The sequence below is a fragment of the Hordeum vulgare genome, chromosome 6H, assembly GCF_904849725.1.
Source record: "Hordeum vulgare subsp. vulgare chromosome 6H, MorexV3_pseudomolecules_assembly, whole genome shotgun sequence".
Taxonomy (NCBI): domain Eukaryota; kingdom Viridiplantae; phylum Streptophyta; class Magnoliopsida; order Poales; family Poaceae; genus Hordeum; species Hordeum vulgare.
Window position 1 is genome coordinate 275,621,133 of NC_058523.1, and position 144,179 is coordinate 275,765,311.

The following is a 144,179-nucleotide window of genomic DNA, read 5'->3' on the forward strand; positions in this document are numbered from 1 at the left end:
AGTTTTCGAGGGTAGAGTATTCAACCCAAATTTATTGATTCGACACAAGGGGAGCCAAAGAATACTCTCGAGTATTAGCAGTTGAGTTGTCAATTCAACCACACCTGAAAGACTTAGTATCTGCAGCAAAGTTTTAGTAGCAAAGTAGTATGATAGTAACGGTAGCGGCGGTAACAGTAGGAGTAGTAATTTGTATAGCAAGTGTGACAGAAGTAGCGGTAAAGTAACTTAGCAAGGACCAGTATAGGAAAAGCTCGTAGGCATTGGATCGGTGATGGATAATTATGTTGGATGGCATTCATCATGTAACAGTTATAACATAGGGTGATATGTAACTAGCTCCAGTTCGTCAATGTAATGTAGGCATGTATTCCGTATTTAGTCATACGTTCTTATGGAAAAGAACTTGCATGACATCTTTTGTCCTACCCTCCCGTGGCAGCGGGGTCCTAATGGAAACTAAGGGATATTAAGGTCTCCTTTTAATAGAGAACCGGAACAAAGCATTAGCACATAGTGAATACAAGGGATCCTCATACTATGGTCATCTCCGGGAGTGGTTCCGGCTATTGTCACTCCGGGGTTGCCGGGTCATACAACATAGTAGGTGACTACAACTTGCAAGATAGGAACAAGAACACACATATATTGATGAAAACATAATAGGTTCAGAGATGAAATCATTGCACTCGGGCCCTAGTGACAAGCATTAAGCATAGCAAAGTAGTAGCAACATCAATCTCAGAAGATACTGGATACTAGGGATCACACCCCATCAAAACTAACTCGATTACATGATAGATCTCATCCAACCCATCACCTTCCAGCAAGCCTATGATAAGATTACTCATCAACGATGGGGAGCATCATGGAATTGGCGATGGAGGATGGTTGATGACGACGACGGCATCGATTTCCCCTCTCTGTATGCCAGAACGGACTCCAGATCTGCCCTCCCGAGGAAGAACACGTGGTGGTGGCGGCTCCATATCATGAAACGCGATGAACTCTTCTCTCCTATTTTTTCCTGGGTGAGAGAGGTTATATGGAGTTGGAGATGAAGTCGGGGGAGCCACGTGGGCCCCACGAGCCTGCTAGGCGCGCCCTAGGGGGGGCGGCGCTTGCATGGCTCGTGGCCCGCCGACAGCGTATCTTCTGTTGATTCTTTCTCTGATATTTTTTATATATTCCATAAAAAATCCTCGTAAGTTTCCACGTCATTCCGAGAACTTTTATTTCTGCACAAAAATAACACCATAGCAGTTCTGCTGAAAACAACGTCAGTCCGGGTTAGTTTCATTCAAATCATGCAAATTAGAGTCCAAGACAAGGGCAAAAGAGTTTGGAAAAGTAGATACGTTGTATACATATCAGATTTTGAGGATTCTCTCAATCCCGTATGCAATTCCCCTTGTCTACCGGTATGACACTTGCCCGAGATTCGATCGTCGGTACACCTATACCTTGTTAAAACTCGTTACCGGCAAGTCTCTTTACTCATTCCGTAACACAACATCCCGTGGCTAACTCCTTAGTCACATTGAGCTCATTATGATGATGCATTACCGAGTGGGCCCAAAGATACCTCTCCGTTACACGGAGCGACAAATCCGAGTCTCGATTCGTACAACCCAACAAATACCTGTAGTGCACCTTTATAAGCACCCGGTTACGTTGTGATGTTTGATACACCCAAAGCACTCGTACGGTATCCGGGAGTTGCACAATCTCATGATCTAAGGAAAAGATACTTGACATTATAAAAGCTCTAGCAGATGAACTACACGATCTTGTGCTATGCTTAGGATTGGGTTTTGTCCATCACATCATTCTCCTAATGATGTGATCCCGTTATCAATGACATCCAATGTTCATGATCAGGAAACCATGACCATCTATTGATCAACGAGCTAGCCAACTAGAGGCTCACTATTAATCCCGTGCAACTGAACCGGTATCTAATACCCCGGTGCAACTAGGAGTACTAGTAAAGTATACATCAATATCATGTATTTCCAATATAGTTTTGTCGACTTTGCCAACCTTCTCATCTACCAAGTAACAAGGGTAGTTCCGCTCCAGTGACTCTTCCCCTCATAATAGAAGCACTTAGTCTCGGGTTTGGGTTCTACCTTGGGTTTATTTACTAGAGTTACAAATGGTTTGCCATTTCATGAAGTATCCCTTTTAACCCTTGCCCTTCTTGAAACTAGTGGTTTTACTAACCATCAACACTTGATGCTCCTACTTGATTTCTATATTCGTGGTGTCAAACATCGCGAATAGTGCAAGGATCATTATCTCTATCCCTCATATCTTATGGTTCATCATGAAGCTTTGTAGCTTGGTAACAGTGACTTTGGAGAACTATGTCAATCACTATCTTATCTGGAATATCAACTCCCACTCGATTGAAGCAATTGTAGTACTCAAACAATCTGAGCACATGCTCAATGATTGAGCTTTTCTCCCTTACTTCGTAGACAAAGAATCTTGTCGGAGGTCTCATATCTCTCAAGACGACCACGAGCCTGAAATCCCAATTTCATCTCTTGGAACATCTCGTATGCCCCGTGACGTTGGAAACAGCTTTGGCACCTCAATTCTAAGCCGTTTAAGCATTACATAGTGAACTATCACATAGTCATAAAAACATACATGTTATATGTTCACAACATCCACACACGACGCTCGGGGTTCAGCACACCAAGCAGTGCATTAAGGACATAAGCCTTCTACGCAGCAATGAGGACAATCCTCAGTTTGTGGACCCAGTCCGCATAATTGCTACTATCATCTTTCAACTAAGTTTTCTCTAGGAACATATCAAAAACAATAGAGCTACATCGCAAGCTAGAACATAATTTTTAAATACATTTTGACTATGTTCATGATAATGAGTTCAATTAATCATATTACTTAAGAACTCCCACTCAAATTGACATTCCTCTAGTCATTGGAGTGTCGCATGATCCAAATTCACTAACTCAAGTACGATCATCACGTGAGTTGAGTTTAGCTTCAATGGTGAACATCTCCTTGTTGATCATATCCACTATATGACTCAAGCTCGACCTTTCGGTCTATTGTGTTCCGAGGCCATGCCTGTACATGCTAGGCTTATCAAGTTTAACCCGAGTGTTCCGCGTGTGCAACTATTATGCACCAGTTGTATGTGAACGTAGAGTCTATCAGACCCGATCATCACGTGGTGTTTCAAAAGAACGAACTGTCGCAACTATGCACAGTTGGGGAGAACACAAGTTTATCTTGATATTTTAGTGAGGGATCACCTTATAATGCTACCGTCGTTCCAAGCAAAACAAGGTGCATAAAAGGATTAACATCACATGCAAATCATAAGTGACATGATATGGCCATGTACTTGTGCTTCTTGATCTCCATCACTAAAGCACCCACATGATCTCCATCATCACCGACGCCACACCATGATCCCCATCATCATGATCTTCATCATTGTGCAGCCATCGAGGTTGTCGCGCTAACTATGCAGTTACTACAAAAGCTACTACTAGCGATAAAGCAAAGCATCTCCAAGCCTAAAATAATTAAAGACAACCCTATAGCTCCTGCCGGTTGCCTTAGCATCGACGTGCAATTCGATATTTAACTATTGCAACATGATCATCTCATACATCCAATATATCATATCATGTCATTGGCCATATCACATCACATGGATACCCCGCAAAAACAAGTTAGACGTCCTCTAATTTGTTGTTGCAAATTTTAGGTGGCTGCTATGGGTATCTAGTATGATCAAGTCTTACTTACGCAAATCCACAACAGTGATATGCAAATTGCTATTTAACCTTCTCCAAGGACCGCCTCGGACAAATCCGATTCAACCAAAGTTGAAGAAACATACACCCAACAATCATCTTTATGCAACAAGTTGCATGTTAGTCGATGAAACCAGTCTCTCGTATGCGTACGAGTAATGTTGGTCCGGGCCGCTTCAATACAACAATATCGCCGAATCAAGAAAAGACTAAGGAGGGCAGCAAATTGAACATCAATGCCCACAAACTCCTTTGTGTTCTACTAGAGATGTCATCTACGCATAGACCTAGCTCATGATGCCACTGTTGGTGAACATTGCATGGGAAACAAAATTTTTCCTATGCACATGCAATACCTATCCATGATGATGATCATCTACGAGAGGGGAGAGTGTATCTACATACCCTTGTAGATCGCTAAGCGGAAGCATATAAAATGCGGTGGATGTAGTGTAACATCTTCGCGATCCAAATCGCAGCCTGTCCCGCGATCTCATCAAGTTTTGTCCCATGATCCCATCACGATCCATCCCAATCTAGTGCCGAACGAACGACGCCTTCGCGTTCAACACATGTACAGCTCGATGATGATCACCGCCTTCTTGATCCAGCAAGAGGGACGGAGAGGTAAATGAGTTATCGAGCACGATGGTGTGGTGGTGGTGGTGGTGAACTAATCTAGCAGGGCTTCGCCAAGCTCTGTGGAACTAATCCAGAGCACAAAACGATCTAGAGAGAGAGAGAGGGTAGCTGTGACTTATTAGCTTTGGGGCTGCCCTAAAAAACCTCTAGTATATATTGGAGGGAGGGAGGGGAGGAGGCAGCCACAAAAACCCCTAAGGGTTCGGCCGAAGTGGAGAGGAGGTGGAGGAATCCACCTCCAATCCTACTCCTCGTAGGATTCCATCTTATCTCCTCCTTCCCTTTTCCCTTTTTTCCCTTCTTCTGTTCCTTGGCCGAAATAGCCTTATTGGGATGGCCGCACCAGCCCACTAAGGGTTGGTGCACCACCTTTAGGCCTATTAGGTTCCCTCCAGGGTGGGTGGCCCTCCCGATAAAACCCCGGAACCCATTCGTCACTCCCCGTACTTTACCGGTAATGCCTGAAAACTTTCCGGAAGCCATATGAAACTTTCCTATATATCTATCTTTACCTCTAGACCATTCCGGAGGTCCTCGTAATGTCTGACATCTCATCCGGGACTCCGAACATCTTTCGTTTACCAAACACGCATAACTCAATAATACCAAAACGTCACCGAACCTTAAGTGTGCAGACCCTGCGGGTTCGAGAACTATGTAGACATGACTTGAGACACTCTTCGGCCATTAACCAATAGCGGGACCTGGATGCCCATATTGCCTAATACATATTCTACGAAGATCTCTATCGGTTTAGCCTCTTTGTCAAGGATTCAGTTAATCCCGTATGCCGTTCCCTTTGTCCTTTGGTATGTTACTTGCCCGAGATTCGATCGTCGGTATCTCTATACCTAGTTCCATCTTGTTATCGACAAGTCTCTTTACTCGTTCCGTAATGCAAGACCCCGTGACTAACTCCTTAGTCACATTGCTTGCAAGCCTTGTTGTGATGTTTCATTACCGAGTGGGCCCCAAGATACCTCTCCGTCACACAGAGTGACAAATCCGAGTCTTGATCCATGCCAACCCAACAGACACCTTCGGAGATACGTGTAGATCACCTTTATAGTCACCAGTTACGTTGGGACGTTCGATATACACAAGACATTCCTCCGGTGTCCGAGAGTTGCATGATATCATGGTCATAGGAACAGATACATTGACATGCAGAAAACAGTAGCAATAAACTGACACGATCATATGCTACGTTCATAGTTTGGGTCTTGTCCATCACATCATTATCCTAATGATGTGATCCCATTATCAAGTGATAACACTTGTCTATGGCCAGGGAACCTTGACCATTTTTGATCAACGATCTAGTCAACTAGAGGCTCACTTGGGACATTGTGTTGTCTATGTATCCATACATGTATTTGAGTTTCCAATGAATACAACTCCATCATGGATAATAAAATATTATCACGAATAAGCAAATATAATAATAACCAATTTGTTATTGCCTCTAGCACATATTTCCAACAGCTATCCATGGTGATGATCATCTATGAGAGGGGAGCCCGGATCCACATACCCTTGTAGATTGCTAAGCTGTAAGCGTTAAGAAACACGGTAGATGTAGTCGAACGTCTTCGCGATCCAAATCGCAAGCCATCCCACTAAATCGATCCCGATCTTGCACCGAACGGACGAGACCTCCGCGTTCAGCACATGTATAGCTTGATGACGATCCCCGCCTTCCTGATCCAGCAAGAGTGGCAGAGAGGTAGATGAGTTCTTCGGCAGCACAACAACGTGGTGGTAGTGGTGGTGACCTAATCCAGCAGGGCTTCACCAAGCTATGCCGGACAAATATAGACGAGGGAGACGATCTATGGAGGAGAGGGAAGCACGTGGCTTTTTCTGGTGTGGTTTTCCCTCAAAACCTCCACTATATATAGGAGGAATAGGAGGGAGGTCTGCTTTGCCTCCTACTCCAAGGAGGAGGGCTCGTCCGAGCCAAGGGAGGAGACTCCTCCTCCAATTCGGTTTGGTGGAGGACTCCCTTCCTACTTGGCCACCTCCTTCCCTCTTTTTTTCCTTTTCCTATCAATTTGCACTTGGCCGAAATTGGCCCTCTTGGACTGGTGCACCACCTTTAGGCTATAAGGTTCTCTCTCGGGTGGGTGGCCCCTCCCTGTAAAACCCCGGAACCCATTCGTCACTCGCGGTACTTTACCGGTAATGCCCAAAAACTTTCCGGAAGCCAAATGCAACTTTCCTATATAATTATTTACCTCCGGACCATTCCGGAGCTCCTCGTGACATCCGGGATCTCATCGAGGACTCCGATCAACTTTTGGTTACCAACACACATAACTCAATAATACCGAAATGTCACGGAACCTTAAGTGTGCAGACCCCGCGGGTTCGAGAACTATGCACACATGACCTGAGACACTCTCCATTCAATAACCAATAGAGAGACATGGATGTCCATATTGGCTCCTAGATATTCTAAGAAGATATTTATCGGTTGAACCTCTATGCCAAGGATTCATTTAATCCCGTATAACATTTCCTTTGTCCTTCGGTATGTTACGTGCCCGAGATTCCATCTTCAGTATCTCTATACCCATTTCAATCTTGTTACGGGCAAGGTTCTTTACTCGTTCTGTAATACAAAATCCCGTGGCTAACTCTTTAGTCACATTGCTTGCAAGGATTGTTCATGATGTTGTATTACCGAGTGGGCCCCGAGATACCTCTCCGTCATAAGGAGTGACAAATCCCAGTCTTGATCCATGCTAACTGAATGGACACCTTTGAAGATACCTGTAGAGCACCTTTATAGTCACCTAGTTACGTTGCGACGATTGATACACACAAGGCATTCCTCCGGTGTGAGTGAGTTACATGATCTCATGGTCATAGGAATGTATACTTGACATGCAGAAAACAATAGCAATAAAATAACACGATCACATGCTACGCTCATAGTTTGGGTCTTGTCCATCACATCATTCTTCTAATGACGTGATCCCGTTATCAAGTGACAACACTTTTCTATGGCTAGGAAATCTTAACCATCATTGATCAACGAGCTAGTCAACTAGAGGCTTACAAGGGAGAGTGTTTCGTCTATGTATCCACACATGTATTTATGTTTCCATTCAATACAATTCTAGCATGAATAATAAACGATTATCTTGAAACCGTAAATATAATAATAACTATTTTATTATTGCCTCTAGGGCATATTTCCAACACTCCCGAGCTTCAGTGGTGGTCGACATACCTGATCATGCAAAGTATTTCTTCTTGAGGTAGTGGTCATGTCTCGTGCCAAGATATGGGTAACTCGAGAAGGATTGATGTCACCTGGGATCGATGGAGCGGGAACGAGCTCTTGTCATAGGCCACTTGGATCTTGATGTGTTGGTGATGTATCAATGGGGATGACCATGGGATGCTCCGCATCATCTCCCCCTTCCTCAAATCGAGACCCTCATCACCATGGAAAGGGGATTGCTCCTTGATGTTGAAGATGTCGGTCACATTGTACTTGTCGCCTAGAATGTTGATCTTGTAGGCATTGTCATTGTAGTGTTCCAACACCTTGAAAGGTCCATCGGCTCAAGGAAGGAGCTTGGACTTGTGCTCGGTGGTGAAACAATCATTGTGAAGGTGTTGCCACAAAAGATCACTGGTCTCGAACACCATAGGGTTCTTGTTGATGTTTGTGGGATGACCAGTCTTCACCCTTTAGAAAAGAAGTTTTGATATCCATTTGGTAAAGAGTAATATCATGGTGATTGGCATAAGCGAGAAGAATATGAATGGCTTCAAGTATAGCAATGGGGGCATAGGTCTCACCATAGTCCATAGCTTCGACTTGCATGTAACCTCGAGCTGCAAGACGTGCCTTGTTGCATACCACTTGGCCATCTTCATATTGCTTATTCCGAAACAACCATTTTGTACCAATTATGTTGTGCTCGTCCTTGGGTTTCTTCACGGGTGTCCAAACTTCATTCCCCTCGAAGTTGTGTAGCTCTTCATGCATGGTATTCACCCAATCTGGGTCTTGGAGTGCTCTTTATACCTTCATAGGCTCAATGCTAGAGATAAATAAGTAATGCTCACAAAAATTAGCTAAACGAGTTTTAGGGAAAGTGATTCTTCTAGTTTGTATGTCATCAAAGATTTGATAGCGGATGATTGTTGTTCAGTTGTGGTCGAACTCGTGACCGTTTTTCCTTGTTGGATGGTGGAGCTTCCTCATCATCGCCTTCTTCTTCGTTGTCGTTGAAGGTGTCATCTCCTTGACATGGTGGTGAGGAAGGTTGAGGTGGATCATCATGATGTAATTCTTCATGCTCTTCATCATGTTATGTACCACTTGTGGATGCCTCCATGTCGTTTTGTGGTTCGCCTTGACGCGAAGTAGGAGCTTCCACGTGTGTTGATGAAGTACTTTCCTTCACCTCCTTAGGGAAATTTTTTGCCGATGGACAAGTCTTGAATGGCTTCTGAAGGTTCCTTATCTCCTACATCACTTGGCCATTGTTCGACTTGCGAACCATTAGGTTCATCAAACTTCACATCTACCGCCTCTTCAACTTTTCGAGTGTAGTGGTTCTAGACACGGTAAGTGTGAGAGTTTGATCCGTAACGAAGTAGGAAGCCTTCATGAGATTTAGGAGCAAATTTAGAATGACGATGCTTATCAAGAATGTAGCACTTTGAGCTAAATACTCGAAAGTATCCAACTTGGGGTTTGTTACTGGTGAGTAGCTCGTATGCCGTTTTACGGAGAATCTCGTGTAAGTAGAGTCGGTTTGTGGCATGAAAAGGTGTTTCCACGGCTTTGGCCGAAAAGTGTCTTGGCGTCTTGTATTTATCAAACATTGTTCTAGCCATCTCTATGGAAGTCGGGTTCTTCCTCTCAACAACTCCATTTTGTTGAGGTGTGTACGTTGTCAAGAACTCATGTGAGATACCCTCTTCGTCAAGAAAAGTATCCACATTTGTGTTCTTCAACTCCGATCCGTTGTTGCTTCGAACTTTCTTGATCTTCACTTCAAATTGATTTTGGGCTTTTCGAGCAAAGTTCTTGACGATCTTTTGTACATGTGACTTGTCATCAAGAAAGAATACCCACGCATATCTGGAAGAAGCATCAACTATAACTTGACCAAAATAATTTCCACCGAGGCTCTTGTAAGCGTTGGGACCAAAGAGATCCATGTGAAGGAGCTCGAGTGGCCTTCTAGTAGTCATGATGTTCTTCACGGGATGACTTCTAGCGACTTGTTTTCCTGCTTGACAAGTGCTACAAATTTATCTTTGTCAAAGATAACATCTTTAACACCAAAAATATGATCATCTTTGATAAGCATGTCTAGATTAAGCATTCCTACATGTCCTAGCCTTCTATGCCATAGCCAACCTTTATAAGATTTTGCAATAAGACATGTACGCGATTTGTATTTTTTAGTGAAATCAACAATGTATAGATCACCTCTACGAAAACCAGTAAAGACATGTTATGATTGTCTTGATGAAACACTTGGCAATCAATTTCCATAAATATCACATTGAAATCAAAGTCCGCTAGTCTATATACAGAGAGAAGATTGTAGCCAAGGCATTCAACAAGCATGTAATTTTGAATCGAACTATCATGAGATATGGCCACCTTACCAAGACCAAGTACCTTACCCTTGGAGTTGTCTCCAAAAGTCACATACCTTCGTGATCCTTGGTTTGGTGTGATCTCTTTAAACATGTCTCTATCCCCGATAATGTGATCGGCGCATCCACTTTCAAGAATCAACTCATTTCCTCCGTCCATGTAGTCTCTAAGGTTTGCCATAAGACTTAGGCTGCTCAAGGTCTTCTCATATTCAATGTCAGACTTCTCGTCTTCATCGTAGTAGTCATGCTACACATAGTCATCGTCAAATGGAATATCCTCATCACAAGAATCAAGAGACTCGTTAGAATTTTCACCATAACAATGTTCAAGTTTAGGAATGTGAATAGCTTCAACAATGATGTTATTGATGGTAATGACATTTCCTTTAGCACGCATCAGGTCACAAATCTCAAATAGAGAATTATCAAGTTTGGATCATTGGACTTCATATTGTGAAAGATAATAGATTTTTGGAAAATGACATCAAGATTTTTCAAGGAGTAGTCACGATATCTTTTCACCAAATCTTTCCACAATGTATAAGCAGACTCAAAGTTCTTCATTCGATTAAGCACAATTCGTGGCAATCCTTTAATGATAAAATTAACGGTTTTAAGATTGCAAAATATATTAACTTCTTAATCATGAGAAGTATGTAAGGGATCAATGGGAGGCACGTAGGGATTTCCAACATAGTTGCTCAAATGGAATTCATCAAATATATCAAGCATTTCAACTTTCCATTGACTATAGTAACTGCCATTAAGAATAGGCACTCTACAACTAAGATTCCCCAAACTAGACACATCCATCTTCCTCTAATGGTGATTAAACCAAGGCTATTGAGACCAATGCTCTCATACCAATTCAGAGATCACTAGAAGGTATGTATAGAGGAAGGGGGGGGTGAATAGACTACTTAAGAAATTAAAACCTAACTTTTCCCCAATTTTAATTGTTGACATATATTAGCATTGATATCAAGTAAAACACACCCTATACATGCAAATCTACTAGTATACGTGCGGAAAGCAAAGACATGCACATGTAAAGTAAGGAGTAGATCTTAGGAAGATCAAACATAAAGATTGACACAGTGATTTTTGACGTGGTTCCGATAGGTGGTGCTATTGTATGTCCATGTTGATGGGGACTTCAACATGCGGAGGGTAACGGCCGCGCGAGTCCACGGAGGGCTCAACCCACGAAGGGTCCACGGAGAAGCAACCTTGTATATTCCATCACAGCTTACGTCCATGAAGGACTAGCCTCACTCGGGGTAGATCTTCACAAAGCAGGCGATCTCTTTTCCCGTACAAACTTCTTGGTTCAAATCCACAAAGCGAAGTAGGAGGCTCCCAAGCTACACCTAACCAATCTAGGATACACCACTCTCCAAAAAATAGTAGATGCGGTAGTATGATGAACTCCTTGTTCTTGTGCTTCAAAAGATAGTCTCATCAACACTCAGTCACTCTCTCATAGATATGGCTTGGGTAGAAGAGATTGGTGGAAAGCAACTTTGGGAGGTTAGAAATCAAGATTCATATGGTAGGAATGGAACATCTTTATCTCAACACATGAGTAGGTGGCTCGCTCTCAAAAAAATGGATGGGGCAAGTGTTTGTATGTTCTGAGTGCTTCCTCTATGAATGAGAGGTGGTGGAGGGTTTATATATAAGCATCTCAAAAAATCCAACCGTTACAACATTATTGCCCAACTCGGTGAAACCAAAGTGAAACTCAGTTGCACCGACTAGTGCAAAATGTGACCACTTTTATCTTTTCAGTGAGACCCCCCCCCAACGACAGCATCACCCCCTTGATAGCGATAAGTTTGATGGCTATTTTGTTTGGCTATAACTGCATGTGACTCGCTTCGCCCCTCCTATGGGCTCCCTTAGCTACGACCCGTGTACTTTTTCCAAGCTATTGCAGGCAAAAGGCCCAAATTCCAGGAAATGAGAGAAGGAAATCAGCCCACAGAGGAAACAATACGTATGTATGCATAGTTTGATCTCCTCTAGTCACCCCTTAAAAAGATCAAATCTAATTGCTTTGTTTCCAACCTACTCCTGTGTTCGAGGCTGCCTCCGACCACCTGCTAGATCGTCTAGCAAATCTATCAGAATCTCTCCGTGCAGAAAGGAAAGGGATATGGAAGCGCTTCGTGTTAATCTATGGTGCATTCTGGCTGGTGATACATCTCCAACGTATCTATAATTTTTGACTGTTCCATGCTATTATATTATCAATTTGGGATGTCTTAAGAAGTAAGCCTAGCTCACTTGGATAGTGGAGTGGATGTACAACCCAGCCAACCAGGTTCAAGTCCCCACGGGTGCGAATTTGGGTTCTTATTATTTTAAATAACTCGCTGTGGGGGGTTTCCCTTACAGTTTTCCTTCAAAAATTTTTTGGGATGTCTTATATGCCATTTTATATCATTTTTGGGACTAACCTATTAACTCAGTGCCTAGTGCCAAATTCTATTTTTTCCGTGTTTTTGGCCTTTTTCAAAAAAGAATATTAAACAGAGTCCAAACAGAATAAAACCCGCGGGATGATTTTTTCCATAACAGAAGATACCCAGGAGACTTGAGAACCAAGGCAGGAGGTCTCGTAGGAGGTCACAAGCCCCCTAGGCGCGCCCTAGGGGGGCGCCTAGCAGGCTCATGGGCCCCCTTGCCTCCTTTGTCGTACCTCTTTCGCCTATAAATCCCCTAATATCCCGAAACCTCCACAGAGAGCCACGAAAATACTTTCCCGCCGCCGCAAGCTTCTGTCTCAGTGAGATCCCATTTGGGGACCATTCTGGTGCCCTGCCGAAGGGGGATTCGGACACGGAGGGCTTCTTCATCAACACCATTGCCTCTCCGATGATGCGTGAGTAGTTCAACACAGACCTTTGGGTCCATATCTAGTAGCTAGATGGCTTCTTCTCTCTCTTGGATCTTCAATACAAAGTTCTCCATGATCTTCATGGAGATCTATCCGATGTAACTTTCTTTTGCGGTGTGTTTGTCAAGATCCGATGAATTGTGGATCTATGATCAGATTATCTATGAATATTATTTGAGTCTCCTCTGATTTCTTATATGCATGATTTCGTATCCTTGTAATTCTCTTCGAGTTATGGGTTTCGTTTGGCCAACTTGATCTGTAATTCTTGCAATGGGAGAAGTGTTTTGTTTTGGGTTCATACCGTGCGGTGTCCTCACCTAGTGATAGAAGGCGTAGCGAGGCACGCATCGTGTTGTTGCCATTAAGGGTAAAAAGATGGGTTTTATATCATATTCCATGAATTTATCCCTCTACATCATGTAATCTTGCTTAAGGAAGTACTCTGTTTGTTATGAACTTAATACACTAGATGCATGCTCGATAGCGGTCGATGTGTGGAGTAATAGTAGTAGATGCAGACAGTATCAGTCTACTTGTCTCGGACGTGATTCCTATATGTATGATCATTGCCTTAGATATCGTCATGACTTTGCGCGATTCTATCAATTGCTCGACAGTAATTCATTCACCTACCGTAGTACTTGCTATCATAAGAGAAGCCTTTAGTGAACACTCTGCCCCCCGGGTCTATTTTACACATCATATATTCAGATCTACATACAAAAACACCAAAAATACCTTTCTGCACTTTTATCTATTTAACTTTCATCACTATCGGATCTCACCTTGCAAGTAATCGTGAAGGGATTGACAACCCCTTTATCACGTTGGGTGCAAGTTTGTTTGTTTTTGTGCAGGTTCATTGGTACCTCATCTTGATACTCCTACTGGATTGATACTTGGTTCTCAAACTAAGGGAACTACTTATTTCTACTTTGCTGCATCACCCTTTCCTCTTCAAGGGAAAAAACAACGCAAGCTCGAGAAGTAGCAAGAAGAGTTTCTGGCGCCGTTGTCGGGGAGTATTCAAGTGAAGCATATCTTCCAAGTACCTATTGCAAACTCATCTCTTGCATTTACATTATTTGCCATTTGCCTTTTTCGTTCGCTCTTTCTTTTGCTTGCTTTTTGTTTGCTTGTGTTGCCATGTGCCTGCTATTTGCTTGCATCTTCGCTTGCTAAAAATCTATTGATATGGATCCTCATCCACTTGCTAATCATTTCAAAATACCAAATTATGATGAACAATTTGCTAGTGAGTTGAGGCACTTGACTATCTCTATGGAGTTTTGTTTGAAAATCATGAATCTATTTTTTTTATGAAGTGTTGAAAGAAGAAAATTATAAAGTGGTTCATGATATCTGCTTGAATGAAAAACATGATTGCCATGTTGTTAGTATGAATTCTCTGAATATCTATGCTGCTAATGATATGCAAAACCACAAGCTTGGGGATGCTATGCTTGATGAAGATGATATTGTTTGTTTCCCATGTTTTGGTGATGACCCTTATGCCATAATTGATCATGAAAAGAATGCTTTGTGTGATAGTTATATTGTAAGATTCCTTCATGATGTTACTGAAAATTACTATGAGAGAGGAACATATGCTTTTACATATTGCAATAATATCAAGCTTCCTCTCTATGTGTTCAACGTTTTGAAGTTATGCTTGTTTTGCCTTCCTATGCTAGTTAATTCTTGTTCCCATAAATTGTTTGCTCAGAAAATCCCTCTGCATAGGAAGTGAGTTAGACTTAAACGTGTTTTTTTTCATTCATGATGCTCTTTTGCATATCTCAACTAGTACTTTTTATGTGAGCATCATTGAAATCGTTAAGCCTAGCTAGGGGAGTTAAACGATAGCGCTTGTTGGGAGGCAACCCAATGAATATAATTATTTTTGCTTTTCACTTTATGTTTTGTTGAGTCGACACCATCATGATTCTGTTATGATTGTGTTTTTATGTTTCAATTAGTGTTTGTGCCAAGTAGAACCTTTATGATTAGTTTTGGTGATAGTTGTTTAATCATGCTGAAAAAGACAGAAACTTTGTGCGCACTAAATTATTTTTAATTCCTATCCAGAAAGAGCTTTTGAGTTTATTATTTTTGCTTCTGATTTATATGCAAATTGCCCTAATTTTCATAATTTGTGGAATAGCATAGGTATACAAAATATACACATTGCTACAGACTGGTCTGTTTTTGACAGATTCTGTTTTTGTTTTGTTGATTACTTATTTTGATGAAACTATGGTTAGTATCGGGGGCACGAGCCATGGAGAAGTGAGAATGCAGTAATATAACATCAATCTAAATGGAAATCAAGTTTACTACAGTACCTAAAAAGTTGGTGGTTTGTTTTCCTATGCTAATGATATCACGAGTTTTTGTTTAAGTTTTGTGTTGTGAAGTTTTCAAGTTTTGGGTGATGTTCTTATAGACAATGGAATAAAGAGTGGAAAGAGCTTAAGCTTGGGGATTCCCAAGTCATCCCAAGACAAATTAAAGGACACCAAAAAGCTTAAGCTTGGGGATTCCCCGGGAAGGCATCCCCTCTTTCGTCTTCAATCCATCGGTAATGTTACTTGGAGCTATATTTTTTATTTACCACATGATATGTGTTTTGCTTGGAGCGTCGTGTATTATAGGAGTCTTTGCTTTTTGTTTTAGCACAATCATCCTTGCTGTACACCTTTTTGAGAGGGACATGCACTCATCGTGAATTTGTTAGAATACTCAATGAGCTTCACTTATATCTTTTGAGCTAGGCAATTTACCTCCCATGAGCTTCACTTATATCTTTTGAGCTAGCTGATTTTGCTCTAGTGCTTTACTTAAATATTTTTAGAGCACGGCGGTGTCATATTTTGTAGAAATAAAAACTCTCGATCTTCACTTATATCATTTTGAGAGTGCTCTCTCTAAGTAACTTGGTAATTGGCGTGTTCTATGAAATTAGTCCTAAATATGATAAGCATCCAAAGAGGATATAATAAAAACTTTCATATTCAAGTGCATTGATTAGTAAGAGAAGTTTGATTCCTCACTATTAGTTTTGAGATATGGATATGGTAATATTTGAGTCATGTTAGTAGGGTGTTTTGAACCTAGAAATACTTGTGTTGAGGTTAGTGATTCCCGTAGCATGCACGTATGGTGAACCGCTATGTTAGGAAGTCGGAGCATAATTGATTTATTGATTGTCATCCTTTGTGTGGCGGTCCGGATCGCGTGATGGTTAACACCTACCAACCCTTCCCCTAGGAGTATGCGTTTAGCACTTTGTTTCGATTACTAATAAAACTTCCGCAATAACTATATGAGTTCTTCATGACTAATGTGAGTCCATGGTATAGATGCACTCTCACCTTCCACCATTGCTAGCCTCTCTAGTGCCGCACAACTTTCGCCGGTGCACAAACCCACCATATACCTTCCTCAAAACAGCCACCATACCTACCTATTACGACATTTTCATAGCCGTTCTGAGATATATTGCCATGCAACTTCCACCGTTCCGTCTCATGACATGTGTCGTCATTTTCATTTTGCCATTGCATTATCATAAGATAGCTAGCGAGATGTTTCAGCGTCATACGCTAAGCTAGATCGTTGCACATCCCGGTACACTGCCAGATGCATTTCATATAGAGTCATTATTGTTCTATGTATTGAGTTGTAAGTAAACAAAAGTGTGATGACCATCATTATTAGAGCATTGTCCCATGTCAGGAAATAAAAAAAAAGGCCAAAGATGCCCACCAAAAAAAATGAAAAAAGGGAGGCCAAAGAGCCCAAACAAAAAAAATGATGAGAGAAAAAGAGAGAAGGGACAATGCTACTATCTTTTCCACACTTGTGCTTCAAAATAGCACCATGATCTTCATGATAGAGAGTCTCATATATTGTCACTTTCATATACTAGTGGGAATTTTCATTATATAACTTGGCATGTATATTTCAATGATGGGCTTCCTCAAAATTGCCCTAGTTCTTCGTGAGCAAGCAAGTTGGGTGCACACCCACTAGTTTTCTTTTTGAACTTTCATACACATATAGCTCTAGTTCATCCGTTGCATGGCAATCCCTACTCATTCACATTGATATCTATTTATGGGCATCTCCATAACCCATTGATATGCCGAGTCGATGTGACCATCTCCTCCTTTTTGCCTCAGAACCTCCACCACACTCTATTCCACCTACATTGCTATATCCATGGCTCACGCTCATGTATTGCGTGAGAGTTGAAAAAGTTGAGAAAGTAAGAGTGCGAAAACAATTACTTGGCCAATACGAGGGTTGTGCATGATCTAAATTCTTTGTGTGGGGATGATGGAGCATAGCTAGACTATATGATTTTGTAGGGATAACTTTCTTTGGCCTTGTTATTTCAAAAGTTCATGATTACTTTGCTAGTATGCTTGAAGTGTTATTGTTTTCATGTCAATATTAAACTATTTTTTTGAATCTTATGGATCCGAACATTCATGGCACAATAAAGAAGTTACAAAGAACAAATATGTTAGGTAGCATTCCACATCAAAAATTCGGTCTTTATCACTTCCCTACTCGAGGACGAGCACGAGTTAAGCTTGGGGATGCTTGATACGTCTCCAACGTATCTATAATATTTGATTGTTCCATGCTATTATATTATCAATTTGGGATGTCTTATACGCATTTATATGCCATTTTATATCATTTTTGGGACTAACCTATTAACTCAGTGCCTAGTGGCAGTTTCTGTTTTTTCCGTGTTTTTGACCTTTTTCAGAAAAGAATATTAAACGGAGTCCAAACGGAATAAAACCCACGGGATGATTTTTTCCATAACAGAAGATACCCAGAAGACTTGAGAACCAAGGCAGGAGGTCTCGTGGGAGGTCACGAGCCCCCTAGGCGCACCCTAGGGGGGCGCCTAGCAGGCTCGTGGGCCCCCTTGCCTCCTTTGCCCTACCACTTTCACCTATAAATCCCCTAAAATCCCGAAACCTCCAGAGAGAGCCACGAAAATACTTTTCCACCGCCGCAATCTTCTGTCTCCGCGAGATCCCATCTGGGGACCGTTCTGGTGCCCTGCCGGAGGGGGATTCGGACACGGAGGGCTTCTTCATCAAAACCATTGCCTTTGCGATGATGCGTGAGTAGTTCACCACAGACCTTTGGGTCCATAGCTAGTAGCTAGATGGCTTCTTCTCTCTCTTGCTTCTTTAATACAAAGTTCTCCATGGTCTTCATGGAGATCTATCCAATGTAACTTTCTTTTGCGGTGTGTTTGTCGAGATCCGATGAATTGTGGATTTATGATCATATTATCTATGAATATTATTTGAGTCTCCTCTGATTTCTTATATGCATGATTTCGTATCCTTGTAATTCTGTTCGAGTTATGGGTTTCGTTTGGCCAACTTGATCTATAATTCTTGCAATGGGTGAAGTGCTTGGCTTTGGGTTCATACCGTGCGGTGTCCTCACCTAGTGACAGAAGGGGTAGCGAGGCACGCATCGTGTTGTTGCCATCAAGGGTAAAAAGATGGGGTTTATATTATATTGCATGAATTTATCCCTCTACATCATGCCATCTTGCTTAAGGCGTTACTCTATTTGTTATGAACTTAATACACTAGATGCATGCTGGATAGCGGTCGATGTGTGGAGTAATAGTAGTAGATGCAGATAGTATCGGTCTACTTGTCTCGGACGTGATGCCTATATGTATGATCATTGCCTTAGATATCGTCACGACTTTGCGCGATTCTATCAATTGCTCGACAGTAATTCGTTCACCCACCGTAATACTTGCTATCATGAGAGAAGCCTCTGATGAACACTATGGCCCCTGGGTCTATTTTACACATCATATATTCAGATCTACATACAAAAACACCAAAAATACCTTGCTGCACTTTTATCTATTTACCTTTCATCACTATCAGATCTCACCTTGCATGTAATCGTCAAGGTCTAGACAACCCCTTTATCGCGTTGGATGCAAGTTTGTTTGTTTTTGCGTAGGTTCATTGGTGCCTCATCTTGATACTCCTACTGGATTGATACCTTGGTTCTCAAACTGAGGGAAATACTTATTTCTACTTTGGCTGCATCACCCATTCCTCTTCAAGGGAAAAACCAACGCAAGCTCGAGAAGTAGCAGCTGGCCGCACAAATAAGCTTGACCAAATGATAATAATGATTAGTTTATTTTCAGCATCGGATTCATCCGTGTCTTACAAATAGTAGAAGTGTAGTCTTAGAACTACACACATTAACAACTATCTATAAAATTTCGATCTTTGATTCTGTTTTAAAATTAAAATTTAGAATTACTAGCTGTAATCCTTGATTATTTAGGACCTGTTTGGATCAGAGCCCCGAAATGCCAGACCAAATATTTGGTTGTGATCGGAATGTTTGGGTCTACCTAGCTCCATTACCTCATCCCGTTTACAAAACCAATTTTTCCACTGAGGCGTTGGTCGTCCTCCCGCCACAAAGTTTTTGGCGTGTCGTTGGTTGGCTGGGTGAACATAGCACATATGAAATTAACCCTAGATCTTCCAATATTCCTTATATTATATGTCTATCCTATGATTTTTACACTTCTAGTTCTTGCCCCCTATCTCTATTTTCTAGCTCCGTCCCGTGTGAGACAGATATATGAATCTCGGTGGTATCAATTTTTGCTGACCTAGTCAGTTTCCTCAACTCAGTGCGACTGCTTCTCAAAACTCATAAATTCCGATTTTAACAAGTTGGTTAACAGAGTCAGGGCACTGATTTCGGTTGCACCGAAGTGGAACTTGGTGGTACCGAGACTCTAGGGTTTGGCATGAGATGTGTCTGATGTAAAATTCGGTAGGTCTGAATGGAGCATGGACAAAACATTTGTTGGAGAATTTCATGAGTATTTTTGGTGGCCAACTCTAAGCACTTGAGAAACCAGATCATCATAGTCACCTCATCCACTTTTAATAGTATTGGATTTTTCTATGGACTCAAGTGTGATTTCTTACAAAATATAAAATGTAGAGCCTTGAAGCTTGAAGCTTGTCCAATCCTATTCCTTTCCTTCCTTGGGGCTTCTCCTCAGAAACAATAGCCAATCCTCTCCGTGGACTATATGTGAAATAAACTATGTAAGAGTATTAGTCCAAGAGACAATGTATGTTGTCATGAATTACCAAAATCACCAAGGGAGCATATGTGCTTTAAATTTTATGCTTCATGGTGACTCATTCCACTTAATGTTTGATCGTGTGCCTTGTATCTTCATGCATCTTCTCTATATAGCTTGCCCTTTCCCTTGCATACATGTTGACACACTCTTGGAGTGGTAGCGAAAGTATGTCCAATGGGGACAATGGGTTGAATCCATAGACCACCTCGAATGGAGACTTCGCAGTGGTGAAGTTTTGCACGCGATTGTAGGCGTACTTAGCGATGGGGAGACAATCTTCTCATTTCTTCAGATTCTTCTTGATCAACACGCGAAGAAGCATTGATAGCATCTAGTTGGTGACGTCCATTTGGTCATCTGTTTGTGCATGGTAGGCCGATGAGAATCGGAGCTTCATTCTGAGTTTGGCGCATAACGTATTCCAGAATTATCTAGGGAACTTGACGTCACGGTCCAACACAATGGTCTTGGGGACTCCATGTAGTCTCAAGACGTCCCTATAAAAGAAAGTTGCAACATGTGAAGCATCATCAATCTTGTGAAATGGAATGAAATGATCCATTTTGGAAAAGCGATCCACAACAACAAACATGGAAACATGTCCATTTTTGTTCGTGGCAAACCAAGCACAAAGGCCATGCTTATATCTTCCCAAGGTTGAATACTTATTGGAAGTGGCATGTATAACCCATTAGATTGAGCTTTTGACTTAGCTTTGCGACATGTACAACATCGGTTGGTGAAGCGTGCAACATCATGAAACATCTTTGGCCAAAAATACTTGTTGAAGAGCGTGGCATATGTCTTGTCACATCCAAAGTGATCCATAAGTCGTCCACCGTGAGCCTTTTGCAAAAGAGACAAACAAAGAGAAGATTCGGGGTATACAAAGTTTGTTAGTGCACCTAAGATGGCCATGTTTCATGTAATAGTTCTCCCAACAAGGTTTAACTTGGCACTTAGCATATGGGGTAGCAAAGGAAACATCATGCTCATACAAATCTTTGATATGCTTAAAACCAATGCCATTCAATTCGAGTTGAGTAATGAGCATGCATTTGCGGGAAAGAGCACCCCCCAAAACATTTTCTTTACCCGTAATGTACTTGATGACATAAGAAAAATACTCGATGAATTCACTCCATTTAGCATGATGTTTGTTCAATTTAGTTTGACTCTTAAGATACTTGAGAGTTTCATGATCGATATGAATGACAAATTCACGTGGATAGCGATAATGCTCCCAAACATGTAAGACTCACACCAAAGCATGCGGTTCTTTATCATAGATGGGGTACTTAAGCTGAGCACCGCAAAGTTTGTCACTAAAGTACGCAATTTGGCGTTTCTCTTGCATTAACACGCAACCCATGCCATTACACTAGCGTCACAATGCACTTCAAAAGTTTTCTCAAAATTGGGCAATGTTAGTAATGGTGCATGAGTAATCAAGTTTTTAAGCTCATGGAATGCAGTGTCTTGCGATGGTCCCCAAACAAAGGTTGCGTTCTTCTTTCTCAAGGCATGTAGAGGAGATGCAAATCATGCTAAAGTCCTTAACAAAGCATTGGTGAAAGCCGGCTAGTCCAAGGAAACTATGCACTTGCTCCAATTTTGTAGGTGTGGACCAAGTTTTAATAGCTTCAATCTTAGTTTCATCAACTTGGACACCCTTAGAAGAGACCAAAAAACCTAGGAAAACAAGCTTGACAAAACCAAAAGTGTATTTTCCCATGTTTTCATAAAGTTTCTCTTTCCTAAGAACTTCCAATACTTCCCCAACATGTTTAGCATGCTCCTCTAGAGTTGTGGCGCTCACTCTCTTTTATGTGGATCCCTCTCTAACTTTTATCTCCGCGATGGGATGAAGCTTTCTTATTGGTGGTCACTTGACTTGAAGACATTGGTCGAAGCACGTATTTATTGCCCTTCATCTTGAAGCTATAGTGATTGGTCTGACCATTGTGGATGACGCCACGGTCGAATTGCCAAGGTCTTCCAAGAAGAAGGTGACAAAGAGACTTGGGAACCACATCACACTCCAAAGTTTCTTCATATGTGCCGATCTAGAAAGATACTTGCATGGTGTGGTCGACTTGGAGTGTGACGGAATCACTAAGCCATTGAACCTTGTAGGGGTGTGAGTGTTTCTTCTTGACCAATTGTAGCTTGGAACAAAGGTCTTCACTTACCAAATTGTGTCAACTTCCACAGTCAATGATTACCTTGACAGATTTTCCTTGGATGCCCATTTTTGTATGGAAAATGTGGCAACGTTGGTCCACATCTTCTTGTCGTTGAAGAGTCAAAACCTTGGAAACAACAAGGTCGGGACTCAGATCATTGTCACAATTGATTTGCACATCTTCATCTTCATTGACTTGTCGGTGCATGGCAAGGTGCTCTAAAGCTTCCATCTCGTTGTCACTCATAGAGTCATATGTGATGTCATCTTGAAGGATCATTGTGCATCTTGTTGGACACTCGAATGTCTTGTGGCCACGACCTTGGCACGTGAAGAACTTGATGGATCTTGATTTAGCGGTAGCATCTGGTGTTGATGTATAGGATGAAGCTCTTGGCTTGTAGTTTTTTGTAGTAGGAGGGCCACTTGATGATGTCGTTATTTTCTTGAATTTTTACTTGCCATTGGTAGTCATTGTAGCTTTCATAGTTGAAGGCGTCATAGTCGGAGAAGCTTGTGCACTTGAGTCATAGGTATTGGAAGAGAATTTGGGGTACTTGTAGTCATCTTGGACTTGGCATTCTGCCTTTAATGCTTGATGCACTAGCTCGAGTAAGTTGGAGTAGGGTTGGAAGTTCGCAATTTTCTTGATTTGGTAATTGAGACCATTCAAGAAGTGCGCCATTGTTCTCATCATCTTCCTTGACATTTGCTCAAATCATGGTCGTTTCCATCTCTTAGTAGTACTCTTATACCGACTTGGTGCCTTTATTGAGTAGTTGTAGCTTCTTGAAGAGATCAAGATTCTAGTGGGATGGCAAGAAGCGAGCTCTCATGAGATAATTCATTTGCGCCCAAGTGGTTATAGGAGGTTCACCCTTTTCTCTTCTTTGCTTGATCACTTATTCCCACCAAATGAGCACATAGTCTTGGAACTCAAGTGAATCCATGTCGATCTTATTTTCTTCGTCAAAGTTGTGTAGATGGAATATTTTGTCAACCTTGAGTGCCCATGAGAGATAGTCTTCGAGATCGTTGCTTCCGGAAAACTTAGGCATGGTGGACTTGAGCTTGCCGAAGCATTGTTCATCATTTTGATTTGGTTGATGATGTGCTTTTCTTGGAGAAGGGTCATCATTCTTGTTATCGAGTTGATGATGGTCTTGCCTTGGGGCCTCTTCATCATTGGGATCAACGTGATTAGCTCGAGGGTGTTGTCACGGTTCTCGCACCCTATTCCTTCATTATTGGTGCCCCTCTTGGCGCTTGGCTTCCTCTTAACGTTAACGTCGGAGTGCTTCTTGTTCTTTGTGCATTTGGCAGTTGCTTTCTTCCAAGGCATGTGTTGCATCACGAAGGGCACATTGTGCTTCAAGTGCTTGTTCCTCACATCGACATTCTCCTTCGCGTCATTATTGTAGGCGTTCTTGTTCTTGTTGGTGATGTCGTTCTTGCTCATGAAGTCGATCTTGTGACCCATTCCCATGGAAAGGATTGTTCGACTCACGATGGTCGCGACGATCATCACAATGTTGATGTCGAGCTCTTGGTGGACTTGCACCAAATGAGTACTCGAATGAGTGGCGACTTGAGTGGCACCACCTTGACGATGTAGATATTGAGGATGTGTAGTTCACCATCAAAGTGTGGATCTCGTCCATGTGGATTGATAGCTTGTTGTTGAGGTAGCCCCTCGTACGCACCTCAGATTCGCACAAATCACTAGCAAGTTGCTCGATGCGGTCATTCAAGACATCTTATGATTGGCGCATGGCTTTTTTTTCGTCGAAGAAGTGAAGTTTGGTGACGTAGTTGTTCACGTCGTGGTCTTGCTCCTCAAATGTCAGGTTTGATATGTGTAATGCCCAAGATGCAATCCTATCCTTATTTTGGCTCGAGGGCCTCGACGTGGATAGAAGCACATCTCGTCGTTTTGAAAGAATGGATATTGTTACAAGTACATGTATACGAGAGATGAGTAAATGAAATTGGATTACACTCGCCACAAGTTAAACCCTGAACATCACAATACAACAATACCTTCAGTCACCATGTAGAAGAGCAGGGTCCGACTACGGACGAAATCAAACAATAAAACGACATCCATGCTTGCCATCCCAGGTTGCCAGCCTGGAACCCAGCCTAGATTGATGAAGAAGAAGAAACTCCAAATAGAAAAATCATTGTGCTCACGTCAAAGTATCACTTTACCTGTACCTGCAACTATTTTTGTAGTAATATGTGAGCCACACAGACACATCAAAGTCATTTACAAAGGTATCAAGACTAGCAAAGCTTAATGGGTGAGGTATGGTTAAGTGGTGAGGCTGCAACAAGGACTAAGCATTTGTTTGAGTGGTTAACTTATGCGTGCAAGAATAAGAGAGGGATGATCTACGCATAAATGGATGTGAACTAATAAAGATCAAGAAATGTTCCTGAACTCCTACTTAGTAGTCACACATAACCCCACTGTGTCCACTATTGGATTTAGATCTCACGAGAAGAGATAGTCACGGTTACGCACACAGTTGGCATACTTTAATTGAGTTTACTTCAAGTTTGCTATGATCGGGTGTTAAACAAAGTTTCCAAGTTGCCACATAACTGCGCGCACGGCTTTCCAAAAGATTTAACCCTGGAGGAGTGCTGCAACTAGTCCATCACAAACTATCACAAGCTACCTTGGATAGAAAACCTCAACCTCGAGGTAGCCTGAGGTATCCACGAAAACCTATTGCACAAGACGTTCGAAAAGGGTAAAACAAATCCAGCAATACCGCCCGATAGGCCAGATCCCAATAGGAGTCGCGCGTATCTCTTTCTCAGGACACTACCGGATGAGGGATGCGTAGAGTGGCCTCATAGAAATCACCCGAGTTGCCTCGGGTTGGCCCCGCACAGTGCTCTATTTAGGACCAACAGCATCAGCACTCGCCCCGGAAAGTGCTATAGGAAAAACAATACCGAAATTCTAAAATTAACTAAAATTAAGGTTTCAATATCACCATCAGCACTCTGCCTATAACATAATTTTAGAGTTTCAGTATTGTTGTGCAATAAGATTGCCCCGGAAAGTCCCCATATGCAAATTAAGGTTTCAGTATTATTCTGCCAATAACACAAATTTAGAGTTGTTAAACAACAAAAGAAATGCCACCATGTTAATCTATAGATTTCTAGTTTATTTACATATATGAAAGATTTTAATCTAAGCTATGGTTATTCAGTTACTAAGCAAACCGTTTTAATATGACATTAATCCAAATTAAAAGAAAACACCAAGTTAAACATTTTGAACATTGATGAAAGTTTGATATTATTAATCTACAATGTTTTTTGGACATATTACATATATAAAGTTTTTACATGCGATGCACGTTTATTTAGTTATTAGCAATTTAAATCATGAAAAATTTCTGCAAATCCATAATTTCCTCATTAATTATGTGGGGACCCCGACTTACTAGTCGAGAATCGCCGTGCTCAGTGATCCGAGAGATCAATGCTCACCGAACACAGATACCGAATAAAGAGTCTTACATCCAAGTACCGATTATTACAACACATGACCGAAGGGTCAAGTTCAAAAGACAGGTCCTAAGGCCAATCACTCAGATACACTAATAGCGGAAAACAAAAGGGGCTAAGCGGGTACCCATGCCATCAAGCTAGTACCGACAAGCATTCTGACTCAGAAGCGTCCTAGTTCGCAGGGGTGTCTCCGAAGACGTACTCATCTCCAAACTCCGGTCCTTCCATGTCTGGTCAATAACATAACCAGTGGCAAGCCAATGAGTACTTTGAATGTACTCGCAAACAGCCCATGATATAATCAACGAAAGTGAAGGATAACAATATCATGCATCTTTAGTATAACTCATCTGGGTGGAATGATCATGAATATGCATCAAGTTAAAGAATTACTCTTGAAGGATAGGTTACAGATATCAATGTATCTGTCGAGGGCTGAACCATCCGGGTTCACCCTATATGCCAAGTCACCGAACTTGGTCATATCATTGCTATCATAGCAACACCTTTCTCATCACCACACACACACACACACACACTCACACACACTTTGGTTTATGCGGAAATAACTGGACATAACATAGTTTAAGCAGGATTACCCAACTGTCCTTGACCGTGGACACGGCTATTCAAATAGTTTACACTCTGCAGAGGAAGTACGCTGGACCCATGAGATCCGGGAAACTTATGTGTCATCCACGACTCGCGGTATATCACATACTCGAGGTAAGTACCCAATCAATGCCTTTCCCCTGACGATACTAGACAAAGAGGTCCACTCGATTGGTACCCAGCCCACATGTTGTACGTCTTACGAGCACCAACTCTAGACAGTACCAACCATGCAGGGACCAACGGTGTGACTGTAACTCATAAAAATGGCATAGTCGTCCTACCCGGCACGACCCCATCACGAGAGTGACCACACATCACTCCCGCCACTAGTAATGTGGCTCTTTGCTAGCACCGACCAGAGTAATTAACATAGCCCCGTCCCATAAGGGGTAACATTGTCGTACTGGTAAGGTTGGGACGGTCGACACATCATAAATCTATGCCCATTTCCGAAACCATACTCACACAAATACCGGGTGCATCACTTCACCAAAAGTAACCACCTAACTCATCATCTCCCTCGGGCATTAGTGGCACCCGACGGGGTTTTCATAAACTCTTGCTTTATGACAACAACGTGCTCATGGTAATACTACTTCTATCTTTACTTGTCAACATGGTATAAGCATGACCCTCAAGGGGTAGGGTCAAGCTCAATGCATTTGCTCCGAGGGAGCCTCCAGTAAAATCATATCAAATGATTACCGACACTTATGATCATATGCAACGGGAAAACTTGCTATTTTGACATGCAATGTAACATATGCTCAGGCATGGTCAAAGGGCTGCTTGCCTTGGTCAGCTAACTATCCGGGGTCTTCGAGGTCTTCCGCTCCGATTCCCTCGTCCTACGGATTTTCTATCGTCGATAAAACAGTAAATAAGAAATAGTTCACACAGAAACAGTCCACAAAGTTATTTCAAAAATGTTCTTTATTACTGATAAATCTAAGGTATCATTTAAAAAATATTTGCCTTAGTTTTCCTTGAAGGAATGTTTTTTAAATCAAGCAAACAGAAGCAAAACTATTCCAATTTAGTCCTTTTTATAAACATAAGATAGAATAGTTGTTGGAAAAATTCATCTAAGCATATCATTAAATACTACACATTTTTAGATGAATAACAGTGCAAGAATTATATTTTTACACTGGTTAAATGATTTTATAAAAATCTTAGAAACCAGGGTTTAAAATTAAAAGAAAAACAAGCTAACTCCCGGCCTGGCTCGGCCGAGAGCTGGGCTGGCCCATGGCCAGCCGACAACCTGCCCAGGCACGCGCGGCATCAGGTTTGAACCTGACGCGTGGGGCCCTGCGGTCAGTGGCCGAGGTCAGCGTGGGGGAGAAGGCTGGGCCACCAACAGGTGGGGCACACCTGTCGGTGTCGTCTCCTACCTCCGGCCAGAGAGGAGGAGGAGAACGCCGACGAGGTTGCCAACGCGCTCATGCCCCAAGGACCACAGGAATGGGTTCGCCTTACTTTCGCCTACCTGCTGGTGGTTAAAACAACGACGGGGAGGTACAGGTTTGCCGGCGACGAGGAGGCCGTGGCGGAGGAGTTTCGGGAGGTGGTCGAGGGTGTGGCTAGAGACACGGAAAAGCACGGGCGAGTTGGGGGAAAGATTCCTGGGATCGAGAGGGTTAGTTTGGTGGGTCGAGGGGCGCAGGAGCCGTCGTGTAGCTGGAGATCGACTGGAGCTCGGAGGCGGAGGGGCCTCGGTCGATGTCGAGCACAAGGGCTCTGCTGGTTTGCTGGGGTGGCTAGGGAGATACTAGTGATCGCGGCGAAGCTATGTGAGGGGTGCTGGATCGAGGGGGAGGGCTATTTATAGGCCCGCGATGGTGAGCAGATTAGGGAGCGTCGGTGACTCATTGTGGCATGCATGGGGGTGCAGAGAGAGGTTGGGGTTGAAACCACGGTCTCAGGACGTGGTTTTGGACCGCCCGAACCATCTGCATCAGAGAGAGAGAGAGAGAGAGAGAGGAGTCGAGCATTCGTGGCCGCGCAACCTTGGCTGGTTTTGGTGCGCGCGGGCACACGTCGCACGAGCTCTAGCGCGGGAGAGGAGGGGCCCTAAGGCTTGCTCGACGCAGAAGGGTTGTCGGGGAAGAGGTTGGACATCTCGGGGGAGGCTGCAACTGGCCGAGGGCGTCGCCCCCACCTCGGTGACTCCCTGTAGCGCGCCCAGAGCGCAGTTTTGGCATGCCACGACATGCTGGTGCGCTCTGAGGCACTTTGGAGGTGTCTAGCATGTCCTGGCACTGGATGGGGGTGTGGCTAGCTGTTTGGTTTTTGTGGGTGCTTCGGCTGGTCAAGGGAGGCAAGAAATACTGGTGCTGTCAGTCATGAACTGAGATCTAAATTGGGTTTTTTTTCCTTTCCACTTTGAACCAGTGAGGGGCCAGTTGACTGGGGTTAGACATAGGTGCTCGCCACTTAATCTAAGAGTTTGAAGCAAAGGAGTTTGGTTTAGCTGTGGCTAAGGTGGCTTTTTCCTATCTGTCAGAAGGTGTTCGACAGTGGGTTTAGGGGGTGCACCCCACCACTGGTGCTACAACTTAACATGTTTGGGTTTGGTGGTAAACCATGGAGTTTCACCAAATTTGAGCTCCAAAGGACAAGTTTAGCTTTGTAAACTTGAAAACACTCCAATATGACAAGATTTGTTCCTTCCAAAGGGAGTGTGGGCAAATTAAGTCCCACAAATCCCATTTTTGGTGTGGAACCCTCATTTGAGGTATTAGGCTCTCTTGCAAAGTTTTAGCATCATTGGACAAACTTTGCTATATAGAGTTGCTCTAACTTGATTCTGGACAGACAGGGTTTTAGGGTTATTTGGGGTCCTTATCCACCTTTGATCAAGGTGAAACTTTATGTGGACACCAAACAAGGCTTAGGGATATCACTGGAATTTTCTAGGAATTTATTGAGAATATTTCCTTTGGAACATTTCAAAATACCAAAACAGACAGAAATAGATTTATAGTTTTAATCAATAAATATAATATAAAATGGGGTTTTAAATCCTATGTATCGAAAATATATGTCCTTCTGATCATCTCTAAATTTAATCAGATTTTTCCAAAGCAGAAAAGTATTTTTCCATGCTGGAATACCAATTCCGGCCTTAGAAATGGACAGGTTATTTAATTAGGAAAATAATCACAAAAATAATTATTTTTGTGGTTTTGAAATGTAAAGATAGGTTAAAATCAGATTACCAAATATGAGTAGAGGCATTGCTTTCTAGCAAGGACATGTAGTGCAACTCAAGGTGATTTTACTTTGGTGAGCAATAAGCAAGGGTTTTTGGAAAACAGTACAATACCAAAGGAATTTAGGGTTTTAAATCCTCACATGATCAAGCATACAAGCATACAATGTCAATCAGGGCACTCACAACATTAGTTTTGAAAAAGTTTTAACAAGCTCAGAATTTCACAATACAGACAAGTGATAGCAAAAACAGGGTTTGACAGACCTATCCCCCTTACAAGAATCTCGTCCCCGAGATTCCTAAGCTAGGTGCTAAAAAGGTCTGGAAACTTAGATCGGAGATAGTCTTCACGCTCCCATGTAGCTTCGGCTTTGGTGTGATTGCTCCATTGAACCTTGAAATACTTGATGGTGCGGCTTCTGGTGCATCGCTCTGCTTCATCCAGAATGCGGATTGGCCTCTCGCGGTAGGTGAGATCAGACTGAAGGTCAATGGCCTGGTGATCAATGTCCTTGTAAGGATCGGAACGACTTGGTGCTTGGAGACACTTCAATAGTTGTGACACATGGAAGACGTTGTGCACACCCGAAAGTTCCGGAGGTAACTCCAACTGATAAGCAACCTCTCCACGCCTTGTCGTGATCTTAAATGGCCCAATGAACCTTGGAGCGAGTTTCCGCTTAACGTGGAAACGCTTGGTTCCCTTGAGAGGTGTGACACGGAGGTACACTAGGTCTCCGAGATTGAACTCCACATCCCTACAGCGAGAGTCCGCATAACTCTTTTGTCGCGACTTGGCTGCTTTCCGATTTTCTTGGACTAATTGCACCTTCTCTTCTGCCCTATGCAAAACTTCTGGTCCGAAAATCAGCCCGTCTCCGGTTTCAGACCAGTTGAATGGGGTGCGGCATTTCCGTCTGTACAACACTTCGAACGGGGCCATCTGGAGACTGGACTGGTAGCTGTTGTTGTATGAAAACTCAGTGAATGACAGTCAGTCTTCCCACTTGGCTCCGTGCGCTAGGACGCATGCGCGGAGCATATCTTCGAGTATCTGATTCACCATTTCCGTCTGTCCTCCCGTCTGCGGGTGGAAGGTGGTGCTAAAAGAGAGCTTGGTACTTAGGGCCTCTTGAAGTTCCCTCCAAAACCATGAGGTTAACTGCGTGCCCCGATCAGATACAATCTCCTTGGGAACTCCATGAAGGCTTACTATACGCTCAATATAGAGACTAGCCAACTTGTTCCCGTCATAATTGGTGTTGACAGGGATGAAATGGGCCACTTTTGTCAAATGGTCGACAACAAACCATATCGAGTTATGGCCCCTGCTAGACCATGGTAAGCCGGTAATAAAATCCATCCCTACCTTGTCCCACTTCCCTTCCGGCACCTTGAGAGGTTGTAGCAGCCCTGTGGGTCGCTGATGCTCAGCCTTAACTTGCTGGCACACATCGCACTTGGCCACATACATCGCAATCTCCCTCTTCATGCCGTGCCACCAGAATTTTTCTCGGAGATCTTGATACATCTTGGTACCACCGGGGTGGATGGAGTAGGGTGTATCATGAGCTTCCCGTAGGATCAGATCCTTAAGTTCAGCCTTGTTGGGTACGCATAAACGTTTCCCGAACCACACCACTCCTTGATCATCCTCCAAGAATCCTGGGGCCTAGCCTTCTTTAATCTTCTTCTTGATACCTTCAATGCTCTTGTGACCCTTCTGGGCTCCCTTGATGTCGTCTTCTAGAGTTGGTTTGACTTCGAGGTTGTCTAGGAATCCGGATTCCACTAGTTGCAATCCTAAGTTCTCCAATTCTTCATATAAGGCGGGCTGCCTTTCCTTGAGCATGACGTTTAAGGTGCTGGTCTTCCGGCTCAAGGCATCGGCCACCACATTAGCCTTACCGGGGTGATATTGAATGGTGAGGTCGTAGTTCTTGATTAACTCCAACCATCTCCATTGGCTCATATTCAATTCCCTTTGGGTGAAGATATACTTCAAACTCTTGTGGTCGGTATATATTTCACATTGCTTCCCCAGAAGGTAATGTCGCCATGTCTTTAGGGCATGCACTACTACTGCCAACTCAAGATCATGGGTGGCATAATTCTCCTCATGCGGGCGCTGTTGCCGTGACAAGTATGCCACGACTCTGCCATCCTGCATTAGAACCCCACCTAGCCCGGTCCTTGAGGCATCACAATATATCACGAACTCCTTGCTGATATCTGGAGTGACCAATATCGGGGCGGTGGTTAGCCTCTTCTTCAACTCTTGGAATCTTGCCTCACATTCTGGCGTCCATTCGAACTTCTTGCCTTTCTTCAAGAGCTGAGTCATAGGTCGCGCGATGCGGGAGGATCCTTCTACGAACTTGCGGTAATAACCCGCGAGTCCGAGGAAGCTCATGACTTCCTTCACGTCGATTGGCCATTCCCAGTTGGTTACCGTGGTAATCTTAGAGGGATCAACTGCCAATCCACTTGCTGTCATGGTATGACCCAGGAATCCAACTTCGTTCAGCCACAACTGACATTTGCTGAACTTGGCATACAGTTGGTGCTCTCAAAGCTTTTCCAATACTAACCTCAAATGTTGCTCATGCTCTTCTTTAGACATGGAAAAGATTAATATGTCGTCAATGAATACGACGACAAACTTGTCCAGGTATTCCGTGAATACCTTATTGATGAGGTACATGAAGTAAGCTGGGGCATTCGTCAATCCAAAAGACATGACAGTGCATTCGTACAGACTGTACCGAGTCACAAATGCCATCTTCGGAATGTCTTCGGGTCAAATATTTAGTTGGTAATATCCAGATCGGAGGTCGATCTTGGAGAATACCTTGGCTCCATTTAGCTGGTCGAACAAGTCTTCGATCTTGGGGAGTGGATACTTGTTCTTGATCGTGACCTCATTGAGAGAATGGTAATCGAAGCAAAGTCGGATTGCCCCATTCTTCTTGGACACGAAGAGAACAGGTGATCCCCAAGGTGACGCACTTGGACGAATAAACCCTTTCCTGAGTTGCTCATCCAGTTGCTTCTTCAACTCCGCTAGCTCTTCGGATCCCATTCAGTAAGGCTTCTTATAGATAGGCCTTGATCCGGGCATGAGTTCGATGATGAAATCGATGTCTCGGTCAGGAGGCATCCCTGGTAGCTCATCAGGAAAGACGTCCGGGTATTCACAAACTATTGGCACTCGGTCGAGTCCTTCCTCTGATAGGCTGTTAACTCGTGGCACTCGAGTGGGTACTGGCTCAGAGACATAGTTGACTTCGACCCCTTGGTCACTTGTCATGGTAATGGCCCTGTTAGCACAGTCCAAGATACTCTGATGCTTGGCCAATCAGTCCATACCGAGAATTACTTCTAGGCCCTGCGACTTAAGCATAATAAGATCCGCTGAGAAGCTCGTCCCATTGATAATTATTTCGACCTTCCTACACCCTAGGTTGGTCCTCAAAACTGCTCCCGGGGTTTGAATTGCCATATGCCCACAAAGCAAGGTAGGTTCTAGACCACACTTTTCCGCAAACTTTTGCGTAACAAAGGAATGCGAAGCACCACAATCAAACAATACTGTTGCTGGGGTAGAGTTGACAAGGAATGTACCTAGAATGCAGTCCGGGTCTTCCTGTGCCTTTTCTGCGAAAATATGATTAATCCGCCCCTTGCTGTGATACTGCTGATTGCGGGGAGCCTTGTTCCTGCCTGGTGCTCCTTGTCCTGGATTTGGTGCATTGGGGCGCGGAGCATCGGGTTTCTTGTTGGGGCACTGCCTGGAATAGTGCCCTGGTTGTCCACACCCGAAACAGGTATCTTGCGCTGGAAGATTGGTCTTGCCCCCACCGTTGTTCGGCGGAGTGCTTGCTGGCTTGGTGTTGATTTGCTGGTGAGGTTGGTAATTCTGGCGGAATGTTGGATGCTTGTATTGTTGCTTCTGATAGTTGGGTCTTGCCGGGGCTGACTGCCATGGTCGTGGTTTCGAGCTAATCGGTCCTCCACTACACATTAGCTTGCGCTTACGTGTCGTCCATTCCACGATGCTTGTCTTCCAACATAAGAGCCTTATTAACCAGGTCACTGAAGGTCCGGCATTCACAAACAACCAGCTGATACTGGAGTGACTACTGCAGTCCTTCCATAAAGCGTTCCACTTTGGCAGCCTCAGTGCTGACGTCTTGAGGTCCATATCTTGATAGGAGGTTGAACTTCTGCAGATACTCCTTGACTGATCCACTGCCTTGCCTTAAGGCTCGGAATTCTCGCTTCTTAATGGTCATCATTCTCGGAGGAATGTGAGCGGCGCGGAATCCATCCTTGAGCACGGCCCAAGTGATGACTTGCCCGGCTCGCATGATCTGAAATCCATCCCACCAGGCTCTGGCTGTGCCTCCGAGACAGTGGGTTGCATAGAGGACTTTCTCATTGTCATCAGTGCACTTGACCAGCGCGAGAAGGTTTTCAATAGTGCGGATCCAATCATCGGCATCCAAGGGTTCAGTCGTCTCCGTGAATATGGGTGGCTTAGTCCGCATAAACTCATAGAGAGTTGAGCGACCTTTGCCATTCCCGTTCTGCGGCGGGTGGTTCACCAAGGTTTGAGCCAGCTGCCGGATAGCGGCATTTTTGGCTTGACGCTCCTCTCAAAGAGCTTGAAGGTACTGAGCCATGGTCAAGCTTTCAGGGGGAGGCGGTGGCGATGGAACATCGTCTTGCTGCGCGTGGTGATCTCCAGCTTGAGCTTCCCCTCCGGTTCCCTGCTGCTGTCGTGAAGAGGCAGAGCCGGGGTTGCCGAAGGTGCTGTTGCGAGTTGCATTCACCGTCCTGTGAGCGGAGTAGACAGGTCAATTTTGCCAAATTGGTTGTACTCGAAAGGGATGACGTTCTAGTAAAGAGTGGGTCTGGTGTTGTGCTAGTGTGCAAGATTTTTATGACAATGGTTTTCAAAAAACAACTACTGCATTAAGTTTAAAACAAGTGATGTAGTTGCTCACAAGCTGCTTAAGGCAGAATGTGACTCGCATCCAACAGGTTCACACAACATCCGGGGTCATAAGATCCTGATACAAGAATTCCTACGCTCGGTACATCCTACGCTGCTAAGCGATCGACTGTGCGGTCTCATAAGCCGGCTCCGTGGGATCTTCATCTTCATCTTCCTCTCTATCTTCATCTTCATTAGTGCTTCCCTTACTTGAGGGAGTAGGGGAAGGAAGCGGACCATCTTGACATCTCTTGGTTGGCAAGGTAGCGAAGAGTTCGGTGTACTCTTCTACAGTTAAACGACGACTCGGAAGAGGAACGGCCTAAAGCGGGGGTATTCCTCCTCGGAAAGCAAAGCCAAGTGATATTACGGGTGCTCCTTCTTTCTTCACCTTGCGGTTCTTCATCTTCTCCATACGAAGTAGGTCCTTGACTTGGTGCAGCTCTTGGCGGATCCTAGTCGACTCCTTGATCAAAAGATGCGTCAAGGTGTCTGAGGAGAGGCTGAAGTAGGTCTGAAACCTCAATGGCGTCCCGTCCTCGGATGAGGGGTTGAGTGTCCAACTCCCGTCTACCTTATCTTTAACAAAAGGTAGGTGACGAGTAGCTGGCTCGTCCGCCATCTCAGGAAGGATGTCGCGGAGTCGCACGAGTGCCTCTCGTGCTGTAGTCTCCACGGCCAACATCAGATCCTCCATTTGTGGCCCTTCAAAGAACCAGCTAGTTGGGGAGTCGTTAGCCTTCACTATCACATCCACGTGATACTCCTTGGTGTCGGCGTTGACCCAGTGTTCGTGGTAGAGAAAGACGGGCGTGTGACGTACTTGACACTTCTCAAGGCTGTTGCTCAAAAGCAGAGGAAAGCCCGTTTCCAGAAGCATCCCGGGTACGGCGGCCATCTACAAGGTGTAGAGGAGAGGGTTAGAAATATTTAGTGGGTGCGGTTCTTGGGTCAATCTATGTGCACTAGTCGTTTCGGCTACCGCCCATGCTACCTAAGGCTTCCTATAGTCAGGACGACTCTGATACCGGCTCTGTGGGGAACCCGACTTACTAGTCAAGAATCGCTGTGCTTAGTGATCCCAGAGATCAATGCTCACCGAACATAGATACCGAATAAAGAGTCTTACATCCAAGTACTGATTATTACAACACATGACCGAAGGTTCAAGTTCACAAGACAGGGCCTAAGGCCAATAACTCAGATACACTAATAGCGGAAAACAAAGGGGCTAAGCGGGTGCCCATGCCATCAAGGCTACACCGACAGGCATTCTGTCTCGAAAGCGTCCTAGTTCGCAGGGGTGTCTCCGAAGACGTACTCATCTCCAAACTCCGGTCCCTCCATGTCTGGTCAATAACATAACCAGTGGCAAGCCAATGATTACTTTGAATGTACTCACAAATAGCCCATGATATAATCAATGAAAGTGAAGGATAACAATATCATGCATCTTTAGCATAAGTCATCTGGGTGGAATGAACATGAATATGCATCAAGTTAAAGAATTACTCTTGATGAACAGGTTACAGATATCAATATATCTGTCGAGGGCTGAACCATCTGGGTTCACCATATATGCCAAGTCACCGAACTTGGTCATATCATTGCTATCATAGCAACACCTTTCTCATCACCACGCACACACACACACACACACACTCACACACACTTTGGTTTATGCGGAAATAACTGGACGTAGTTTAAGCAGGATTACCCAACTGTCCTTGACCGTGGACATGGCTATTCGAATAGTTTACACTCTCCAGAGGTACTACGTTGGAACCACGAGATCTGGGAAACTTCCGTGTCATCCACGACTCGTGGTATATCACATACCCGAGGTAAGTACCCGATCAATGCCTTTCCCCTAACGATACTGGACAAAGAGGTCCACTCGATTGGTACCCAACCCACATGTTGTACGTCTTACGAGCACCAACTCTGGAAAGTACCAACCATGCGGGGACCAACGGTGTGACTGGAACTCATAAAAATGGCATAGTCGTCCTACCCGGCACGACCCCATCACGAGAGTGACCACACATCACTCCCGCCACTAGTAATGTGGCTCTTTGCTAGCACCGACCAGAGTAATCAACATAGACCCGTCCCATAAGGGGTAACGTGGTCGTACTGGTAAGGTTGCGATGGTCGACACATCATAAATCTATTCCCATTTCCGAAACCATACTCACACAAATACCGGGTGCATCACTCCACCAAAAGTGACCACCTAACTCATCATCACCCTCGGGCATTAGTGGCACCCGACAGGGTTTTCATAAACTCTTGCTTTATGACAACAACATGCTCATGGTAATACTACTTCTATATTTACTTGTCAACATGGTATTAGCATGACCCTCAAGGGGTAGGGTCAAGCTCAATGCATGTGCTCCGGGGGAGCCTTCGGTAAAATCATATCAAATGATTACCGACACTTATGATCATATGCAACGAGAAAACTTGATATTTTGACATGCAATGTAACATATGCTCAGTCATGGTCAAAGGGCTGCTTGCCTTGGTCATCTAAGTATCCCGGGTCTTCGAGGTCTTTCGCTCCGATTCCCTCATCACACGGATTTTCTATCATCGATAAAACAGTAAATAAGAGATATCTCACACAGAAACATTCCACAAAGTTATTTTAAAAATGTTCTTTATTACTGATAAATCTAAGGTATCATTTAAAAAATATTTGCCTTAGTTTTCCTTGAAGGAATGTTTTTGAAATCAACCAAACAGAAGCAAAACTATTCCAATTTAGTCCTTTTTATTAACATAAGATAGAATAGTTATTGGAAAAATTCATCTAAACATATCATTAAATACTACACATTATTAAATGAATAACAATGGAGGAATTATATTTTACACTGGTTAAACGTTTTTATAAAAATCTTAGAAACTAGGGTTTAAAATTAAAAGAAAAACAGGCTAACTCCCGGCCTGGCTCGGCACAGAGCTGGGCTGGCCCATGGCCAGCCGACAGCCTGCCCAGGCGCGCGCGCCGTCAGGTTTGAACTTGACGCGCGGGGCCCTACGGTAAGTGGCCGAGGTCAGCGCGGGGGAGGAGGCTGGGCCACCGACAGGTGGGGCATACTTGTCGGGGGTCGTCTCCTACCTCCGGCCAGAGAGGAGGAGGAGAACGCCGACGAGGTTGCCGACGCGCTCATGCCCCAATGAACACATGAATGGGTTCGCCTTACTGTCGCCTACATGCTGGTGGTTGAAACAACGACGGGGAGGCAGGGGTTCGCTGGCGACGAGGAGGCCGTGGCGGAGGAATTTCGGGAGGTGGTCGAGGGAGTAGCTAGAGACACGGAAAAGCTCGGGCGAGCTGGGGAAAAGCTTCCTGGGATCGAGAGGGTTAGTTTGGTGGGTCGAGGGGCGCAGGAGCCGTCGTGTAGCCGGAGATCGACCGGGGCTCCAAGGTGGAGGGGCCTTGGTCGATCTTGAGCACCGGGGCTCTGTTGGTTTGCTGGGGTGGCTAGGGAGATACTAGTGATTGTGGTGAATCTATCTGAGGGGTGCTGGATCGAGGGGGAGGGCTATTTATAGGCCCGCGACGGTGACTCACCTGGCGCGCATGGGGGTGCAGAGAGAGGCTGGGGTCGAAACCACGGTCTCAGGACGTGGTTTTGGACCGCCCGAACCATCTGCAACAGAGAGAGAGAGGGGAGTCGAGCATTCGTGGCCACACAACCTTGGCCAGTTCTGGTGCACGCGGGCACGCGTCGCGCGAGCCCTAGCGTGGGAGAGGAGGGGCCCTGAGGCTTGCTCGATGCTGAAGGGTTGTCGGGGAAGAGGTTGGACATCTCAGGGGAGGCTGGAACTGGCCGAGGGCTTTGCCCCCACCTCGGTGACTCCCTGTAGCACGCCCAGAGCGCAGTTTTGGCATGCCACGGCATGCTGGTGCGCTCTGAGGCACTTTGGACATGTCTAGCATGTCCTGGGACTGGCTGGGGATGTGGCTAGCCATTTGGTTCTTATGGGATCTTTGGATGGTCAAGGGAGGCAAGAAATACTGGTGCTGTCAGTCATGAACTGAGATCTAAATTGGGGTTTTTTGCCTTTCCACTTTGAACCAGTGAGGGGCCAGTTGACTGGGGTTAGATACAGGTGCTCGCCACTTAATCTAAGAGTTTGAAGCAAAGGAGTTTGGTTTAGCTGTGGCTAAGGTGGCTTTTTCCTATCTGTCAGAAGGTGTTCGACAGTGGGTTTAGGGGGTTGCACCCCACCACTGGTGTTGCAACTTAACATGTTTGGGTTTGGTCGTAAACCATGGAGTTTCACCAAATTTGAGCTCCAAAGGACAAGTTTTGCTTTGTAAACTTGAAAACACTCCAATATGAGTAGATTTGTTCCTTCCAAAGGGAGTGTGGGCAAACTAAGTCCCACAAATCCCATTTTTGGTGTGGAACCCTCATTTGAGGTATTAGGCACGCCTGCAAAGTTTTAGCATCATTGTACAAACTTTGCTATGTATAGTTTCTCTAAGATGATTCTGGACAGACACGGTTTTAGGGTTATTTGGGGTCCTTATCCACCTTTGATCAAGGTGAAACTTTATGTGGACACCAAACAAGGCTTAGGGATATCACTGGAATTTTCTAGGAATTTATTGAGAATATTTCCTTTGGAAACATTTCAAAATGCCAAAACAGACAAAAATAGCTTTTATAGTTTTAATCAATAAATATAATATAAAATGGGGTTTAAAATCCTATGTTTGGAAAATATATGTCCTTCTCATCATCTCTAAATTTAATCATATTTTTCCAAAGCAGAAAAGTATTTTTCCATGTTGGAATACCAGTTCTGGCCTTAGAAATGGAAAGGTTATTTAATTATGAAAATAATCACAAAAATAATTATTTTTGTGGTTTTGAAATGTAAATATTGGTTAAAATCAGATTACCAAATATGAGTAGAGGCATTGCTTGCTAGCAAGGACATGTAGTGCAACTCAAGGTGATTTTACTTTGGTGAGCAATAAGCAAGGGTTTTTGGAAAACAGTATAATACCAAAGGACTTTAGGGTTTTAAATCCTCACATGATCAAGCATACAAGCATACAATGTCAACCAGGGCACTCACAACATTAGTTTTGAAAAAGTTTTAACTAGCTCTGAATTTCACAATACACACAAGTGATAGCAAAAACAGGGTGTGACAAATTAGCAAAATCATTCTACAAAAAAACGTTATATGGGCCGAAACAGGGTGAGCATCGGTTAGCTAAAATGTTGTGAGGGCGATGAATAGCAGCAAACACACTAGGCCAAGCCCAACAACAGGAAAAAGGGGGATTGCTCACTATGGCCTTATTAGACCGGTTGAGATGGTGGTTGGGGTAGGCCGCGGAGGAGGCTGGCGCGGCTGGGCCACAGATGGCAAGGCGGTCCACCTAGCGCGGGGCGGCTGAGGGTCGTGGCGAGCCGAATGGGGCATGCTCATGGGGCCGCTAGCCACCTGCGCGTGGGAGCTGTGCCGAGGCCTTGGAGGAGGCCCCGGTCAACGAGTGTTGGATTGGGTCATGCCCGACCTGTGAACAAGGCAGGGGTGAGGAGGCATGGCGCAGTGGCTCGCAAGGGGCTCTCCGGTGCAGATGCGAGTGAGAACAGCGGGGATGAGACAGTCGATGACATATCTCACCGGATGCGAGGCGGCGAGTCCCATTCCAGTGGCGGGGAAGCTCCATGACGCCGTGTGCATACGGGACGACGATAATTAGAGAGAGGGGGCACACAGGATAGGAGGAAGGAGAAGGAAAGGGGGCGCGAGTCTGGCCTTGGTCCTGGTCATCGATGGTGGTGCTCCAGCGGCTGGCTAAAGACCAGCACGAGTGGAGGTTCGTGGGGCATGAGCGGGATCAGGCACAGAGGCCTCGGGCATGGGGCTTGCTGGCGAGCTCCTATGGGTGGCGACGCGGACTCGCTCGCGAGCGGTAGTGGCGGATCCATCCGTGCCCGCCAAGGCCGGATCTGGGCTCTACGGGCCCGACGGTTGGAGGTGGGTGGAGATGGCGGCTAGGGTTCATGCGGATCCTGAGGTGGTAGTCTAGGTTGTACAAATTAGGCACGGGGTTGCTTAAATAGGGAAGGGGCTAGTTTTAGGGATTTTTGCACCTATTTCGACAGCAAGATCGCGATCAGACGACTTCAGATGTGGGTGGTGGTGTAGGTGGCTAGGTGGGCTATGTAACCATGATGGTCTAAGAGAAGAGAGAGGTTTGCGGCCCGGAAACATAGTTTTTTTAAAACACCGAATACGTCCTCTAGTAAAGTGTCTAGTGCCACTATATATTTAACAGTTCGGGTATCAAACGAACTTAGAATGTGACGAAATTTGGCTAGTGGCCTACCTACACTATATTAAGACCGGATGCCAATTTTCAACCCATTTCGAGAAAGCTTTATATGCAGTTTAAAAACAATATTTTAAGCGATGTCGCGGGCACATGCGTGTGTGGTTGGTCCCAAATTGGTCAACGACAAAAACAGAGAGAACCGGCAACTAATAATGGATACAAGTTTTGAAAAATGGCGGCAACAAAGTGCCTATGCAATGCAGGTGATGCGCATGATGCGACGGTGAATGCGACAACCAAATCAATCACAGGACGATAATGAAATAAAACAAGAATCTTTTAGAGCGTCGGTTCCGGGCTGTTACAACTCCCCTCCACTAACAAGAGATCTCAACCCGATATCTAAGAATAAAAGGGGAAGAGGAAGTGGAAAGAAAGAGTAAAACTTAGTTGCTTCTTGACAACGAGTGAAACCAACGACTCTTAGAGGTTGCAACGAGATGAAGAAAGACATGAGGAACAAGGAAGAATTCAAAAGAATTTGGGAAGCAATTGTGTAGAAAAGAGGGTAAAATCTTGATTAGATGGAAAGAATGTGAAAAGATGACACAACACTCTGGTTAAATGGATAAACAAGGAAATAACATGATCTTGATAAAACAAGATAATGGAAAGAAGATAGCAACATGACAATGCCTCCGGAAAAAAAGAATAGAAACAATATCATTTGACGGAGAATAAAATGAAAACTTCTACCACAATTGAATTTGAAAATAATCCTTACAAAGGAGGATTGACCAGAGTTGTCGGAAAATCAACAATGGAAAGAACAAGCTTGTTGTAGGCTTATGCAAACCATCTCAGAATTATGAGGTGACAACAAGCCACTAAGAGAAACAAAGATTGCTTGCGAGCAACAAGAGAGGCAACTTCTTTCACCAAGATGATGCAATGAGAACTTGTATCAACAATAACCACCATAATATAAACAATCCCTAGGAAAAGTTGTAAGTGAATCCAAGCCAAGAAAACTTCAATGAAGAAATCATCGGTTGAAAATATCTCACGATCTAAGAATTGGTGGTTTAAATATCTCGTTCTTGAAACAAATTCCCTTTGAGACTCCTCATGAATCAAGAAAACTATAACACCACCTCAAAGGATAATGGAGGAAGAATTGCACTTGGAAATTCAAGAGAAAGAAAACTTGAGGTTCTCCAACAATAATCTTGAAGAACCCATTGAGAATGGATTAAATATTTGAAGAACCACCATGAAGAACCTCCGTATAGAAAAGGATAATCAAAAGACATGAATATTGAAAAGAATAAGATTAAAGACTTGTAATGACTTAGATGGGACTTCACAAAGAGATACTTGAGAAAATCTTGGAACTCCGGAAAAGAAAATATAAACAACATAGAACCAAGATTTTGACATAATGAACAACTCCGGAAGAAGGACTGAAATCACTTTGATGAAACAAGAATAATGATTATGTTATGCTTATCCTTCATCAAGTTAAATTGATGACAAGCAACAGGTTTAGCATACCACTTATTATTCTTGAAAAGATTTGAGAGTGAGAGATGGAGCACAAACTTGAAGAAGTCTTCAATGGAACACCGATAAGAATTCACAAATGAATGAGGATACCAAGAATGAATGGAGATACATGAGAACGAAGAGACCATGATCCGCCTAGCAGAAAACTTCAACAAGGGACCGGAATAATTGAGATATGAACAAAGAGACAACAATTGAGAAGAGGTTGAGAAGGAAAGCTGAAAGCTCAGAATGAGGAAATCTTTTGAAATGATGGCCTTCGGAGGATCAGAAAATGAAAACAACTCTGAAATGCACCGGATAGACATGGAAGGAATTCTCATGAATGGAAACAATTGAACATGATAACATGAAGCTAAAACATGAATCTTCAAGAGAATGGACCAAGATTTAAGAGAAACTCTTTTTCGGTCTTCCAAGCTGAGAATGATGGAAAGAATCACATCAAGAATAATAAAGACACTATGGAACAATGAATAAGGAAAAAGTTGAGCAAATGATGAAAATAATTTGAAGCGATCCTAGAGAAGGAATATGACTCGTGGTATCGATACTTACATCACACTAGAAAAGAATTAGAGATCTCCATAAAAGATTAGAAGAGCCAGGTAAGATCCTGGGAAAACCTGTGGGTTATGGGCCCACTCAAAGAGAACACTGTTGAATCGATTGCTAGAGAAAAAGATTGCACTCGTACAACGAAAACATGATGAGGTGAGAACCACAAAACAATTTAAGAGGATGTGAATGGAAACTAAAGTCTTCTGAGATATCTTCAACACTACGTCTAGAATAGAGAGGGACGAAAACTAAGAGAGGCTTGGATGAGAATTTCTAACATGGAATAGAATTTGGATGAAAAGGATATGATGAAGCTTGAAATCTTGATTTGAATCCACCAGAGAATAACACAAGAATGAAGAATGATGAACTCGAAACTCCTTAGAATCTTCGCAATGAATCACCAGATACAATACGAAAGAAAAGATAGCGGAAGCAACAATGAAAGGAAAAGGCATTTGAATGACAATTTAATCATTAAAGAAAAAGGGCAACAGAGTGGGGAAAAAACTAGAAAACTTGGAACAAAAGAGACAAACTCCGGAAAGAAATATGAGGATGGATCATGCTAATGTTGAAAGTAATAGAATTAACTTGAAGAGAAGCACTCTGGATGGACAAGAATTAGCATGACAACCCCGGTTGATCAAAAGGATTAGCACACCCATAGAAATATGAGAACACCACTTAGGAAAGATACGAAATCACCACTTGACATTGAAGTAACTCGAATTATCTCTCTCCAACAAAAAAGGATGATGCTTCCGAAAGAAGCCATAAACAAATATATGACACAGATTTCGCTCGACATTTTCATGGTAAGGTTCGCACGGGCTGAATCGTACATTGGATTATCATATTGAAATGACACTCGAATATGCTCCCTCGGTGTAGAGAACTACAAGGCTTGACGAAGCATATATGATGACACATATGGAGACCGTCCTTTGTAAGAAAGATCATGAACAAACGAATCCACTATGTTGAACCCCAACCTCACATCATGCATCCGCTGGAAGATAATCCTAGGTAACTACTTGAATTCCCACCCGAGAACTTGTGAAATCTTTCTTGGTTATGCTATCAGGTTGCCGGTCCGGGAACCTACTCAATGTAATCAGCTACATGAGCTTTCCGGCAAGTGTTAACGCATATCCGCGAAGTTCCGCAAACTCATCTACATCAGACCTTCGAAAAAACAATGATACTAGACGTGGTAGATTATCCGAGATATCTCCGACAGTACTAGCGAATAGTCATGACACTATTTCCCACCAAGCAAAGTATTGAAGCATTTTGATGTCCGCGTCGTGAGATGCTAAGGAAGATGAATGATAGCGATGTGTCGTAAACCCCTTGCAGCTCTACTCCTCAGAAACAGGAGGCACCAAGTACAGAATTCTGTCACATTGACATCATAGAGGCTCCAAAATACCAACGTGATCCTAATTTTTTCGAGTGAGAAGAGGAGTAGAATTAAAATTCCATCGTCAGGCTTCCTCACCCAGAGCATAGAAGAGGAGTAATAGAATCGTATGCTCACATATGTAACTAGACTCGAAGTAGTTTTTTAACTAGACTCGACTCGACAAAGTTCGATCAACCAAGGAGGATCCTAGGTCAGTACTGCTTTGATACCAATTTGTAACACCCAAGATGTGATCCTATCCTTATTTTGTCTCGAGGGCCTCAACAGGGATAGAAGCGCATCTCGTTGTTTTGCAAGAATGGATTTTGTTACAAGGACATGTATACAAGAGATGAGTATATGAAATTGGATTATTGTGACAACCCGAGTCCGACGCTCCAGAAGATCCCCCTTTATTCTGTTTTCGTCGTGTCATTATTTTTATTTGTCGCATCATCATCGCATCATTCACATCATCCGCATTGCATAGGCATTCCCTTGCTGGCAGTTTTCAAACTTGCATCCTTTAGTAGTTGCTGGTTCTCTCTGTGTTCGTCGTTGTCTGTTCTGAGCCCGACCACACACGCACGCACCCGCGACACCGTCAAAATCTTGTTTTTAAAAGTATGCGTAAAACTTTCTCTGATTGGGTTGGAACTTGACGTGCGGTCTTATTTAGATATAGGTAGGCCTCCTATCAAATTTCGTCGCAATCGGAGGCCGTCTGGTACCCGAACGGTTGACCATAGTGGCACCGTCTCCGGTCCATCGTCGGACGTTTTTTGGTGTGTTGAAATTGCGTTGCGGCGCCGCACCATTTCCCCTCTCTTCCCCGGCTAGCCTACTCTACACGTTCACTTAGCCGACCCCGCGTTCGAGTTCGTATGATTCCGATCGCTTGGACGAAAATGGGGCCGGATTCGGATAACCCTAACCCCCTTTCCCTATATAAACACCCCTAATCTTCCCTTAAAGGAAACCCTAGCCCCTCCCTCGAAATCCGCATAGCCACCCTCTCTCCCACCTCTCTCTCCTCTCTCCTCAGCCCGAGCCGCCGCGGGCCCGACGAGAAGCTGCCTCCGACCCAGCTCCTCCCGTGCTGTGTCCCGAGCTCCTCCTGGGCAGGAGCTGTTGCACCATTGGCCAGTCCCACCGGCCAGCCAAAGCCAGCCGTTGCAGAGCCCGTCGCCGACAACCTCGTGCGAACACGCCGCAACGAGCCGCTGCTCGCTCCGCTTCAGAACCCTGCCGGCCATGGCCGCCGAGCGCGGCCCCTCCCATGGCCGCCGAGCGCCTGCCGCATCCACCGCTTCCTTGGGCCGACGCCTTGGTCCGATTCCCATCGGATCTGTCTCCCTGCAGCCTCACCCCGCCGGTTTGAGGTCCCTGCTGCCGGAGCCCTCGAAGACAACCGCCACCGCCGCCTCTGGCTCCCTCTCGGGAGGAGCACGACGAGGAGCCAGATAGCCCCGGCCAGCATCGCTTGCCCCAGGCCCAGTTCGGCCTTCCCCGCCGGCCCAAGCTCCACCAACCTCGGCCCACCTCCAGATCCAAGCACAGGACCAAGGTAAGCCACCCCCGTAGCCCTATCCCGCGCCTGGGCGCTGTTTAATAATGTGCGCCCTCAGTTTCGGCCCATTTCGGATTTTAGGATTTTCCGGAGATTTATCTAATTCCAGAAAATTGCTAGATATTAAAACACCCGTAGTTTATTAAGCATGCGTCGGATTGCAGCGAGTAATATATAGAACTTGTGTAGTTTTGCGCGTAGATTCGTAATTTGCAACTTGCATGCATGTTTCGAGTAGTTTGATCCGCCGAATGCCTAGTTTTGCATGCTGTCCCAATAGAGGATTATCCCGTATTTATTTTTCGTGCGTGTATGGATTGCTCGAACTCCATGGATAAAATGCTCATGTTTTTAGGGACCCTTTGCCACGTATTTTAGAGTAGTTGGTTGCATTTTTGCATGTAGTATTCCGACGCTAGTTTGTTATATCGTGTGTAGGACATATTCTCGCATATTCGTGTGGTGTTATTTTTGTGGTGCAACCCCACATGTTATATATGTTTTCGGGGTAGAAAAATCCATATAATTTAACTGTGCATGTAGTTTTAGCATTCGAGTAAGTTAGTGCACGTGATATTTTGCCATGTTGACCTTTTGTTTATTTTGTGGGATTTAATCCGTGCTTGATTTGAAGGAGTTGTCAACTAGAGATTTGTCCTAGGTTGTGTAGACTAGCCCGTGGTAATTTTGGTTGCAATAAGAATCCATGTTTAGGTGTGGTTTTCTTGCTCTCAACTTGCTAGAAAATAGTACTAATTTGGAGATGCTGAAATATTTAGTTATTAATTAAACCGTTTTAATATTATATTAATCCAAATTGAATGAAAACACCAAGTTAAACATTTTTAACATTGATGAAAGTTTGATATTATTAATCTACAATTTTTTTGGACATATTACAAATATAAAGTTTTTACATGCGATGCATGGTTATTTAGTTATTAGCAATTTAAATCATGAGAATTTTCTGCAAATCCATAATTTCCTCGTTAATTAGCAAAATCATTCTGCAAAAAACGTTATATGGGCTGAAAAAGGGTGAGCACCGGTTAGCTAAAATGTTGTGAGGGCGATGAATAGCAGCACAGACACACTGCTAAGCCCAACAACAAGAAAAAGGGGGATTGCTCACTGTGGCCTTATTAGACCGGTTGAGATGGTGGTTGGGTTAGGCCACATTAAAGGCTGGCGCGGCTGGGCCACACACGGCAAGGCGGTCCACCTAGCGCGGGGTGGCCGAGGATCGTCGCGGGCCGAATGGGGCTTGCTCATGGGGCTGCTGGCCGCCTGCGCGTGGGAGCTGGGCCGAGGCCTTGGAGGAGGCCCCGGTCAACGAGGGTTGGAATGGGTCATGCCCGACGTGTGAACTAAGCAGGGGTAAGGAGGCATGGCAAAGTGGCTCGCAAGGGGCTCTCCGGTGCAGATCCCAGTGTGAACAACGGGGATGAGACAGCCGACGACATATATCACCAGATTCGACTCATTATTTTTATTTGTCGCATCATCATCGCATCATTCACATCATCCGCATTGCATGGACATTCCTTTGCTGCCAGTTTTCAAACGTGCATCCGTTAGTATTTGCCGGTTCTCTCCGTGTTCGTCGTTGTCCATTTTGAGCCCGACCACACACGCACGCGCCCACGGCACCGTCAAAATCTTGTTTTTAAAAGTGTGTGTAAAACTCTCTCTGATTGGGTTGGAACTTGACGTGTGGTCTTATTTAGATATAGGTAGGCCACCTGTCAAATTTCGTCGCAATCGGAGTCCGTTTCGTACCCGAACGGTCGACCCTAGCGGAATCATCTCCGGTCTATCGTCGGACGTTTTTCGGTGTGTTAAAATCGCGTTGCTACGCCACACCGTTTCCCCTCTGTTCCCCGGCTAGCCTACTCTACGCGGTCACTTAGCCGACCCCGCGTTCGAGTTCGTACGATTCCGATCGCGTGGACGAAAACGGGGCCGGATTCGGATAACCCTAACCCCCTTTCCCTATATAAACACTCCTAATCTGCCCCTAAAGGAAACCCTAGCCCCTGCCTCGAAATCCGCGTAGCCAGCCTGTGACAGCCCGGTTCTGACATTCCAGAAGATTCCCCTTTTCTTTCCGTTCTCGTCGGGTGTCTATTTTCTTTTGTCGCATCATCATCGCATCATGCGCATCATCAGCATTGCATCGGCACCCCATTGCCGCCATTTTTCAAAAGTCGCATCCGTTGTTAGTTGCCGGTTCCCGTCGTTGTCCGTTCTGAGCCCGACCTCAAACGCACGCGCCCGCGACATCATTCGAATCTTCTTTTTAAACGTGTGTGTAAAACTTTCTCTGGTTGGGTTGGAATTTGACTTGCGGTCTTATTTTAATATAGGTAGGTCGCTTGTCGAATTTCGTCGCAATTGGAGTCCGTCTGGTACCCGAACGGTCGACCGTAGCGGCACCGTAGTCGGTCTATCGTTGGACATCTTTCGATATTTTAATTCGCTTGTCACGGGCGCACCATTTCCCTCTCATCCCTACATAGCCCAACTACACAGCCCACTAGACCCATCTAGTTACTTCCTTCGTTCGTGGTCCTCCGATCGCGATCGGACGGATGAGATCCACCCCACCTTAGCCCAACCCTATATAAAACCACGCCATGGAGAGACCCCTCTCACTCTCTAGGTTTTCCCCCATGTAAAAATTGCAGCCACCCCCCTACCAAACTCCAACTTCAAGTCCCACCTCCTCCAATCCCGAAATCCACTCCTTCCCTTCATTTTCAGCCCTCAGATCCACAATTAGAGGCCTAGGTTTTTGTCTCCTAGCCCTGCCGGACATTGTCCATGGCCGCCGTACATTGTCCGGGCGACCAACGTGCAAAACAGAGGCAAAGCTCCAGATCGGGGAGGAGCCCCGATCCAGAGCCCTCGTCCCCGCGCCGTCCCTGGCCGATCTCGCAGCCGTTCGACGCTTGCCTGCGCGCCCGCCGCCCTGGAACACGCGCCCCCGCTCGCCTGCCAAGACCTGCACCGCCGCCAGGAGCTGCGCCGGCCGATCCGTCGCCCTGGCTCTATCTCAGGCTGTCGTCGCCGGGAATGGGGCCGTGGAGGCCGGATCCATCCACCGCCGCCCGTTCCTCGCCGGTCCCCCTCGCCTGAGCGCTCCTTCGTCGGAGTCCTTCCCTGCCGCCGCCATGGCTCCTCATGGGAGGACGAGGGCGCCCCCCTGACCGACGACCATATGCGTCTCCCAGCCTGGGCCTCCTCCCGCCTGGGCCCCGCAGCGGCCCAGCATCGGCGGCCCCAGGCCTGACCGGCCTCCTTCCCCTTCAGCCTACCACCGCCTCCCCATTCCTGGGCAAAGCCCACCCGGTGAGCTTCCACCTGCCTCTATAACCTGCCCATGGCAAGATATGCTAAATTGCGCCCCTTGATGGCCCGTTAGATTGTTTAGTATTTTTCTTTTGATTAGTTATTTCCGGAAATAGACGTATTTTAAAACGCTTGTATCTTTTAAACCGTTAGTCGGATCACGATGAGTTGTATATGTATTTGGTGTAGTTTTGCGCGTAGAATCCTATTATAAAACTTGCATATTTGATTGACGTGGTTTTCCGTGCCAAATGCCTAGATTAACATGCTGTTCCAATAGGATACGTCTCGTAATTTATTTCTCGCGCGTGTCCGGTTGCTCGAATGCCGTAGTAGAAATGTCCATGATTTAGGAACCGTCTTGTCATGTATTTTAGAGCGGTCATTGGTATTTTTGCGTGTAGGGATTGCCGCTAGTTTATTTTCCGTGTATAGGTCTTTATCTTGCATTTACGTGTGGTGAAATTAATGTTGTCCAACCCCACATATTTTATATGTTTTCGGGGTAGAAAAATCCATAGGATTTTTCTGTGCAATTAGTTTTAGCTTTTGAGAAAATTAGTTCATGAGATATTTTGCCATGTTGCCCTCTTGTCTTTTTCGTAGGATTTATTCCGTGCTTCGTTTGATTAAGTTGTCAACTAGGGAGTTGTTCTTTGATGTTAGCTCTAGACCCTGGTATTTTTTGTTGCAATAGGAATGCATGTTTAGGTGTGGTTTGCTTGCTCTCAAGTTGCTAGACATAGTGCTGATTTGGAGGTGCTGAAATATTTCTAAGTCTAAGATCTGTTATATTTTGTTGCTGTCTTGTCTTGCTTCTATCTTGTGATCTGTAGCTCTTTTGAGGTTGGTGCAATGGAGTTAGTTGTAGACCTTGTGTTTATCTAGCATGCTGTGAATTGTTATGCCAATTGGAGTCCTGTAGCTTATGGTTTTTCTGCTGTCAATATGCCTTCAGATCGAAAACTGCACTTTCATGAAGTGTTATTTTCACTAAGTCTGAAATAGTGTGTGAGATGCCATTTTGTGACTTCTTCCCCTAGTGATCCATGATGCCATGCTAGTTGTTGTTAGTTGTTTGTTGTATTGCTTCTTGCCCTCTTTCGTGTCATGCCTTGGTTGATTATATTTGAGTTGTGTAGCTCGTAGTTGTGGGGTGTAGAAAGTGCCATGTGGCTGATTTTGGCAGATTGTAGTGAAATCTTGTTTTGCTCATAGTTGTAGAACCGTAGCTCCGATTTGTTCGTGTCCTACGTGAAACTTGCTTAGAATCTCGTGTAGTTTCATTTTATCTTGCTGGTTGTATGTTTCGAAGTGCTCGTGACCTCCGTTGCACACATATTGCATTCATGCCATCATATCTTGCGGTGCTTGTATCTTTTGATCCGTAGCTCCGTTGGAGATGATCTCTATGTGTAAATTGCTTGAAATGACACGTAGAATCACGTGAACCTATTTGTTTTGCTGTTTAACAACTAATTAAATGTGTTAGTTCAGATCTGGACATAATTGTAAATTAACATGTGAGGTCGTCTCGGAGGTGCTATATGTCATTTCCGACCTCATTTAAAATGCCTAGACAGGTAGTTCAATTACGCTTCACCTCTTGCCATGTTTAACCACATTTGATATTGCCGTGTATCTAATCGGGATAGAACTAAATAACTCATACATGGAGTTTCGTCAATATGCAACTCGTTGCATATTGAACTTCACTTAATGTGTAGTGTTTGATTGTGTGAATTGTCATGCCGTGACTTGCATGTATTCAGCTGCTCATGCATCATATGTGTTGTGCATCGTGTGATGAATTCCGTGTGTTGATTTGTGTTTCCGGTTTGCTTTGTCTAGATAGAGTTCCGCAGCGTGCCGGATTGTGAGGACCCGTTCGACTACATTGGTTCGTGTGCTTCACGGAGTCATTCTTCTTCCAAGCGGGATCTCAGGCAAGATTACCATTTCCCCAGATACCATTACTATCATTGCCATGCTAGTTTACCGTTTCTATCGTTATGTCTCGTTACCTACCACCTGTTAAATATCATCCTCTCTACAATGCCATGATAACCTTCAACCCGTTCGACCTAGCAAACCACTGATTCGCTATGTTACTGCTTGCTTAACCATGTTGTTAGCGTTGCTAGTTGCAGGTGCAGTTGCTTCCATGTGACAACATGGGTTCCTTGTTATATCACCATATTAAATGCTATTTAATTTAATGCACCTATATACCTGGTAAAAGATCGGCCTTTCTAGCATGGTGTTTTCTTCCACCTTTGCCCCCTTAGTTTCGGCCACCGGTGTTATGTTCGATAATTGAGCGCTCCTAACACGATCGGGGTTGTTATGGGGACCCCCTTGATAATTCGTTTTAGATTAAAGCTGGTCTGGTCAGGGCCAACATTGGTACTATTTTCCCAACATAATAATTCTGTTAATTTGAAATGCAAAGGGAGTTAGCGCTACCCGAGGAGTAATTCTACATAATACAGGGGGGCCAGTGCTGATGGTGCTGGTCCAAACTAGAGCCGTTTGCGGGCCAACCCAGGGCAACTTGGGAGATTTCTATGAGGCCACCGTACGCTGTGCTTATCCGTCGTGTCTTGAGAACGAGATACGTGGCTCCTATCGGGATCGTTGAGACGTCGGGCGGCCTTGCTGGATTAGCTTTACCTTCGACGAGATATCTTGTGCATCGTGATTCCGGTGATGCTTTGGTAATCTCAGAGTTGAGGTTTTCCACTAAGGAATCCGACGCGATCGCGAGTGTCGTGATCGAGGATTTCTATGCGGCTTGTGGTAATTTGTGATGGACTAGTTGGAGCACCCCTGCAGGGTTAAATCTTTCGGAAAGCCGTGCCCGCGGTTATGTGGCAATGTAGAAACTTTGTTTAACACTGGTTCTAGATAACTTGAAGTTAACTTAATTAAAATATGCCAACTGTGTGCGTAACCGTCAGTGTCTCTTTCGTGAGTTCCTTCTCCGACCGAGGACACGGTGGGGTTATGTCTGACGTAGGTAGGTGTTCAGGATCATTCATTTGATCATCAGTAGTCACGTCCGCTATGCGTAGATCTTCCCCCTCTTATTTCTTATACTCATAAGTTAGCCACCAAATATATCCTTAGTCACTGTTGCAACATTACCACTTAACCATACCTCACCCGGTAAGCTTTGCTAGTCTTGATACTTTTGGAAATGAGATTGCTGAGTCCCCTGTGGCCCACAGATTACTACTACACTAGTTGCAGGTACATGTAAAGGTAACTCGACGCGAGCGCGTTGATTGTTCATTTGGAGTTGCTTCTTCTTCATCTTCTTCATTGATCTAGGATGGGTTCCAGGCCGGCAGCCTGGGATAGCAAGGATGGACGTCGTTCTTCTTTTCTCATTTGTTTTCGTCCGTAGTCAGACCCTGCTCTTCTTCATGATGATTATGTATTGTACTGCTATGACTCTGATGTAGCTTGTGGCGAGTGTAAGCCAATTCTATATATATATCTCTTCTTTTCAGTACATGTACTTGTAACAATATCCATTCTTGCGACATGACGAGATGCGCTTCTATCTCTAACGAGGCCTTCGTGCCAAATTGAGGATAGGGTCGCATCTTGGGCGGGACACAACCTCTCTCCCACCTCTCTCTCCTCTCTCCTCAGTCCCAGCCGCCGCAGGCCCAGATCCGGCCCGCCCGGGACCGAGCCGCCACGCCGCACGACGGGAAGCTGCCTCCGACCCAGCTCCTCTCGTGTTGTGTCCCGAGCTCCTCCTGGGCAGGAGCTATTGCGCCATCGGCCAGTCCCGTCGGCCAGCCGAGTCCAGCCGTTGCAGAGCCCGTCGCCGGCAACCTCCCGCGAACCCGCCACTCGCCCCACTTCATAACCTTGTCGGCCATGGCCGCCGAGCTCAACCCCTCCCATGGCCGCCGAGCGCCTGCCGCAGCCACCGCCGCCTTGGGTCGTCGCCTCGGTCCGATTCCTGCCGCATCTGCCTCCCTGCAGCCTCTTCCCGCTGGTTGGAGGTCCCTGCTGCCGGAGCCCTCGAAGCCAACCGCCGCCGTCGCCTCTGGCTTCCGCTCGGGAGGAGCACGACGAGGAGCCAGATCGCCCCGGCCAGCATCGCTCGCCCCAGGCCCAGTTCGGCCTTCCCCGCCGGCCCAAGCTCCAATAACCTAGCCCCACTTCCAGATCTAGGCAGAGGCCCAAGGTAAGCCACCCCCGCAGCCCTATCCCGCGTCTGGGCGCTGTTTAATAACGTGCTCCCTCAGTTTCGGCCCATTTCGGATTTTAGGATATTCCGGAGATTTATCTAATTCCAGAAAATTGCTAGATATTAAAACGCCCGTAGTTTATTAACCATGCGTCGGATCGCAGCGAGTAATATATGGAACTTGTGTAGTTTTGCGCGTAGATTCGTAATTTGCAACTTGCATGCATGTTTGGAGTAGTTTGATCCGCCGAATGCCTAGTTTTGCATGCTATTCCAATAGGGGATTATCCCGTATTTATTTTTCGTGCGTATCCGGATTGCTCGAACTCTGTGGATAAAATGCTCATGTTTTTAGTTACCCTTTGCCATTTATTTTAGAGTAGTTGATTGTATTCTTGCATGTAGGATTCCGACGCTAGTTTGTTATATCGTGGGTAGGACATATTCTCGCATATTCGTGTGGCGTTATTTTTGTGTTGCAACCCCACATGTTATATATGTTTTCGGGGTAGAAAAATCCATAGAATTTAACTGTGCATTTAGTTTTAGCTTTCGAGTAAGTTAGTGCGCGTGATATTTTGCCATGTTGCCCTTTTGATTATTTTGTGGGATTTAATCCGTGCTTGATTTGAAGGAGTTGTCAACTAGATATTTGTCCTTGGATGTGTTGACTAGCCCTTGGTAATTTTTGTTGCAATAGAAATCCATGTTTAGGTGTGGTTTGCTTTCTCTCAACTTGCTAGAAAATAGTGCTGATTTGGAGATGCTGAAATATTTCTTAGTCTGAAATCTGTTATATTTTGTTGTTCTTGTCATGAGTTTATCTCGTGATCTGTAGCTCTTTTGAGGTTGGTGCAATGGAGTTAGTTGTAGACTTTAGGATTCTCTAGCATGCTATCAATTTTCAGGCCATTTGGAGTCCTGTAGCTTATGGTTATGCTGCTGTCAAGATGCCTTCAGATCGAAAACTGCACTTTCATAAACTGTGGTTTTCACTAAGTCTGAAACTGTGTGTGGGAAGCCATTTTGTGATTTCTTTTCCTAGTGATCCATGCTTCCTTGCTAGGTGTTAGTAGTTGTTTTTTGTAGTGCATCTTTCCCTCTACCGCCTCATGCCTTGGTTGAGCATATTGGATTTGTGTAGCTCATAGTTGTGGGGGGGGTAGAAAATGCTATGTGGCTGATTTTGGCAGATTGAAGTGATTTCTTGTTTAGCTCGTAGTTGTTGAACCGTTGGTCCGCTTTGATCGTGTCCTATATGAAACTTTCTTAGAATCTCGTGTAGTTTCATATTATCTTGCAGGTTTTATGTTTAGAAATGCATGTGACTGTCGTTGCTCACATTTTGCATTCATGCCATCATATCTTGCGGTGTTCGTATCTTTTGATCCGTAGCTCCGTTGGAGATGTTCCTTATGTGTAAATTGGTTGTAATGACGCGTAGAATCACGTGAACCTATTTTTTTTTCTGTTTAACAAACATTTAAACGTGTTAGTTCAGATCTGTTCAGAATTGTAAATTAACATGTGAGGTCATCTCGGAGATGCTCTATGTCATTTTCGACCTCATTTAAAATGCCTAGATAGGTAGTTTAATTACGCTTCACCTCTTGCCATGTTTAAACACATTTTATATTGTCGCGTAAATACTTGTGATAGAACTAATTAATCCGTATGTGGAGTTTCGTCAATATGCAACTCGTTGCGTATTGAACTTCAATTAATGTGTAGTATTTGATTCTTGTGATTTGACATGCCATGTCTTGCATATATAATCAGCCGCTCATGCATCATATGTGGATTGCATCTTAACATGCATATACCATGGTGTATATCGTGTGTTGATTCTTGTTTTTGGTTTGCTTCGTCTCGATAGAGTTCCGCAAGCGTGTCGGAATGTGAGGACCCGTTCGACTACATCGGTCCGTCTGCTTGACGGAGTCGTTCTTCTTCCAAGTGGGATCTCAGGCAAGATGACCATTTCCCCAGATACCATTACTATCATTGCCATGCTAGTTTTATCGCTTCTATCGATTATGTCTCGCTGCCTACAACCTGTTAAATATAAGCCTCTCAACATTGCCATGAAAACCTTCAACCTGTTCACAACCTAGCAAACCACTGTTTGGCTATGTTACCGCTTGCTTAACCTTGTGTTAGCGTTGCTAGTTGCAGGGGCAGTTACTTCCATGTGATAACATGGGTTCCTTGTTATGTCACCCTTTTAAATGCTATTTAATTTAATGCACCTATATACTTGGTAAAAGGTGGAAAGATTTGCCTTTCTAGCCTGGTGTTTTGTTCCACCATTCCCTTAGTTTCGGCTACCGGTGTTATGTTCCATAATTGAGCACTCCTAACACGATCGGGGTTGTTATGGGGACCCCCTTGATAATTCGTTTTAGATTAAAGCTGGTCTGGCAAGGCCCAACATTGGTTCTACATTTGCCCAACATAATAATTTTGTTAATACTGAATGCATAGGGCGTCATGAACCCGAGGACTAATTTTCCATAATACAGGGGGGCAGTGCTGATGGTGTTGGTCCCAAACGGTTTGCCTGCACGGCCACTGCGAGGAAACTCGAGGTTTGGCACTCGTAGCTAGTTCCATGAGTCGTGTCCCGAGAACGAGATACGCGGTTCCTATCGGGATCGTCGACACGCCGGGCGGCCTTGATGGATTAGTTTTAGCTTTCACGAATGTCTTGTGCATCGGGATTCCGGTGAGACTTTGGGTAATCTCAGAGTTGAGGTTTTCCACTAAGGAGTCCGACGAGATCGCAAGCTACATGATCGAGGATTTCTATGCGACTGGTGGTAATTTGTGATGGATTAGTTGGAGCAACCCTGCTGTGTTAAATCTTTCGTAAAGCCGTGCCCGCGGTTATGTCGCAACGTGGAAACTTGGTTTAACACTGGTTCTAGACAACATGAAGGTAACTCAATTAAAATATGCCAACTGAGTGCGTAACCATGACTGTCTCTTTCGTGAGCTCCTTCTCCTATCGGAGACATGGTGGGGTTATGTTTGACGTAAGTAGGTGTTCAGGATCATTCATTTGATCATCAGTAGTTCACGTTCGTTTTGCATAGATCATCCCCCTCTTTGTTCTTGTACTCGTAAGTTAGCCACCTCATATGTTGCTTAGTCGCTTGGTGCAGCCTCACCACTTAACGAAACCTCACCCATTAAGCTTTGCTAGTCTTTATACCTTTGGAAATGGGATTGCTGAGTCCCGTGTGGCTCACGAATTACTACAACACCAGTTGCAGGTACATGTTACTTGATGCGAGCGCGTTGATTGTTCATTTGGAGTTGCTTCTTCTTCCTCTTCTTCATCGATCTAGGATGGGTTCCAAGCCGACAACCTGGGATAGCAAGGATGGACGTTGTTTTCTTTTCTAGTTTGTTGTCGTACATAGTCGGACCCTGCTCTTCTTCATGATGTTTAAATATTGTACTGATGTGACTCTGATGTATCTTGTGGCGAGTGTAAGCCAATTTCATATATCTCTTCTTTTCAGTACATGTACTTGTAACGATATCCATTCTTGCGAAACGATGAGATGCACTTCTATCCCTGACGAGGCTGTCATGCCAAATTGAGGATAGGATCGCATCTTGGGCGTTACAAGTAGGTATCAGAGCAGTACCGACCTAGGAGCCCCCTTGAGTGATCGAACTTGGCCGAGTTGAGTCTAGTGAAAAACTATTTTGAGTCTTAGTTATATCGGAGAGTAGGTTTCTTTTTTCTCCTCATCTACGCCCTTGTGAGGTTCATGACTTAGGAATTTGAATTCTACTCCTCTTCTCACTCAATTTTTTTAGGATCACGCGGATATTTTTGGAATCTATATGATGCCGATGTGACGGAGTTTTGTCTTGGTGCCTCCTGTCTGACTTGATTTCTTCCAGGGAGTGGAGCTCCAGGGGATTCTCAAGCACATCGCTATCATTCAGATTTCTTAGTATCTCAGAATGATGGATGTTTCAAATTGCTTCAATACTAGTAGTGGCGAGAGGAGTCCGGCTTCCCCAGTACTGGTGCAGAGAGTTCCGGATGTATCGCCATACTTTGTATCGTTGTGATTACGAGTGTGTGAGATAGATGAAGTTCCGAGATTCTGGTTACGTGTCGACGGATGTGATACACTAGACGAGTTAGTATAGGAGTTGAGTGATATATTACTCCTTGTATCCGTGGACCATATTGCATGACCAGAAATTTCGGGAGTTCTTAGGTGGGAATTCAAGTAGTTACTTATAGGAAAATCTTGCAACAAATGCATGATGTTAGGTTGGGGTTCGACATCTAGTGGATTCGTTTTTTCACGGTCGACTCACAGCGGTTCTCGTTGTGTCTTAAAGAGTCCTTGTAGCTTGCTACGACTCAGGGATGCTTCGTATGTCGTGTGCACTGCCTTGCATAGGATGGCTACTGTAAGGATCGAGCCCGTGCGATCCTGTCCACGTAAATATCGAGCGAAATCTCTCTCATGAATTTGTTCTGACTGGTTTCATAAGCCTCACCCCTTGTTTTGTTGGAATATGGTAATTCAAGTTGCTTCGGCGTCAAGCGGTGATTGCAGATCTTTCCTAAGAAGTGTTCTCATATTTTTAGGTGAGAATGCAAATTCTTTTGCTGAAACAAATTGTCGTATCAATTCTTTTCAACCGGAGCCGTCTTGTCAATAATTTTCAACCGGTGTGCTTCTCTTCAAGTGAATTCTATCCTCTCCAATTTTGCAAGATCATTCTCTCATTTCTTTCCGGAGTTGTCTCATCTGTCCCAAGTTGTTTTAGTTTTTCCCCGCCCTCCCGCCCTTTTTCTTCAGTGATTGGATTTCATCCAAGTGCATTGCATTTCATTGTTGCTTCCACTATCTGTTCTTTTCTCTCTTACCATGTGATTCTTTGTGAAGATTCTCAGGAGCTTCGTGTCATACTTATTCATTCTTGTCATTTTTCTGGTGAATTCAATTCAGCTATCCGTGTTCATCTGATCCTTTTCGTCCTTGTAATTCTTACCTATGTTGGAAATTCTTATCAGCCTATCTTGTTTATTCATTTCTTTCTTTTCTATCCGGAGTGTTGGAGTATCTCAGAAGTTTCTTGTTTTCAATTCATTCAATTATTTCGAGGTGCTAACCTCATCTAGTTTTCTTTATATCGGTGCAATATCTCTTTCTTAGCAATCTTTGAATGGTGGTTTCTTTGAGTGGGCCCATAACCCACAGGTTTTTCCCAGGATCTTATCTGACTCTTGTAATCTTTTCCGGAGATCTCTAATTCTTTTCAACTATGACGTAAGTATGAATCTCATCAGTCATATCCCTTCTCCAAGTTCTGTTCGAATTAATTCATTCTTTGGATCAACCTTTCAATCTTCATTATTCCGGAGTGTCTCAGTTATTCTTGATGGTGTTCTTCTCATCTTTTTCAGCTGGGAAGACCGAAGGAGTGTTCCTCTCAAACCTTGGTCCATTCTCTTCATGATTCATCATTTCAGCCTTGTGGCGTCATCTTGAATTGTTCCCAATCATGAGAATCTCTTTCTTGCTATCCAGTGCATTTACGAATTGTTTTCATTCTCGATCCTCCGAAGGCCATCATTTTAGAAGATTCTTCGTTCTCAGCTTTCAGCTTTCATCCTGAATTCTTATCAATTTTTGTCTATTCATTCGTCTCTCAATTATTCTGGTGCCTGGTTCAAGTTTTTCTCTCAGGTGGCTCATGATCTCTTCATTCTCATGCATCTCCATTAATTTGTGGTATTCCAATCCAATTGTGAATTCTTACCGGCGCTTCCTTCAATTATGCTTCAAGTGGTGCTTATCTCTCTGTCTCTTCAAGTTTCTTTCAAAAAGAATAAGTGGTATGCTAAATCCGTTGCTTGTCATCAGTTAAACTTGATGAAGGATAAGCTTAACATAATTCTTATTCTTGTTCATAGTGAGTTGAATTCGTCTTCCACAGTGGCTCATGATATCAATTCTTTGTCTCAAAATGTTCTTCAAGATTCTTGTGGTAGTGGTTCTCATTTTCTTCTTCGTTCCCTCTTTCCAAGATCTAGTTTATATTCTCTTGTTCCAAAGTGGTGGTGATGTTGCTCATTTGGGTCAATCATGTTGTTCTATCAAGATCATTTTCTTCCCTTGTTCAATTTAGTTAGTGTGTTGTGATTTGTCTCAAGATTAGTCCATCTTATCGAATTTTTGTCCCCTTTTCCTACCGAAGTGGTGCCGAAATTTTCTGTGAATTCTTGCTTGTTTCTCATATCATTCCTCCTCTCTTTGCAACCTTCAAGGATCATTGGTTTCACTTGTTTGTCATAGAAGTGACTAAGTTCTACCTCCTGCTTTCTTATCCTCTCCCCCTTTCTTTCTTAGATCTCGGGTCGAGATCCTCTTGTAGTGTAGCAGAGTTGTGACAGCCCGAGACTAATGCTCCAGAAGACTCCCCCTTTATTCCGTCTTCGTCGTGTCATTATTTTTATTTTTTCCATCATCATCACACCATTCGCATCATCCGCATTGCATCGCATTCCGTTGCCGCCAGTTTTCAAACTTGCATCCGTTAGTAGTTCCCGGTTCTCTCCGTGTTCGTCGTTGTCCGTTCTGAGCCCGACCACACACGCACACGCCCGCGGCACTGTCAAAATCTTGTTTTTAAAAATGTGCGTAAAACTTTCTCTGATTGGTTGGAACTTGACGTGTGGTCTTATTTAGATATAGGTAGGCCGCCTGTCAAATTTCGTCGCAATCTGAGTCTGTCTGGTACCCGAACGGTCGACCATAGCGGCACCGTCTCCGGTCTATCGTCGGAAGTTTTTCGGTGTGTTAAAATCACGTTGCCGCGCCGCACCGTTTCCCCTCTCTTCCCCAGCTAGCCTACTCTACACGGTCACTTAACCGACCCCACGTTCGATTTCGTACGATTCCGATCGCGTGGACGAAAACGGGGCCGGATTCGGATAACCCTAACCCCTTTCCCTATATAAACACCCCTAATCTGTCCCTAAAGGAAACCCTAGCCCCTGCCTCAAAATCTGCGTAGACAGCCTCTCTCCCACCTCTCTCTCTTCTCTCCTCAGCCCCAGCCGCCGCGGGCCCGCGAGCCCAGATTCGGCCCGCCCGGGCCCGAGCTGCCGCGCCGCCCGACACGATCGGGGTTGTTATGGGGCCCCCCTTGATAATTCGTTTTAGATTAAAGCTCGTCTGGCAAGGCCCGACATTGGTACTATTTTCCCAACATAATAATTCTCTTAATTTGAAATGCATAGGGAGTTAGCGCTACCCGAGGAGTAATTCTACATAATACAGGGGGGCAGTGCTGATGGTGCTTGTCCAAACTAGAGCCGTTTGCGGGCCAACCTAGGGCAACCTGGGAGATTTCTATCAGGCCACCGTACGCTGTGCTTATCCATCGTGTCCTGAGAACGAGATACGCGGCTCCTATCGGGATCGTCGACACATCGGGCGGCCTTGCTGGATTAGTTTTACCTTTGACGAGATATCTTGTGCATTGGGATTCCAGTGATGCTTTGGGTAATCTCGGAGTTGAGGTTTGCCACTAAGGAATCCGACGAGATATGAGTGTCGTGATCAAGGATTTCTATGCGGCTTGTGGTAATTTTTGGTGGACTAGTTGGAGCACCCCTACAGGGTTAAATCTTTCGGAAAGCCGTGCCCGCGGTTATGTGGCAACGTGGAAACTTTGTTTAACACTGGTTCTAGATAACTTGAAGTTAACTTAATTAAAATATGCCAACTGTGTGCGTAACCGTTACTGTCTCTTTCGTGAGTTCCTTCTCCGATCGAGGACACGGTGGGGTTATGTCTGACGTAGGTAGGTGTTCAGGATCATTCATTTGATCATCAGTAGTCACATCCGCTATGCGTAGATCTTCCCTCACTTATTTCTTATACTCTTAAGTTAGCCACCAAATATATGCTTAGTCGTTGTTGCAACATCACCACTTAACCATACCTCACCCAGTAAGCTTTGCTAGTCTTGATACCTTTGTAAATGAGATTGCTGAGCCCCGTGTGGCTCACAGATTACTACAACACTAGTTGCAGGTATAGGTAACTCGACGCGAGCGCGTTGATTGTTCATTTGGAGTTGCTTCTTCTTCATCATCATCGATCTAGGATGGATTCCAGGCCGGCAGCCTGGGATAGCAAGGTTGGACGTCGTTCTTCTTTTCTCGTTTGTTTTCGTCCGTAGTCGGACCCTGCTCTTCTTCATGATGATTATGTATTGTACTGCTATGACTCTGATGTAGCTTGTGCCGAGTGTAAGCCAATTCTATATATATATCTCTTCTTTTCAGTACATGTACTTGTAACGATATCCATTCTTGCGACATGACGAGATGCGCTCCTATCTCTAACGAGGCCTTCGTGCCAAATTGAGGATAGGGTCGCATCTTCGGCGTGTCACAACCTCTCTCCCACCTCTCTCTCCTCTCTCCTTAGTCCCAGCCGCCGCAGGCCCGCAAGCCCAGATCCGGCACGCCCGGGCCCGAGCAGCCGCGCCGCCCAACGGGAAGCTTCCTCCGACCCAGCTCCTCCCGTGCTATGTCCCGAGCTCCTCCTGGGCAAGAGCTGTTGCGCCACCGGCCAGTCCTGCCGGCTAGCCGAGGCCAGTCGTTGCAGAGCCCGTCGCTGGCAACCTCCCGCGAACCCGCCGCTCGCCCCGCTTCATAACCCTGTCGGCCATGGCCGCCGAGCTCAACCCCTCCCATGGCCGCCGAGAGCCTGCCGCATCCACCGCCGCCTTGGGCCGTCGCCTCGGTCCGATTCCCACCGGATCTGCCTCCCTGCAGCCTCTCCCCGCTGGTTGGAGGTCCCTGCCGCCGGAGCCCTCGAAGTCAACCGCCGCCGCCGCCTCTCGCTCCCGCTCGGGAGGAGCACGACGAGGAGCTAGATCGCCCCGGCCAGCATCGCTCGCCCCATGCCCAGTTCGGCCTTCCCCGCCGGCCCAAGCTCCACCAACCTCGGCCCACCTCCAGATCTAGGCAGAGGCCCAAGATAAGCCACCCCCACAGCCTATCCCGCGCCTGGGCGCTGTTTCATAATGTGCGCCCTCAGTTTCGGCCCATTTCGGATTTTAGGATTTTCCGGAGATTTCTCTAATTCCAGAAAATTGCTAGATATTAAAACGCTTGTAGTTTAGTAACCGTGCATCGGATCGCAGCGAGTAATATATGGAACTTGTGTAGTTTTGTGCGTACATTCATAATTTGCAACTTGCATGCATGTTTGGAGTAGTTTGATCCGCCGAATACCTAGTTATGCGTGTTGTCCCAATAGGGGAGTATCTCGTATTTATTTTTCGTGCGAGTCCGGATTGACCGAACTCCGTGGGTAAAATGCTCATGTTTTTAGGGACCCTTTGCCATGTATTTTAGAGTAGTTGGTTGTATTTTTGCATGTAGTTCTCTGACGCTAGTTTGTTATATCGTGGGTAGGACATATTCTCGCATATTCGTGTGGCGTTATTTTTGTGTTGCAACCCCACATGTTATATATGTTTTCGGGGTAGAAAAATCCATAGAATTTAACTGTGCATTTAGTTTTAGCTTTCGAGTAAGTTAGTGCGCGTGATATTTTGCCATGTTGCCCTTTTGTTTATTTTGTGGGATTTAATTCGTGCTTGATTTGAAGGAGTGGTCAACTAGAGATTTGTCCTTGGATATGTAGTCTAGCCCCTGGTAATTTTGGTTGCAATATAACTCCATGTTTAGGTGTGGTTTGCTTGCTCTCAACTTGCTAGAAAATAGTACTCATTTGGAGATGCTGAAATATTTCTAAGTCTGAAATCTGTTATATTTTGTTGATGTCTTGTCATGAGTTTATTTGGTGATCTATAGCGCTTTTGAGGTTGGTGCAATGGAGTTAGTTGTAGAATTTAGGATTCTCTAGCATGCTTACAATTTTCATGCCATTTGGAGTCCTGTAGCTTATGGTTTTGCTGCTGTCAAGATGCCTTCAGATCGAAAACTGCACTTTCATAAACTATGGTTTTCACTAAGTCTGAAACTGTGTGTGGGAAGCCATTTTGTGATTTCTTTTCCTAGTGATCCATGATTCCATGCTAGGTGTTACTAGTTGTTTGTTGTAGTGCATCTTGACCTCTACCGCCTCATTTCTTGGTTGAGCATATTGGATTTGTGTAGCTCGTAGTTGTCGGGGGTAGAAAATGCTATGTGGCTGATTTTGGCAGATTGTAGTGATTTCATGTTTAGCTCGTAGTTGTTGAACTGTTGCTCCGTTTTGATCGTGTCCTATATGAAACTAGCATAGAATCTCGTGTAGTTTCATATTATCTTGCTAGTTGTATGTTTTTAAATGCTTGTCACTGTCGTTGCACACATTTTGCATTCATGCCATCATATCTTGTGGTGTTCGTATCTTTTGATCTGTAGCTCCGTTGGAGATGTTCCCTATGTGCAAATTGGTTGTAACGACACGTAGAATCACGTGAACCAATTTTGTTTTTGCTGTTTAACAAACATTTAAACGTTTTAGTTCAGATCTGGACAGAATTGTGAATTAACATGTGAGGTCATCTCGGAGATGCTGTATGTCATTTCCGACCTCATTTAAAATGCCTAGATAGGTAGTTTAATTAAGCTTCACCTCTTTCTATGTTTAACCACATTTAATATTGTCGTGTAAATAATCGGGATAGAAATAATTAGTCCGTATGTGGAGTTTCGTCAATATGCAACTCGTTGCGTATTGAACTTCACTTAATGTGTAGTATTTGATTGTTGTGATTTGACATGCCATGTCTTGTATATATATTCAGCCACTCATGCATCATATGTGGATTGCATCTTGTTGTGCATATGCCGTGGCGTATATCGTGTGTCGATTCTTGTTTCCGGTTTGCTTCGTCTCGATAGAGTTCCGCAAGCGTGTCGGAATGTGAGGACCCGTTCGACTACATCGGTTCGTCTGCTTCACGGAGTCATTCTTCTTCCAAGCGGGATTTCAGGCAAGTTGACCATTTCCCCAGATACCATTACTATCATCGCCATGATAGTTTTATCACTTCTATCGATTATATCTCGTTGCCTACCACCTGTTAAATATAAGCCTCTCAAGATTCCCATGAAAACCTTCAACCTGCTCACAACCTAGCAAACCACTGTTTGGCTGTGTTATCGCTTGCTTAACCTTGTGTTAGCATTGCTAGTTGGAGGTGCATTTGCTTCCATGTGATAACATTGGTTCCTTGTTATATCACCCTATTAAATGCTATTTAATTTAATGCTCCTACTTGGTAAAAGGTGGAAGGCTTGGCCTTTCTAGCGTGGTGTTTTGTTCCACCTTTGACCCTTAGTTTCAGCTACCGGTGTTATGTCCCATAATTGAGTGCTCCTAACACGATCAGGATTGTTATGGGAACCCCCTTGATAATTCGTTTTAGATTAAAGCTGGTCTGGCAAGGCCCAACATTGGTTCTACATTTGCCCAATATAATAATTTTGTTAATACGGAATGCATAGAGCATCATGAACCCAAGGAGTAATTTTACATAATACAGGGGGCCAGTGTTGATGGTGTTGGTCCCAAACGGTCTGCTTGCGGGGCCACCGCGAGGAAACTCGAGGTTTGGCACTCGTAGCTTGTTCCATCCGTCATGTCCTGAGAACGAGATACGCAGCTCCTATCGAGATCGTCGACACGCCGGGCGGCCTTGGTGGATTAGTTTTAGCTTTGACGAATGTCCTGTGCATCGGGATTCCGGTGAGACTTTGTGTAATCTCAGAGTTGAGGTTTTCCACGAAGGAGTCCGACGAGATCGCGAGCTTCGTGATCGATGATTTCTATGCGGCTTGTGGTAATTTGTGATGGATTAGTTGGAGCACCCCTGTAGGGTTAAATCTTTCGGAAAGCCGTGCCCACGGTTATGTGGCAACGTGGAAACTTTGTTTAACACTGGTTCTAGACAACTTGAAGGTAACTTAATTAAAATATGCTACCTGAGTGCGTAACCGTGACTATCTCTTTCGTGAGCTCCTTCTCCGATCGAGGACACGGTGGGGTTATGTTTGACGTAAGTAGGTGTTCAGGATCATTTATTTGATCATCAGTAGTTCACGTCCGTTTTGCGTAGATCACCCCCTCTTTATTCTTGTACTCGTAAGTTAGCCACCTTATATATTGCTTAGTCGCTTGCTGCAGCCTCACCACTTAACCAAACCTCACCCATTAAGCTTTGCTAGTCTTGATACCTTTGGAAATGAGATTGCTGAGTCCCCTGTGGCTCACGGATTACTACAACACCAGTTGCAGGTACATGTAAAGGTTACTTGACACGAGCGTGTTGATTTTTCATTTGGAGTTGCTTCTTCTTCCTCTTCTTCATCGATCTAGGATGGGTTCCAGGACGGCAACCTAGGATAGCAAGGATGGACGTCATTTTCTTTTCTCGTTTGTTCTCGTCTATAGTCGGACCCTGCTTTTCTTCATGATGTTTAAATATTGTACTGATGTGACTTTGATGTAGCTTGTGGCAAGTGTAAGCCTATTTCATATATCTCTTCTTTTCAGTACATGTACTTGTAACGATATCTATTTTTTGTGAAACGACAAGATGTGCTTCTATCCCTGACGAGGCCCTCGTGCCAAATTGAGGATAGGATCGCATCTTGGGCGTTACAATTATACTCGCCACAAGCTACACCATGAACATCACAATACACCAATACATTCAGTCACCATGTAGAAGAGCAGGGTCCGACTACGGACGAAATCAAACGATAAAATGACATCCATCCTTACCATCCCAGGTTGTCGGCCTGGAACCCATCCTAGATCGATGAAGAAGAAGAAACTCCAAATAAAAAAAATCATTGCGCTCACGTCAAAGTATTGCTTTACCTGTACCTGCAACTATTGTTGTAGTAATCTTTGAGCCATAGGGACTCAACAATCTCATTTCCAAAGGTATCCAGACAAGCAAAGATTAACGGGTGAGGTATGGTTAGGTGGTGAGGCTGTAGCAAGCACTAGGTATTTATTTGAGTGGTTAACTTATGAGTAAAAGAATAAGTGGGGGTCATCTATGCATAAACGGACGTGAACTAATAAAGACCAAGACAAGATCCTGAACACCTACTTACGAGTCACACATTACCCCACTCTGTCCTTTCTGAGATTCAGTGCTCATGAGAAGAGACAATCACGGTTATGCATAGAGTTGGCATATTTGAATTAAGTTTACTTCAAGTTTGCAATGATTGGGTGTGAAACAAAGTTTCCAAGTTGCACATAATCGCGGGCATGACTTCCCGAAAGATTTAACCCTACACGAGTTCTCCAACTACTGTATAAGAAACTATCACAAGCTAACCTAGAGAGAAAATGTCAACCTCGACGTAGCCTGAGGTATACTCGATATCCCAGTGGACAAGACGTACGAAAAGGGTAAAACAAATCCATCAAGACCGCCCGGGAGGCCAGATACCAATAGGAGCCGCGCATATCTTTTTCTCAGGGCACTATCGGATGTGCTACGTGTACACTGGCCTGATAGAAATCACCTGAGTTGCCCCGTGTTGGCCCCGCATAGTGCTCTATTTAGGACCAACACTGGCCCTCCTTTATTATGTTGAATTACTCCTCGGTTTATGACACACTATACTTTTAATAACCATGTTCATTATTATTATGTTGGGGAAATATAGTACCAAAGTTGGGCCTTGCTAGAAGAGTTTTATCCCAAAACGAAAATCAAGGGGTCCCCACAACAACCCGAAGCATCTTAGAAGCGCTCAATATTGAACATAACATCGGTGCACAAGTAACTAGGGCGGCAAAAGTGGAACAAAACACCGAGCCAAAAGACCAAGCCTTCCACAATTACCAAGTATATATTGCATTAAATTAATCAACAATAATATTGTGATATATCAAGAAATCCATGTTGTCACATGGAAAGCATCTTGCACATGCAACTAGTTGTTGGGGAACGTAGTAATTTCAAAAAAAATCCTACGTTGCACAAGGATCTATCTATGGAGAAACCAACAACGAGCAAAGGGTTGAGCATCTTAATACCTTTGAAGATCGCTAAGCGGAAGCATTGCTAGAACGCAGATGATGGAGTTGTACTCGCAGCGATTCAGATCGCGGTGGATTCCGGTCTATGCACCGAAACACAGTGCCTCCACGTTCAACACACATGTAGCCCGATGACGTCTCCTACGCCTTGATCCAGCAAGGAGGGAGGAGAGGTCGAGGGAGAGCTCCGGCAGCACGACGGCATGGTGACAGTGGAGGTGCGTAGTACTCCGGCAGGGCTTCGCCATGCTCTACGGAGGACGAGGAGGACGAGGAGTAGGGCTGCGCCGTTTAGGTGGTAGAAGTTGTATGTTGCAGCCCGAAAACCCTCCAATATATATAGGAGGAGAGGGAGGAGGTTTCCCACCCTTAGGGTTTCCACCCTAAGGGGTGCGGCCGCCCTAGATGGATGGAGGGGTGGCGCCCTAAGGTGGGCTTTGGGCCCAAGGCATCCCCTCCACGCCTAGGGTTTGGCCCCTTAGCCCCTTCCCGCGCCTTGGGACCTTAGTGGTGGCGCACCAGCTCACCTAGGGGATGGTTCCCATCCAATTTTGGCCCATGGAGCACTTCGGGTCTGGTGGCCCTTCCCGGTGGACCGCCGGAACCCTTCCGGTGGTCCCCGTACATTACCTATGACGACCGAAACACTTCCGATGATCAAATCCTCACTTCCTATATATGAACATTTACCTCCGGAACATTCCCAAACACCTCTTGATGCCTGGGATCTCATCCGGGACTCCAAACAACCTTTGGTAACCACGTACACTATTCCCATATAACCCTAGCGTCATCGAACCTTAAGTGTGTAGACCCTACTGGTGCGGGAACCATGCAGACATGACCGAGACACCTCTCTGGTCAATAACGAACAATGGGGTCTGGATATCCATGTTGGCTCCCACATGTTCCGCGATGATCTCATCGGATGAACCATGATGTCGGGGATTCGATCCCGTATGCAATTCCCTTTATCTACCGGTATGATACTTGCCCAAGATTCGATCGGGAGTATCCCTATACCTTGTTCAATCAAGTTACCGGCAAGTCTCTTTACTTGTTTCGTAACATATCATCCCGTGGCTAACTCCTTAGTCACATTGAGCTCAGTATGATGATGGATTACCGAGTGGGCCCAGAGATACCTCTCCGTCACACGGAGTGACAAATCCCAGTCTCGATTCGTACAACCCAACAGACACTTTCGGAGATACCTTTAGTGCACCTTTATAATCACCAGTTACGTTGTGATGTTTGATACACCCAAAGCACTCCTACGGTATCCGGGAGTTGCACAATCTCATGGTCTAAGGAAATTATACTTGATATTAGAAAAACTTTAGGAGACGAACACCACGATCTAGTGCTGTGCTTAGGATTGGGTCTCGTCCATCACATCATTCCCCAATGATGTGATCCCGTTATCAATGACATCCAATGTCCATGATCATCTATTGATCAATGAGCTAGCCAACTAGAGGCTCACTAGGGACACATTGTGATCTATATATTCACACATCTATTATGGTTTTCGGTTAATACAATTATAGCATGAATAATAGACAGTTATCATGAACAAGGGAATATAATAATAACCAATTTATTATTGCCTCTAGGGCATATTTTCAACAGTCTCCCACTTGCATTAGAGTCAATAATCTAGTTCGCATCACTATGTGACTGTAATGAATCTAACACCCATACAATTCTGGGGTTTGATCATGTCTTGCTTGTGAGAGAGGTTTATTAGTTAACGGGTGTGAACCTTTCAGATCCATGTGTGCTTTTCAAATCTCTATGTCTTCCTATAGATGCTGCTACCACGCACCATTTTTAACTACTCCAAATGACTGCTCCACTATATGAATCTGGTTTACTACCTAGACTCATCCAGATTAGTAACAAAGCTTGCATCGACGTAACCCTTTATAATGAACTCTTTTATCACCTCCATAATCAAGAAAAATCCCCTAGTCCACTAGTTACTAAGGATAACTTTGACCACTGTCGAGTGATCCATTCCTGGATGACTCTTGTACCCCTTGACTGACTAATGGCAAGGCACACTTCAGGTGCGGTACACAACACAACATACAATAGAGTCTATGGCTAAGGCATAGGGGACGACCTTCGTCCTTTCTCTTTCTTCTGCCGTGGTCGGGCTTTTGAGTCTTACTCAATTTCAACCCTTACAACACAACCAAGAACTCATTTCCCGATCTATTTTGAACTCCTTTAAAAACTTTTCAAGGCATGCATTTCGTTGAAAGTTCTATTAAGCACTTTGATCCATAGATCTTGATGCTCAATGTTCAAGTATCTTAATCCAGGCTTCACTTTGAAAACACTTTTCAAACAATCTATATGCTTTCCAAAAATTCTACATCATTTCCGATCAACAATATGTAAACCACATATATTTATCAGAAATTCTATAGTGCTCCCACTCACTTCTTTGGAAATACAAGTTTCTCATAAAGCTTGTATAAATCGAAAACTTTGATCATCTCATCAAAGCGCATATTCCAACTCCGGGACGCTTGCTCCAGTCCTTAGAAGGATCGCTGGAGCTTTGCATACTTGTTAGCATCCTTTAGGATCGACAAAAATCTTATAGCTGTATCACATACAACCTTTCCTTAATGAAACCGTCGAGGAAACAATATTTTGACGTCCTATCTGCAAGATATCATAAATGATGTAGCAACTACTATCATAATTCCAACAGACTTCCAGCATCGCTACGAGTGAGGAAGTCTCATCGCAGTCAACCTTTTGAACTTGTTGGAAACATCTTTTCTACAAGTCTAGCTTTCTTAATGGGGACTTTTGACCATTATTGTCTGTCTTCTTTTTAAAGATTAATCTATAGTTAATAGTCTTATGACTATCAAGTAGTTCTTCCAAAGTCTACACTTCGTTTGCACACATGGATCCTCTCTAGGATTTCATGGCCTCGAGCCATTTGTCAGAATCCGGGCCCACCATCGCTTCTCCATAGCTCGTAGGTTCATTGTTGCCTAGCAACATGACCTCCAAGATAGGATTACCTTACCACTGTGGAGTAGTACTTGTCCTTGTTGACCTACGAGGTTTGGTAGTGACTCGATCCGAAGCTTCATGGTCACTATCATCAGATTCCACTTCAATTGGTGCACGCGCCACATGACCAACTTCCTGCGCCTTGCTACACTCATTCGTTATAGTGATGGTAAAATAACCTCATCAAGTTTCCACCATACTCCCACTCAATTCTTTCGAGGGAAACCTTTCCTCGAGAAAGGACCCATTTCTAGAAAAAAACACTTTTTCTTATGGATCAGGGATAGGAGGTATACCCAACTGTTTTGGGTGTAGTTGGAAGATGTATTTATCCGCTTTGGATTCAAGCTTGTCAGGCTGAAACTCTTTCACATAAGCATCGCTACCCCAAATTTTTAAGAAACGACAGCTTAGGTTTCTCTAAACCATAGTTCATACAGTGTCATCTCAAAGGAATTACGTGGTGCCCTATTTAAAGTGAATGCGGTTGTCTCTAATGCCTAAACCATAAACGATAGTGGTAATTTGATAAGAGACATCATATTATGCACCATATCTAATAGGGCGCTACTATGACATACAAACACACCATCAGACTATGGTGTTCCAGCTGGCATGAATTGTGATACAATTTTCACATTGTCATAAATATTTACCAAACTCACAACTCAGATATATATGTTTACCTCCACGATCACATCGTAGACACGTTATCCTCTTGTCACGATGATCTTTAAATTCACTTTGAAATTACTTGAACCGTTCAATAATTCAGACTTGTGTTTCATCAAGTAAATATACTAGTACCTACTCAAATCATGTGTGAAGTAAGAACATAATGATATCCACTTCATGCCTCAGTACTCACTTGATTGCACACATCAAAATGTATTACTTCCAACAAGTAATTCTCTTGTTCCATCTCACTAGAAAATGAGGTCTTCACTCATCTTGCCCATGTGGTATGATGTGCATGTTCTCAAGTGATCAAAAATCAATTGAGTCCAAACGATCCATCTGCATGGAGTTTCTTCATGCGTTTATACCAATAGACATGGTTCACATGTCTCAAACTTTCCAAAAATGAGTGATTCCAAAGATCCATCAGAATGGAGCTTCTTCATGCGTCTTATACAATTATGACTCAAATGGCAGTGGCACAAGTAAGTGGACTATCATTACTGCTTTGTATATCTTGGCAACAATATTATAAGCATGTCTATCACTACGATCGAGATTCAATAAACCATTCATTCTAGGTGCAAGACCATTGAAGGTATTATTGAAGTAAACAAAATAACTAGTATTCTCTTTAGATGAATAACCATATTGTCATAAACATAATCCGATCATGTCTATGCTCAATGCAAACACCAAATAACAATTATTTAGGTTTAACAGTAATCTTGATGGTAGAGGGAGCGTGCGATGTTTGATCATATCAACCTTGGAAACACTTCCAACACACATCGTCACCTCGCCTTTAGCTAGTCTCTGTTTATTCCATAGCTTTTATTTCGAGTTACTAACACTTAGCAATCGAACCGGTATCTAATACCCTCGTGTTACTAAGAGTACTAGAAAAGTACACATCAACATCATGTATATCCAATATTCTTTTGTTGACTTTGCCAGCCTTCTCATCTACCAAGCATCTAGGGTAGTTCATCTTCAGTGACTGTTCCCCTCAATACAGAAGCACTTAGTCTCGGGTTTGGGGTTCAACCTTGGGTCTCCTCACAATAGCAGCAACTAGTTTGCCTTTTCATGAAGTATCCCTTCTTGCCCTTGCCCTTTTTCAAACTTGCGGTTTTACAAACCATCAACAATTGATGCTCCTTTTCGATTGCTACTTTCGCGGTGTCAAACATTGCGAATAGCTCAAGGATCATCATATCCATCCCTGATATGTTATAGTTCATCATGAAGCTCTAGTAGCTTGGTGGCAGTGACTTTGGAGAATTATCACTATCTCATCTCGAAGATTAACTCCCACTCGATTTAAGCGATTGTAGTACACACACAATCTGAGCACATGCTCAATGGTTGAGCTTTTCTCACTTACTTCATAGACAAAGAATCTTGTCACAGATCTCTGTCGATGCACTAGAGACCCGGGTCTCCTATGCCCCAGACTTGTGCATGGGCACCAGCAAAACACTTGGTGGCAGCACGCTAAGGCAGCCGACGGGAAAAGGAACCCCAAGCTCGCCAAGACCACCCCCGCCAAAGGTGTGAAGAGCCAACCCAAGCCGTCCTCGCCGGAAGACTCACAAGGCCCCGACGAGCCCCCGTCGTGGGGCAGACTCACAAGGCCCCGGCAAGCCCTCCTTGCCAGGAAGATGTCCAGGAACTGGCAAGCCATCCTTGCCAAGAAGGTGGGCGAGGCCGTAGGCAAGGGCGCCAAGCTGTCATGCTCTCTTCACCCGCCAAGTGTCCCTCCTGTCACAGTGCCGCCGACCGGCATCGCTCCAGCGCATCCTTCATGCGCCAGCGCAAAGTCCCGGTGTCAACACACCTAGGCACGTGTCAAACCACCTTGATGCATGTTAGGGGCCAGACAAGGCATTTACTGCCCCTGACACCACTGTAGAAAGATAAGCGGTGAACCCTGTTCACTATGCAACCCGTGAGCACAATGTTGGTGACCCTTGCCTATAAAAGGAGGCCCAAGGCTCATTTCTAGGGGTTGGACCTTTCGGGTATTTAGACTCCCTAATCACGAGTCAGGTTACTGTAGCACATAACCCTACAGTAAGCATCCAATACAAAACTAAGCAGGAGTAGGGTTATACGCACCAAGCGACCCGAACCTGGTAAACGACCTTGCTGGTGCTGACCCCTAGCTCCGCTCTTAGCGCCACCTCTCTCCCTCCGCCGAACAATCAAGAGACCCTTAGAGCCTCCTTCTAGGCGCCTATTTCCCCGACATCTTTGGCGCACCAGGTAGGGGGAGGTGATTGAGAGGTTTTCACGGATTCAAGCAAGTTTCGCACCAGATCTTGGGAAGCTGAACGCACCACTGTGGTTCCCCGAAGCAGGGCGCAACGATGGTCGCTCCACTTTGCTATGGCCTCCTAACGCCTGCACGAGCGCACCGCTACGCGAGCGCGGGAAAAGGAGGTGGAGACCCCGAGCCTGAAGGCATCATGTCGATGCGCCGCTCTAGGACAGTGCACTGGGGGCGAGGGTCTGCCTGGGGGCTTCGACGAGGCCTCCGACGCATACTGCAGCCGACACACCGCCGCGGAGTGATGCATAGCCATCTAGGGTGCACCAACAGGCCCCGAATCCCAGGCACGCACTCAAGCGAAAACGCGTTCCCCCCTTGGAAGCATCATGTCACTGCCAAAGATGCGCTCGGGGGCTCCGCCAACACGGCCTAGCAAAAGAGAAAAAGTAGTTATACTCTGGCAACACTTTTCCTATACGATAGTCAAGGATTATCGGCAAGAACCTTGCCGGAGGGGCAGTTTCCAGGAGAGTATAACCTCCTGCTTGCCGAAGGTCTGAGGCCCCGGCAAAACACCCAAACATCGTGGGGAGAAGTGCCGCGACACAACAGATAAGTGATAGAGATTCTAGATGAAATTTTAGAGTAGATAGGTTGTTTCCTTTCTAGAAATGCCAAACTTTGTTTGAGAAACTTACGTGCAGATGGAACCTTGTCAGGATCAGTGCACCTTGGCTCTATTTCGAACTCGTTCAATGACCTGAATGGCCACAGAGCGCCTTCACATTGTTTCGAACTTGTTCAACAGCCCAAGCGGCTACACAACACCTTATTTCGCCTCGACCCGCGCTCGACGATCTAATGGTTACACAGAGAGTGCGGCAAGGAGCCTTGCCGGCAACGACCCCTCCGGCAAACTGCTAAGGACTTGTTCCTCAAAGCACTAGCGGCAGGACCAGTCATGCTGGCAAGCTTCCGGAAAACGCAAAGGGTGTATCATACAAAGAGAAGGATCAGACACAAAGGAAACAACATTTCATTCATCTGTTTGAGGAAAACTCAGACATATTACATGGATGATTTTTCCTACTCTAACCTATGATACCGTTTTTTGGCAAGGGACATGCTTGCCGGACAGAAGTTCAAGAAGACAAAAAGCGGCAAGGCCCCCGGCGCAACTCAAGCAAGATCCTCGTGGACCAGCATTGCGTAGAGGAGAACAGGGCCAAAAGGGATGACGGAGATGGCAACCAAGCTCTTCCCGCAATATGCAGCAGCGTCGGTTCTTCCGGCTCATCGGTCCCATCTTGGGAGGACCGCAGAGTGACGATGATGGTACGACTAGCAGTTAGTCCGAGGTCAGATCCTCGAACCCACGCTTAGCCTGCCAAGGATCTGAACCGTACCCACTGTCGCTACCATCCGTCCCATCCTCGTCGCTCTCGCGCGAGGAAGGGCTTTCAGTCCTGTTCGAGCTCGCTTCGTAGGAGCTCTGGCGCACACCTGAGCTCCCATATATTTTGACGGAGAGTAGGTTGTCCGCCATCATCTTGAAGCGAAGAACGTGCCCATCCCTGAGATTATGGGCACAGGCGAAGCTCTTCCACCCGCGATCGAGAAATAGGAGCCGTGGCCCCGGTTGCTCCACGACCACCAGTACCGCACCGTTGCCACAGCCATGCACCCGAAGCCAGAACATCGGGAGCTTCTCTTTGCTCATCGCCTTGGCGAAGGCGATGGGGAGTTGAAGCCGGGTCCTGATGCGGCGTTGCAGTTTGACGAGAAACTCCAACGGAGTCCTTTCAACATGAGTCCTAGCGGGAACGAGCGGGGGAGAAGACAAGGGTGCTGGAGTAGCACACCGCCTTCCCCGGCCACGGCCTCCGCGGCCCCTCGCCCTACGCCACCTCGGGCGCTCGGGCCGCCCTCTGCAGCTGCGGTCCCTGAAGCTATGGCATGATTCCAATGGGATCCCCTTGCCGTCCCGGTAGCCGATGGTGGCCGCCCTCGTCCCCTAGCCATGGTTAGGGGAGAGCGCCACCAGATGCTGAAGAAGATACCGCAGACACAACCGGCGATGCTGAATGTTTCAGGAGTTGGATGGATGAGCAAAACCCCCTCGCAAACTTCCTAATTTATATGGCGAGGCATGGGGGATAGCTCTCCTCACTCCAGAAACCGCCGCCCCCCTTGCCCAATCACCCATGATCACGGATGAATAGCGAACCGCCCTGCTGCACCAATGCATGCGGGGGCGGGCCCTGGCACGACTGCGGCCTTTAAGGCCATGATCGCCACTTGCGTGACCGTTACTGTGCATGCCTCACGCGTGGCAGTAATGCTTTAGGAGGTGGGGAAGTCACTGCGCGCGGACCTCCCCACCTCGCGCGCTCAATGCGCGACGTGGGGAGGGCCACTTACAACGACTCCAAGATACCAAGGAGAAACACGTGCACCACATTGGGCCTGGGCCAACGACGCCTCGCGTGCGTGCATGGCCTAGGCCCAGGGGCTCCTGTCGGTGCACTAGAGACTGGGGTCTATTGTGCCCCAGACTTGTGCACGGGCACCAGCAACACACTTGGCGGTAGCACGCCAAGGCAGCCGACGGGAAAAGGAACCCCAAGCTCTCCAAGACCACTCCCCGCCAAAGGTGTGAAGAGCCAACCCAAGCTACAAGGCCCCGGCGAGCCCTCCTCACCGGGAAGACGCACAAGGCCCCGACAAGCCCCCCTCGTCGGGAAGACTCACAAGGCCTCGACAAGCCCTCCTTGCCGGGAAGATGTCGAGGACCCCGGCAAGCCATCCTTGCCGGGAAGGTGGGCGAGGCCGTAGGGAAGGGCGACAGGCCAGCATGCTCTCTTCACCCGCCAGGTGGCCCTCCTGCCACAGTGCCGCCGATCGCCACCGGTCGAGCGCATCTTTCATGCGCCAGTGTAAATCCCAAGTGTCAAAACACCTGGGCACGTGTCGAAGCCACCTTGATGCAGGTCACGGGCCAGACAAGGCATTTATTGCCCCTCGCACCACAGTAGCAAGATAAGCGGTGAACCCTGTTCACTATGCAACCAGTGAGCACACTGTTGGTGACCCCTTTGCCTATAAAACGAGGCCCAAGGCTCATTTCTAGGGGTTGGACCCTTCGGTTATTTAGACTCCCTAATCACCAATTAAGTTACTGTAGCACATAACCTTATAGTAAGCACCCAATACAAAACTAAGCAGGAGTAGGGTTGTACGCGCCAAGCGGCCCGAACCTGGGTAAATGTCACACCCTGTTTTTGCTATCACTTGTGTTTATTGTGAAATTCTGAGCTTGTTAAAACTTTTTCAAAAACTAATGTTGTGAATGCCATGATTGACATTGTATGCTTGTATGCTTGATCGTGTGAGGATAAAACCCTAAATTCTTTTTTTATAACACTGATTTCACAAACCTTTACTTATTTCCGATCAAGGTAAAACCCTACCTTAAGTTGCACTACATGCCCTTGATAGCAATCAGTGCTTCTACTCATAGTTGGTAATCTGATTTTAACCAATCTTTATATTTCAAAACCACAAAAATAATTATTTTTGTAATTTTTTTCCTAATTAAATAACATGTCCATTTCTGAGGCCAGATTTGGTATTCTTACATGGAAAAATACTTTTCTGTCCTAAAAAATTTGATTAAATTTGGAGATGATCAGAAGGACAAATATTTTCCATACATAGGATTTTAAACCCCATTTTATATGTTATTTATTGAATATAACCATGAAAGCTATTTCTGTCTGTTTTGGCATTTTGAAATACTTCCTCAATAAATTCCTAGAAAATTCCAGTAATATCCCTAAGCCCTATTTGGTGTCCACATAAAGTTTCACCTTGATCAAAGGTGAATAAGGACCCCAAATAACCCAAAAACCCCTTCTGTCCAAAATCAAGTTAGAGCAACTCTACATAGCAAAGTTTGTCCAATGATTCTAAAACTTTGCAGGAGTGCCTAATACCTCAAATGAGGGTTCCACACCAAAAATGGGATTTGTGGGACTTAGTTTGCCCACACTCCCTTTGGAAGGGACAGATCTGGTCATATTGGAGTATTTTCAAGTTTACAAAGCTAAACTTGTCCTTTGGAGCTCAAATTTGGTGAAACCCCATGGTTTACCAGCAAACCCAAACCTGTTAAGTTGCTGCACCAGTGGTGGGTTGCAACGCCCTTAACCCACTGTCGAACACCTTCTAACAGATAGGAAAAGGCCACCTTAGCCACAGCTAAACCAAACCCCTTTGCTTCAAACTCATAGATTAAATGGTCAGCATCTGTGTCTAACCCCAGTCAACTAGCCCCTCACTAGTTCAAAGTGGAAAGGCCAAATACCCCAATTTAGATTTTAGTTCATGACTGACAGCACCAGTATTTCTTGCCTCCCTTGACCAACCGAAGCTCCCACAAGAACCAAACGGCTAGCTACACTCCCAGCCAGTGCCAGGACATGCTAGACGCGTCCAAAGTGCCTTAGAGCGTGCCAGCATGCCGTGGCATGCCAAAATTGCGCTCTGGGCGCGCTACAGGAAGGCACCGAGGTGGGGGTGACGTTCTCGGCCAGTTCCAGCCTCCCCCGTGATGTCCAACCTCCTCCCCGCAACCTTTCTGCATCGACCAAGCCTCAGGGCCCCTCGTCTCCCGCGCTTGAGCTCGTCCGACGCGTGCCCGCGCGCACCAGAACCGGCCTAGGTTGCGTGGCCACGAATGCTCGACTCCTCTCTCTCCCTCTGCTGCACATAGTTCGGGCAGTCCAAAACCACCTCCTGAGACCGTGGTTTCGACCCCAGCCTGTCCCTGCACCCCATGAGCGCCATGGTGAGTCATCGACGCTCCCAAATCTGCTCATCGTCGCAGGCCTATAAATAGCCCTCCCCCTCGCTCCAGCACCCCTCAGATAGCTTCACCACGATCACTAGTACCTCCCTAGCCACCCCAGGAACCCACCAGAGCCCCGGTGCTCGAGATCGACCGAGGCCCCTCCGCCTCGGAGCTCCGGTCGATCTCCGGCTACACGACGGCTCCTGCGCCCCTCGACCCACCAAACTAACCCTCTCAACCCCAGGAAGCTTTCCCCCAACTCGCGCAAGCATTTCCGTGCCTCTAGCCACCCCCTCGACCAACTCCCGAAACTCCTCCGCCATGGCCTCCTCCTCGTCGGTGAACCCATGCCTCCCCATTGTTGTTCCGACCACCAGCAGGTAGGCGACAGTAAGGCGAACCCATTCCAGTCCTCGTTGAGGCATGATAGCATCGGCAACCTCGCCGGTGTCCTCCTCCTCCTCTCTGGCCAGAGGTAGGAGACGACCCCGACAGGTGTGCCCCACCTGTCGGTGGCCCATCCTCCTCCCCCGCGCTGTCCTCAGCCACTGGGCCCCGCACATCAGGTTCAAACCCGACGGCATGCACGCCTGGGCACGCTGTCGGCGGGCCATGGGCCAGCCCAGCTCCGGGCCGAGCCAGGCCGGGAGTTTTAGCCGATTTTCTTCTATTTTTAAACCCTGGTTTCTAAGATTTTTATAAAACATTTAACTAGTGTAAAAATATAATTTTCACACTGTTATTCTTCTAAAAATATGTAGTTTTTAATAATATGCTTGGATGAAATTCTTCAACAACTATTCTATTTTTCATTAACAAAAAGGACTAAAATGAAATAGTTTTGCTTCTGTTTGGTTGATTTCAAAAATATTCCTTCAAGGAAAATTAAGGCAAACATTTTTAAAATGATACGTTAAATTTATCAGTAATAAAGAACCTTTTTAAAATGACTTTGTGATCTATTTCTGTGTGAGCTATTTCTTATTTATTTTTTATCGACGATAGAAAATCCGTGTGACGAGGGAATCGGAGCGGAAGACCTCAAAGACCCCGGATACTTAGCTGACCAAGGCAATCATCCCTTTGACCATGACTGAGCATATGTTACTTTGCATGTTAAAGTAGCAAGTATTCCCATTGCATATGATCATAAGTGCCGGTAATCATTTGATATGATTTTACCGAAGGCTTCCCCGGAGCACATGCATTGAGCTTGACCCTACCCCTTGAGGGTCCTGCTAATACCATGTTGACAAGTAAAGATAGAAGTAGTATTATCATGAGCATGTTGTTGACATAAAGCAAGAGTTTACTAAAACCCCGTTGGGTGCCACTAATGCCCCAGGGTGATGATGAGTTAGGTTGTCACTTTCGGTGAAGTGATGCACCCAGTATTTGTGTGAGTATGGTTTCGGAAATGGGATTAGATTTATGATGTGTCGACCATCCCAACCTTACCAGTACGACCACATTACCCCTCGTGGGACGGGGCTATGTTAATTACTCTGGTCGGTGCTAGCAAAGAGCCACATTCCTAGTGGCAGAAGTGATGTGTGGTCACTGTCGTGATGGGGTCGTGCCAGGTAGGGTGACTATGCCATTTTTATGAGTTCCAGTCACACCGTTGGTACCCGCATGGTTGGTACTGTCCAAAGTTGGTGCTCGTAAGACGTACAACATATGGGCTAGGTACCAATCGAGTGGACCTCTTTGTCTAGTATCGTCAGGGGAAAGGCATTGGTCGGGTACTTACCTCGGGTATGTGATATACCGCGAGTCGTGGATGACACGAAAGTTTCCCGGATCTCGTGGGTCCAGCGTACTACCTCGGTAGAGTGTAAACTATTCGAATAGTCGTGTCCACGGTCAAGGACAGTTGGGTAATCCAGCTTAAACTACGTCCAGTTATTTCCGCATAAACCAAGTGTGACTGTGTGTGGTGTTGAAAAAGGTGTTGCTATGATAGCAATGATATGACCAAGTTCGGTGACTAGGCATATGGGGTGAAACCGGATGGTTCAGCCCTCGACAGATATATTGATATCCGTAACCTATTCTTCAAAAGTAATTCTTTAACTTGATGCATAGTCATGATCATTCCACCAAGATGAGTCACACTAAAGATGCATGATATTGTTATCCTTCACTTTCGTTGATTATATTATGGGCTGTTTGCGAGTACATTCAAAGTACTCATTGGCTTGCCACTGGTTATGTTATTGACCAGACACGGAAGGACCGGAGTTTGGAGATGAGTACGTCTTCGGAGACGCCCCTGCGAACTAGGACGCTTCCGAGTCAGAATGCCTGTCAGTGTAGGCTTGATGGCATGGGCACCCGCTTAGCCCCTATGTTTTCCACTACTAGTGTATCTGATGATTTGGCCTTAGGACTTGTCTTGTGAACTTGACCCTTTGGTCATGTGTTGTAATAATCGGTACTTGGATGTAAGACTCTTCTATTCGGTATGTGTGTTCGGTGAGCATTGATCTCTGGGATCACTCAGCACGGCGATCTCGACTAGTAAGTCGGGGTCCCCACAGAGCTGGTATCAGAGCCATCCTGACTATAGGAAGCCTTAGGTAGCATGGACGATAGCCGAAACAATTAGTACACATAAGCTTGATCCGAGAACCTGCACCCACTAAAAATTTCTAACCCTCTCCTCAACACCTTGTAGATGGCCGCCATACCTGAGATGCTTCTGGAGACGGGCTTTCCTCTGCTTTTGAGCGATAGCCTCGAGAAGTGTCAAGTACGTCGCACACCCATCTTCCTCTACCACGAACACTGGGTCAATGCCGACACCAAGGAGGATCACGTGGACATTATAGTGAAGGCTAAGGACTCCCCGACTAGCCGGTTCTTTGAGGGACCACAGATGGAGCATCTAATGTTGGCCGTAGAGACTGCGGCACGAGAGGCACTCGTGCGACACCGTGACATCCTTCCTGAGATGGCTGACGAGCTAGCTACTCGTCACCTAACTTTTGTTAAAGATAAGATAGACGGGAGTTGGACACTCAACCCATCTTCCGAGGACGGGACGCCGCTGAGGTTTCACACCTACTTCAGTCTCTACTGAGACACCTGGACGCATCTTCTAATCAAGGAGTCGACTAGGATCCGCCAAGAGCTGTACCAAGTCAAGGACCTACTTCGCACGGAGAAGATGAAGAACCGCAAGGTGAAGAAAGAAGGAGCACCCATAATATCACCTGGCTTTGCTTTCCGAGGAGGAATACTACCGCTTCAGGCCGTTCCTCTTCAGAGTCGTCGCTTGACCGCAGAAGAGTACACCAAAGTCTTCACTACCTCGCCAACCAAGAGACGTCGAGATGGTCCACTTCCTTCCCCTACTCCTTCAAGGAAGGGAAGCACTCATGAAGATGAAGATAGAAAGGAAGACGAAGACGAAGATCCCACGGAGACGGCTTATGAGACCACGCAGTCGATCGCTTAGCAACGTAGGAAACTAGGAAGTACCCAAGCGTAGGAGTTCGTGTATCAGGATTTTATGACCTCAGGTGTTGTGTAAGCCTATTGGATGCAAGTCACATTCTGCCTTAGGCGGCTTGTGAGCGACTACATTGCTTGTATTCGAATTTAATGCAGTAGTTCTTCTCAAAACCATTGTCTTAAAAATCTTGCACACTAGCACGACACCGGACCCCCTCTTTACTAGAACATCATCGCTTTCGAGTACAACCGGTTTGACAAATTGACCTGTCTGCTCCCCTGACAGGATGGTGAATGCAACTTGCAACGGCACCTTCGGCAACCCCGGCTCTGCCTCTTCAGGACAGCAGCAGGGAACCAGAAGGGAAGCTCAAGCTGGAGATCACCACGAGCAGCAAGACGATGTTCCACCGCCACCACCTCCTCCTGAAAGCTTGACCATGGCTCAGTTCATTCAAGCTCTTCGAGAGGAGCGTCAAGCCAACAATGCCGCTATCCAGGAGCTGGCTGAAACCTTGGTGAACCACCCAGCGCAGAACGGGAGTGGCAACGGTCGCTCAACTCACTTTGAGTTTATGCAAACTACGCCACCCATATTCACAGAGACGACTGAACTCTTGGATGTCGATGACTGGATCCGCACTATTGAAGACCTTCTCGCGCTGGTCAAGTGCATTGATGACCATGAGAAAGTCCTCTATGAAACTCACTGTCTCGGAGGCACAGCCAGAGCTTGGTGGGATGGATTTCAGATCATGCGAGCAAGGCAAGTCATCACTTGGGCCGTGTTCAAGGATGGATTCCACGCTTCTCACATTCCTCCGGGAATGATGACCATTAAGAAGCGAGAATTCCGAGCCTTAAGGAAAGGGAGTGGATTGGTCAAGGAGTATTTGCAGAAGTTCAACCTCCTATCAAGGTACGCACCTGAAGACGTCAGCACTGAGGCTGCTAAAGTGGAACGCTTTATGGAAGGACTACAACAGTCAATTCAGTATCAGCTGGTTGTTTGTGAATGCCGGACCTTCAGCAACCTGGTTAATAAGGCTCTTATGTTGGAAGACTAGCGTCGTGCAATGGACGACACCTGTAAGTGCAAGCTAATGGGTAGTGGAGGACCGAGTAGCTCGAAACCACGACCATGGCAGTCAGCCCCGGCAAGACCCAACTATGAGCAGCAACAGTACAAGTATCCGACATTTCGCCAGAATTACCGTCCTCAGCAGCAAGTCAACGCCAAGCCAGCAAGCACTCCGCCAAACAACGGTGGGGGCAAGACCAATCTTCCAGCGCAAGTTACCTGTTTCGGGTGTGGACAAACAGGGCACTATTCCATGCAGTGCCCCAACAAGAAACCCGATGCTTCGCGCCCAATGCACCAAATCCAGGCCAAGGAGCGTCAGGCAGGAATCAGGCTCCCCGCAATCAGCAGTATCACAGCAAGGGGTAGATTAATCGCATTTCCGCAGAAGAGGCACAGGAAGACCCGGACTGCATTCTGGGTACGTTCCTCGTCAACTCTACCCCAGCAACATTGATTGTGGTGCTTCGCATTCTTTTGTTACGCAAAAGTTTGCGGAAAAGTGTGGTTTAGAACCTACCTTGCTTCGTGGGCATATGGCAATCCAAACCCCGGGAGCAGTTTTGAGGACCAACCTAGGATGTAGGAAGGTCGGGATAGTTATCAATGGGACGAGCTTCTCAGCAGATCTCATTGTGCTTAAGTCAGAAGGCTTAGAAGTGATCCTCGGTATGGACTGGTTGGGCAAGCATCAAAGCATCTTGGACTGTTGATACGTCCATTTTGCATCATGTTTTCATGTTGATATTTATCGCTTCTTAGGCCATTATTTCACTTCACGGTACAATACTTATGCCTTTTCTCTCTTATTTTGCAAGGTTTACATGAAGAGGGAGAATGTCGGCAGCTGGAATTCTGGCCTGAAAGTGGAGCAAGTTTGAGATACCTATTCTGCGCAACTCCAAACGCCGTAAAAATCAACGATGATTTTTTTCTGGATTTATAAAAAAATACTGGGCCGAAGAAGCGCCAGAGGGGCGCCAGCAGGTGGCCACAAGCCTGCTAGGCGCGGCCACCCCCTGGCCGCGCCTAGCGGGCTTGTGGGCAGCCTACTGGCCCACTGGCCCCCTCTTCTGCTATATGAAGGGTTTCGTCTGAAAAAATCAGAGAGGAGGTTTTTCGTGGATTCGCCGCCGCCACGAGGCGGAATTTGAGCAGAACCAATCTAGAGCTACGGCAGGACGATCCTGCCGGGGAAACTTCCCTCCCGGAGGGGGAAATCGCCGCCATCGTCATCACCAACACTTCTCTCATCGGAGGGGACCCGTCACCATCAACATCTTCATCAGCACCATCTCATCTCCAAACCCTAGTTCATCACTTGTAACCAATCTCCGTCTCGCAACTCCGATTGGTACTTGTAAGGTTGCTAGTAGTGTTCATTACTCTTTGTAGTTGATGCTAGTTGGATTACTTGGTGGAAGAGTTTATGTTCAGATCCTTGATTCTACTCATTACCTCTCTGGTCATGAATATGATTATGCTTTGTGAGTAGTTACTTTTGTTCCTGAGGACATGGGATAAGTCATGCTAATAGTAGTCATGTGAATTTGGTATTCGTTCGGTATTTTGATGTGTTGTATGTTGTTTTTCCTCTAGTGGTGTTATGTGAACGTCGACTACATAACACTTCACCATTATTTGGGCCTAGAGGAAGGCATTGGTAAGTAGTAAGTAGATGATGGGTTGCTAGAGTGACAGAAGCTTAAACCCTAGTTTATGCGTTGCTTCGTAAGGGGCTGATTTAGATCCACTAGTTTAATGTTATGGTTAGACTTTGTCTTAATTCTTCTTTCATAGTTGCGGATGCTTGCGAGAGGGGTTAATAATAAGTGGGATGCTTGTCCAAGTGAGGGCAGTACCCAAGCGCCGGTCCACCCACATATCAAACTATCAAAGTAATGAACGCGAATCATATGAACATAATGAAGACTAGCATGACAGAAATTCCCGTGTGTCCTCAGGAGCGTTTTTCCTCCTATAAGACTTTGTCCAGGCTTGTCCCTTGCTACAAAAGGGATTGGGCCACTTTGCTGCACCGTTGCTACTTTTGTTACTTGTTGCTTGCTATGAATCATCTCACCACACAATCACTTGTTACCGATAATTTCAGTGCGTGTAGATTTTACCTTGCTGAAAACTAGTTGTTAGATCCTTCTGCTCCTTGTTGGGTTCGACACTCTTACTTATTGAAAGGACTACGATTGATCCCCTATACTTGTGGGTCATCAAGACTCTTTTCTCGCGCCGTTGCCGGGGAGTGAAGCGCCTTTGGTAAGTGGAATTTGGTAAGGAAACATTCATATAGTGTGCTGAAATTTATTGTCACTTGTCACTATGGATACTAATCCTTTGAGGGGCTTGTTCGGGGTATCTTCACCTCGAACGGAAGCACAAAGAGTTGCTCCTCAACCTTCTGCACCTACTGAAAATATGCTTTGAATTTCCTTCGGGTATGCTTGAGAAACTGCTGGCTAATCCATTTAGAGGAGATGGAACATCACATCCAGACTTGCATCTCATCTATGTAGATGAAGTTTGTGGTTTATTTAAGCTTGCAGGTGTGCCCGAGGATGAGGTCAAGAAGAAGGTCTTTCCTTTATCTTTGAAGGATAAGGCGTTGACATGGTATAGGCTATGTGATGATACTGGATCATGGGACTACAATCGGTTGAAATTGGAATTTCATCAAAAGTTTTATCCTATGCATTTAGTACATCGTGATCAGAATTATATTTATAATTTTTGGCCTCGTGACAGAGAAAGCATCGCTCAAGCTTGGGGAGGCTTAAATCAATGCTATATTCATGCCCCAATCATGAGCTCTCGAGAGAAATTATCATTCAAAACTTCTATGCTCGGCTTTCTCATGATGATCGCACCTTGCTTGACACTTCTTGTACTGGTTCTTTTTTGAAGAGAGATATTGACTTCAAATGGAATTTATTGGAGAGAATTAAATGCAACTCTGAATATTGGGAGCTTCAAGAAGGTAAGGAGTCAGGTATGAATTTCAAGTTTGATTGCGTTAAATCCTTTGTTGAAACAAATACTTTTTGTGACTTTAGCGCTAAGTATGGACTTGACTCTGAGATAGTAGCTTCATTGTGTGAATCCTTAGCTGCTCAAATTGATCTCCCCAAAGAGAAGTGGTTTAAATATCATCCTCCCTTAGAAGTCAATGTAGTTAAACCCACTCCAGTTGACGAGAAAGTCATTTCCTATAACGATCCTGTTGTTCCCAGTGCTTACATTGAGAAACCACCTTTCCCTGCTAGGATAAAGGATCATTCTAAAGCTTCAACTGTGATACGTAGAGGCTACATTACAACACCTACACCCCCTGAGAAAATTAGAGTTGAACCTAGCATTGCTATTATCAAAGATCTTCTGTGCGGCGATATTGAGGGACATAATATTCACTTCTATGAAGATGCTGCTAGAATTGCTAAACCTCACGCTAGAGACAAACATAGGCGTGTTGTTGGCACGCCTGTTGTTTCTGTTAAGATAGGAGATCATTGTTATCATGGCTTATGTGACGTGGGTGCTAGTGTTAGTGCAATACCTCAATCCTTATATGATGAAATCAAAGACGAGATTGCACCTGTTGAGATAGAGCATATTGATGTCACTATTCAGCTTGCCAATAGAGACACTATCTGCCCTGTGGGAATTGTTAGGGATGTTGAAGTCTTGTGTGGTAAAACGAAGTATCCTGCTGATTTCCTATTTCTTGCTACCGCACAAGATAGCTTTTGTCCCATCATATTTGGCAGACCTTTTCTCAATACCGTCAATGCTCATATTGACTATGAGAAGCGAACTGGCATTGTTGGCTTTGAAGGTGTGTCACACGAGTTCAATTTCTCCAAGTTTGGTAGACAACCTCATGAAAAGGAGTTGCCCAGTAAGGATGAAACTATTGCCTTAGCTTCTATTGTCGTGCCTCCTACTGATCCTTTAGAGCAATACTTGCTTGAGCATGAAAATGATATGCATATGGATGAAAGGGATGAAATAGATAGAGTTGTCTTAGAACAATATCTTATCCTTAAGAATAATCTACCTGTTGAAATGCTTGGGATCCACCCCTACCAAAGGGTGATCCTGTGTTTGAGCTTAAACAGTTGCCAGATACTCTTAAGTATGCTTATCTTGATGAAAAAGAGATATATCCTGTTATTATTAGTGCTAGCCTCTCAGAGCATGAAGAAAAGAAGTTACTAAAAACTCTGAGGAAGCACCGTGCTGCTATTGGATATACTCTTGATGATCTTAAGGGCATTAGTCCCACTCTATGCCAACACAAGATCAAAACTGATCCTGACTTCAAACCAGTTGCTGATCATCAAAGGAGATTAAATCCTAAGATGAAAGAGGTAGTAAGAAAAGATATACTAAAGCTCCTGGAAGCGGGTATTATCTATCCGGTTGGGTGAGTCTGGTGCATTGCGTCCCTAAGAAGGGAGGCATTACCGTTGTCCCTAATGATAAGGATGAATTGATCCCACAAAGGATTATTACTGGCTATAGGATGGTGATCGATTTTAGGAAATTGAATAAAGCCACTAGGAAAGATCATTACCCTTTGCCTTTTCTCGACCAAATGCTAGAAAGACTGTCTAAACACACACACTTCTGCTTTCTAGATGGTTATTCTGGTTTCTCCCAAATACCAGTTGCACAATCTGATGAGGAGAAAACCAGTTTCACCTGCCCTTTCGGTACCTTTTCTTATAGACGTATGCCTTTTGGCTTATGTAATGCACCTGCCACCTTTCAAATATGTATGATGGCTATATTCTATGACTTTTGTGAAAAGATCGTTGAGGTTTTCTTGGATGACTTCTTCGTTTATGGGTCTTCCTTTGATGATTGCCTCAGCAACCTTGATCGAGAAAATGAAGGCATCATCTTAGGACACCAATCTTGTCTTGAATTGGAATAAGTGTCACTTTATGGTTAATGAAGGCATCATCTTAGGACATAAAATTTCTGAAAGGGGTATTGAAGTCGATAAGGCTAAAGTTGATGCAATCGAGAAAATGCCATACCCCACACATATCAAAGGTATAAGAAGTTTCCTTGGTCATGCTGGTTTCTATAGAAGGTTCATTAAACACTTCTCTAAGATTTCTAGGCCTCTTACCAATCTCTTGCAAAATTATATTGCTTTTGTTTTTGACGAAGATTGTGAGGAAGCCTTCGAAATACTTAAGAAGGCTTTGATAACTGCACCTATTGTTCAACCACCTGATTGGAACTTACCTTTTGAGATCATGTGTGATGCTAGTGATTATGCTGTTGGTGCTGTTCTAGGGAAAAGAGTTGATAAGAAGTTGAATGTTATTCACTATGCTAGTAAAACTCTAGACAGTGCCCAAAGAAACTATGCTACTACTGAAAAGGAATTTTTAGCAGTTGTGTTTGCATGTGAAAAGTTCAGGTTTTACATAGTTGATTCCAAAGTCACTATTCACACTGATCATGCTGCTATTAAGTACCTTATGGAGAAGAAAGACGCTAAACCTAGACTTATCAGATGGGTTCTCTTGCTACAAGAATTTGATTTGCACCTTGTCGACAGAAAGGGTGTTGATAACCCCGTAGCAGATAACTTGTCTAGGTTGGAGAAAGTTCTTGATGACCCCCAACCTATTGATGATAGCTTTCCCGATAAGCAATTGAATGTCATTAATGCTTCACGTAGTGCATCGTGGTATGCTGATTATGCAAACTATATCGTTGCCAAATATATACCACCTAGTTTCACTTACCAGCAAAAGAAGAAATTCTTCTTTGACTTGAGACACCACTTTTTGGATGATCCTCACCTTTATAAGGAAGGAGTAGATGGTGTTATTAGACGTTGTGTACCTGAACATGAACAGGGACAGATCCTACAGAAGTGTCAGTCCGAGGCCTACGGAGGACACCATGCGGGAGATAGAACTGCACACAAGGTATTGCAATCAGGTTTCTATTGGGCCACTCTCTTCAAGGATGCTCGTAAGTTTCTCTTGTCTTGTGACGAATGTCAAAGAAAAGGTAATATTAGCAAACGTCAGGAAATGCCTATGAACTATTCACTTGTCATTGAACCATTTGATGTCTGGGGCTTTGATTATATGGGACCTTTTCTAAAATCCAACAGGTATACTCATATCCTAGTTGCTGTTGATTATGTCACTAAGTGGGTAGAAGCTATCCCCACTAGTAGTGCTGATCACAACACCTCTATCAGGATGCTGAAAAAGTCATCTTCCCTAGATTTGGAGTCCCTAGATATCTAATGACCGACGGTGGTTGACACTTCATTCATGGTGCTTTCTGTAAAACGCTTGCTAAGTACGATGTCAACCATAGAATTGCGTCCCCCTATGACCCTCAGTCCAGTGGTCAAGTAGAGCAAAGCAATAGAGAGATTAAACTGACTCTGCAATAGACTGTCAACAGTTCTAGAAAGAATTGGTCTAAGAAGCTCGATGATGCACTATGGGCTTATAGAACTGCCTATAAGAATCCCATGGGCATGTCTCCGTACAAAATGGTGTACGGTAAAGCATGTCATTTACCTCTTGAGCATAAAGCTTATTGGGCAATCAAAGAGCTCAACTTTGATTTCAAACTTGCCGGTGAGAAGAGGTTGTTTGATATTAGCTCGCTTGATGAGTGGAAAACTTAGGCATATGAGAATGCCAAGTTGTTCAAAGAAAAGGTTAAGAGGTGGCATGATACACTACAGGAATTAGCTTCTTTGCCGTCTGCCATCACAAACGGCAAAGAGTAAATCCCGGACTGCAAAGAGAATATCACAGACGGCAAAGAATCTCACGGCCGGCAAAATTTCTGCGTCAGCCTACGACGGCATCGTAGCTTCTTTGCCGTCTGTCTCCCCAAAGCGGACGGCAAAGAGCTTTGCTGTCAGCTTTCAATAGGAGCAGTCGGCAAAGTGGTCGAGACGGCAGCCGATAGGCGTTGCCTCCGTTAGGGGCTAACGGAGGTTTTGCCGTCTGCCTCCCCCTCTTCTTTGCCGTCATCCTCCCCCCTCTTCTTTGTCGTCTGCCTCCCCCCTCTTCCGTGCCATCTGCCTCCCCTCTCCTCTTCTTTGCCGTCAGCCTCTACCTCCTCCACCCCTCCTCTATGACCTCTTCTTTGCCGTCTTCCCCCCAGGAAGCAGACGGCAAAGATACTATATGACCAGCTGCTACTGCCCAGGTTGCACAGCTGGGCGCCACGTGGCACCTTTGTCGTCGGCCAGCTGACGGCAAAGGCCTTTGCCATCAGCTGGCAGACGGCAAAGAACCTATATTGTCACATTTTTGTTTATTTTTTCTATTTCACAGCACATATACATATAATTCATAGCACATCATGATAAATAGGTCACAACACATATATGATATACATATAAAGCTCATCAATGCCATTTGTTCATCAACGTACATCCCATATATCGAAAGAACCAACACATACAAAGTTTCATCCTTATATACATACATATAGTTGCACATATATTGTTCATCCATATATACATATACATATAGTTCCACATTGTTCATCAACTCAAATAAAAGCGGAAACTAAAGCACTCCAATGCCAGCTTCCATGCATGTAGTACATCCAATCTGCAAAATAGGAATAAGAAAGTCAGAAGAAGAAGAACAACAACATATATATGACAAATAAGCTAAATTGAAGAAGAAAGAGAAGAAGGAAGAAGAGAACAAGGAGAAGAAAAACAAGAAGGAGGAGGAGGAGGAGGAGGAGGAGGAGGGGAAGGGGAAGGAGAAGGAGAAGGAGGAGGAGAAGAAGAAAAAAGAAGAGAAGGAGAAGGAGAAGAAGGAGGAGAAGAAGAAGGAGGAGAAGAAGAAGAAGAGAAGACGAAGGAGAAGAAGGAGGGCTCCTTCTCCTTCTTCTCCTCCTTCTCCTTGTTCTTCTCTTCTCCTCCTCCTCCTCCTTCTTCTTCTCCTTCTCCTTCTCCTTCTCTTCTTCTCTTCTTCTTCTTATTCTTCCTTCTTTACATTTCTCCTCTTCTCCTCTTCTTGGAGCAAAATTAGCTAACTATGTCTTTTTGGAGCTAAATGGGCTAATTAAGTCATTATTGAGGAAAACAAGCTAAGTATATAATATTAATGAGCTAACCAAGGTTCTTATGCTATTTTGAGCTTATAATGTCTTTTAGGAGCTAAATTGGCTAATTATGTCATTGTTGGGAAAATTAAGGCAAGGAGAATATGAAAGAGGAGAAGAAAGAGGAGGACGAGGAGTAGAAGAAGAAATAAAGAAGAAGGAGGAGAAGGAGGAGGAGGAGGAGAAGGACTAGAAGGTCCTTGGCCTTCTCCTCCTCCTTCTCTTCTTCTTCTTCTTCTTTCTTTTCATTTTTCCTATTTCTTCTCCTCTTCTCCTCTTCTTGGAGCTAAATTAGCTAACTATGTCTTTTTGGAGCTAAATGGGCCAATTAACCCATTTTAGAGGAAAACAAGCTAAGTATATTATATTAATGAGCTAACCAAGGTTCTTATGCCATTTTGAGGTTATTATGGCATTTTTGAGCTAAATGGGCTAATTATGTCATTGTTGGGGTAATTAAGGCAAGGAGAATATGAAATAGGAGAAGAAAGAGGAGGAGGAGGAGGAGAAGAAGAAGAAATAAAGAAGAAGGAGGAGAAGGAGGAGGAGGAGGAGAAGGACTAGAAGGTCCTTGGCCTTCTCCTCCTTCTCCCCCTCCTCCTCCTTCTCCTTCTTCTCTTCTTCTTCTTCTTCTTCTTTCTTTTCATTTTTCTTATTTCTTCTCCTCTTCTCCTCTTCTTGGAGCTAAATTAGCTAACTATGTCTTTTTGGAGCTACATGGGCTAATTATCTCATTTTAGAGGAAAACAAGCTAAGTATATAATATTAATGAGCTAACCAAGGTTCTTATGCCATTTTGAACTTACCAAAAGCAGCCTGAAACACCATTCCTCATTACCACAGTAATGATCTATGGTGACACACATAATGAAATGGATGAAAGTGTTCTTAGTCCGTACAACTAGCCGTGGACGACGCATTATCTCAAGACAGCTGCTCGACTGGCGCGCCTTGATCTCCGGGAGAGTGAGTGGACAACGTATTATCCCATCTCTAATGGTTATCGAGCCATGGGGCCTCCCGCCACCAGATATCATCACCAGCTCTGGATCCAAAGGTTCCTGGCTAGGGTTAAAGTCATCCCCTTTCGTAGCCTTCCCCGCGTCCCTGTATGCCACGAGCTTCTAGTGCGATGATATGTTAGTGAAGTTATTGGGATCATCCAGGTCAGACTCAAAGAATGGCTTCGCCTTCTTGTACGAGGCAGTATGGGCCATGCCATAAAGGTCTTACAAGTGTGGCATCTCCGTCTTATTGTGATGCGCCTAAAAGAGAGGAACCAAATATTAGTATGAAGAATGAATTGCATGAATCATGAAGCAAATCACATACCCAGTTTCGTCCGAACAGAAGTAAGTTGGTGCTGCCTTGATGGTGTGGCACACCAACCATTTGGCTACGCCGATCCTTCGCATTCTCGTGGACGGCTCGCCAGCTGCCTGTGCACCACTCATCAACCAACGCCTCCCAACAATCCATCTTATCCGCACACCATCTTGGGGGCACCTGTAAGTTATTAGAAAGAATTTTGAGCGCTACGCCTATGAATGAAATCAAGAAAACTACGTAGAAGGACTTAAGAATAGGTAATTACCTTCATGTATTGCTCCTTCTTCTGAAACTTTCCGCGGCAATCCTTCTTTTGCTTCTTAATACCATGCGTGGCATAGTAATCTCGAATAGCCTACGGCCGAGCCTCGTGGCGTAAGTTCTGTAGTAACCGCCTACACTCGGCTTTGAGAACCCTGGCCGCCTCCTCCTCATATCCATCCTCACACCTACAGAAGGTCTGCAATCGAACGTGGAAACACAGATTAGTACAATAATTAGCTATATTGTTAATTTTAGATTCTGTAAAAGGATAATTTACCCAAAAGATCTTGATCACCATCTCGGCCCTCGTGTGGCACAAGACACCATCTATAATCTCCTCCGGCGGGGCCTGCGCAGCCTGGTAGTGCTCCCAGGAAAATCCTAGTGTCGGAACCTGACCCTCACCAGGCAACGTGACAAACCCCGGAAATTTGTCCGGCAAAGCACACCAAGGACAGAGTTCGGCCTGCGGACTCCAAGAGGGTGTACCCATCCCCTGGAGTATGATAAGGTCAACGCATTATATGTTTGAACAAACTTGAAGGCCAAAGCTAAAAAAGAGTAAATGTACTTACCTATCTGCTTCAGGTTTAATCACCAACCTCTGCTCGCGGGTAGCCGGCACGACCTGGAGACGTGTACTACCACACTTGTACGCGGTGGCCCCGTCCACCTGCACATCGCCCTCACTATCCGTAAGCTCATCCCCGCCATCCCTGCCCCCTGAGCCACCCGGACCCTCGGTCCAATCCGGCAACTCGGTCCGATCGGGCGAGGTCTCCCATCCAGGCCTCTCCACGTCGGGTGAAGCCTCCGGAACCGTAGTCTCATGGGCCGAATGCACCTCGACCCGAGGCTGCTCCTGGATCGGAGTCTCATGGGACGAATGACCGTCAACACCAGGCTCCTGGAACGGAGTCCCCGTAGCCTCCTCCGCAAACGGGTCGACCTTAGTAGTCCTATGCTCGGGTGAATGAGCTGGTTGTGGTGGCGAGGACGGCTCAACAGTCCTCCTGGATCTTCCGCGGCCACCACCTCTCCCTGTACCCTTCCCCTTCTTCCCTACCCGACCAGCACCTCTCCTAGTGGCAATGTCGCCAACGAAGAAGAACCCACGGGTGGTGTCGACAGACTGTCTGCCAAGCCTCTACGGAGAGATAGGGGTGGAAGGGAAGTACCACCCCTCGTGCGGGGCGCCTGGGAAGAACCCGTCGAGCGGTCTGGACCAGCGCCCACCATCTATCCACACCTGATGACCTGCGACGATAAAGATTAAAAGAAATTAGTACAGCATAAAAAATTTGAATAACTGACATGAATAATAATATGTACATGAATAATAAAGATTAAAATATATATAATTTAAGTTGTGACTCTTACAAACTAATAATCATCATCAATAAATGCAACATCATCATCACTATGACGCATGTCTTCATGAATGACGTGCTCGTCGGGTTCAACGGCGTGAAGTTGTGAAAGGCCTTCCTTTAATCGTTGAAGCATTGGCAGGTCATCCGCATAAGTAACCTCTACGAGTTCCAGGTCTTCTGGTTCCGGCTCAGGACTGGAGTTGGATTCATTGTCGCTGTCTACTTCCATGTTCTTGGGTGAAGCACGGCGGTTCTTGAAACGTTTCTTGGAAAGACGTGTTTCTTGGAATAATTCTCCATCATATGTGTCTGGGTTAATGTGAGGTTCATAATCCTGTTCATTTGGGAGCGGTGGTCTGACATGTGGCGGCACTTCATAAACAACATACCAACCTTCCAGATTCTTATCCGTTTGGCATGCCCACGGTTGATAGAAAACTTGGGGTCGCGTGTTGAGCCGTAATATAGACATCGGGAACTTCTAAATGGGTGTTTGGATTGATTTCGACTAGTCCTATATGTTCATGAGTCCTTCTAGTCTTCTTCGGCTGGAACCAATAACATTTGAAGACTACGACGTTCGGTGGGTTTTCACCATAGAATTGAAGTTCATAAATTGCTTCAACTCTTCCATAATACTCGATAACAGCTTCGCCGATAGCAGAGACACCACAATTTGTAGATTTACGGTCGGGCATAGATAGCTCTTTGCCAAAGGTACGAAAGAGATACCCGTTGATGTTGTATTTCTCAAATGAACGGACCTTATAGTCAAAACCATTAGCGACTTGTCTCAATTCGGCGTCCATAGACTCTGAATTAGCCTACAAGTTTAATACGAAACGATTGTTGCATTAGCCGCAAGTTAGACCAAGAAATGAAATGGTCCATTATTGATAATTACCGTTTGTTTGAACCAAGAGATGAAACCGGTATAGCCGCCTCCTGTCTTTGACAGAAGCTCATACTCTTCGACGAAATCATTTTCGATCACCGCTCCATCAGAGAATTTGGTGACGTAACGGCTGTTTGAAATATCCGGGAATAAGAGAAGTTCAAATGAATTAGAAGTTACAGGAAAATGTGTCGAGAACTCACTCGATGTATGGCCGCACTTCTGTTAGGTTGTTGAAGATATACAACGAAATGTTCCGCCATTCTTCGACATCCAACGTTATTGGTTTCGAAGCACCGGCTGGTGTGAGCTTCCCTTTGAATAGGCTGAGGTTGGACCCACCCTTTTTAGGGTCTGCATCATTGTGCCGAGGCTTCGGATTATGCAAATGATGATTTTTGGCTTCGTAGTGTGCTGTCACAAAGTTTGCCACCTCCTGAGTAATGAATGCCTCAGCCATCGATGCTTCAATTCTACGCTTATTTTTACATTTAGCTCGAAGGGTCTTCTGCATCCTCTCAGTTGCATAGCACCAATGATCTTGCGCGAGCCCACCCAATCTTGCCTCGGTCGGTACATGTAAAATCAAATGCTGCATTGGATTAAAGAAGCCCAGTGGAAAGATCTTCTCTAACTTGCACAACAACTCCGGTGCAAACTCCTCCATGTCTTCTACCACGACAGGCGACAATTCTTTCGCACAAAGAACACGGAAGAAATAGCTCAGCTCCGCCCGTACTAGCCATTCATCCTCAGGAATAAAGCCACGTAACATCACCGGCATTACCCGCTCTAGCCATATGTGCCAATCATGACTCTTGAGACCAAAGATTTATAATTTTTCAAGACTCGCTCCCCTCTTTAGATTCGCTGCATACCCATCGGGGAACATCAAGTGCATTTTGACCCACAATATAATTTCCCTCATAGCTGGCCTTCCAAGATTGAACTAGGCCTTTGGCTTTGACCACTTGTGCTTTCCTTTGCCTTCTCGCATGTTTTGTAACGGTCTATGACATAGTGTCTCTTGATCGACTCTGTCCTTAGTATTATCCTTTGTCTTCCCATCTATGTCGAACAATGTACCGAAAATAGCCTCTCCGATATTCTTTTCAGTGTCCATCATGTCGATATTGTGTGGAAGAAGGAGGTCTTTGAAGTAAGGCAGATCCCAGAAGCATGGCTTGTGAGTCCAGGCGTGTTTTGAATTATACCCCTTGAAATACCCTAGACGCTCTGGATCAGGCTCGAGGGCGTTTAAGTGATCCAGGATCTGTTGGCCTGTGAACGCAGGTGGTGCCAAGTTTTTGACAACTTTACCTTTGGTAAAGTTCTTCTTGTCTTTTCTGAACTGATGGTCAGGATCCAGGAACTTTCTATGCAAGTCAAAGCAAGAATACTTCCGAGCCTCCTGCAACCAATGAAACTGAAGAGCTACCTTGCATTGGGGGCACGGGAACCTTCCATGCACACACCATCCAGAGAATAGCGCATACGCTCGCAAGTCATGCATAGAGTACATGTACCACACATGCATTTTGAAGTTTTCTTTTCTAGCGGCATCGTATGTCTTGACCCCATTATCCCAAGCTTCTTCCAATTCATCCTTAAGCGGTTGCAGATACACATTCGTATTCTTCCCCGGATAATTGGGCCCTAGAATTATCAACGTCAGAAATATGTTCTTTCTTTGCATAATCTGGCCGAGGGGGAGATTGAGTGGAATGACAAATACAGGCCAACAACTGTATTGGGTTGCCGTCATGCCGAAGGGATTAAAACCATCCGTGGCGGCACAGACTCGAGGATTCCTTGGATCTGCCGCTTTATCCTGATGCAATCCATCGAAATGTTTCCATGCTTCCCCATCCGATGTGTGTACCATCATCATATTCCCATCCGCATCTAGTTCGGTTCTTTTGCCCAATTTGTGCCATGTCATCTGTCTGGTTGTCTCTTTGACCATGAAAAGATGTTGAAGTCTTGGTACGATTGGCATATACCGAAGAAAACTAACTGCAATTTTGGTCTACCTCTTCTCACCCATACCGTTGTCTACCACAAGATACCTGCAAGACTCGCAATTGGGACAATAGTCCAAGTATGCATACTCCTTCCTAAATAAGACACATCCTTTCTCACATGCATCTATCTTCTCATAGGGCATCTTAAGTACACGAAGTATTTTGTCCGACTAGTACAGGTTTGCAGGCATGACATGGCCTTTGGGTAGGAAGCGTCCAAATAGTGTCATCATTGCGTCGTAGCATTCTCTTCCCAAGTTGAACTAAGCCTTCAGAGCCATTACTTGTGCAATTGTATCCTGCTGACAGACCTCAGTGTGCTCATGGAGAGGACGTTTTGAAGACTCCAACATTTCTTAAAGGCCTTTGCAGATTCCTCCATCTCATCTTCCGAATCCCGAGCATCATCAAAGTCTTGCACCATGTCTTCGATCCCGGTACCATGCTCGTCCGTGCGACGACGGACCAACTCAGCTCTTGTGCGTTGTATAGACTCACCATGAAATGTCCACACCGTATAATTAGGCTTAAAACCCCTCCTCTACAGGTGTTTAATCATTACAGCCTCTATCGTCTTTTTATAGTTGTCGCATCCAGGACAGGGGCAATAGTTTATTTCCTGGCCATTTGCGAATGCGGCTTTCACAAATTCCTTTGTGTTTACAAACCATTCTTTCGTCATCTCTTTCTGACTAGGGTGACTGGTATACATCCACGCACAATCACTCATCTTGCGTAGCTACTAAAGACAGAAGAAATATATTTATATATAATTTAGCATTTATATTCATCGGTTAATCAGGTTTGCCATTTTTATTAAGTCCATGCAACCTACACGCTAATAGGTAAAGATTGGTCCTAATCCCACCCGAGTATGTGTAGATTGGGTTCGTTTTCCCATGCTCTGCTCCGGATGCAACGCAAAATTTCGGCAGCACCTCCCCGCTGTTCTCCTGATACACGTCTCCGCAATAAACATAGAGGATGTCCATCCGGAGAACAACAGGGAGGCACTGACAAAATTCCGCATCGGATCGAGAGCACATCATATAGGAAAACGAACCCAATCTACACATACTCGGGTTGTCCATGGATAATGTTGGACAATTCGAAAGGATGGCGGTTATAAATATGCAAAGACATGCATATTTATAGATGCCGCCCTTTCGAATGGGAGACGCATAGTGGTCACGCGTACTGACAAATTAATTTAATTACCTAAATCTAGAAAGTTTCATCCGGAAACCGAGCCACAGTAAATGAAGGGGCAGGGAGGAGATGAAATTTGTACTGACCCACGAATGCAGGGGCGGAGCTCGTACAACGCACGGGCAGGTCTTCGTACAACAGACCTCACAGCGACGAGACAACTATCACATGTAAATCCACCCGATCAACACAAATATTCTAATTATGTCATTTTAGAGGAAAACAAGTTAAGAATATAATATTCATGAGCTAACCAAGGTTTTTATGCCATTTTCGAGCTAAATGGGCTAATAATCTCATTATTGGGGAAAATAAGGTCAGGAGAATAAGATAGAGGAGAAGAAAGAGGAGGAGGAGAAGAAGAAGAAGAAATCAAGAAGAAGGAGAAGGAGGAGGAGGAGAAGAAGGAGGATAAGAAGGAGAAGGTATTTTTCTTCTCTTCTTCTTCTTCTTCTTTCTTGTCATTTTTCCTATTTCTTCTCCTCTTCTTCTCTTGTTGGAGCTAAATTATCTAATTATGTCTTTTTGGAGCTATATGGACTAATTATGTCATTTTAGAGGAAAACAAGCTAAGAATATAATATTCATGAGCTAACCAAGGTTCTTATGCCATTTTGGACTTATTATGGCATTTTGGAGCTAAATGGGCTAATTATGTCTTCTTCTGTTCTTTTGTTCTTCTCTTCTTCTTCTCTTCTTCTCCTTCTTGTTTTTTTCTTCTCCTCTTCTTCTTCTTCTTCTTCTTCTTCTCCTCCTCCTCCTCCTCCTCTCCTCCTCCTCTTCTTCTACTTCTTCCTCTTCTTTCTATTAAGCTAACTAACTAACTAACCTAACTAACCAAGCTAACTAAACCTATCGCTAAACCTATATAACACTAAACAGAAAAAAATTACAAAAACATAATCTACCACGAAGTAACTAAAAAAGAATCTAGATACCACTAATTAACAAAACAGAATCCACCACTAAACTACCTACCAAATCTACTAATTAACTAACTAAATCTACTAACTAACTAAACTACCAACTAACTGAAGATAATCTACCAACTAACTAAACTACCACTAAATCTACTAATTAACTAACCTACCAACTAAATTATATATACCACTAAATATATTAATTAGCAAAAAAAGGAAAAAACACCTTGGTTAGTAGTTGGCAGCCGGGGTGGTGACGGTCGGGGCGGCGGGTGTCGTGGGTTTAAGTCTGACAGTAGATATGTAGGGTACGAAAGGATGGGCAGAGCCTTAGCTATGGCAAGGTTGTATGAGTTCAGGCCCCTCTACGGTGGAGGTAAAGGCCCTACGTCTCAGTGCTCTTGGGAGCTTGTTGTCGAGTGGAATATGGATTACAGTGAATTGCTAACCCCTGCACCAATGGGGAAGGGCGGCTTATATAGAGTGTGCTGCCCTTCACAACGGTTCGGTGCACAGGGGTGGAGTAGTGGCGAATAAATGCCTACGTTACAGGTAACGTATGTCTTAAATGCTAATAAAGGTACATGGAAACGTATGACCATTGCCCTCCAGGGGGGTTACGATGTACAGAGTGGAATCCAGTTGGTAAGTTTGATATGCTCCGAATGCTCATCTCCGACTGGATGATGGAGGAATCGTCACTGACTGGATGATGGGAAGTCCTTAATTCAGTCGGAACTGACTAAGGGCCTTATCCTTTATGAAGGGTAGTCCTTGGGTAGGACCCATAGGGCAGGCTTATGACCCTATCCTAGGACTATAACCCCATCATTAGTCCCCGAATGGTTGGGGTTGGAACGATGAAGCGATGCTTGGAGTACGGATCCGACTGGTATGGATGCGACTTTGACGTTGTTTGCCTCGATCTATTTTATCCTCTTGACCAGTGATCCGAGTGGATGTATCTATGAAACGAACCGTCAGAGACCGAGTGCTTCCGTGGAATCTTTTGACGTGACCAGTCAACTGACAGCGGCGGATTTTTTGGGATCCTCAAATTTCGGTTGCCGCGCGCTCAACGGGGATGACGACATCGCAATCGAGTAGTATCTGCCGCCTCGATTGCCGAGCCTTCATCTCCTCCACTAATATCGCAGCAACCGTTCGGGGGATAAGATTTCGGGGCCACCTGCTAGTGACCCAGTCGGAACCTTATTTAAACCTCTACAACGAGGGTTTTTCGTTGCACTCGCCTGATAGCTCGCAGTTGCCCCGCTTCTCTCGCGACCTCCTGCGCATCCCAAGCTCCTTCCTTCCCCTCCTCCCCCGTGGATCTACAGCCTCCACCATGACGAAGGGGCAGACGAGCAAGATCGAGGCACGGAAGAAGAAGAAGGCGGTGGCTCCTGCTCAGCGGCGGCAGCGAGCACTGCCGGCGGGTTGGATCCAGGGGGATTTCCTCCCCTCCACAGTGACGAAGGAGGACATGCTGGAGCTGGTGGAGCAAGGCATGATCGAGCACAAGACAAGGAGGCTGGCGACGGAGGGCGAGATGGAGCCGGCACCCTAGGAGGGGGAGCGCGTCCTGCTGCTCAGTCACGTGTACCGAGGCTTCTCTCTGCCTCCTCATCCCTTCTTCAGAGGTATAATGAACCACTTAGGGGCGCAGCTCCATCATTTTCCTCCCAACACAATAGCTCATCTCTCTGCCTTCGTCGTGCTGTGCGAGTGTTTTATCGGCTGTCCTCCCCATTGGGGGCTCTTCAAGCACATCTTCTCTACTAGATCTCAAACCATCAAAAGACTTAGCCAGTCGGACGACAAAACTCACCTCGTCCAACTATGCGGAGGCTTAGGCTTCCAAAAGAAAAGTAAAAGTAGCTATGCCGCTCTTCAGTTGTCTGAATCCGTTAGGAACTGGCACTCGACTTGGTTCTACTGCGAGGACGTTGCGTGTCTGAATGCCGCAACTGAACTTCCACCTTTTAGCCTAGACCGACCGGCTCCGCCTAGGCAGCTTGAGCTCACGAAGATGGAGAAGATCCAGATCCAGCCTCTGGTCGATGCGATGGTAGAGGTCATCCGAAAGGGAGTCACTGGCATAGATTTGCTGGAGATTTTTCTAGGTTGGCGTATCCAGCCTTTGCAAGCTCGACACCACGCCATGTGGCACTACGCGGGGCCTCAGGACTCCACTCGGACTAAACCCGAGTGCGTGACCGGGGAGCTTGTGACGTCGTGGGTCTGCAACATCAAAGGCGCCTGTGACAACCCAGAGGAGCCCGGCGAGTGAAGCCCTTCCGCGCGGACAACCCTCCTCCGAACGAGGTGAGTATAACTTGTCGAGTGCACACAATTGTCTTAGATTTATCGCTTTTTCTTGTATCGTTCTCTGACGTCTGATGTTGTCGACTGTATCTCATGTAGGCGTGGACCAACTGGTTTTCTCCTGTCTCGAACGGGAATCCGGCTGAGGAAGAGGAAGGCAGCCAGGAGGGCAGCATGGAGAGCGTCGAGTATGTCTTCGACAGTGGGGAGACGGAGGAGGAGTCCGAAGAAGAAGAGGGGGAAGATGAGGAACAGAACTCGCCACCCCCACCACCAGAGCCTCGAACTAAACGCCGCCACGAACCCGTGGCTCCGTCGGCTCCTCCAGCGGCCTCGAGTGCCCCGCCAGTTCCTCCTGTGGTTCCGAGTGCCTTGCTAGCTTCTCCCGTGGTTCCGAGTGCTCGGAGCACAAAGAGGACCATGGACTCTGCTGCTGAGCCCGCGGGCCAGCCCTCTAAGGTGGCCAAACCGAGTGGATCCAAGCCTCGGAAGGCTTTGCCGCGGATGAGGATCGCCGTTCCCGTCGCCTCAGCGTAAGTGGATTGTTCTTTTATCTTCTTCCAGTATTTGATTGAACTCATGCTTATTGGTCGAGTGAATTTTACTCGACAGAGCTGCCACCTCCGCCACTTCTCTGCCGCATCAGGGGGACGATCCCGTGGATACGGACAACGTTGTCACATCCCAGCAAGGTACGTCGTGGCGACTCCGAGAGCTTACATTATTGTTTCACGAATTATGTCTTTGGTCTTGTCCTTTTTCCTATGGTCTCACGTCGTTTCGTCGGGCTTCCTTCAAAGGTGATCCATGTGGAGGAGGACGATCAGAAGAGGTCCAAGCAAGCTGCGGCGCCTGTCCTTGAGGCTGTTCCGTCTGTTACTACTCCCGCCATGGACGCGCCTCCAACCGAGACGATGTCGTCGACTCACACGCCGCTCATCGTTGCTGAACCGACTAGAGCAGGACTTGGGATTCCCAAGGAGTCTCTTGTGGTGCCAGGTCCGTCGACCGTCCAGTTCGACGCCCAGCGCCTTCCGGAAGATCAGGTGGGAGCTGCCAAGGGGGCCATGGTGCAAGTGGAATTGATGGCGGGTGATGCCAAGAGAGCGTACGACTCCATCGCGTCTGTGTACAAGCGAAGCTTGGAACTCCGGGACGATATCCGAGTAAGTGGGCTAGTAAGTATTTGCTTTCCCCTTGTAGCCCAGTGGGTGTTTAAGCAATATACTCGGATGCAGGATGATTATTTTGCAGTGAGTTCACTCTTAGTGAACCCAGTGGGTGTAGTCCCCGAGACTTCTGTCGAGTGCTTGCACCGGCAGTTGTCTTTATATACATTTTATTTAAGTTGATCAGATCAAAACTAATCTCTTCGAATGTTACCGGTGGGGGCACTCCGAGTGCACCTACTGGATTAGTCCCCGAGAGTAATTTTACTCCGGTCCGGTAGTAGTAGCCTCATAGGCCTGTTTCTGTTATGTATCTCAATAGGGCGGACCTGTTTGAGTTTCATGCCAGTGGGGTCACTCTTAGTGAACCCACTGGGTGTAGTCCCCGAGACCGTTCTCGACTGCTTGCGTCGGCAAGGGTCTGAAGAACTTCGAGTTTTTATTGTTTTCCTTGTTGAATTTGTCTGATCGTCTCTTCGCGCTGACTTGCAGAAGACTTGCGAGATGGGATCGACGTACAATACTGTGAAGGCTAAAAAGATTCAGCTTGCTACAGAACTGGAGGCAGCAATGCTTGCCTTGGTTGGTCTGAAGGGTGCTCTGGCTGAACAAGAGAAGTCCTTGGAGGAGTCCCGTGAGGCAAACAAGGCATTGGTGGCCGAAATGGAGAAAATGGGGAAACAAAGAACCGAGCTGATGGGGCAGATGAAGGTGATGAACAGGCGGTGCATATCACAGGAGAAGTACGTCAGTGACTGGGCAAGGCAGATGATTGCGCTTCTCGGTGGTAAGTTCTGTTTTCCGAGTGCTTGTTGACTGTGTAGTTCATTCTGCGCTTACTTGCTGCTCGTCTTATCTTTGCAGATTTTTGTATGGACGCTGAGGCTGAAGCAGCTAACGTTGAGCGGTTGGTTATTCCGAACGTTCCACTCGGCGACGACGCCAATTGAGACATGCTCCGAGCGCACATTCGCCTGGGTAAAGTGGGACCTTTCATCGGTCGACTGAGAGAGGTCGTCGGCCGAATCGACAAGGAGTTGTGGCCCGAAAACGAGTCCCGGCAAGAGATGGAAGGGTTGATGACTCGGCTGGAGGACGTCCTGAACCGAGTGTAGGCATGGAAGAAGTCTGCTGCTCGCTGTGGTGCGGACGTGGCGCTGTCGCTGGTCCAAGTGCACTGCAACGAGGCTCGCGAAGAGAAGCTAAAGGTGCTGCAGGTCGCAAACACCAAGAAGCTTCGATTCGAAGATTTCATGGAGACCTTCCTTGAGAGCGCCACTCGCATCACAGACGGGATTGACCTCAACACTTTCGTGGAGCCTGCCAGTCCCAGTGCCAGTTCTGACGACGCTTGAGAAAACTTTTACCTCGGTATGCCGAGTGTTAGTTTTATGAAACTTTGGCCACTTCTGTTGGCCGTCACATTCGTGGTTCGGTGTGGATAAGCTTGCTCTACACCGAACCAACTATCTTTAGACAAACTTTGAATTTGAATTGAATCTTTTGCTCTTCCTTTGCCAAAGAGTTGTTGACACGATTTTGGCTCGTGGTTTTTGTTTGGCATTTCTTGGTGAAGCCAAAGGCAAAGATGCGGAGCATGTAATTGTCAGTTGTCTTGACATCTGCATGAGCCTCACTTAGGGTCTGCTGAGTCTCCGAGTGGATCTGTAGGATACACTCGAAGGCAATCGTGTACTTAGGCAATTCGTGGTCGCGGCTAAGTCTTCGAGTGCGACTGTAAGGTCGTACTCGGAGCGAGTTGTTACTCATGTAATTGTCAGTTGTCTTGACATCTACATGAGCCTCAATGAGGTTCTGCTACTCATGTAATTGTCAGTTGTCTTGACATCTACATGAGCCTCAATGAGGGTGTGCTAAGCCTTCGAGTGGATCTGTAAGATACACTCGAAGGAAGCTTTCTATTTAGGCGATTCTTGATCGCAGACAAGTCCCCGAGTGCGATGTTTAGTGCACATTCTGAGAAAGTTAGTACTTAGGCGATTCTGGATCGCGTCTAAGTCCCCAAGTGCGACGTTTAGTGCTCACTCGGGGAAAGTTAATACTTAGGCGATTCTGGATCACAGCTAAGTCCCCGAGTGCGACGTTTAGTGCACACTCAGAGAAAGTTTGTACTTAGGCGATTCTTGATCGCCGCTAAGTCCCCGAGTGCGACGTTTTGTGCACACTCGGAGAAAGTTTGTACTTAGGCGATTCTTGATCGCAGCTAAGTCCCCGAGTGCGACGTTTAGTGCACACTCGCAGAAAGTTAGTACTTAGGAGATTCTGGATCGCGGCTAAGTCCCCGAGTGCGACGTTTAGTGCACACTCGGAGAAAGTTTGTACTTAGGCGATTCTTGATCGCAGCTAAGTCCCCGAGTGCGACGTTTAGTGCACACTCGGAGAAAGTTTGTACTTAGGCGATTCTTGATCGCAGCTAAGTCCCCGAGTGCGACGTTTAGTGCACACTCGGAGAAAGTTTGTACTTAGGCGATTCTGGTTCGCAGCTAAGTTTTTTTTTTTTGAGACCGGAGTCTGCGAACGCGGAAGAATTTTGAATCTGCAAAAACTCGATCTGCTTTGTATTACTTCAACGATACTTGTTCTTTACATTGCTTCAGTCGACGGTCACGTGTAGAAGCGCTTCAGGAGATCTCCGTTCCATGCTCGCGGCTCATCCGTTTCCCTGTCGAGGTTGTAGAGCCGATATGCTCCTATGTTTACCACCTTGGAGATGATGAAGGGTCCTTCCCAGGCGGGAGCCAACTTGTGAGGTCTCTGCTGATCCACTTGGAGCACCAGGTCGCCTGCTTGGAAGGTACAACTCCTGACGTGTCGCGCGTGAAAGCGCCGCAGATCTTGTTGATAAATGGTTGAGCGAGTCAGTGCCATCTCGCGCTCCTCCTCTAGAAGATCCACTCCGTCTTGCCTTGCTTGCTCTACTTCAGCTTCGGAGAAGAGTTCAACTCGTGGAGCGTTGTGAAGCAAGTCACTCGGAAGGACTTCTTCTGCTCCGTAAACGAGGAAGAACGGGGATCGCCCTGTAGATCTATTTGGGGTTGTGCGGAGACCCCAAAGCACCGAAGGCAGCTCGGTGACCCATGCGCCGGCAGCATGTCCCACTTCTCGCAGGAGTCGAGGCTTCAAACCTTGCAGAATAAGTCCATTCGCCCGCTCTGCTTGCCCATTTGTTTGGGGATGCGCCACAGATGCAAAATCCACTCGGACACCTTGGCCTGTACAGAAACCTTTGAATCTGTCCGAGTCAAAGTTTGTTCCATTGTCAGTGATTATGCTGTGAGGTACCCCGAATCTGGAGATGATGTCCCTGACAAACTTGATGGCCGTAAGGGTGTCGAGCTTCTTGATGGGCTTTGCTTCAATCCACTTTGTGAACTTGTTGACTGCCACCAATATATGTGTGAATCCCCCTTGGCCTGTCCTGAATGGACCGACTGTATCTAATCCCCATACTGCAAACGGCCAAACAAGAGGGATTGTCTTCAACGCAGATGTTGGCTTGTGGGACTTGTTAGAGTAGAACTGACAGCCTTCACGTCGGTCGACCATATCTTTCGCCATTTCATTCGCCTGCAGCCAGAAGAAGCCAGCTCTGAATGCTTTGGCGACAATTGCCCTTGAGGAGGCGTGATGACCGCAGGTTCCCGAGTGAATTTCTTCCAGGATTAACTGTCCCTCCTCAGGGGAGATGCATCGTTGAAGGACGCCTAAAACGCTTTCCTTGTACAACTGGCCATCAATGACAGTGAACGACTTTGACCTGCGGACGATCTGTCTGGCTTGGACTTCGTCTTCTGGTAATTCTTGCCTCAAGATGTATGCAATGAACGACACAGTCCAATCGGTGATGATGGCAAGAATCTCCATGATCAAATCAACCACAGCAGGGACTTCGACTTCAGTCGGATCTGTCGAGCTCTTTGGTTGTACTGGTTCCTCTATGAAAGGATCTTCTTTAACTGAGGGAAGGTGGAGGTGCTCGAGGCAGACGTCACTTGGGACTGGTCTCCGAGTGGATCCGAGCTTTGCCAACTCATCAGCTGCCTGGTTTTTCAGTCACGGAACATGGTGGAGTTCCAGACCTTCAAACTTTTTCTCGAGCTTCCTCACTACATTGCAGTATGTGGTCATGGTGGGGTTCCTGACGTCCCACTCCTTCATCACTTGATTAACCACCAAATCCGAATCGCCATAGACCATCAGGCGACAGACGCCGAGTGCGATGGCCATGCGCAGTCCGTAAAGGAGAGCTTCATACTCTGCCTTGTTGTTGGAGGAATCAAAGTGTATCTACAACACATACTTGAGTTTGTCACCCTTTGGCGATATGATCACAACGCCAGCGCCGGAGCCATTCAACATCTTGGACCCATCGAAGAACATTGTCCAATGAGCCGAGTAGATGTGGGTCGGTTGCTGTTGTTCTACCCATTCTACTATGAAGTCAGCCAGAGCTTGAGACTTTATAGCTTTCTTGGCCTCGAACTTGATGTCGCAGTATAACATCTCCATTGCCCACTTCGCCACTCGGCCCGATGCGTCCCGATTGTGTAGGATTTCCGACAACGGAGCATCAGAAACGACGGACACCGAGTGGTCTTGAAAATAATGAGCCACCTTCTTCGCAGTCATGTAAATCCCGTAGATAAGTTTTTTATAATGGGGATACCTCTGCTTGGAAGGAGTCAGGACTTCGGAAACATAATACACTGGCCGCTGAACCTTGTATGCTTTGCCTTCTTCTTCCTGTTCGACTGTGAGAACAGTGCTGACGACTTGATTTGTAGCCGCGATGTACAGAAGAAGGGGTTCTTTACTGAGCAGAGCAGTAAGAACCGGCTGGGTGGAAAGTAGGACTTTGAGGTCGTCGAATGCGATTTGGGCTTCGTCTGTCCACTCGAAAGTATCTGATTTCTTCTTGAGTCGGTACAGAGGAAGTGCCTTCTCGCCGAGTCTACTTATAAACCTGCTCAAAGCCGCTAGGCAACCTGTGATTCTTTGAACATTGTGTATTCTGACTGGCCGCTCCATTCGGACGATGGTCCCGATCTTTTCGGGGTTGACATCGATCCCTCGTTCGAAAAGGAAGAAACCGAGTAACTTTCCACTGGGAATGCCGAATGAACACTTGGCTGGGTTGAGCTTGATATCGTACCTACGAAGGTTGGTGAATGTTTCTGCCAAGTCAGTCAGCACGTCGGAACCTTTGCGTGACTTAACTACGATATCATCCATATACGCCTCCACATTCCGACCGATCTGGTCGAGGAGGCATTTTTGGATCATGCGCATAAAGGTTGCTCCTGCATTCTTCAAACCAAATGGCATAGTGATGTAGCAGAAGCACCCGAATGGGGTGATGAAGGCTGTTTTTAATTCATCGGGGCCATATAGAAGGATCTGATGATAGCCCGAGTAGGCATCAAGGAATGACAAACGCTCGCAACCCGCAGTCGAATCGACAATTTGATCGATGCGGGGGAGCGGAAAATGGTCTTTCGGGCAGACCTTATTGAGATGCTTGAAGTCGATGCACATTCGGAGCGACTTGTCTTTCTTGGGCACCATGACAACATTGGCGAGCCACTCGGAGTGGTGTACCTCGCGAATGAAGTTGGCTGCCAAAAGCTTAGCCACCTCTTCTCCGATTGCCTTCCTCTTGTGCGCAGCGGACCGACGCAGGCGTTCTCGGACAAGCCGAGCGGCGGGATCCACATGCAGTCGGTGCTTAGCCAACTCCCTGGGTACACCTGGCATGTCAGCGGGCTTCCATGCGAAGATGTCCCAGTTCTCACGGAGGAATTGGATGAGCTCGGCTTCCTATTTAGGATCGAGGGTGGTGGAGATGTTCGTCGGGGCAGCGGTGTCATCCGTCGGGTGGATGCTGACCTTCTTCGTCTCTCCCGCCGACTGGAATGCGGACTCCGAAGCTGGCTTCTTCGAACGCATCAAGTCAGCGGGGTCGACTGTTTTCTTGTACTCGTCAAGCTCGAGGACAGCCACCTGCTGATCGGCGATCCTCGATCCCTGCTGCAGACACTCCTCGGCCCGTTGCCGATTGCCTGTGATAGTGATCACACCTTTTGGGCTTGGCATCTTCAGCTTCAGGTACACGTAACATGGATGGGCCATGAAACGCGCATACGCCGGGCGGCCCAGAATTGCGTGGTACGCACTCTGGAAGTCCACCACCTCGAACGTCAGCTTTTCCTTGCGGAAGTTCTTGTCGGAGCCGAAGACGACGTCCAACGCGATCTAGCCGAGTGACTTGGCCTTTCGTCTAGGGACGACTCCATGGAACTGCATGCTGCTCTCGCTAAGTTTGGATATCGGAATGCCCATCCCCTTGAGAGTGTCAGCGTACATGATGTTCAAGCCACTGCCGCCGTCCATGAGGACTTTGCGCAGTCGGACTCCTTCCACCACCGGGTCGACGACCAGAGCCTGCCTCCCTGGGGTGGGTACGTGTGCTGGATGATCCGACTGGTCAAAGGTGAACGCAGTCTGAGACCATTTGAGGAACGTGGGGTTGGTCGGCGTGGCCATGTTCACCTCCCTGTTCACCAGCTTCAGTCGACTCTTGCTCTCAACGTCAGCAAAAATCATCAGTGTTGCATGGACTTGGGGGAACGGATCCTCCTTGTCCTCCTCATCCTGTTCATTGTCCTTTTCACTCGGCTGCCCTTCACCGAACCCCTGGATCAGGAGGCGACATTGCCGAGTGGTATGCTTCGGAAATATGGCGTTGCCCTCTTCATCCATCTTCGTGTGAATTGGACATGGCTGGTCCAGGATGTGGTTTCCGAACTGCTTCTTCTTGGGGGTGAGCTGAGCCTTCCCCTTGCCCTTGAACTTGGCATTGGTAACGGCTGCGGCCTCTGCCTGCGGAGTGGACGGAGCTTTCTGCTTCTGCTTCCGAGTGTTGTTCCTATCTCCATCGGCGACTGCTTTGTGCTTGCCGCTACGAATGCGGTCCTCTTCTTTGCCATTTGCATAGCGTGCCGCTATCTCCATCATCTTACTCATGGAGATGTCGCCTGTTCGACCGAACTTCAGGTACAGATCTCTGTACCGCACGCCTGCCTTGAAGGCGCAGACTTCTTGGTGCTCTGTGACGTTCTCCACTGTGTGGTAGAGGGTCGTCCAACGCTGAATGAAATCGCGCAGGGGCTCATTCTGCTTCTGGACACAGTGCTGGAGCTCCACGAGACCAGCAGGGCGTTTGCACGTCCCGTCGAAGGTCCTGATGAAGACTCGGGCCAGATCTGCCCAGCTGTAGATGCTTGAGGGAGCCAACTGGTTCAGCCACGCTCGTGCCGAGCCGTCGAGCATCAGAGGGAGGTGTTTCATGGCGACGTGGTCGTCCCCTCCTCCGATCTGGACTACCACTCGGTAGTCGTCCAGCCACGTTTCTGGCTTGGATTCTCCCGTAAACTTGCTGATCCCCGTCGCCAATCGGAAGTTGGGAGGGATGTCAGCCGAACGGATGGCACGACTGAAACACTCGGGACCAGAGACGATGGTCCTGCTTCCACTCGGACGGTCCATATCGTGGCCATCGCGGTGGGCCCGGCCCCTGTCGACCCTCCTCTTGGCGATATGACCCCTCGCGTCGGGCCTTGGATCATAAGTGTCACCGACTGAACGCCGATAATCATGCTGTCGGGGCCCGTAGGGCCCACCCCGCGGAGGGGTGCGTGAACGGCGACGATCTTCGGGATTCATGGAACGGCTGCCTCCCCAGTGTCGCTGATGAGAACCGGGGCTGTGAACTGACCGATGCGTGTTCGCGTGAACAGAACTATTGTGGATCCTGTTGTGCGACTGGGAGACCGCCGAATTTTGCTGTTGCGCCGTGTGCAGCAGGGCACGGATTTGCTCGATCCCTCTGCTAGCATCTGAATCAGTCGGGTGGAGGGAATCGGCTATCTTGGCGGTGGCAGCCAGGTTGAGGACGGATGTGCGGAACACCTCCACGTTGCTCCGCCGAGTGTGTCGACTGGAAGAACGGCGGGGCTGACGGCAAGCGCCGGATGTTTCGCCGACCTCGTGCTCGTTCCGGCCGGTCTGGCGGGGACTTTCATGGGAGTTGGCCATGTGCACTTTGGCTGCAGGCCCGCGACCCAAGTACTCAGAAGGAAACTCAGTCGGAACTGAGCCCGAGCGCTGGGACGGCGGCGCCACTACAACCGACTCTAGGACCGCCACTTGTGAGGACGCGTGCTGGGGCGCCTGGGCGTGTTGCACCCAACGCTGGAGCCTCGGACGGCGGGACTGCTTGCTGCGGCGCTCGACGACGGCGTAGGTCGACACCGGAGTCGACTGCTGGAGAAGAAGGATACCGCGAGCGCCGGCACGGAAGTGCGTGGCCCCGCGACTGGGGAGCGCCTCGACGTCGAGAGGGGCACCCCGAAGCCATGCCGAATCGTCGACGATGAAGGAGAGAGCGCCGGAGAGGATATCGTGACCCATTCTCAAATCTCCACCGGATGACATGATGAAAAGATGTAGTCGCAAACTCGCCGGAAGTCGCTTAGACGCATGCCCGAAGGTGGGCGCCAACTGTCGTGGGTATAAGTCTGACAGTAGATATGTAGGGTACAAAAGGATGGGCAGAGCCTTAGCTATGGCGAGGTTGTGTTAGTTCAGGCCCCTCTACGGTGGAGGTAAAAGCCCTACGTCTCAGTGCTCTTGGGAGCTTGTTGTCGAGTGGAATATGGATTACAGTGAATTGCTAACCCCTGCACCAGTGGGGAAGGGCGGCTTATATAGAGTGTGCTGCCCTTCACAACGGTTCGGTGCACAGGGGTGGAGTAGTGGCGAATAAATGCCTACGTTACAGGTAACGTATGTCTTAAATGCTAATAAAGGTACATGGAAACGAATGACCGTTGCCCTCCACGGGGGTTACGATGTACATAGTGGAATCCAGTCGGTAAGTTTGATACGCTCCGAATGCTCATCTCCGACTGAATGATGGAGGAATCGTCACCGACTGGATGATGGGAAGTCCTTAATTCAGTCGGAACTGACTAAGGGCCTTATCCTTTATGAAGGGTAGTCCTTGGGTAGGACCCATAGGGCAGGCCTATGACCCTACCCTAGGACTATAACCCCATCAGTGGGTGACCTGGTCGGAGCTGGTGGAGGAGGGGGTCGCGGGGAGGAGAGGGGACCAGGGCGAGGGGTGGCGCAATGGTGGATGAGAGGGGGTCGCAGGGAGGAGGGCACCAGGGCAGTGGTGGAGCAGGGCACGGAGAGGAGGGGCGGTGGTGGAGCAGGGGCACGGTGGTGGAGGAGGTGGTCGCAGGGAGGAGCAGGGGCCGAGCTCTGGTGGCGGGTCACGGGGAGAAGGGCGAGCTCCGGCGGCAGGTCACGGGGAGGAGGAGGGGGCGAGCTCCAGTGGCGGCGCGGGGAGAGAGATGGGGGCTGTGGTGAACCGTTATGGGGGAGAGAGAGGGGGTGGGGTGGGGGTTGACGACATTAGGTCTAGCTGCCTCTTTGCCATCAGCCCCCGACGACAAAGTGGTAATACGCTGACGGCAAAGTGTTAGACCGTTATGGGTTAGAGAGTGGTGTGGGGTGGGTTCTTTGCTGTCTGCCTGCATGTGCTTTGCCGTCAGCTGGCAGACGGCAAAAAGTACACTTATGGCAAAGAGGATGTTTTCCATCAGCCTGCTCTTTGTCGTTTGGTTTTCGGTAGCTGATGGCAAAGTGTGTCTTTGCCATCAGCCAGCAGACGACAAAGAAGCAGCAGATGGCATATTCTCCGATTCCAGTAGTGATAAGAGGATACAAAAGCGTGAGTTCAATGTAGGTGATTATGTCTTGCTATATAACTCTCGTTTAAGATTCTTTGCAGGCAAGCTTCTCTCTAAACGGGAAGGTCCCTATGTTGTTGAGGAAGTATATCATTCCGGTGCTATCAAGATCAACAACACGGAAGGTAATTGTCCGAGAGTGGTAAATGGGCAGAGAATCAAGCATTATATCTCAGGTACTCCCATAAATGTTGAAAGCAATATTATCTATACCATAACTCCGGAAGAATACCTAAGGGATATTTATCAGCCTGTTTCAGACTCCGAAAACGAAGAGGTATGTGATTCGGTAAGAAAACAAAGTCCAAAACTTTTCCAGTAGGAAATTTTCTCCGTTTTGGAATATTTGAAAAAATACAAAAATTTGAAGTAGTCCGGAAAGTGCGCGAGGAGGCGACAAGCCTGCATGGCGCGGGCCCACCCCCTCGCAGCGTCGTGAGGGCTTGTGGCCACCTCATGCGCCTCCCAGACTCTGTTTTCGTGCGGGGTACTCCTTCTGGTATGAAAAAAATCATTATATATGCTCCCGTTTGGTCTGACCCCTGCATCACGCAGATTTCCTCTGTTTTTCGTTTCGAGCCTGTTTTCTGCCGCAGATTTAGAGCAAGATGTCGTCCCAGGAATCTATGGGGGAAAACAATCTCCGTCAAGCCTATGGAGAAGTACATGCTGATCTGAAATAGATGGAGGTCTTGGAGGCTAAGGAAAGGGTCCCTAAAGCAACCAAGGGCAAAGCTAAGGAGAAGGATCAGACATGGGACGAAGTGCAATCTATGCTCAACAAGGAAGAAATTGAGGAAGTGGATTTCCTCCAACCCTACCTTCACCTACTGTCTCCATCTTAGATTGAACTCTTGAGGTTTTGTGAAACAACTCGTGCTCGCAAAACTTGTCTCACTCATGAAGTGGTTTTGCTGGAAAAACATATCGCGGATCTCCAAGGTATAAATCAAAGATTAATGGCCCTCTTGGAGTCAAAGATTGCAACAACTCCACCACCATCACCACCAAAGGAAGACAACTGAGCATTGGTATGGGCAATCCCCTTGGCTTGTGCCAAGCTTGGGGGAGTTGCCCCGGTATCGTATCACCATCACATCTTTTGCCTTCACCTTTCTTTTAGTTTTCCTTTTCAGTTTTCTCTTTCTCTAGTAGATTACAAGTCTTAGTGTTTTAGTCTTGAGTTTTGCTTTGTGTCAGCCCCCATGTATTCGAGCTCGTGAGCCATATAATAAAGAGTGTCTTAGTTGAAGGGCTTTGCCTCTTGCCATGATCAAAAGAGTGAGAATAGAACAAAAAGCATGAAAGATCATGTAATGATCTTATGGGAAGTGATGGCTTCACATATATAAAGAATGAGGATTGAAACTTGTTGAGGGTAGGCAAACGTAGACCTTGGTTATTGTTGCAATTAATAGGAAGTGATAAAGAAGGAGAGGTTCACATATAAGTATATCATCTCTGACACCATCTATGATTGTGAACACTCACTAAACTATTGCATGCCTAGAAGTAGATGTTGTACAAGGAAGACAACATAATGAATTGTGTTTGCTTGGTTCCGAACAATGTTATATGATTCGAGATCCCTTAGCATGTGATGATTGCTTCCACCTCATATTAGCCAAAACCTCCCGCACCAAGTAGAGATACTACTTGTGCATCCATAAACCTTCAACCCAGTTTTGCCATGAGTGTCCACCATACCTACCTATGGATTGAATAAGATCCCTCAAGTAAGTTGTCATCGGTGCAAGCAATAAAAATTGCTCTCTAATATTTATGATCTATTAGTGTGTGGAAAATAAGCTTTGTACGAACCTGTGATGAGGAAGACATAAAAGTAACAGACTGCATAATAAAGTTCTTCATCACAGGAGGCAATATAAAGTGACGTTCCTCCGCACTAAGAGGACACGCATCCAAACCTCAAAAGCAAATGGCAACCTCTGCTTCCCTCTGCGAACGCCCTATCTTGTACCTTTACTTTTTGCCCTTGAAGGAGTCATGGTGATCTTCAGCAATTCCCTATTTCTCCTTTGTCTTGGCTAACGTCATATGCTTGGGAAAGATCTATACTCATATGTCAACTTGGAAGTAAGTATTCATGAATTATTATTGTTGACATTACCCTTGAGGTAAGTAGTTGGGAGGCAAAACTGTAAGCCCCTATCTTTCTCTGTGTCCAGCTGAAAATTTGATCTCATGAGTACCACATGAGTTGTAGCAATTGTAGAGAAAGAAAGAATGATTGAGTATGTGGATTTGCTTTACAAGCTCTTATTTGACTCTTTCTGATGTTGTGATAAATTGCAATTGCTTCAATGACTAAAGGCTATCGGTAGTTGCTTCTCGGTAAGGTTCTTGATCCATGCTTTACTTTGTGAAGGAATTATCACTTTGGCATGAGAGATTATATGTTGGTATTGCTGTTTTGATCATCATCATGATGCATGCATGTTCGTATCTTGTTTTGTCGACACCTCTCTCCCTAAACATGTGGACATATTTATTGAGCTAGGCTTTCGCTTGAGGACAAGCGAGGTCTAAGCTTGGGGGAGTTGATACGTCCATTTTGCATCATGTTTTCATGTTGATATTTATCGCTTCTTGGGCTATTATTTCACTTCACGGTACAATACTTATGCCTTTTCTCTCTTATTTTGCAAGGTTTACATGAAGAGGGAGAATGCCGGCAGCTGGAATTCTGGCCTGAAAGTGGAGCAAGTTTGAGATACCTATTCTGCGCAACTCCAAACGCCGTAAAAATCAACGATGCTTTTTTTTCTGGATTTATAAAAAATACTGGGCCGAAGAAGCGCCAGAGGGGCGCCAGTAGGTGGCCACAAGCCTGCTAGGCGCGGCCACCCCCCTGGCCGTGCCTAGGGGGATTGTGGGCAGCCTGCTGGCCCACTGGCCCCCCTCTTCTGCTATATGAAGGGTTTCATCCGGAAAAAAAACAGAGAGGAGATTTTTCGTGGATTCGCCGCCGCCACGAGGCGGAACTTGAGAAGAACCAATCTAGAGCTTCGGCAGGACGATCCTGCCGGGGAAACTCCCCCCCCCCCCCGGAGGGGCAAATCGTCGCCATCGTCATCACCAACACTCCTCTCATCGGAGGGGACTCGTCAACATCAACATCTTCCTCAGCACCATCTCATCTCCAAACCCGAGTTCATCACTTGTAACCAATCTCCGTCTCGCGACTCCGATTGGTACTTGTAAGGTTGCTAGTAGTGTTGATTACTCTTTGTAGTTGATGCTAGTTGGATTACTTGGTGGAAGAGTTTATGTTCAGATCCTTGATGCTACTCATTACCTCTCTGGTCATGAATATGATTATGCTTTGTGAGTAGTTACTTTTGTTCCTGAGGACATGGGATAAGTCATACTAATAGTAGTCATGTGAATTTGGTATTCGTTCGGTATTTTGATGTGTTGTATGTTGTTTTTCCTCTAGTGGTTTTATGTGAACGTCGAATACATAACATTTCGCCATTATTTGGGCCTAGAGGAAGCCATTGGGAAGTAGTAAGTAGATGATGGGTTGCTAGAGTGACACAAGCTTAAACCCTAGTTTATGCGTTGCTTCGGAAGGGGCTGATTTGGATCCACTAGTTTAATGCTATGGGTAGACTTTGTCTGAATTCTTCTTTCGTAGTTGCGGATGCTTGCGAGAGGGGTTAATAATAAGTGGGATGCTTGTCCAAGTAAGGGAAGTACCCAAGCGCCGGTCCACCCACATATCAAACTATCAAAGTAACGAACGTGAATCATATGAACATGATGAAGACTAGCATGACAGAAATTCTTGTGTGTCCTCGGGAGCGTTTTTCCTCCTATAAGACTTTGTCCAGGCTTGTCCCTTGCTACAAAAGGGATTGGGACACTTTGCTGCACCGTTTCTACTTTTGTTACTTGTTGCTTGCTACGAATCATCTCACCACACAATCACTTATTACCGACAATTTCAGTGCATGCAGATTTTACCTTGCTGAAAACCACTTGTCAGATCCTTCTGCTCCTCGTTGGGTTCGACGCTCTTACTTATCGAAAGGACTATGATTGATCCCCTATACTTATGGGTCATAAACTATGCCAACAGGGCCATTACCATGACAAGTGACCAAGGGGTCAAAGTCAAGTATGTCTCTCAGCCAGTACCCGCTCGAGTACCACGGGTTAACAGCATGTCACAGGAAGGACTCGACCGAGTGCCAATAGTCTGTGAATACCCGGACGTCTTTCCTAATGATCTACCAGGGATGCCTCCTGACCGAGACATCGAGTTCATCATCGAACTCATGCCCGGATCAAGGCCTATCTATAAGAAGCCTTATAGGATGGGATCCGAAGAGCTAGCGGAGTTGAAGAAGCAACTGGATGAGCAACTCAGGAAGGGGTTTATTCGTGCGAGTGCGTCACCTTGGGGATCACCTGTTCTCTTCGTGTCCAAGAAGGATGGGACAATCAGACTTTGCGTTGATTACCGTTCTCTCAATGAGGCCACGATCAACAACAAGTACCTACTCCCCAAGATTGAACACTTGTTCGACCAGCTAAATGGAGCTAAGGTATTCTCCAAGATCAACCTTCGATCTGGATATTACCAACTAAAGATCCGACCTGAAGACATACCGAAGAAAACATTTGTGACCCGGTACGGTCTGTATGAATGCACTGTCATGTCTTTTGGATTGACTAATTCCCCAACTTACTTCATGTACCTCAGGAATAAGGTCTTCATGGAATACCTGGACAAGTTTTTCGTCGTATTCATTGATGACATATTAATCTTTTCCAAGTCTGAAGAAGAGCATGAGCAACACTTGAGGTTAGTATTGGAGAAGCTTCGGGAGCACCAACTGTATGCCAAGTGCAGCAAATGCCAGTTTTGGCTGAACGAAGTTGGATTCCTCGGTCATACCATGACAACAAGTGGATTGGCAGTTGATACCTCTAAGATTACCACGCTAACCAACTGGGAATCGCCAATTGACGTGAAGGAAGTCAGGAGCTTCCTCGGACTCGCGGGATATTACCGCAAATTCGTAGAAGGATTCTCCAGCATCGCGCGACCTATGACTCAACTCTTGAAGAAAGGCAAGAAGTTCCAATGGATGCTGGAATGTGAAGCAAGCTTCCAAGAGTTGAAGAAGAGACTAACCACCGCCCCGGTTTTGGCCACTCCAGATATCAACAAGGAGTTCATGATATATTGCGATGCCTCAAGGACTGGGCTAGGTGGGGTTCTAATGCAGGATGGGAGAGTCGTGGCATACTTGTCGCGGCAACTGCGCCTGCATGAGGAGAACTATGCCACCCATGATCTCGAATTGGTAGCAGTAGTGCATGCTCTGAAGACATGGCGACATTACCTTCTGGGGAAGCGATGTGAAATATACACTGACCACAAGAGTCTGAAGTATATCTTCACCCAAAGCGAATTGAACATGAGGCAACGAAGGTGGTTAGGGTTAATCAAGGACTACGACCTCAGCATTCAATATCACCCCGGTAAGGCTAATGTAGTGGCTGATGCCTTGAGCCGAAAGACCAGCACCTTAAACGTCATGCTTAAGGAAAGGCAACCCACCTTATATGAAGAATTGGAGAACTTTGGGTTGGAACTAGTGGAATCTGGATTCCTAGATAACCTCGAAGTCAAACCAACGCTGGTAGACGACATCAAGGGAGCCAGAAGGGTCACAAGAGCATTGAAGGCATCAAGAAGAAGATCCAAGAAGGCAAGGCCCCAGGATTTTGGAGGATGATCAAGGAGTGGTGTGGTTTGGGAAACGTGTATGCGTACCCGACAAGGCTGAACTCAAGGATTTAATCCTAAGGGAAGCAAATGATACACCCTACTCCATTCACCCCGGTGGTACCAAGATGTACCAAGATCTCTGAGGAACATTCTGGTGTCACGGCATGAAGAGGGAGATAGCGTCGTATGTGGCCAAGTGCGTTGTGTGCCAGCAAGTCAAGGCTGAGCATCAGCGACCCGCATGGCTGCTACAACCTCTCAAGGTGCCGGAATGGAAGTGGGACAAGGTAGGCATGGATTCTGTTACCGGCTTACCAAGGTTTAGTAGGGGCCACAACTCGATATGGGTTGTTGTCGACCATTTGACCAAAGTGGCCCATTTCATCCCTGTCAACACCACTTATGATGGGAACAAGTTGGCTAGTCTCAATAATGAGCGTATAGTAAGACTTCATGGAGTTCCCAAGGAGATTGTATCTGACCGAGGCACACAGTTCACATCAAGGTTTTGGAGGAAACATCAACAGGCCCTCGGGACCAAGATCTCTTCTAGCACCGCCTTCCACCCACAAACGGGAGGAAACGGAAAGGGTGAATCAGATACTCGAAGATATGCTCCGTGCATGCGTCCTAGCGCATAGACCCAAATGGGAAGACCGTCTGCCGTTCACTGAGTTTTCATACAACAACAACTACCAGTCCAGTCTCCAGATGGCCCCGTTCGAAGTATTGTATGGACGGAAGTGCCGCACCCCGCTCAACTGGTCTGAAACCGGAGACGGGCTGATTTTTAGACTAGAAGTCTTGTACAAGGCAGAAGAGAAGGTGCAACTAGTCCAAGAAAATCTGAAAGCAGCCAAGTCACGCAAAAGAGTTATGCGGACTCTCGCCGCAGGAATGTGGAGTTCTATCCCGGAGACCTGGTGTACCTCCGTGTCACACCTCTCAAGGGAACCAAGCATTTCCACGTTAAGGGGAAACTCGCTCCAAGGTTCATTGGACCATTTAAGATCACGGCAAGGCGTGGAGAGATTGCTTATAAGTTGGAGTAACCTCCGGAACTTTCGGGTGTGCACAACATCTTCCAAGTGTCACAACTTCGGAAGTGTCTTCAAGCGCCAAGTCGTCCCGATCCTTGCAAGGGCATTGACCACCAGGCCATTGACCTTCATTCTGATCTCACCTACCGTGAGAGGCCAATCCGCATTCTGGACGAAGCAGAGCGATGCACCAGGAGCCACACTATCAAGTATTTCAAGGTTCAGTGGAACAACCACAACGAAGACAAAGCTACATGGGAGCGTGAATACTATCTCCGATCCGAGTTTCCATACCTTTTTAGCACCTAGCTTAGGAATTTCGGGGACGAGACTCTTGTAAGGGGGATAGGTCTGTCACACCCTGTTTTTGCTATCACTTGTCTGTATTGTGAAATTCTGAGCTTGTTACAACTTTTTCAAAAACTAATGTTGTGAATGCCATGATTGACATTGTATGCTTGTATGCTTGATCATGTGAGGATAAAACCCTAAATTCTTTTTTTTATAACACTGATTTCTAAAAACCTTTACTTATTTCTGATCAAGGTAAAACCCTACCTTAAGTTGCACTACATGCCCTTATAGCAAGCAGTGCTTCTACTCATAGTTGGTAATCTGATTTTAACCTATCTTTATATTTCAAAAACACAAAAATAATTATTTTTGTAATTATTTTCCTAATTAAATAACATGTCCATTTTTGAGGCGAGGATTGGTATTCCTACATGGAAAAATACTTTTCTGTCCTAGAAAAATCTGATTAAATTTGGAGATGATCAGAAGGACATATATTTTCCATACATAGGATTTTAAACCCCATTTTATATGTTATTTATTGAATAAAACCATGAAATCTATTTCTGTCAGTTTTCGCATTTTGAAATATTTCCAAAGGAAATATTCTTAATAAATTCCTAGAAAATTCCAGCAATATCCCTAAGCCCTATTTGGTGTCCACATAGAGTTTCACCTTGATCAAAGGTGAATAAGGACCCAGATAACCCAAAAACCCCTTCTGTCCAGAATCGAGTTAGAGCAACTCTACATAGCAAAGTTTGTCCAATGATGCTAAAACTTTGCAGGAGTGCCTAATACCTCAAATGAGGGTTCCACACCAAAAATGGGATTTGTGGGACTTAGTTTGCCCACACTCCCTTTGGAAGGGACAGATCTGGTCATATTGGAGTATTTCAAGTTTACAAAGCTAAACTTGTCCTTTGGAGCTCAAATTTGGTGAAACCCCATGGTTTACCACCAAACCCAAATTTGTTAAGTTGCAGCACCAGTGGTGGGTTGCAAACCCCTTAACCCACTGTCGAACACCTTTTGACAGATAGGAAAAAGCCACCTTAGCCACAGCTAAACCAAACCCCTTTGCTTCAAACTCATAGATTAAGTGGTCAGCATCTGTGTCTAACCCAGTCAACTGGCCCCTCACTGGTTCAAAGTGGAAAGGCCAAAAACCCCAATTTAGATTTTAGTTCATGACTGATAGCACCTGTATTTCTTGCCTCCCTTGACCAATCGAAGCTCCCACAAGAACCAAACAGCTAGCTACACTCCCAGCCAGTGCCAGGACATGCTAGGCGCATCCAAAGTGCCTCAGAGTGCGCCAGCATGCCGTGGCATGCCAAAACTACACTCTGCGCGTGCTACAGGAAGCCACCAAGGTAGGGGCGATGTTCTCGGCCAGTTCCAGCCTCCCCCGAGATGTCCAACCTCCTCCCCGACAACCCTTTTGCGTCGAGCAAGCCTCATGGCCCCTCCTCTCCCGCGCTAGAGCTCGTGCGACGCGTTCCCGCGCGCACCAGAACTGGCCAAGGTTGCGCGGCCACGAATGCTCGACTCCTCTCTCTCTCCCTCTGCTGCAGATAGTTCGGGCAGTCCAAAACCAGGTCCTGAGACCGTGGTTTCGACCCCAGCCTCTCCCTGCACCCCCATGCGCGCCACAATGAGTCACCGACGCTCCCGAATCTGCTCACCGTCGCGGGCCTATAAATAGCCCTCCCCCTCGCTCCAGCACCCCTCAGATAGCTTCACCACGATCACTAGTACGTCCCTAGCCACCCCAATAACCCAGCAGAGCCCCAGTGCTCGAGATTGACCGAGGCCCCTCCGCCTCGGAGCTTCGGTTGATCTCCGACTATACGACGCCTCCTGCGCAACTCGACCCACCAAACTAACCCTCTCAACCCTAGGAAGCTTTCCCCCAACTCGCCCGAGCATTTCTGTGCCTCTAGCCACCCCCTCGACCACCTCCCGAAACTCCTCCGCCATGGCCTCCTCGTCGTCGGCGAACCCCTGCCTCCCCATCATTGTTCCGACCACCAGAAGGTAGACGACAGTAAGGCGAACCCATTCCAGTCATCGTTGGGGCATGAGAGCGTCGGCAACCTCGCCAGCGTCCTCCTCCTCCTCTCTGTCCAGAGGTAGGAGACGACCCCGACAGGTGTGTGTTGACGTGCAATTATTCCTGACTTGATGCCTCGGTAAGTCCGTTATAGAAGTTGGCTTAGGAGGTTGTTCGGGAATAGTCCAAGCATTATCGTTTATCAAGATGTTATTCAATAGAATCTCAGCTTGTTCTATAGTTCGTTAGCTAAAAACACAACCGTCACAACTATCTAGGTGGTCCCTAGAAGCATCGGTAAGTCCGTTATAGAAGATATCAAGTATCTCGTTCTTCTTAAGAGGGTGATCAGGCAAAGCATTCCGTAGCTGGATGAGCCTCCCCCAAGTTTGTGGGAGACTCTCTTCTTTGAGTTGAGCAAAGTTGTATATTTCCTGCAAGGCAGCTTGCTTCTTATGGGCAGGGAAATAGTTCTCACAGAAGTAATAGACCATATCCTGGGGACTACTCACACATCCAAGAGCAAGAGAAGTGAACTAGGCCTTAGCGTCATCCTTTAGAGAGAAAGGAAACAACTTAAGGATATAGTAGTAGGGGATCTTCTCCTCACTAGTGAAAAGAGTGGCTATATCGTGTAGTTTGGTAAGATGGGCTACGACCGTCTCAGACTCATAACCGTGGAAAGGATCAGATTCGACTACAGAGATTATCTCAGGATCGACAAAGAATTCATAATCCTCATCGGTGATAAAGATAGGTGAAGTGGCAAACTTCGGGTCGTATTTCATCCTAGCTCTCAGAGATTTTTCCTTCCACTTGAGAAGTAATTTCTCAGCGTCATAGTCATCCTTACATGCAAGAAAATCCTCAGCTATCCCTCCCTCCATAACATAACCCTTAGGTATATCTGGAAATTCATATCTAGGAGAGCTAGATCTAGCAGGAGCAAAAGCAGTTTCTATCTCAATAGTATCGGCAGTTTCAGAAGCATCACGAGCATTGGCAGTAACTCTAGCAATATGAGCATCAAGGAATACCCCTAGTTGCATATCAGGCAAAGTAGTATCTCTAGCAGTATCAAGCATAGCATCATCAGGCAAAATAGCATCTCTAGCATCATTAGGCAAAGCAGTATCAAGCACAGCATCTCTAGCAGTATCAGGCATAGCATCTCTAGCAGTATCAAGCATAGTATCATCAAGCATAGTAGCATCATAAGCATCATCAAGAACATGCGACATATCAAGATTTCTAGCAAGAGGTGGTGTCGCAAACTTACTCATAACTGAAGGTGAATCAAGTGCAGAGCTAGATGGCAGTTCCTTACCTCCCCTCGTAGTTGAGGGCAAGACTTTGGTTCTTGGATCTTTCAGATTCTTCATAGTGATCAGCAGATATAAATCCCAAGTGACTCAGAGAATATAGCTATCCTTCTCCGGCAACAGCGCCAGAAAAATGGTGTTGACGTGCAAGAAATCCTGACTTGATGCCTCCCCGGCAACGGAGCAAGAAAAGAGCTGCTTCCAGTTGCTCAACAATTAGCGATTGTCTTGCAATGGCCCACCAGCGTATGGGATCGCGACAGTTTTCGAGGGTAGAGTATTCAACCCAATTTGTTGGTTCGACACAATGGGAGTGAAATAATATTCTCCAGTATTAGCAGTTGAGTCGTCGGTTGAACCACACCTGAAAGATTAGTATCTACAAGCAGGATATAAGCAGCAAAGGTAGTATGATAGCAACAGTGCTAGGAAAGAATCTGTTGACGGCAGATTATTCCTAACTGAAGTATCAATGGCGCCATAAAAGTATTGTAGCACGTAGCAGCAGAGTAACGAGTAACAGAAGTGGCAAGGAACATCAGTAGTGACAGCAGTAGCAAGTAGTAGCAGTAGCAAGTAACAGCAGCAGCAAGTAACAGTAGTAGCAACAGTACTGGCAGCAGCAGCAGGACAAAGCAAGTAACAGTAGCAGCAACAGTAGTAACAGCAGCAGAGCAAAGCAAGTAACAACAGCAGCAGTGGGACAAAGCAAGTAACAGTAGCAGTGGGACAAACTCGTAGGCAATGGACCGGTGATTTTTTGGATCTTGGTGAACACATGAACTCCTCAAACTATGGTCATCACCGGGAGTGGTTCCGGTTATTGTCACTCCGGGGTCGCCGGATCATAACACATAGTAGGTAACAACAACTTGCAAGATCGGATCTAAAACACACATATATTGGTGACTACATAATAATTTCAGATCTGAAATCATGACACTCGGGCCCTAGTGACAAGCATTAAGCATGGCAAAGTAGTAGCAACATCAATCTCACAACATAGTGGATACTAGGGATCAATCCCCGTCAAAACTAACTCGATTACATGATAGATCTCATCCTACTCATCACCGCCCAGCGAGCCTACAAATAGATTACTCACGAACGATGAAGAGCTTCATGGAATTGGAGAGGGAAGAAGGTTGATGATGACGATGGCGACGATCTCCTAGATCCGGAGCCAAAGCGGACTCCAGATCTGCCCTCGAGGGCAAGAACGGGATGTGGCGGCGCCTCTGGATCGTGAAACGCGATGAAATCTTCTCTCTTGATTTTTTTCGGGACGAAAGGGAATATATAGAGCTGAGTTTGGAGGCGGTGGAGTCTCGTGGGCCCCACAAGCCCTGACGGCGCGGCCTGGGGGGGTGGATGCGGCCACAGGGCTTGTGGCCCACTAGCTCACCCCCTCCGGTGGATCTTTGCGCAGGTATTTTTCATATTTTCCAGAAATATTCTCCGTAAATTTTCAGGATGTTTCGAGAACTTTCATTTGTGCACAAAAACAACACCATGGCAATTCTGCTGAAAACAGCGTCAGTCCGGGTTAGTTCCATTCAAATCATTCAAGTTAGAGTCCAAAACAAGGGCAAAAGAGTTTGGAAAAGTAGATACGATGGAGACGTATCAACTCCCCCAAGCTTAAAACCTTGCTTGTCCTCAAGCAACTCAGTTGACAAACTGAAAGAGAAAGAAAAACTTTGACAAACTCTGTTTGATCTTGTTGTTGCAACTATGTCTAACTCATAACCAGAATTTCAGCAAGATCACAAGTTAACCACATAAGCAAGTGACACATAGGTCTCACGATAAACTAATATCGATGGCATAATCAGCTAGCGAGCAAATAATAATGATTTTCAGAAACCAACAATTCAATCAAAACAAGCATGAAGCAATATGAATAGGTGGTATCTCGCTAGCTCTTTCTGAGACCGCAAAACATAAATGGAGAGCACTTTCAAAGATCAAGGGCTGACCAAACATTGTAATTCATAGCAACAAAGATCCAGTCATAGTCATACTCAATATCAATCAAAAGCAAAGCATAAAAATGACAGAGGTGCTCTCTAATTGGTGCTTATATAAGAAGAGGATGACTCAACAGGAAAATAAATAGACAGGCCCTTTGCAGAGGGAAGTATTGATTTGCAGAGATGCCAGAGCTCAAGCTTTGAAAACAAAGATAATAATTTTGGGTGGCATGCTTTCATTGTCAACGCAATGACCAAGAGTTCTAAATATCTTCCACACTACACATGCTATAGGCGGTTCCCAAACAGAAAAGTAAAGTTTTAACTCCCCCACCACCACTCAATCACACTCCACGGCTAGCCAAATCCTCGGGTACCATCCATACTAACATCAATCCGGGGGGAGTCTTGTATCATACTTATGTTTTCGATTTAAGCATGGAACTGGGCATTCCAATTACCGGCCCCTTTCTCGTGAATGACAGTGGATAAACACATGTCGAGGATAACACGCCTAACATGGAAGATACCAATAGCCCCCTATCACCACATGAGCGGTTCAGGAAAGCAAAATAGATTATTTCTTGAAGGCTTAGAGAATGGCACATGCAAATTTACTTGGAACGGCAAGTAGATACCGCAAATAGGTAGGTATGGTGGACTCTCATGGAAAATATTTTGGGTTTATGGAAGTGAATGCATAAGCAGTATTCCGCTTAGTACAAGTGAAGGCTAGAAAAAGACTGGGAAGCGACCAACTAGAGAGCGACAACAGTCATCAAGATGCATTGAGTTTGACTAACATTGAGTGCAAGCATGAGCAGGATATAAATCACCATGAACACGAATATCATAGAGGCCATGTTGATTTTGTTTCAACTACATGCATGAACATGCGCCAATTCAAGCCACTTGAATCATTCAAAGGAGAATACCATCCTATCATACTACATCATAGTCATCTCAAAATCTATGTTGGCATTCAAGACAAACCATTATAAAGTCTAGCTAATTAAGCATGGCATCAGAAACTATGATCTCTAAGTTGTCATTGCAAACATGGTTTTCTCTCAACAAAGCTGAATCTGGGACGACAAGCTAGTCATATTTACAAAAACAAAATAGATAGAGTTCATACCAGCTTTTCCAATCTCAGTCACTTCATCATATATCATCATTATTGCCTTTCACTTGCACGATCGAACGATGTGAACAATAATAAGAGTGCTCATGCATTGGACTAAAGCTGGAATCTGCAGGCAAACACAAAGGAGAAGACAAAGTAATATGGCTCTTTGTAAGCTAAACAGGTATGCATGCAAGAGCCACTAAAAATTGTAACCAATATCTTCTACATTGACCCAAAGAAAAAGAAAACTATTTACATGGGAAAGCTCCCAACAAGCAAAAGAAGAAAGTAAAATCTTTTTGGGTTTTCTCAAAAGGACACAAAACAAGAAAACAAGAAAACGAAAGTAAACTAGCATGGATAATACAGTGGCAAAGTGTAAACACCGACTAACAAAGTGAAAGCATAAGCATGAATGTAAAGTTGGTGCAAACACGTACTCCCCCAAGATTAGGCTTTTGGCCTAGCTTGGTCTACTCCCAAGGAGGGAAATAACCAGCTCCGGGATACTCCAGAGCGGACTGTGTATGCCACTGCTGTGTGAGCTCCTCTGGCTCCCACTGATAAACTGGCGTCTAGTACTCGACTGGCAGCTCGGGCACGGGCACTTGTGGTTGGGCCAAGCCCCAATACGCGTAGATGTCCGAGGGCATAATAATGTACCTTCCTGCATAAAGGTTGAACAAAGAAGGAGCGGGCAAAGTAATAGTCTGTCGAGTACCCTGATTAAATACCAGGTTATAAATCTTCCGTCTACTAGCATCTCTATCCAGAAAATCATGGCGAACCATGCTGTCATGATCCAGATATTTCTCAGGAAGAAGCATTTCTTCTTCCTCGCGAAGTCTAGTAGGTATCTCAAAGTTTCTAGCAAGACGAGTAGCATAGATACCTCCATAGACGACACCTTTGGAACGGTTTGTGTTCAACCGCTGAGCTACTATATCACCTAGGCTATAAGTCTTATTGTTATAAAGGCCTTCGCGCAAAACCGCAAGGTGTGGAGAGCTAAGTGATCCAGCCTCCCCACGGCCAATCAAACATTTCCCCACATATAATGAGAAGTACCGAAGCACAGGAAAATGTATGCTAGCAATTCTAGCGCGAGACACTCCTCTCTCCTCTCCAACAGCAATAGTACCTATGAAATCCTCCAACTCCCGTAGACGAGGATCATGAATATCCCCAACATAAGGTAATTTGCATACATTGCAAAAATCCTATAGTGTCATGCGCTGGGGGATATCGTATAACATGAACTCAACCATAGGAGGATTCTTCCTCGAATAAAAGTTGAAGCTATGATCGAAAATATTGGTGAGGAGGAGGTATTGTGGGCACTTATCTTCAACGAACGTGGTAAGACCTGCGTTCTCGACCAAGTAATAAAAATCTTCATAAAGCCCAGCGGAGCGCAAAAATTCATCACTTGCCACTCACACGCTCGAACTTCTGTGACTCGAGGAACCACGTACTTGGGGTGGTTCTTCTCATCCTCCTTGGGGTTACGGCTTGAAGAGCCTCTCAAGAACCTCCTCATCTTTTCCTTTTTCTAACTCTGAAAAATTCTGAAATTTTTAGAGACTTCGAAAGAAAAGTGAGTAAGGGTTAACCCAACTCGTAGCAACTACTCCTACTAGTGCCTAGAGACCGTATCACGCGCTAAAACTACTTGGGACCAGCTAATACCAGCATTTCAAGCTCAAGAACAGGGTCACCAAGGTAGCAAGAATACGTGAAGGATAAAGCACTAGAGTAGAAACTAATTGGACCAATGAAGGAGTCACTTACCAACGAGTAATTTCCCCAAAATGGTTCAGAGAATGGTGCTTTGAGCAAGGTGATCGAAAATCACAGCCAAATGAGCAAGAACATGGGTTTGAGCTGTGAAATGATTTTTTCTAGAGGTAGAAGAAGAGGATGGGAGCTAGAATGAGTGGAGGGGGTCCCTGTGGGCCCCACAAGCTTGGTGGTCGCGGCCAGGGGGGAGGTCGCAGCTACAGGGCTTGTGGCCCACTGGTGTGGCTCCCAGGCCAGCTCTCAATCCCAGTATTTTTCAAAAAATCCAGAAAAAATCATATTTGATTTTCAGGACCATTGGAGAACTTTTATTTTCGGGATACTTTCTCCGGGACGCTAAAACACAAAACAGGAAAAAGTAAACTAAATCTATCATTTTTCTTCTAAGCAACAGAAAGTGAAAGCTTAAAACAGAGGTTTGTGACTCTTTGATTCATCCATTTCATGGTCATCGAAAGAAATCCGTCAATGGGGTTGATCAAATCCTCATGACAAAACTTTTTCAAATCGCAAAAGGAAATGGAGAATTGTCGAATAGCCACTAAGTCACCTCAATTGGGATATGAATCTCCCCAACAAGCAAATCACACTTCATCTTGACACGAGGAATAGGGAATTCAAAGCTCCCAATAAGAATCGGTGATGTTTTTTCGATAGCATTGATGCAATGTACTTGATATCGTTTCTTCGGAAAGTGCACTGTATGCTCATTACCGTTGACATGGAAAGTGACATTGCCTTTGTTACAATCTATAACAGCACCTGAAGTGTTTAAAAAGGGTCTTCCGAGGATGACAGCCATGGCATCATCCTGGGGAATGTCCAAGATAACAAAGTCTGTTAAGATAGTGGTGTTAGCAACCACAACAGGCACATCCTCGCAAATGCCGACAGGAACACAGTTGATTTGTCGGCCATTTGCAGAGAAATTTTAGTGGGTGTCAACTTATCCAGTTCAAGTCTACAATAAAGAGAGAGAGAGGCATAACACTAACACCGGCTCCAAGGTCACATAAGGCAGTTCTTACGTAGTTTCTTTTAATGGAGCAAGGTATAGTGGGCACTCCGGGATCACCAAGTTTCTTAGGAGTCCCACCTTCGAAAGTGTAATTGGCGAGCATGGTGGCGATCTCAAGATCTGGTATCTTCCATTTATTGGTCATCGTATCTTTCAAGTACTTGGCATATGGAGACATTTTGAGCATATCAATTAACCGCATCTGCAGAAAGACGGGTCTCAACATTTCATTAAAGCGCTCAAAATCCTCATCATCCTTTTTCTTGGATGGCTTAGGAGGAAAGGGCAGGGGTCTCTAAACCCATGGGTCCCTTTCTTTACCATGCTTCCTAGAAGTGAAGTAATTATTATCGTATCTCTTAGGTTCAATCTCCACATCCTTATCACTGCTAGGTTGAGCATTATTATGAACATCGCTGTCCATATTGTCACCAGGTTCAGGTTCATCACCAGATTGTGTTTCTGCATCAGACACAGAAATATCATTTGGTTCTTCAGGTGTGACAGTATTTGGTGAACTGACATGTAGGTTTGTATCATCCTTCTTCTTCTTCTTAGGATGACTGGGTGTATCAGCATTAATTCCTTGAGAATCTTGATCAATTCTCTTAGGATGGCCTTCACGATACAAAGGTTCCTGAGTCATTTTGCCTCCTCTAGTAATGCCTCTCACAGAGTTGTCATTTAATTCATTGAGCAAGTCATTCTGGGCTTTAAGTACTTGTTCTACCTGAGTAGTAATCATAGAGGCACATAAATGACTAAGCATACGAGTACTTTGTTCCAATTGTCTGCTAACATAATCATTGAAACTCTATTGTTTGGCAACAAAGTTGTCAAACTCATCAAAGCATAGGGTAGCAGGTTTGTCAAAAGGAATATCACTCTCATTGAATCTACACAGAGAATTCACCTCTACTACCTGTATCGGGTATCGAGACCATGGATCTCTTCGATAGGCGGTAGATTTTTGACATCTTCGGATTTAATGCCTTTCTCTTGCATAGATTTCTTGGCTTTTGCATATCTTCGGGACTAAGGAATAGAATACCTATATTCTTAGGAGTTGGCTTAGGAGGTGGTTCGGGAATAGTCCAAGCATTATCGTTGATCAAGATGTTATTTAGTAGAATCTCAGCTTGTTCTATAGTTCGTTCCCGAAAAACACAACCGGCACAACTATCTAGGTGGTTTCTAGAAACATCGGTAAGTCCGTTATAGAAGATATCAAGTATCTCGTTCTTCTTAAGAGGGTGATCAGGCAAAGGATTCTGTAGCTGGATGAGCCTCCCCAAGCTTGTGGGAGACTCTCTTCTTTGAGTTGAGAAAAGTTGTATATTTCCTGCAAGGCAGCTTGCTTCTTATGGGCAGGGAAATATTTCTCAGAGAAGTAATAGACCATACCCTGGGGACTACTCACACATCTAGGAGCAAGAAATGCTTCTTATGGGCACTATCAGGCATAGCATCTCTAGCAGTATCAGGCATAGTATCATCAAGCATAGTAGCATCATAAGCATCATCAAGCACAGGCGACATATCAAGATTTCTAGCAGGAGGTGGTGTCGCAAACTTACTCATAACTGAAGGTGAATCAAGTGCAGAGCTAGATGGCAGTTCCTTACCTCCCCTCCTAGTTGAGGGCAAGACTTTGGTTCTTGGATCTTTCAGATTCTTCATAGTGATCAGCAGATATAAATCCCAAGTGACTCAGAGAATATAGCTATCCTTCCCCAGCAACGGCGCCACAAAAATGTTGTTGACGTGCAACTATTCCTGACTTGATGCCTCCCCGGCAACGGAGCCAGAAAAGAGCTGCTTCCAGTTGCTCAACAATTAGCAATTGTCTTGCAATGGCCCACCAGCGTGTGGGATCGCGGCAGTTTACGAGGGTAGAGTATTCAACCCAAATTTGTTGGTTCGACACGATGGGAGTGAAAGAATATTCTCCAGTATTACGAGTTGAGTCGTCAGCACAACCACACCTGAAAGATTAGTATCTCCAAGCAGGATATAAGCAGCAAAGGTAGTATGGTAGCAACGATGCTTGGAAAGAATCTGTTGACGGTAGATTATTCCTAACTGAAGTATCAATGGCACCAGAAAAGTATTGTAGCAGGTAGCAGCAGAGTAAGAAGTAACAGTAGTGGCACGGAACATCAATAGTGACAGCAGTAGCAAGTAGCAGCAGTAGCAAGTAACAGCAGCAGCAAGTAAGAGCAGTAGCAACAGTAGTGGCAGCAACAGCAGGACAAAGCAAGTAGCAGTAGCAGCAAGTAACAGTAGCAGCAACAGTAGTAACAGCAGCAGAGCAAAGCAAGTAACAACAGCAGAAGTGGGAGAAAGCAAGTAACAGTAGCAGCAAGTAATAGTAGCAGTGGGACAAACTCGTAGGAAATGGATCGGTGATTTGTTGGATGACATTCATCATGCAACAGTTATAACACGGAGAGATTTGTGACTACCTCCCGTTCGTCATTGTGATGTAGGCATGCATTCCGTGTGTAGTCATACGTGCTTAGGGAAAAGAACTTGCATGACATCTATTGTCCATCCCCCCCGTGGTAGCGGGGTCCAAATGGATACCACAAAAAATTAAGGTTCTCCTTTTAATAAAGAACCGGACAAACGCATTAGCACTTGGTGGACACATGAACTCCTCAAACTATGGTGATCACCAGGAGTGGTTCCGGTTATTGTCACTCCGGGGTTGCCGGATCATAACACATAGTAGGTAACTACAACTTGCAAGATCGGATCTAAAACACACATATATTGGTGACAACATAATAATTTCAGCTCTGAAATCATGGCACTCGGGCCCTAGTGACAAGCATTAAGCATGGCAAAGTAGTAGCAACATCAGTCTCAGAACATAGTGGATACTAGGGATCAATCCCCGTCAAAACTAACTCGATTACATGATAGATCCCATCCTACTCATCACCGCCCAGCGAGCCTACGAATAGATTACTCATGAACGATGAAGAGCTTCAGGGAATTGGAGAGGGAAGAAGGTTGATGATGATGATGGAGACGATCTCCTTGATCCGGAGCCCAAAACGGACTCCAGATCTGCCCTCCACGGCAAGAACGGGATGTGGCGGCGCCTCTGGATCATGAAACGCGATGAAATCTTATCTCTTGATTTTTTTTGGGACAAAAGGGGATATATAGAGCTGAGTTTGGAGGCGGTGGAGTCTCGTGGGCCCCACAAGCCCTGACGGCGCGGCCTGGGGGGTGGCCGCGGCCATAGGGCTTCTGGCGCACTAGCTCACCCCGTCCGGTGGATCTTTGCGCACATATTTTTCATATTTTCCAGAAATATTCTCCGTAAATTTTCAGGACGTTCCGAGAACTTTCATTTCTGCACAAAAACAACACCATGGCAATTCTACTGAAAACAGCGTAAGTCCGCGTTAGTTCCATTCAAATCATGCAAGTTAGAGTCCAAAACAAGGGCAAAAGAGTTTGGAATAGTAGATACGATGGAGACGTATCAGTGTGCCCCACCTGTCGGTGGCCTAACCTCCTCCCCCGTGCTATCCTCAGCCACTAACCGCAGGGCCCTGCACGTCATGTTCAAACCTGACGGCGCACGCGCCTGAGCAGGGTGTCGGCTGGCCATGGGCCAGCCCAGCTCCGGGCCGATCCAGGCCGGGTGTTTTAGCCGATTTTCTTTTATTTTTAAACCCTAGTTTCTAAGATTTTTATAAAAACATTTAACGAGTGTAAAAATATATTTTTTCCACTTTTATTCTTCTAAAAATATGTAGTATTTAATAATATGCTTGGATGAAATTCTTCAACAACTATTCTATTTTTCATTAACAAAAAGGTCTAAAATGAAATAGTTTTGCTTTTGTTTGGTTGATTTAAAAAATATTCCTTCAAGGAAAATTAAGGCCAATATTTTTAAAATGATACCTTAGATTTATCAGTAATAAAGAACATTTTTAAAATGACTTTGTGATCTGATTCCGAGTGAGCTATTTCTTATCTATTGTTTTATCGACGATAGAAAATCCGTGTGACGAGGGAATCGGAGCGGAAGACCTCGAAGACCCCGGATACTTAGCTGACCAAGGTAAGCAGCCCTTTGACCATGACTGAGCATATGTTAGTTTGCATGTTAAAGTAGCAAGTATTCCCGTTGCATATGATCATAAGTGTCGGTAATCATTTGATATTATTTTACCGAAGGCTCCCCCGGAGCACATGCATTGAGCTTGACCCTACCCCTCGAGGGTCCTGCTAATACCATGTGATAGAGGCGAAGTTGTCCCTGTCTTTCGATGAGATCGTGGATATCGTTTAGATGGGGTAGACTTTGACGATCCGACTACGAACGTGTGAGGACGTCGCGCCTTAGCAATCGCTAAACCAACTCCGAGAGGTTATTGATCACGCCGGAGCACGATCAACCTGACCACGAGGGTCTGTTTCCTGCACGCAAACGAAGAACAAGCAAGAAACCAAGATTGCAATCAGGATATTGCGAATATAAGAGAAAAGCTTTATTGATGAAGGTGGGGTTCTGTGACGTCTTTGTCTGGTCGTAGAACACAAACGAAGAACGCGAAGTTGCAGCTATGGCGAACTTGAAATCTAAACAAAACCCAAGTCTAAACGGTGCCCTAAGGGCTGTATATATGAGGGAAAAGAGAGGCAATTTCGTAACCCTTGGGGAAGGGTTCCGAAAACAGCCCTAGTCTCGGTTTCCCCACACATACGGACTCTAAAAATAGCCTATATTATGGTATTTCGAAATTACATGGACCTGGCCCAAAAATAAGGTGGCGCAACACCTATAATAGCCTATGGACGAAATTAATAAAGTGGGGTCTTGAATATTTCGTCCAAAGTCTTCATGCTCTCCTTATGGTGGCTTTAAAGTGCGGAAATCACCAAGGGAAGCTCCATTGTTCTCTCCCGCGCGTGCCCCTTGTTTGCCATGCTTCATCCCGCTCCAACGGATATCCTTCTTGTCCATGCTAGGTCCTTCATTCATGAGAACAACAAAAGTATCTAACTTAGGCAGCATCATATGTTCATGAACATTAGAAGTATTCCCAATAAACGAAAGTACCTGGTAATTCAATTGGCGTGCACGAGCTCTAGTAACTGGTCCAGTATGTATAGCAGCTGGTGCTGTGGGTGTAGCAATGGTATTGATGTCCTCATCATCCTCCCCTTCTTGAACTGAAGTCGTCCTCGACGGAAGCTCATCTTCCTCACCCAAATATGGCTTCAAATCTGCAATGTTAAAAGTGGGACTAACCCCAAAATCTGCAGGCAGCTCAAGTCGATATGCGTTATCATTTATTTTTTCTAACACTTTGAAAGGACCACCAGCACGCGGCATTAGCTTTGACTTACGCAAATCCGGAAACCTATCCTTACGCAAATGCAACCAAACAAGATCTCCAGGTGCAAAGACAACATGTTTTCTACCCTTATCTCCAGCAAGTTTATATCTAGCATTCATGCGCTCAATGTTTTCCTTAGTTAACTCATGCATCTTCAATATCAATTCAGCACGTTCTTTAGCATCAAAATTAACCTTCTCCGAAGATGGAATAGGTAACAAATCAATAGGTGCACGAGGTAGGAAACCATACACAATTTCAAAAGGGCACATCTTTGTAGTAGAATGCAGCGAACGATTATAAGCAAATTCAATATGAGGCAAGCATTCTTCCCACAGTTTTAGATTGTTCTTCAAAACAGCCCTAAGCATAGTAGACAAAGATCTATTGACTACTTCAGTTTGTCCATCAGTTTGGGGGTGACATGTAGTACTAAAAAGCAATTTTGTCCCCAACTTAGCCCATAAACATCGCCAAAAGTGGCTAAGAAATTTAGCATCACGATCTGAAACAATCGTATTTGGCACACCATGTAAGCGAATAATTTCACGAAAGAACAAATCAGCCACATTAGCGGCATCATCACTTTTATGACATGGTATAAAGTGTGCCATTTTTGAAAATCTATCCACGACAACAAATATGCTATCCCTCCCCTTCTTTGTTCGAGGTAAACCTAAAACAAAGTCCATAGATATATCCTCCCAAGGAACACTAGGTACAGGCAAAGGCATATATAAACCATGAGGATTCAGTCGTGACTTAGCTTTTTGACATGTCGTGCAGCGAGCAACAAAACGCTCAACATCCCGTCGCATCCTTGGCCAAAAGAAATGTGTAGCAAGTACGTCCTCCGTCTTCTTTACGCCAAAGTGTCCCATCAATCCTCCTCCATGCGCCTCCTGTAACAACAAAAGACGAATAGAGCTAGCTGGAATGCATAGCTTGTTAGCACGAAACACAAAGCCATTATTAATGATGAACTTGTTCCATGTTCTCCCTTCTCTACAATTCTCCAACACATCTTTGAAATCAGCATCATGCACATATTGATCTTTGATGGTTTCCAAACCAAATATTTTAAAGTCAAGTTGTGAAAGCATAGTATAACGACGAGACAAAGCATCAGCAATAACATTATCTTTACCCTTCTTGTGTTTAATGACGTACGGGAAAGTCTCAATGAATTCAACCCATTTAGCATGTCTACGGTTCAGTTTTGCTTGACTTTTAATATGTTTCAAAGATTCATGATCAGAATGTATGACAAATTCTTTGGGCCATAAATAATGTTGCCATGTTTCCAAAGTCCGAACAAGAGCATATAATTCCTTATCATAAGTAGAATAATTCAGACTAGGCCCACTTAGTTTTTCAGAAAAGTATGCAACAGGTTTACCATCTTGTAATAACACACCTCCTAATCCAATTCCACTAGCATCACATTCAAGCTTGAAAGTCTTATTAAAATCAGGAAGTTGGAGTAAGGGAGCATGAGTTAACTTATCTTTCAAAACTGTGAAGGCTTCTTCCTGTGCAGTACCCCAAGAATAAGGCACATCTTTCTTTGTAAGCTCATTGAGAGGTGCAGCAATGGTGCTAAAATCTCTCACAAAACGCCTATAAAACCCAGCGAGTCCAAGGAAACTCCGCACTTGTGTGACCGTTTTGGGTTGCGGCCAACTCTCAATAGCTTCAATCTTAGCTTTATCAACTTCAATTCCCTGTGGAGTAACAACATAGCCAAGAAAAGATACTCGGTCCGTGCAAAATGTGCACTTCCCAAGGTTACCAAACAAACGTGCATCACGGAGAGCAGTAAAAACAGCACGCAAATGATCCAAGTGGTCCTCCAAAGATCTACTATAAATTAATATATCATCAAAGTAGACTACCACAAAGCGTCCAATGAAAGCACGTAAAACCTCATTCATTAATCTCATGAAAGTGCTAGGTGCATTAGTCAAACCAAAAGGCATAACTAACCACTCAGATAATCCAAACTTAGTTTTAAATGCCGTTTTCCATTCATCTCCCAATTTCATGCGAATTTGATGGTATCCACTACGCAAATCAACTTTAGAGAAAAGTATAGAGCCACTTAATTCATCAAGCATATCATCTAGCCTAGGAATAGGATGACGATAACGAATAGTAATATTATTAATGCCTCTACAATCAACACACATACGCGATGTACCATCCTTTTTCGGCACTAAAATAATAGGCACAGCACAAGGACTAAGAGATTCACGTATATAACCTTTGTCGAGTAGCTCTTGTACTTGACGCATAATCTCCTTCGTCTCCTCTGGATTGGTACGGTATGGTGCACGGTTTGGTAGCGATGCACCGGGAATTAAATCAATCTGATGCTCAATCCCTCTAATAGGTGGTAATCCCGGTGGCACGTCTTGTGGAAAGACGTCAGCGAACTCCTGCAAAATGTTAATGACAGCAGGAGGCAAAGAGGATGGCATGTCCTCAAATGAAAATAATACCTCTTTGCAGACGAAAGCATAGCAAACAGATGTAGTGATATCCAAATCAGTAATATCGGATTTAGTGGCAAGTAAACAACCACTTTTCAGTTTTATTTCAGAGGCAACACTAGATGATGATTTATTAGGCTTATTGTGTTGCTCAAATTCTTTTGCTACAATCTGATTTTCACACTTATGTAGGTCTTGTTTTGCTTTACTAGCTCTAGCAATGTCATCTTTCATAATATGTTCAGGAGACATAGGAAGCAAAGTTATATTTTGATCCTTATGAACAAGAGTATACTGATTTGTTCTACCATGGTGTACAGAATTTTTATCAAATTGCCATGGTCTACCAAGTAAAACGGAGCATGCTTGCATGGGTACCACATCACAATCAACAAAATCAGAATATGTAGCAATGCTAAAATGCACACGAACAGTACGTGTTACCTTAACCTTGCCACTGTTGTTGAACCACTGGATATAATAAGGATGAGGATGTGGTCTGGTGGTGAGAGATAGCTTCTCCACCATCTCCATGCTAGCTAAGTTGTTGCAACTCCCTCCATCGATGATTACGCGAACAGAACGTTCCTTTACCACTCCCTTAGTATGGAACAAGTTGTGCCTCTGATTTTGTTCAACCTGTGTTACCTGCACACTTAAAACACGTTGAGCAACTAAGCTGTCATACCTGTCAGCGTAGTCAGCAGCCATGTATTGTGTCTCTTGTGCAGTATCATCTACACCCCGTTCTTCACTTGCAATAAGAGCCAGAGTCTCCTCGTCATAATCACTAGCGGAGTCATATCCACCATCCTCAGTAATAATCATCACACGCTTGGATGGACACTCTCTCGCATAATGACCTCCACCCTTGCAACGACGACAGATAACCTCATGTGTTTGCCCTGTAGATGCAGTGGATGAAGAAGAACTCTGTGCGGGCCCAGAAGGTGTACTCTTGGCGAACGATGGTGCAGGGGCCTGTTTCCTGGTATCTCTGGTGGAATTGGCGGCTGAAACAGGTGGTGCGGATGCAGGAGGACGTGTTGAAGTAGACGTGGTTCGTGGCGTCCATGAGGAAGTGCGACCTGCAGAAAAGTTAGTTCTTGCCAAAGCCTGTCGATCCTGCACTTCACGTTCAGCTTTGCAAGCAAGATGGAATAAACGAGTGATAGTGTTATAATCCTTATATTCTAGAATAGTCTGAATATCTCTATTTAGTCCACCCATAAAACGTGCAAGCATAGCTTCATTGTCCTCAACAATACCACATCTAATCATGCCAGTTTGTAATTCCTGATAATATTCTTCTACAGACTTTTTTCCTTGTCTTAAACGCTGCAAGTTTTGAAGTAAGTCTCGTTGATAATATGGTGGAACCCAACGAGTACGCATAGCAGTTTTCAAAGCAGCCCAAGTAGCTGGAATATTAGCATGATGTATTCGACAATATTCAGACCACCAAACACAAGCAAAACTAGTGAAAGAACAAACAGCAGCAGCCACACGTCTATCTTCAGGAAATTGCAAGCATGTAAAACGTTGTTCTGTTTCTAACTCCCAAGTAAGATATAGATCAGGAACATAGCGACCATCAAAACTAGGAATATTCAATTTAACTTTAGGGAGATGGTCGTGATCCCGTACCTGAGGGTGTGGTGCATCCCGACCGTTGCGGTTGTATCCATGTGGACGACCGGCGGCTTGTCGTGGTGGTGGTTGTTGTTCCCCGTGCTGAACTGGAGCATGCTCTCCCTCAGCATCGTAATCACCATCGTAATCATCATCATAATCATCATGCTGCTCAGCCGTAGAAACCTCAGCAGCAGCAGCAGCAGCACCAGCACCAGCACCAGCAGCAGCAGTTGGAGGATCAAGACCAATAAAAGGCTGCACGTGGCCGAGAGGCACGCGTCCCGGTCGTCGCCGTTGTTGTGGTTGAAGGGGAACAGAAGCTATAGCTGGTGGTGGTAATCTGGCAAGCACCTCATTGAACTTGGCATTCATCTTGGTGTCGAATTTCTGCTCCATACCGTCCAGCTTTTCCATGGCCTCTCCAAAGGTTGTTAGGAAACCCTGTACCTGCTGAGACATCATTTGCTGAAATTTATCATAAAGCTCCTGGTTGGTCAGGTTCTCCCAGTCGATCTCCTCGTCGTGTGATCCTGGCATGGTTAGCAGCAATAGGAACACAACAAAATATGACCCTACAGACTACTAGGAAGTGGTGGTGGTGTGTCACAAATCTGTCAAGCAAATCTCAATTTCTTACAAATTCTTACCCAGCAGCAGGTGGCGATCGGCAACCGGTGTAGTCAAAACTCTCGAAGGTTGGATATAGCGATTGCCAGGTGGTGTCAAACACACGATGGAGATGTATGTGGAGCTGGGAAGGCGTATAATATGGTAGCAAGAAGGGTCAGCTATAATCAGTTCAGAGATGCAAAATTGAAAAGACGCTCAACGACGGTACCGTGCTGGTCCTAGGCTAGATCGTACTAGAGACGCGAGCCTAGAACACCAACGAAGTCACGACGACACGTACTAATCAAGGGAAGAGCCACTCTGATTTTTTTTTTTTTCTTCAGGAAATCACTATAATGGCGAGTGGCTCAAAACTCTTCCCAAGGACTAAAAACAGGATAGGGACGAAATTTTTTATGGACACTTTTTTTTTTTTTTTTTTAGCGGTGCGGGGCTGCGGCGGCCAAAAAAATGCGAAAAAAATCACTATGATGGCGAGGGTCTCAAAACTCTTTAAAAAACCTAACAAAACGATAGGGGAAAAAAAATTTCACCCCTCGAAATTTTGGCCTAAAAAGCGCTCTGGAAAGCGTGCCAGACTCATGATCATTCCGAAACCTACTCAGGTAAGGAAACGCGAAATCGAAATCAAATAGATCTCGAAATTAACCTAAACCGAAACAGACTAGGATGGTAATGGATATATGGTGGTGGTATATGGCAGCAAGGATAATGGTGGCGTGGTGGTGGTATATGGCAGCAAGGATAATGGTGGCGTGGTGGTGGTATATGATGAAATACGATGCGGTGACGGCGTGACAAACTATGAACAGAACTCGAAACTCTAAAGAACTAGACACTAAGACCAGCAACTCGACACGACGATGTAACCGCAAATTCAACTAAGCAAACTACTGAAAAGATTATGCAAAGGCTCAGATTGGTTCGGATATGATGATCTAAGCCTAATATTTTTTTTTGGCTGTTTCGTGGACGATAGGTATGAAGAACAGATCCGATCTAAAGATGAAAAACTGGTAGAATCTCACCGAGCAACCTGAAAATCTGATACCACTTGATAGAGGCGAAGTTGTCCCTATCTTTCGATGAGATCGTGGATATCGTTTAGATGGGGTAGACTTTGACGATCCGACTACGAACGTGTGAGGACGTCGCGCCTTAGCAATCGCTAAACCAACTCCGAGAGGTTATTGATCATGCCGGAGCACGATCAACCTGACCACGAGGGTCTGTTTCCTGCACGCAAACGAAGAACAAGCAAGAAACCAAGATTGCAATCAGGATATTGCGAATATAAGAGAAAAGCTTTATTGATGAAGGTGGGGTTCTGTGAAGTCTTTGTCTGGTCGTAGAACACAAACGAAGAACGCGAAGTTGCAGCTATGGCGAACTTGAAATCTAAACAAAACCCAAGTCTAAACGGTGCCCTAAGGGCTGTATATATGAGGGAAAAGAGAGGCAATTTCGTAACCCTTGGGGAAGGGTTCCGAAAACAGCCCTAGTCTCGGTTTCCCCACACATACGGACTCTAAAAATAGCCTATATTATGGTATTTCGAAATTACATGGACCTGGCCCAAAAATAAGGTGGCGCAACACCTATAATAGCCTATGGACGAAATTAATAAAGTGGGGTCTTGAATATTTCGTCCAAAGTCTTCATGCTCTCCTTATGGTGGCTTTAAAGTGCGGAAATCACCAAGGGAAGCTCCATTGTTCTCTCCCGCGCGTGCCCCTTGTTTGCCATGCTTCATCCCGCTCCAACGGATATCCTTCTTGTCCATGCTAGGTCCTTCATTCATGAGAACAACAAAAGTATCTAACTTAGGCAGCATCATATGTTCATGAACATTAGAAGTATTCCCAATAAACGAAAGTACCTGGTAATTCAATTGGCGTGCACGAGCTCTAGTAACTGGTCCAGTATGTATAGCAGCTGGTGCTGTGGGTGTAGCAATGGTATTGATGTCCTCATCACCATGTTGACAAGTAAAGATAGAAGTAGTATTATCATGACCATGTTGTTGACATAAAGCAAGAGTTTACTAAAACCCCGTCGGGTGCCACTAATGCCCGTGGGTGATGATGAGTTAGGTGGTCACTTTCAGTGAAGTGATGCACCCAGTATTTTTGCGAGTATGGTTTCGGAAATGGGACTAGATTTATGATGTGTCGACCGTCCCAACCTTACCAGTACGACCACGTTACCCCTCGTGGGACGGGGCTATGTTAATTACTCTGGTCGGTGCTAGCAAAGAGCCACATTACTAGTGGTGGGAGTGATGTGTGGTCACTCTCGTGATGGGGTCGTGCCAGGTAGGACGACTATGCCATTTTTATGAGTTCCAGTCACACCGTTGGTCCCCGCATGGTTGGTACTGTCCAGAGTTGGTGCTTGTAAGACGTACAACATGTGGGATGGGTACCAATCGAGTGTACCTCTTTGTCTAGTATCGTCAGGGGAAAGGCATTGATCATGTACTTACCTCGGGTATGTGATATACCGCGAGTCGTGGATGACACGGAAGTTTCCCGGTTCTCGTGGGTCCAGTGTACTACCTCTGTAGAGTGTAAACTATTCAAATAGTCGTGTCCACGATCGAGGACAGTTAGGTAATCCTGCTTAAACTACATCCAGTTATTTCCGCATAAACCAAGTGTGAGTGTGTGTGGTGTTGAAAAAGGTGTTGCTATGATAGCAATGATATGACCAAGTTCGGTGACTTGCATATGGGGTGAACCCGGATGGTTCAGCCCTCGACAGATATATTGATATCCGTAACCTGTTCTTCAAAAGTAATTCTTTAACTTGATGCATAGTCATGATCATTCCACCAAGATGAGTCACACTAAAGATGCATGATATTGTTATTCTTCACTTTCGTTGATTATATCATGGGCTGTTGGCGAGTACATTCAAAGTACTCATTGGCTTGCCACTGGTTATGTTATTAACCAGACATGGAAGGACCGGAGTTTGGAGATGAGTACGTCTTCGGAGACGCCCCTGCGAACTAGGACACCTCCGAACTAGACGTCTTCGAATGCATGTCGGTGTAGGCTTGATGGCATGGGCACCCGCTTAGGCCCTATGTTTTTTGCTACTAGTGTATCTGATGATTTGGCCTTAGGCCCTGTCTTGTGAACTTGACCCTTCGGTCATGTGATGTAATAATTGGTACTTGGATGTAAGACTCTTTTATTCGGTATCTGTGTTTGGTGAGCATTGATCTCTGGGATCACTAAACACGGCGATCTCGACTAGTAAGTCGGGGTCCCCACAGTGAACGACCTTGCCGGTGCTGATCGCTAGCTCCGCTCTCAGCGCCACCTCTCTCGCTCCGCCGAACGATCAAGGGACCCTTAGAGCTTCCCATAGGTGTTGATTTGCCCGACAGTCTCATATCTCTCAAAAAGGGCACGAGCATGAAATCTCAATTTCATCTCTTGGAACATCTCGTATGTCTTGCGACGTTCAAAACGTCTTTAGCGCCTCAATTCTAAGCCGTTTAAGCATTATGCACTGAACTATCATGTAGTTATCAAAAACGTGTATGTCAGATGTTCGCAACATCTATGGACGATGCTTGGGGTTCACCACATCGAGCGGTGCATTAAGGACATAAGCCTTATGTGCAGCAATGAGGACAATCCTCAATTTAACGGACCCAGTCCGCATAATTGCTACTATCATCTTTCAACTAAGTTTTCTCCACTGTTCAAGAATTCGTCTAATTAACCAGTTAACTTGCCAGTTAATCGCTACTCTTAGGGTGACCAAATCGAATAACACCTATGCATCGTGTTAACTTGCCATGCCGATTAATTGGCCAGTTAGACCGATTAATGAGTTGTCATACCGATTAATTTGTTGCTAGACCGATTAATCACTACTAGCCTATTAACTGGTGGGCAAACGAATCCCAAAATTTTGGCACATAATGCCTCCCACCCCCTCTTTCTACTAAATACCTAGGGTTTGGCCCTCCTCGTGCTTCCTCATGCTCCTTTCATCCTCTCCTAACCTGGCTGGTGGCTAGTCGTGTTCTCACTAGTGCCAGTCTCCACACTACACCCAGAAGATCTAGTTGCTCCGTCATTCTGGTCGCTTGCATCGACCCCACCCCCCTTGGGCACTCCCCATCCTCTCCCATGGGATGCTCCCCAGTCTCTTCCTCAATGGCGTCACCAGCAGGCAAGGTACTACCATCTTCCCCCCATAGCTTACATGAGAATCCTACATTCATATATTAGTAGATTATGAATTACAATTTTGTAGATGGCTGGATGGAACTGTTGGTTTTGGTTGTTATCTGTAGTATATTATGTGATGTATTCTAGCAAGTATATGGATAAGTTTAAATGTTTATTTTGTCATTTTGAATTTTGAGATTTTATATATTTAGATGTATAACGATTATTAATTTTACCTAGTATCTATTTTTTATATGCCTACAATAGAATATTTTGGTATATTACATAGCTAGGTGCATAGAATTATGGTATGATACATAAAAGAATTAGATATAAGTTGGCAAGTTTCTGTCTAATCTACCGATTAATGGTCGACCGATTAATCCAGTTAATAGGCCGATTCACCTATTAATCACTACTCCGAAGCCGACCGAGCAGTTAACAGTTACCGATTTCTTGAACAATGGTTTTCTCTAGGAATATATCAAAAAAAACCAAAGAGCTATTAGCGCAAGCTACAACATAATTTGCATAGACCTTTTTGACTATGTTCGTGATAGTTAAGTTCATCTAATGAACTCCCACTTAGATGGACATCCCTCTTGTCATCCAAGTGATACATGATCCATGTCGACAAGTCCGTGTCCGATTATCACGTGAGACGGACTAGTCATCAATGGTGAACATCTCCATGTTGATCGTATCCACCAAACAACTCATGTTCGACTTTTCGGTCTCCCGTGTTCCAAGGCCATGTCTGTACGTGCTAGGCTCGTCAAGTCAACCTAAG